The sequence below is a fragment of the Corapipo altera genome, unplaced genomic scaffold (assembly GCF_003945725.1).
Source record: "Corapipo altera isolate COAL_440 unplaced genomic scaffold, ASM394572v1 1, whole genome shotgun sequence".
NCBI lineage: Eukaryota > Metazoa > Chordata > Aves > Passeriformes > Pipridae > Corapipo > Corapipo altera.
In genome coordinates, this window is record NW_020884873.1 from 16,629,145 (window position 1) to 16,770,291 (window position 141,147).

Below are 141,147 nucleotides of genomic sequence, written 5' to 3' on the forward strand. Positions count from 1 at the left end.
GCTGGCTGCAAAGGGATGTGGGCACCCAAGTTCTCCACGCTGGTGCAGGGCTCTCGTGTTGTCTGCGGGCTGCAAATAGCTGTATGTCCTGCTGGAGTGACACAAGCTGGTGTAACTCAGTCCTTGCGAGAGTTTTGCACCTTGGGTGAGTGTGACAGGGTTGATGGGGAACACAGTATCTGCTGCAGCTCTAGACTTCCTCAGACAGCTCAGCAAGGGAGAGAGTGTGATGCAGGATGGAGTGCCTCAGCCCATGGTTTTCCTGTGGGGATTTCCACAGACTGTGTTTCTGTGAGCTGTACCTGGGTCGTGCGGGAACTGTGCCTGTTTCCCAGAACTGAAGCTGTGGTCTTGCACCTTTCCCTTCCACCCTAGGGCAGAGCTTGAGTCAGGAGCTAGCCTGCCCTGTCTCCCGCACACAGCGTGGGTGCTGAGCACCTCCCTTCCCATAGAATGGCCCTCCAGTTAACTCCAAATCCCTCCCCTTGAGTGGGAAGTTCAAGCCCGTGAAAACACTTGGTGGCACCACTGCTAACAAATATGACTTGAGTCACCAGGAACCCCCAGCCTCTCTGCAAACTGAATTTCAAATTCCTGCCTACTGCTTATGTATCTCTTCACGGTAGCAAGGTACAAATCAGCAGGAACTTTTCGCATCCCTTCCCCAAAGGGTGTCTCTTGTGCTCTGTGGATCCTACCTGCAGAAGTGGTGTTGAGTCCAGCTGGAGCCTGTGATTTTTGGAAGACCTTGCAAGTTCCTGTTGCTGCAGCCTGGTTGCTGTCAGCTCCTCAAGGGAAGAGCTGAAATCAAGCGAGACCCTCAGAGAGCAGAGAGCCATCTCAATGGGGAGGGAAAATTATGGGTGTTCCCACCTTGCAGCTAACTTTCAGTTTCCAAAGCCCCCCTAAACAGAGCTGTAGCACCTGTGCTTGTGATTCAGCTTCAGTGGTAGTGTTAGGAGTGTGTCTTCCAAGCTGGAGTGGGAGAAGAACAGTCCTTTGAGCTGTTCCTGGGGAGCCTCTAGCCTCCCTGTACCATTATAAAACAAGCATTGAATGAAAGCTGCTGCATACTGTGGAAAAGAAATGAAGCTGTGACTCTTCTACTGCATGTCATAAAAGTCCCTCGAAAATTTATAGCTCCTCTGTGCCCTCAGGTAATTTTGCAGAAGTGGTAAAAAAATCCACTGCAAGGTATAACATTCCCTCCCTATGAGGAGTCTGCTATACCTGTGTAGCTTGTTTATTAATGCCCTGGATATGGAAATTATATCCTTAGGAGAGGGGAGGGATTCTGGCTAGCTGCAGGTGTGTTTTCTTGCCCAGTTTCTAATTTGGTGGCCCAGCCGCTGTGTTTTGGTTAGCATACCTTTGGCTGTACATGCTGCTGAGGCTCATCTCCATCACATGGGTCCGGAAAGTGAGGGACTGTTTCCAAATTGGTTCAGGGACTGAGCTGCCACCTGCCTCCCTCCCTCCCCACAAGTGCTGGTAAGGTTGCGAAAAGAGAGAGTTGCCTGTGTGGCACACAGAGGTTGCCTTAGCAAAGAGGTCAAGAAGAAGGGTGGAAAATAGTGTGTGTATTTGCATGGATGTTGGCTTTGGTGGATGCTCACAACTGTAAACTTATCTGGAGTCCTTGTGCCCAACATGAGATGGGGATAGCTGGTCTGGAGGGTTGCTGCGACTGTGCTGTGATCACAGAGCCTGTTTAACCTCTGCTGGCTGCATGGCAGGCATAGATGCGCTCGGTGTACTTGCCTGAGGAGCATACCTATGGGGTTTGTGTGCTTGTGTATGTGCCTTATGTTTACCTTTCTCCTCCTCCTCCCACGTGAAACTGGTTAAGTGCAGTGTGACACTGTGGCCTGCCAGCTTGGTGTAACACGCTTATTGCATGTTTTTAAGGAATGGTTGTGTGACAAATGTGGGTGGCTGTTTGCTGGGTGTACTTACCATGGAACACCTTCACTCTTGCAGAGTTTATGCCTGCAGTAAGTTTGGAGCATATAAGCAATCATGGACATGGCAGTTGTTCAGGACCGTGCACGTAGATGTTGTGCACGCTCAGTGTGTGAAGGGCACCTTAGGACAGACAAGTTTCTTTCTCTGTCCCTCCCTTGCTTTGACCTGTCAGCAAGGAGAGATAAACTCAGTCTCATGGCAGGGTTTATAGCTGAGTTTTCAGCTTGGTGTGCCTGAGCTTGAGAGTAGCATCTTTAAGGTACATCTGCTATCGTAAATTCACACACACACGCGGCCCCTGCATCAGATCATAAAAGTGGAGGAAGGAAATGGGGGAATTTGATAACTGAATGATAGGGCAAGCTGGTCCAACATTCATTCCTAAAGGCTGATTAGGTTTTAGGTGGGGTTAGTTGCTCTAAAATGAGCCCTTTGTACATTGTTGGAATCTGTGACCCAATCAGTGGGATGTAGCTGGAGGAGGTGGTGCTAATGAACACTGGTACAGCTGACAGTAACTCTGGCAGAGAGGAAGGCGGAGGGTGTACTGACTGGCACAAGAGATGTCTTCATGTCTTTAGGTCAGTGAAAGGTGCCTCAAGGGGCTGGTTCATGTTATCAGCCCTGACTATAGAAGCAGAAGAGTGTGGGTAGTTGTCCCCACCTGTTTTTCCCTACTGTCACCCATCAGTTCTGCACAAAAGGTCAGGCTGCATTGTACTTGGCACAAAATGCCACCATGTCATCAGGACACTACAACGAAGCATTACAGTGGAATCTGAAATTTGGGGAAGGTGGGTGGATGGAACAGTGCAATGCAAGGGGACGTGGAGGGGTGTCTGAGGAATGCCTGCTGTTCCCCACCTTGGATGTTCTTGGAAAGGCAGTGATATATCTGCAGTGCACGTGTGGACTGTGCTGTTGGGTCAGTGATGCAGGCTGGCCTTGAGGAACTGTGACAGAGCTGCATGGAGAGACCAAGCCCAGAATTGCGGGCAGCTCTGGGTCAGGTTTGGGGTGCTTTGGTAGAGAGGAGTGGGTTGCAAGGTGTCAGGGCTGTGCAGGTCGGGGCTGTGCCACTGTAGCAGTGCTGTGTGAGATGCCAGGACCAGCTGCTTGTGCCAGGGGCCAGGGCAGAGTTGCCCTGTTAGTGAGTTCCCCCTTGTCCTGGGGGATGAAAAGAGAGATGCCATTTGCTGGAGCAGTGGTGTAGGATGCAGAAGAGCACTCCGTGCCTGCATTTGTGTGAAATGAACTCTGAAGGAAAGGCAGAAACATGATTTCTTTACCTTCTTTTTCTGACTTCTTTGCATTCCTTGCAGTGCAGACCCTTTACTTCCCCCAAGCTCTTCCTGAAGCACAACAGGTACCTCCTGCTCTTCAAACCTCTGAACACCTGTAGCAGGGTGGGTGTATTTTTGTGCTCAGAAACTTGCCTGGTAGAGGGGATAGGTTAAAGTGAGTGCAGCACTGCACTTTGAGCTTTCATCAGGCAGGCTGAGGGAAGAAGCAGCATGAAGGGAACTGGCTGCCTTACAAACAGCAAGGGCTTATTCTAGAGCTGTGACTTAGGAAGTGTTTATTCCCTGCTTTAGGAGACCAAAAGTTACATGAGCTGCTTGCTGTGGGGTCCTTGGTCTCTCATACTGAGATAACGCCCCCCCCCCTCCTCCTCCCCCCCATCCCCCCCGGCTGAATAGGCAGCTGGATGAGCTCAGTTAAGATTCCCTGTTTCCCCAGCCAGGGGAGTGCACAGGTCTATGTCTAAACAGGCTTTTTCAAAAGGTTGGCCATGGCTGTGGGATATGACCAAACAGAGCTTTGCCAGCAGTCTTTTGCAGCCCATAATGCACAAGCTGTAAGCAGCAGGAGAGGTGAGGAGAGGTGAATGTGGCTGACTAGAGGAAGAAAGGCAGCGGGGACATTTCCTCATCTGTGTCTCATGTTTTATGACAGGGTTTTTCTCCAAGAACCTCGAAGCAACCCATTAAGCTGCTTTTAATTAGGCAAGCCCTTGGAGTAGAAAAGTTTCTTGTATTTCCCATACGGGGAAACTGAGGCATGGAGCAAGGCTGTGCCTTTCCCAGTGGTAAACACAAGGGCTCCTCAGGAGAGCAGCAACTGGGGTGCAATGCTTCCCCAACTTGCTTTGCTGTTGCCTGTCTTGGGAACCCTGGAGAACAGCTAGGTGTGTGTGTGCTGAGCTAGGGGTTACCGATAACTTTCAAGTCACTGCTTGGATCCTGCAGCCCTTTTCACTATAGATATCACCTCCTCCTTGATCTGCTTCCTAATCTATAATCTCAGTTCCCTGCTGTCTTTCCCTTGGAGCGTCGTTTTCCCCTCTGTGTGTAAATCCATACAGTTTGGGCTAGGGCTAGTGAGCAGAATCAAAGTCCGTGATCTCTTTAAGCTTTGGGGTAATTTTTATCTTAGGTTGTTGCTGCATGTGTCTTGCATGATAGCAAAGCTGCAGCAAGCAGATTTCAAGCATACCTGAAAGACTAATGCAAATCAGACCTGCTGCATAGCGGCTTCGCAACTGTGAAACCTTGTGACCTAAGCACAGGTATCTGCTGTGCTGACTTTATCTGTGTTAGGATCCCCTGTTTTGGCATGCAGATACTGGAACTGAGCAGAAAGGAGAGAGACAGCATGGCAAAGACGTGAAAGGGAGTCTCTCTCCTAGATGCTGAGCCCTTTAAGAAAGAAGGGGAAGGTAAGCTAGAGCCCTGAGATTTTAAGCTGGTTGTGCTGAAGCTGAAGAGAGGGCTACAGTAGTGCTTTTAGTTCCTCTTTCCTCTGGCACAAATGCCTCTAGCTGGATAGCAGGGAAAAAGAGGAGGATGGAGGCCTGTGCAGACTGAGAATGTTGGGCACGGACAGATCTTGGAGGCTGCAGCAGCCAGGAAAGGTAAGGTTTGGGAAGAAAGCCTGTGTAAGGGCTGAGAGTGGATTGTGCTTGCTGTGTGAGGAAGTCGCATTTTTGTGGAGGTTGTAGTGTGAGGGCTGGCTCTGAGGCAGAGCAAAGGGCAGGGTAAACAAGGAGAGCGGTGCCCTGGGGTGATCAGTGTGAGCTGCCCGCTGTTGCTTAATGACTCCATTTCCAAGGCAAACCTCGGTAGCCCTGATGTTCAGGGAGGCAATATCTCCCGAAAGCAGAGGAGGGGGGCAGAAAAACAGACCGTGATTCTCTCTGTTTTCAGCTCAACCTTCCCCATACATTGTGCTAGCAAAACTGTTCCTTCTTTACTGCCTCCAGGGTGTTTTTGGTTCCCTTTTCTCCTTCTCACCTGCCCCAGCAGTCCTGTCCTCCCCACCTTGCTCTGTGAGTGCTGGCCAGCTAACCCAATTGGTGGAGGCAAGACCAACCAAGCAGCCTTGCTTGAAAGGGACATAATTTTCTGCATTTTCTCCTGAGGCCGTGTGAGGCCTCTGGAGAAGAAGTGGATTAAAGGAATTGCTGTTTCCCCGTCAGCCCTGTGTCCCCAAATACCTCTTGTCATGCTGTTGTTCCGTGCAGGCCTGGCTGTGAGCAAGTGGCCATTGTGCTCTCGGATATTGGCACAGAGCCTCTGTGGCCTCAGAATCCCCATCTAGCAGCAACTTTTGGAGGAAAGGGTTGACCACACCTGCATTCAGCTTGGCCAGGGGGACGATGGGATTGCTTTTGCATAATTTAGCAGTCTCTTGAATTATTTATAGTGCAGTTGTGCTCTGGAACAGAGTCTTCTGCTTCCCGTGAGCGCCTGGGGGGGAGGGAAAGAGAGTTCGTCAGGCATCCAGAGTCTATCACTTAGCGATGAGGAAGTGCTGTGGGTTTTCTTTCTGCCATGTTTCTTCGCATGTGCCTCTGTGCAGCTGAACTGCCCTGAAAATCCCGTTCTGGTTTCTGCATCGCTCAGGTGTGTGATACTGCTGAGCATCTACATGGCTTGGGACTGTGCGAGATGTTCCTGAGTTCAAGAGCCTTGTCTGTGCAGCAAGACTGTTGAGCTGGAGACAATGAATCTTGTACTTGGATTTAGTCCCTCACTCAATTACTGTGCTGTGCTGTGGATCTGGGGCAGGGATCTTCAGGATTGTTCTCTGAAATATTCAGATGCTTGAAAGCATTTTTTTTCCTTTTGAAGGCCCATCTTGTCTTGCCAAAGTGTTTTTTAGATTTGGTATGCCATGGTCTGTTGAACTTTACAAGAGATCATCAGGACCTGAGCATTTGATAGATCAGGTGGTTGAGCAGCAAACTGTGCAGCTGCAATTCCCATCACTTCTCAGTGATTAAACCCTGAAGAGAAACCGATTGAGGACAGAGGGAGACTGGGGCAGTTTGTTAAGGCTCTTGCAGCAGCAGAGCATCATGAAGATGAGCTGGGTGGGCTGAGCACCCACCCCAGCTATGTATGAGCTTAATGCTCTTTGTCCCTCTGCCTCACTCTGGCAGGTTGCTGTACCATTCAGATGGGCTGTCCCACTCTTGCCCTGCTTGTCCTGTTGATTTCAACATGACCACAGCTCCCCTACCTGCACTGCACATCTTTCTTGTTCATTACTGATTTTCATGGTGTGCTTACACATCAGTTTTGTCTTTCTCCTTTCCTTCCTTTTTGACCTGTCTGTGGCAGCTGACTTCTCAGAAACACAGTTCAATATAAATGTTTGTGTTACTGAAGACCTGAAAGGGGAGGAAAAGGGCTGAGGGTGGAGAAGGAAAGAAACTTGGCCTGTAATCAAGTGATTGTGGCAGTAAACTGCTCTGTCTGCTGTACAGTTGAGCAGAAATACTCAGCTTCCCTGTTTTTAACTGCACAGTGTGTTTGTGGCTTCTGCATTTGGGGAAGAGCTGGCCAGGCAAACACTAGTTGTTCCTTGGACAAGCTGCCCTGTCCTGGTTCTCAGATTCTGCAGCATGAAACAAAGCCCATTCTTTCATCGAATGTTTCACCTCTTGTCGGGGACATTGGCAATTGGCTAAATGCAAAATTTCTCCTCATCCTTCTCAAGAAATAAGGCAATCTAAGGGAAGAATGTGAAGACAAATGGTCCCCAAATCTATGTAATGTCCAGGATGCCATGTGATTTCACTGATGAAGGCTAGCTTTCTCCTTCTTTCCCCTTAGACCTGCTCCCAGTTCTTTCCACTTGATTTAATCTGGAGATTGAGGTACTACTTTGCTTAGTGAAAGGGAATGTTTGTGCAGAAGTAGTAAACATATTGTTGAGACCCAGGCCTGCTGCACTGTCTGTAAACAAGATCCAGTCGTCTGTGGGAGGCAGAAGAGAGATTTATGTGACCCTGAGTTAAGTGCATTAGGAGGCTTTTGATTTCATTCTGGGAAACTGCCCCTTTCCGTGGTACCATATGCCTGTTACCGGCACAGAGCCGTTACTGCAGAATTGATTTGTGTGGATTTAATCCGAGGGGCTGTGATGCTGCAGTCAGAAGGATAGCATAAGCAGGGGATTGCCTCTGCAAGCCAGAGCCTGAGGTGCTCTGCAGAGCCCCTGAGCTCATGTCCTTTGTCCACCTCAGAGGCGGGAGTCTGGGCTGACTTACTCCTGCCCCAGGGCAAGATACTGAAAAGCTCTCTGCCTATCAGCACTTTCTTTACCAAAATAATAACAAAACGAAGTGGCAGCGGGGGATCCAGGCAGCACTGTGTTGAGGTCTTGCCTAAGTCTTGAAAGAGGAAATGAAGAACAAAGGCAGAAGAGACAAATAAATAAGGGTCTGTTCATGGTCCAAGAAAAATTCCCATAGGCTTGTGTAACATTCTCGGGAAGATGTGACACTCCCTGGGCTGGAGTTAGTTTTTGAGAAATGAAAGGAAAGAGGGGAAAAAGGCAAGAGAATTGAGTGGGAGAGGTTGGGGAAGGGGAGGAGAGAAGGAGGGAGAGACACCCTGGAGAAGCCTCTCAGCATGGCGTCAGGTTTCTCTGACTGTTCCTGGTGAAGAGGGGTTAATGCTCTTTGCATGGGATTGGCTGGTCACCAGACATTCAGAGAAGAGGGGGATTCGGGGGCTGCCAAGTGGGACCCCTGTGGCCTGAAAGGAGGGGAGGAGGGGAAGGAAGAGGCTGAGAATGCTCTTCCAAACAGTAATAGATCAGCTACTGTGGGAAAGTGAGCACACTGCCAAACCCCAAGTAGTTGGTGATGGATGGGGGAGGAAAGAGGGTGGGGATGGAGGGCCAGCTCTTCTCCATGGCCACTAGAATCTTGCTGCTATTCCATGGCCTCTATTTATTGTCTTCTAAGGTTTTGATCTGTCTTGGAGAGCTTTTATCCTGGAGATGCACAAAGAACTGCCACCCGCTTCAAAAATAGCTGGAGGCAACGTGGTTTCTGCCTGCGTGGGTCTGTGCACTTTACCCATCACCATGGCATCATGTGCTTCTTGCCTTCTTCCTCCTTCAGCTGCCTTGCTCTGGGCCCACAGAGCACCTGCCTCACCTTCCTCTGGTCTGTTCAACTTGCAATCTCCCTGTTGCTTGGGCTGTTACACAGTCCCCAGGGACTGTCCTTTCTTTTGCACAGGGTTTATGTGACATTCCCTGGTGTGTCTGCCACATGGTCTTCATTCATGAACCCTCAGCTCTGAACATAATCTGGACTGTTCACCTTGGAGCTATTCTCAGGATTTGTGACTTGTACTCCACTTGCTTGGCATGCATGGAGTGCCTGCCAGGATCTGCATTGAAAGCAGTTACCTGCTGCTGGTTCTTCTCCAGTTCCCTCCTTGAGATGTGCTCCTTCCCTGATGCTGCTGGGAGGAATTAGTGAGCTCATGGTGTTTGAATGGGGGCCTTGTTGGAGATCTAGTTAGATGAACAGTGTGTAAAGTTCTGTAATTTTGACTGTTTGAGGATGTATCTACTTGATACCACGGTTTTTATGAGAAGCAAACTGGTGAAATAATTTAGAAAGTTTATGCTGGTCAGCTGCTTCTTCCCATGCCTAGGCGTTTTCTTGAAGTTTATTTTTAACCCAGTTAGATCTGCTGCTGATTTGGCTGTAAAAGCAGACTTCCATATGATTGACGACTTGAATTCATATAACTGACAACTGAGGGATGGGTGAGTTGTGAAGGTGGTGAGTGAGGGGAGAGAACCTCTGAAAAAACATCCTGTGTTGCCACATGCCTCGCTTGTGGTCTGTGAAAGCATGATTTTCTTTTATCCTGGGACAACCTGGTTTTGTCCTGTCCATCTCTGCAAGGCACAAAGACTAGCTGGGAGGTCTCGCATACTTCTTTGATTACCCCATGGCCTGTCTGAGGACATAAGTTGCTTTTGTGTGCAGTTCTGTCCCTTTTTTCTTTCCTTTTCTTCATGATGGAGTATTCCTCCCTTGTGAGATACCACAATTAATAAGCAAAAAAATCTAGCCAACTTGGTTTTGCGCTGCTGTGATCGCTGTGCTCTGGAAGCAGGGAGCAGCAGCAATACTGTGTTTGGCTGGGAGAGGGGCCTCACATCCTTGGTGCATGTGTGCACTGCTGAGTGCAATCAGCAAAGCCTCAGCTCCCCCTCTGATGTCCTGAGAGACCCAACCATGGAGCCAAGTGGTGATGCAATCTCCAGGGCCATCACAGCAGACTTTGTGGAACCAGATGTTTTGAGGAGGCAGTAAGCAGGGTTGAGGAAGAGTCCTTCCAGGATATCAAGCATAAGTGAAGGAGAGAGGTGCTGCTTCTCCTTTAGCAGAAAGAGCACTTAGACTAGTGGTGCTAAGAAATGAAAACTGGCTTCTGAGAGTATATGAAGGATTAGAGTGTGCAGAGGCATCTCTGAAGCCATGAAAATTCCTATGGTGAGACTGGATTTAGCTGGAGAGAGGGGATTAGCTACAAGGGAGCCCAGTACAACTGAAGGATACTGAGGAGAATATTTGACAGATTCCAGTGGAGTTGGAAATCCAGCTTAGTTTTCCTTGGTATGCAGTACTGCACTCTTGTGATGTCCAAGTACTTCTTGGATAAAATTAAATTGGTGTCTTGTAGACCATTACTGGATTTCACTAGTGTTTTCTAGTCTTCTCTAAGAAGATCTTCTTTTAAACTGGGGGTTGGAGAATTATATAATTATGCTGCTATTAGTTTTATGGTAGCTACGGTAAGAACAGTCTGTTCGAGTGGAGGGTTTTATAATGGACTCTGAAGGTGTTCGGATGCTGGTCTATTCTGCTGATTTCTGGAAGATCAGTCTTGAGCCAAAGTCTTGTCAGTAAAGACCACTTTATCTCCAGGTCCTGTGTGTTCTGTGAGGAAGGTTAAGAGCTGCTTTGTCCCACAGCGTGCAGCTGCCTTGCTGAGACTGGAGATGTGGCATCTAAAATAACCAAATAACTAAATATCAGGACAAGACACTTGAGAGAACAGTTGAAACAATGAAAGCCCATGGAAAGTGTGGAGTTCAAAGGTACTGTGCTTCTAGAGTTGAAGAGGTGAGCAGCCACAGACTGGAGGCTTTGTGTTGCATCCATCTTAGTTTCTGTACGCAGCAGATGGTAGCAGCTGGTGTGGAGCACTTGGGTTTCCTAGAAGAATGTGTAGAAGAGACATCTGATTTGTTTGTTTTTTGACCATAGATGTTGCTGGTCTGTTGAGACCTAGCAAGGTCTTGTGGTTGACTTTTACATAATGTGTCTGCCTTCCCTGGGAAGGGGAAGGCAATGCCTTTGTTTGCGCTGTGTTATCAGCTTTCCCTGGCCAACTTCACCTTAGTCTTGTGTAGATGCACCCTTTAGCTGTCTTTTTTTTTTTTTTTCTTCTTCAATCGAGTTTTCTTCCTGGCTTGATGAGACCTACTAATGGTGTGTGGATGGCAGCTCTGGGAATTATGGTGGCACCCTGTTGAGTGGTCACTTTATATCTCTGCTCTCCTCTCTGTGGAAATGGAGGGAAAGTGCTCATGACAGAGCCTCACTCTGCCTTAGTTGCTAAGTAAGGTCAGGGTGTGTTGGATGGCTTGCTCCAGCTGTTTGGGCTGTCAGCAAGTCAGTGGCACCTTGTGGTCAGTTGCCTCAAAGCTGCAAAGGAAATACAGAGCACGAGGTATTGGTGTTTTGCATTAGTGCTGTGGGCAGCAGCTCTTGGTGAAGGTCACGGGAGAATGTTGTATCCCGTCCTTGAAACGTGAAGGGAAGCCGATATGGACCTGCTTACATTCAAACCACCTTGTGCTGTGACTCTGCCAGAACTTCTTGCTAACATCCTCATAGCTTGCTGTCCCTGAAAACACCATGGCATCCTTCACATGAGAGAAATGCTGAGCCCTAGCTACCTTCTGGTACATCTTGCTCCTCTACACTTTTTCTGCTGTCCAGCTTTGTATGATATCTTCTCTTCCTACCATTAAGCAAAGCACAGTCCTGCTGTCCCTGAGCTTGCTTTGGTCATAGACAAATACAAGTTTTATAGTTTCTCCTTCAGTGAGTGTTTGCAGAACAAAAGTAACTTGATATTTTAAGAGCGTTTAGAGTACTGTGGCTCTGATGCCTGTTGAGATTTCTGTTCCCTGGGGATGGCAGATAGTGCTTCAGAAATGCAGAGCCTATCCCATTTGTCTCTAGCTGGAGAGAGCTGGGCCCTTGCTATGGAGGATGGAAGTCATACTGGATTTTAATCTGCCATGTGAAAGCAATTCACATTTGTGAATTGAGAGCTTTGTGTTGAAGTGTCTGAGTGATGGGCAAATATGTTACTGCATGGGTGTTATGGGATAACTTTAGGCTGAGGAGATGAGCATTTTGGTATTGGGGAAAAACAGAAGCTTCTGCTCTGACTTGTTCTCCACAGGAACTTTTCTCCTGTAACTGCGGGAGAAGTCTAAGGAGTCTTGCATTCCATGCCCTAATGGGATGGAGTGTGGCATAGCATGCATCCTCAGCTTGTTAGTGGCCTCTTGCCAGTGTTCTCCAGAAGAGAGCATTAGGACTGGTGAACTGCCAGTACTTACCGATGCATATCTTTCTCTCTGGCTTCCTGAAAAATAAGTATATGATTTCAGGATGGTATAAATCAACCAGTCACTTGATATAATGGCAAAGTAAAATGCTAACAGGTGCCTGGGGATAACTCATGTGCGTACAACCTCTAGCTTTCCTCCTTCTCTGAAAACCCTTCACCTGCGTGGTAGACACAGAACTTTAAGCACGGAAATATCAAAGGGATCCCTTACAAAAAGAAGCTTTCAGCTTGTCTTGCCAGGACTGAGTGTTGCTGAGGCAGTTTGTGTTTCTTAAAGAGCTTTGTCTTAATAGAGCTGACTGTCCATACTCCTGGCTTTTTCTTCTACTGGAACATTAAAGCTTTTCTTATACTGCTGTTTTTAACCTGACAGCAACTTGATCACTCTCCTGGAGATCAAGTTGACTTTTTTCCCTCTCCCCGCTCGAAATCGTCTTACTGTTTTCCGTGTTCCTGGTAACTGATGGCTGCTTTGTGTCAGAGCAGCTGGGCTCCTTTATGACAAACTGAGATGTCTCTCTGACTGGTACCTCCTTTCTCATTTCCACCACATGTAAATGTTTTGGGGGGGGGGTGGGTAATAACAGTTTCTCTGCTGGCCTTTGTCTCTGACTAGCTACCACTCAGACACATCTTTCATTGCAAGGCTGATCAGAGGATATGGGAAGGGATACGTGACTGTTATTTAGTTTCTTGACTCATGAAAGGGTGCATGAGTGTTCTCCACTCCCTGGCAGAGGAATCCCTGGCATGTGAGAATGAAGGTGGTTCCCAGGGATGAGATTTTGAAGAGGACACACCTTGCTTCTTTGCTTCCCCCCCTTTTAGGAGGGGATAGGAAATATGTTCATCCTCCCACTCAAGCAGTGGAAATGGCCTCCTGGGACATGTCAGCGGTGGAACAGCAGAGGGTACTGCAGGGTCAGCTTGCTTTGACAGAGCTGCAAGGGCTGTGCACACCAGCCTGGCTCTCCCAGGCACAGGCGGCAATAGCAGGGGAGGCAGCACAGCTGTGCCCAGGGCTCATTGTGCCACTGGGTGAAGAGCTGCAGAGCTGTGTGCTGAGCCTGACAGATACTGATGTATGCAAATGTCAAGTGAGGAAAATATGGTTTGCTTCCTAAAACTGTGTGTCCTGCTATGTTGACACGGTGCACTACATCTCAGAAAGTGGAGCAGTTTGTTGAATGTCAAGAGTTATGGCTTTTTGTCTGGGAGTTTACAGTGGCACGCAGAGCATTACAGCCATCTGAGAAAATGATGTGCCTTATGCAATTCCTTCAGCGCCTGCCCTCAGTCCTGGGCTGGCCCAGAGGAGGCTGGCTGCCCTGCGTTTGTGCGTCCTGTAGGAACTGGAGCGAAACCAGCGTTACCTGGCAGCCATTGGGATTACCATATTGGAGCAGGTCAACCATTTATCTTGCCTAGGTTTCAGCAACCTGATGTCTGGAAGTAGTGCCTTGGAGAAGGCACAGGACACCTGGCTGGAGAAAGCTGTACTCATTTACCAGTGGCGGACACTTTCTCCTGACAGCCAGTCACGGCTAATTTAGTATTTTTGGCTTCTAGTGCCCTTCTCTTCCGCACTTCAACACACAGAGCAAAAGCTGGTGACATGCAAGGGAAAGGCGCTGAATACTCCTCTATCTTCCAAGTGATCTTGCTGCTTCTGTGAGACATTAGTAGAGACTTCAGGAAAAAAAATCCTGGACATGATGAGATGCTCTTGGGGTTTTCTGCAGCCCCTTTTTTTTCTCCCATGAAGCTTGACAGCAAACCCCAAGATGATTCTTTACGGTTTTTGACTGGAGAAATCCAGCCCCTTCATGGCTGGATCACCACAAAGGTGTGACCTCCCACCAGGTGGGCCATGACCAGGTGTGTGAGGTCAGGCTGTGGAGCTGTGGTGGGTGGGTGCAGGTGAGGCTCTGCCCTGGTGCAGCCCCCTGAGGAGAGCCACCATTTCCTCCCTACCCACCTGTCTGACAAGATGGTCTCCCGGGGGTGCACAGAGCCGGCACCCTGCCCTGCCACTGACCTGTGCTGTGTCGAAGTATATCAAACCCAGTACTAAACAGTAAACAGTAGAATTAAACTGTCTCTTTTTTCCTTGTTTATTTTTCTTTTCATTTTTAACTCTCCCATGGCTGTGCTGTAACTTTACCACCAGCTTCAGGCTTGCAGTCCTGTCAGAGCTTGACGTGGGACTCCTTGCCCTGCCACCTGAGTGCTGGGGACAATGTCAGTGGATGGTTGCTCTCACTAAAAACACAACTGCAAAGTGTCCAGAAATGCTTGTCGCTGAGCTGTGAGGTACAACTGTGGACAACCCCTCTACCAAAGTCTCTGTCAGAGCCATCTGTGGAGAGCCAGATGCCTTCCTTTGGGTGGTTCCTGTTTGTCTAAATGCTTTATGGCTTTTCATGTTAGTATTAAATTCCCCTCAGGTTAATCAGTAAACATGCTCTGTGTCTTATTTAATACCCTCTGAAACGGTGGGAGCAGGCTGGGTGCTTATTCCCTCTGCTCCCACAACCTGCCCATGTACCAGCCTTGAGGAGCCCTTGGGCAGGGGAGCAGCCTGTGGGGCTGGGTGTGTGGGGCAGCTCCCCTGTGGCTCCCAGAAGCAGGGACTACCTCCTATGAAGGCATTGCTGGCACCATTATGTGCCATGTGGAAGCTTTATAGGTGTGGTGCCTCTTGGGAACTTTGGCCCTAGAAAGGGAGACTGCTGGGGGCCGAGAGCCACCATAGGGAGGAGCATGTTGTGTGCATGGGGATCTCTGCCTCTCCCTGTCACTGCATGGAGGGTTTCGTGCTCCAGTGAGCAAAGGACAGCCTGTGGATTGCAAAGGGCTCTTGGATGGTCTTGCCATGCCTAGCTTCGCCCCAGCTTTCCTTTCCCTAAACAGCATATGGTGAGCACCTTTTCTCCTTTTTCCTTGGTGGAGCATTGTGTGAGATTAGATTTTTTTAATCTTATTTTTTTTATTTTTGTCCTTTTTCTGGATTGTAGTCTTCAATTGCTTCTCTGCCTGACAGCAGCTCTGCGTTCCTTGCCTGGGCTGGAGGTGGGGAGGTAGTGTAAGGAAGGATGAAGGCAATATTTTGTGGCGTTTGGAGGGAAGGATTCTGCACTGCTGGCTTCTTTCTGGCCTGACACAGATCCATCATGATGGCACAGTATTACCAGCAGAGACAGTGAGGTGTTTATTTTAGTCACCTTGAATCCAGATGCAAAAAACCCTCAGCATTTGGTGCACAGAAAATGAAAGGCAAAGGGCAACATTTGGAGATAAAGAGGACTTGAGAAGGATGGTAGAAGAGTTAATGTGAGAGGATCTTAAACTTTTATTTTTGTTTTCCAGTTCCCCATGTGAACTTGGGTAGCATTTCCTAGGAACAAGGGTGGTTTTTTTAGGGTGTGTGTTGAGCAAACACTGAGAAAATCTGGGGAGCGTAGGCTGCCTCTGGCAGTCTGACTTAATGGTCTCGGTCCTTTAGAACTGCTTCTCTTATACTGGTCATGTTTCAACCATGCCCCCCCCCCCCCCCCCCCCAAACTCTCACCCTTCCTCCTCTCTCTCTATTTTCCCCCAACCCTCTGGTGATGCACCGTCTGAGGAGGTCTACATTCATTTTGTTTCTGTCGTTGAATAGGGGACAAATCTGCCAAGTGCAGTGAGTTCACTGGATCATGAATTCCTGTTACTCTGGATTTCCTGTCTTTCTACCCCATTGCCAGTGCCTTTCTTGTCTCAGTGGATTTATGAGACTGTGACTGATCTAGCAGAGGTTCAACTTGGTGTAATATAGCTGAGGCAAAAGACCCACTGAAGATGGCAGGGGGTGGGGGGAGTAGTTCCTGGATTCAAGTGTCTGAAGATGCATGCTGAATTTGGACCAGCTTTCTGCCATTCCCAACCTGTTTTTCTAACGATGGTAAACTTTTTGCACTTCAGTAACTATTGAATGTGACTTTCCTTTTCATGGCTCTTCCACAGGATGAAGATGAGACGCCATAAGCTCTTTCTGACTCTCTGCATGGCTGGTCTCTGCCTCATCTCCTTCTTGCACTTCCTCAAGGCCCTTTCCTATGTCACCTTCCCCAGGGAGCTGGCTTCGCTTAGTCCCAATCTCGTCTCCAGCTTCTTCTGGAACAATGCCCCTGTCACACCTCAGGTCAGCCCTGAGCCAGGGGGTGCAGAGTTCCTCCGCACACCCTTGTACTCTCACTCCCCCTTGCTCCAGCCCCTGCCTCCCAGCAGAGCCAGCGAAGAGCTGCACAAAGTTGAGTTCGTGCTGCCAGAAGACACAACAGAATACTTTGTCCGTACCAAAGCTGGTGGCATTTGCTTTAAACCAGGCACCAAGGTGTTGGAGAAACCACCCATGGGAGGTCGGCTGGAGGAGCGAGCGGATGGCGCGGCCTCGGGGCGGCCGGTTCGCAAGCCCCTGAGCGCCAGCGGAGCCAAGCGGCGCAAGTGGGTGGAGTGTGTGTGCTTGCCGGGCTGGCATGGCCCCAGCTGCGGCGTCCCCACTGTGGTCCAGTACTCCAACCTGCCCACCAAGGACCGCCTCGTGCCTCGGGAGATCCCCCGGCGGGTCATCAACGCTATCAACGTCAACCACGAGTTTGACCTGCTGGACGTCCGCTTCCACGAGCTGGGAGACGTGGTGGATGCTTTCGTGGTGTGTGAGTCAAACTTCACAGCCTATGGAGAGCCACGGCCCCTCAAGTTCCGCGAGATGCTCCTCAACGGCTCCTTTGACTACATCCGCCACAAGGTGCTCTATGTCTTTCTGGACCACTTTCCCCCCGGCGGCCGCCAGGATGGCTGGATTGCTGACGACTACCTACGTACCTTTCTCACCCGGGATGGCGTCTCTCGCCTCCACAACCTGCGCCCAGATGACGTCTTCATCATTGATGATGCTGATGAGATCCCGGCCCGTGATGGCGTGCTCTTCCTCAAGCTCTACGATGGCTGGACAGAGCCCTTCGCCTTTCACATGCGCAAGTCACTCTATGGCTTCTTCTGGAAGCAGCCAGGCACCTTGGAGGTGGTCTCAGGCTGCACCATGGGGATGCTCCAGGCTGTCTATGCTACTGACGGGATACGATTGCGACGCCGTGAGTACTACACCATGCCTGGTTTTCGGCAGTATGAGAACAGCACAGGACATATCCTGGTGCAGTGGTCGCTGGGCAGCCCCCTCCACTTTGCTGGCTGGCACTGCTCCTGGTGTTTCACCCCTGAGGGGATCTACTTCAAACTGGTGTCAGCCCAGAATGGGGACTTCCCCCGCTGGGGTGACTATGAGGATAAACGAGACCTCAATTATATCCGGGAGCTGATCCGGACTGGTGGCTGGTTTGATGGTACTACGCAGGAGTATCCCCCTGCTGACCCCAAGGAGCAGATGTACGCTCCCAAGTACCTGCTGAAGAACTACCAGCGGTTCCGCTACTTGTTGGAGAACCCCTACCAAAAAGCAGAGGGTGCTGGGTGAGGCCACGAGGCTCAGGCTCGTGTGGGAATTCAGAACTTCACAATAAAGGGAAAGAGTCAGGCGTTTTCGTCTGTTCCTTTTCTTTCTTTTGTTTCCTTTGTTTACGGGCAGAGTGTGCCATTTCTCTGGGGTCTCTGCCCTCCCTCCCTCCTTCTTCTTTTTCCCTTCATCCCAGGGTGATGCCTGGGAACCTGAATTCCTCAGTCACATGGGCAGGAGGAGGAGAGATGTTGGGGACCTACTCTGATAGTAGCATAAAGACTTTATTGCATCCTCCAAACCTCTCCTGCTGCCTGGAGAGAATCTCTGCAGCCAGCTGGTAGATTTTCCTCCGGGAGAGGCTGGGAGGGTACTTTGGGGAGAGTGGGCAACTGTTCCCATCCACCCTCATCCTTCATGGATTGGAGCAAGCACAGATGCAAGCCTGGGCTATTCAGTGAGTGTGTGAGTCAGCAGACACAAACCGATGCAAGTGGCCATGTCTGATGTGTGTCACTAGCATTTTTTGGATGAGTGAATGTGCAGAAACGTCTCAGAATGCTTTCTTGTTTTGTTTTGTTGTATACCTCTATATTCAGAGAGTATTTTGGGGAAGGGGAATCCTTTGCTTCTAAGGTGTCCTCCCCAAAATGCATCCCCCTCTACAGGTTTAATGCATCTGGGCTGTATGTTGCCCCAATGCTCTACCAATCCTGGAGCAGGCAGATGGGAAGCAGAGGAGAAAGCCAGCTTTTGTTGTTTGCTTTTTTCCACTCATTTTCTGCCCCTGCCCCCATAACACTGAACTGGCTTGTCCCACAGAAGCCAAAGTGTTTTCCCCTGCAGTATGTGCTTCTGTTGGGGCTGGGGTAAGCTGCAGGGCGCTCAACCAGATGGTGAGAGTGTGTGTTTGCAAGTGCATGGTTTCCTATGTGCATGAGTGCTAACATGCATGGGTTTGATGTGCACGTGGGCGTTCGTTACCAGTACTGGGGGGGAAGGGGGCACAGTTGGGCTTGGCTGTGTGTGCTTTCAGGAAATAGTGGGATCCAGAAGCTGCGAACTCAGTCTTGGCATGGATGACTTCTTGAGGAAGTCATACAAGAGGACCAGGGATAGCATTGGCTCTGCATAGCAGTGCTATACAAGTCGGACTGTTGCATGCCTCTCTGACTGCCTCTGCAATCCCACAGGCAGTGCCTGCTGCAGAGTTGCTGCTTACACATGCTGGCTATTCCTTCTTACCATGAGGTAGTAAAAGGGAGAAGATGAAGGGCAAACTTCTGAGTTTGTTGTGGGGGAAGCAGAGCTGGTCAAGGCACGGGATCCACCTGTCTGCTCTTAGGGTGTGAGTGAGCTCATGAAGAAACAGGACATGGGCAGATTCTCATGGGGCCAAGAGACTGTTTTGGGACTACTATGCAATCCAGAGAGTGTGTGCAGCCCACATCTCCAGCCTGGACCATGCAGAGGGGAGGGGATCTAGGAGGACGCTAGTTGCAGCTGTCTGGGCTGGTGTCTGCTCAGTTTGCCAGGGATGGGTAGTGAGGATCTGGCATGTTGTATTGGATTGATTCAGTTCATTGAAGAGGCAGATTCATGTCTCCACCCTTCCTTAGCAGATGGCTTGACAGGGTGCCCAGACCCTGGGCTGTAGCAGGTAGAGGGTGAAAAACATGATGAACTTGCTCTCTTAGCCTTGCAGTGGAAAGACTGACTCATGTTCCAAGCAGAGATCATAGGGAGGAGGAGAAAGAGGAAAACGTTGGCATAAAGAAGTGTGACCCTTCTGGCCAGCTGTTCTAAAGCAGGGGGGTTTCCTTTGCCCTTAGCTCCACCAGGGCTCTGTGTTCTTGTGTTGTCCAGCATGTGCCACCCTTGTGCTTCATTCCTATCCACAACTCTCTTTTTCCCTCCTAATCCCTCTCTAGAGAAGGGGAAAATGTCAGCAAAAGTAACTTGGTTGCCTAATAAGGCTGAGACTGGAACAGAGTGAAGATGAACGTCTTTTTCTGATCAAATTGAGATGCAGTTCATCTTAGCCCCTTTCATGTCTTGTGTGCCATAATGCCTGCTTATAAGAACTGAAGGAACCTCTTTTCTTGTTATTGGGGGTTTTTTGTCTTTTTAAATCACTGTTCTCACTTTTGTTGTGCCTTCCCCTCAGGCAGAAAGCCCCCTTGGGAACTGGGTGGAGTGAGAAGCTTTGCTAGGCAGAATGCTCTTCCCCCACAGTGAAGTTATGGCTCTTCTAAGTCCAGACTTGTTGATGCAGCAGGAGGGACTCTTGTCATGGTCACGAGGTCCTGGTGCCAAGCGACTGTGTGGAGGTCTTGGGTGCAGAAAGATTATAGAGAAATGGGGACCCAGCTGAGAAAGGGGGAGCCTGTGTTGAGCAAGATGAAAGCTGTACCACTGAGGCTGTAGCACAAGGGGAATGTGCTTTCCCTGGGGACAGCAGGAGGAGAGCAGGTGTGTTAGCTCATAGGATTCAGCAGCTGAAAAGTATAGCAGGAAGAAGCTATTTCTCATTTTTACTCATAGGAGGGAGCCGGAGATCTGCTCTTGGACCTTTGGCATTGCCTTGTCTTAATGATTGTAATACAAGGCCAATGCCAGGCTTTGCTGGAGACAGAAGAGAAAGACAAGTCAGTCTTTGCATGGGTGCTTTGGCATCACTGGAGCCCTGTGAAGCAGGGGCTGAAGTGCCTGTGTGCTGGGACTGCACCTCATTATCTTCCACAGTGGGAGCAGCTTCTCATCTAATACCAGCCCTTCTCATGCATGGCCGTCCTCAGGGATTTTTAGTGCACTGCAAGTCATGTTTTCAGTGTTGAGGTATGGCCCTTGTCTCTTGGGAGTTTCAGATAAGTCTACAGCTGCAGTATCTGCAACTCCTGTTCCTGAAGTACAGCCTGTTGTCTTCTCCATTATTTGCTCCATCATTCTCCTCTTCTTCCTCTGATTTGTTTTTCCCTTTTGCCCCCTTAGGCTGGAGGAGAAGGTCCTACTGGAATAGCAATGCTCAGGTTCTTCTGTAGGACTCTGGCCCTGTCTGCCTTCTGGACTTACTCACTTCCTTACTCTAAGGAAATTAAATTTAAACCAGACTTCTGTTGTGGTGGAAGGAAGGGGCTTTACAGATGAAATGCATTTTTTTTTGTTTCTCTTTCTCAAGAATTGTTTAAACATTTTTTTGATATAAGGCCAAACTAGTCAGTGTTTCTGTCTAATTTGTCTGGCTAGCCCTGTGTTTATTATCCTTAGGGAGCTAGAATGCTTGTCATTAAAAATCTTCCTTTTTGTCCCTGGAGGAACAGACACCAGCAAGCTGACTTTTGCACAGTAATTTTCCAAGGTAGTGGCTTGCCCTCTGTTCAGCCTTGCCTGTACTGCTGTGCTAGGACCTCTGCAACCAGTGCATGGAGGGGACAGCCACCCCCCAGACAACCACCACAAGAGGGAACCCAAAAGCTTGTGGGTGTATGAGGTGGGAGAAAGGCAAAGCAAGAGGCAGGTTTCTGTTAGATTGTTTCGCAGTGCTGAACTCTGAGGTGAGTATTGAGACTCCGTCATCTTATCTGAACCAGGTACTGAGGCTTGAGAAGGACCAATAACCCTGTCCTGCCGCTGGGCTGGAGCTGGGATAAAATTACCAGAGCCTGAGGTCTGTGGGTTGTTGCAGCCATAAACAGTGAAACCTGCTGTCTCTCTGGGAGCAAACTCTCTGGTGGAAGGAGGGAATGCATCACCTGCAGCCCTCTTCAGCCTTGTGCTTTTTCTTTCCCAAGATGTTTCTACCTTCAAATTGGTGCAAAGGAAGGCCAGGTAGTAGGTGAAGTAGTGAGTGGCACACCCAAGCCTTGCATTTCTTTCTGCCTGCCTAAATTCTGTTGTCTGTCTTAGTGCTTCCCACCTAAAAAAGGAATTGTGTGCCCATGCATGGCTTTAGTCGGAGAACCCATCTTCCTCCTCTGCCCTGAGTGAAGGGAAGGACATGGGCTTTGGTGGACCTGCAGCAGCTGAGTTTGCTAAAGCAGGGGGAGTAGGGCAGGTTAGACATCTTTGCCCCTTTGTGTGTAATGCCATGCCTAAGTGACAGACAGAAAAGAAAGGGTGATTTTGTGCCTGTGTGGTTGGTATGAAGGGTGACACGCTCAAGCCCACTCTTGCTGTTGCTTTCTCTGATCCCTGTGTCCTGCTAAGGTGTTTGCTGTTGTGCTGCTCAGGCCAGCCTGTTCTTTGTGTCTCTGTGACAGGTAAACAAGGAAACTTTGTGTCCTCCAGGTAATGTGAGTTGTGATGGAGGGAGGGTATTCATTCCCCTCCGCTCACCTTGGTGTGTCCTTGTGGGCTGTTAGTGTCTCTTCCCCTCTTCAGTATCCCCCAGGCTCTCTCCCTGTCTCCCAGCTTCTGCCAGCAATCTCCATGGCTGCTATGCCTCTGCACTGTGAAGACACATGTCCAGGGTCACTCCTGGTGCGATTAGTGAACACTGGTGGTGAAGAGGAAGGGATGACTCGTCCTGGCTTCATTGGCGAGAAAGGAGGGAAATGAGTGGGAAAATGGATCCTGTATACCTCCATTACTGTGTTCTCCCTACCCTCCCCAAACCCCTCCTTTCTGATATCTGAGACATTGGACAAACTCACGCTATGGAAAGAGAAGGAAGAGAAGGGGAGCTGGAGAGTCAGGGGGTAACAGGAAGGGCTCAGATCCAGTACCAAGAAAGAGCCATTTCTAATGCAATACACTGTAATTTTAAAGCTTTGGGGACTATATATATTGAAATAAGAAGGGATCTGAAATACTCTGAGACTCTAAGAATTTGAACCACTGGTTTTTCCTTCCTGTGAGGATGATGATGCAGTATCGTCCTGAAGGTGGTCCAGCAGCACTTCTGAGCCTGGGATCGACCTGGACCTACTGGTGGTGTTGCCCCTGGAGTGGCTCCAGAACACCCTGCTTTGGAAAAAGAATGTGTGGACTTGCCAAAAAAAAACAAAAAGAAAAGAAAAAATAAGAGCATCTGCAAATCTCCTTTCCACTCTGTAATTTATAAACAGCAAGTAATAATGAACTTTTTGTAAGGATAAATCAAATGTACATTCTGAAATCATTTTCTCTGTAAATGGTTGGATTTCATTTCACCCTTAAAGGGATGCTTAAAAGGAGGAGATAATAATAAAAATTAAAAAATTTACAAAGTATGAAAGGATGTGTGTGACACCTTTTATTTCTGATTGCCTTGTGGAGGGGCTGCTGGAAAATGGAGTGAGGGAGCCTCCCAATCTTGGTGGAACACTGTTCCCAAGAAGGGAGATTGAGGGGCAGCCCAGCTAGTTTGGGGACTGATTGCTGATTTTGTGGGCCCAGGTCAGACCTAATCTGTATGTTAAGTGAATATAAACATGTAAAAGCATAAGAGTGGGGAACAATGGCTGCTAAGTGGCTCTCAGAAGAGCTGGTGGATGGGAGAACCAACGTCACCTGCTCATGAAATGGTATTTTGACACCATCTTTGCTCCCTTGGATACGTCCCTTTTTCCAAGTAAAGCACTGGAAATCCTGAAGCCCCAAATTAAACCTCTCCATTGCAGAAATGCCTCTCTGGCACATGACCTCCTTGTTTTAGTTTATTTTTAAACCTGTCTAACATAGTTTTGGCTGTTCCCATTACTTGGTATCAAAGCCTGATCCTGCTCTAAATCCTTCTAAACATCCAGCCTCTAAAGTGTCTTTGGTAAGGGCCTTTTGTAAGCTCATGTGCCATCTACTGCCATTTCATTTCTTACCTTTTAAGTGTCTTAGACTTCAAGTTCTAAGATAGTGACTGTAAACATCATAGGTTAGTTTCCTCATAAACATTAGCTCCAGTGCATTCCCCTCTTCTTTCTGCCTTCCATGTCAGCCTAGTGTTTTCAATTCTCCTCTTGTGGAAGGCTCTCTTACCAAACTAGTGGCTTGTGTTGAGCATTGCTGAAAGGGCCTGAAATAAACATGCCACCCAAAATTAACAAAATTTTCTATTAAGAATTTTTAGCATTTGCAGCAATGACTATATTTTTGTGCCTGAACAGGGAATAATCTAAAAATAGATAATGGCCAGCATGCCTGAAATTCAATTTTTCAAGAGGGAAAGTATAAGTATATAAGCTTAGACCAATGGCAGTTTAGTGAGACAGTTTAAGAAATGAGACATGACTAGGTCAAAGGTTCTCCCACGTTATTTTAATTGCCTCCAACACAAAGTCTTCACTGACATTTATATTATTTTAAGAAGTAACCTACATGGCATTTCTTTAGTTTCTTGCAAGGTTTTAAAAGAAGGCATTGACTGAACCCAGGACTTTTTTTCCCCAGAAAGCGCAAGCTTTTGCTGCAGGAGTCTTTGAGAGAAGGGTTGACTCTTGGGCAAACAGTCTGCTGTGGAGACCCTCATTTGCAGGAGCAGTGCTGATGGTCAGCAGAGTGCAGGGAGCATGTGGCTCCACCACCAGCCCTATATACCATCTCTCAGAGGGTCCTTCAACATACCAAAAGGGATCTAGATGCATCCTAGGTGTGGATATGGAACCTTAGGCACCAAATTGAACCAGGAGCGTGCAAACCATCCAACGCTACGTAAATCTTGTGTTTTGCAGAATTGCAGTGCCCCAGCAGATGTCAGATGGGGCGATGGATCGTGGAGGAGCTCTGGCGTGACGTGCCTTGGAAATAAGTTGTTCCCCTGAAGCTCTCGCTGTTGTTCAGAGATTTGTGGTGCTCATCACGGGCACCATGCGACACACTGCTTGATGGGAACCAAGGCCGTGGCAGACTCTCCATCCCTGGCTCCTGGAGGGTCTGGCTCCAGCTGACTCTCAGTCGATGCCTGCAGCAGGTTAGCTGGTACGGGAATTGACGTGCTGTTTCCAAACACCAAGGTGCTTGGAAAAAAAGTGACTTCAATATAAACTTACCCTTTCAGAAAGCTGGAAAGGAGATACCAGACCCTGGCTTGCTGGTTGTTTGCTTTTGTTGCTCGGAGACATTTGTTCCCTGTGTAAGGATACATTTTAATATGCTGTTTAGCAGGGACAGTTAATTTTTAATTATTAGTCCAGTTTTATATTATGTTTTTAAATCTTGCTGCTTTAGTGGCTCAGCTGGGGGAGCAGTGAGGTCTCAGCTGGCTGGCAGGCAGCCCGTGGAGCAGCCAGGGAGAGTCATCCCAGCCCCAGAGAGCGTCACCAGCAAATGGCTTCATGCTCACATGCCCGCAGCTGCAGGCACTGGCTGCCCTGCTTTCCAGAGCACTGTGACAGAGGGGATTTGGCCACAGCCATGGCAGAAGGGAGGCACGTTCTTGCTCCCTGGCAGTGGCACATGTTCTTGTGGCTCACGGGCACCGTGTGTCAAACTTTCACCTGGGAGCGAGCTTTGCAGGGCTTTGCTCTGTCACTGCAAAACAACCTCAGAGGAGCTGTGCAAAATTGTCCCATCTGGAGAAGGATCTCCGGGTCACTGAAATGAGAGGCTGACATAAGGAATATAATCCATGGACGCTAGGGAGAGGAGCCTGGCTTGGGGCCAGGCTGCTGCAAGCTCTGCCTTGGTAGCTGCAGCAGGGACAAGCACATCAGCAAAAGGGTAGAGGATCAGCCCACTTCAGCTAATATTTGGGATGTTACTGTAAGCACAAACCTTTTCTTGGAACTAAGGAGAATCCGGCAATCCCACATTTCTAGCATTTCTGGGTGTGCTTATTTTTTTTAAGCGAAGTGAGAAGTGAAAATAGTCCTTACTGTCTTTTGAAATATACTATAGCTATGTAAGACTGCAAATCTTTCAAAACCATATCTCTCCTCACCCTGCCAAACGAAACACAATATAAAACTCCATTGTTCTACTCTTATGTTTCCTGTGCCTTATGGCTTGAACCATGGATCCTCTTGGCTGAGGTCCATCCCAGAAACGATTTAATTTGGGAACGTGCTTCACCTTTCTAAAAATAAGGAAAACTGAGAAGAAGAGCAAATAAGCTGTGTTGAATAAAGATCTAAAATGACTTCTCCAGGATCTCAAATTAAAGAAAATATGTTACCCAGGGAATGTATAAAATCAAATAATATAAGCCTGCCTCTATGCAGCAAACTCTTTCCTGGCATTTTAACCCTGTTCTATAGTCTGGACCTTTTCCAAAGAAAGAGCAACAAATCGTCAGTCATATCTTTCTTTTTTTTCCCCTCAGACACTTACTAAGAACCAGGCACACATACAAAAATAAAAGAAGGTAGAAAACATCTACCCATTTCTGTTTGCTTTGCAGTGTTTTTAAAGCATTTGACTCAAACTGTTACCCAGAAGTGAAATATCAGGCTACTGCAAAACCAAAACCAGGTAGATTTCCCAAAATGAGGCAGAAATAAATCTGTCTAAGGACCCGTGACTTAATGAGACAAGATGTGCAATAGGTGCCTTTACCTGGAAAAAGAAGAGGAGCAGCAGGATATAGTAGCTGTGCGCTTCTCAGGTTGTAGGTCTGTACAAAGGGAGGGTATAGCTCAGTGGTAGAGCATTTGACTGCAGATCAAGAGATTCCTGGCTCAAATCCGGGTGCCCCCTTCTTTGCTACCTGAGATTAGCTCAGTTGGTTAGAGTGAGGTGCCAATAACACCAAGGTCATGTGTTCAATCCCTGTACAGGCCATTCCCTTAAGAATTGGATGCCGTTCCCTTCCAGCTCAGAATAATCTGTGAAAAGGGACCAAACCCCATGTGATACTGGGAGTCCAGATAACGCCTTACACAAACCAAAGTCCCATGTTCATACTGGGAGAACCTCATTGCAGCATGTGAAGGAGCACAAGAAAGCCTGAGGTGGTACCACTAGCTGCAAGCTCTCTGATCTCTGCAGACACTTACACTGTAGAAGGCCCACGAGGCTGTTGGAGTGATGCAGGAGGATAACAACACTCTCAAAGCAGGATCTCTGAACGGCTCTGTAAATCTCCTGCCGCATGCAGCTGGTGCAAACTGAAAAATGGGGTTGGAATTTTATTAGTCGGGGGTAACGAGAAAAATCCCCAACGAACCCAACCATGGGGAAATTTGGTTGAAGAAACATGAGTTGTGCTAAGAATGAAAGTGGGCACAGACCAATAGTAAAAATACCACAGCAGCAATTTCAATTTGTTGGGTAATAAAACTGAGCCTCCTCAGTGACCTTGTGCAGCCCCTTGCAGGGGCAGCAGCTCTGCATCACACAGACCACTTGCTGCTGGCAGTGTTCGAGCACCTTGGGCTGCAGGGCTGGAATCTGGGGAGCTGAAAAGACCCACTTCAGCTGCAGGAAGGCTAGGACTTCTCCCTTCTTTGCCCTGTCTAAAACATACCATGAGCATGGCTCCCCAGGGTGGATAGTTACCGTCTGTACTAAAATCTGGGTCTCGGCTGTAAATCAGGAATGCTCCTTGAAAGGTGGCTGCATACCAGTGGTCTCTCCTCCCTCACCATCCATCTTCCTTTCCACATGCACTCAGCATCAAAGCTGCTGGGGGTTCAGGAAATGAAGCCATGTGGCCACCCTTGGCCCTCTGCCCCTCCTGGCTTGTTGCAGCTGGAGAGCAGGAGCCCAAATGTCATTAATCCTTGCGATTTCTCGAGAAAAGTGAAGAAATAGGGCTGCAATGAAAGAGAAAACTGTTGAACAGGGTGAGACTGCCAAAAGGCCTCCTGCAAGGTCCATTTACTAAAAGATATTAAGGATATTAAGCCCAAGTTTAGATGGCATTGGTGGGTCACTACCCATCTTCCCTCTCGCATTTTAGAACTGTTTTCAGTCTCCTCTAGGAGGCCAGCCTTCTGTTCCAAGGACAGTTTGTTTTCCATCCCCACAGAGCCCCTCCAAGATGCCATTTGCAGCTCTGGGGGTCACATTCACCTCTCTGCTGCCAAGGGAGGTGGCAGGCAGCACAGGGATGTCTCCCTGGCTGGTAATGGTCCTGCCCTTGCAAAATGGGTGATGGGAAGCCCTGGGCATGGCCCTTGACTCCCAGAAGCAGAGGCTGCAAACCAGGCTTGGGGCCAGCCATTTGCTGCTTTTGGTAGCCATTAAAGCCTGCTTGAGTGGCAGGACTGGCTGCAATCATGAGAAGACTGTCAGAGGAGTGGCAACTCTGGAGAATTCCAAGGAGGCAGGGTCTGGGGGAATGTCTTAGCTTTATCCCAAGTACCAGCATGGGTTACTGTGCCCTGTCACACATGCTGCCTTTGATATTTCACAAACTCAGTCATTTGGGGAAACAAAGGTCGTTACTGTTCTCCAGGAGCACAGTGGAGGTGTGCCCCCCCTCTCTGCACTTTGCCCCACTGGGGCAAGTAAATTCCCTTTTTTACAGGGACACAGGCTGGAATCTCAGGGGGAACCCCATTCCCAGTGGGTCCATGGGCAAAGAAACCACCAAGCAACAGGGTTCTGGAGGCAATGGGGCGCTAGGGCCAGTATCCCATCAGGGCAGCACAAGTTTTGGGGGTGCTGGGTGTGTCCCCACTGGCACAGCTGCATGTAGTGGGTCAGCAGAGGAGCTGACTGGGTTGGGAAACACTGGAGAGAGTGGGGATGTTGCTTCATTGTCTCAAGGCATAGTTCAAGTTTACAACGCCCACCGTGTCACCAGAGGTCTGGCGCTCTCACAGCAGCTGGGATGGCGTTGGTCATGTGCTGCTCTGCTGTTGCACTCACCCTCCTCCTTACAAGGCAGGAGGGGCAGGTTGAACACTCGTTCAGTGTAGGCGTGGGGAGTCCACATTGGGCAGTGGGCACAGAGAGTGACCTCCATGGAGGGGCTGGGGCAGTTTTGTGTGGGTGGAGTAGTTCACAACACGCGCATGCAGCTGCTGGCAAGGGGCCCGGGAGCTGGCAGACAGCCTGAGGGGGAAAAGAGCGGAGAAAAACACCAAAATAAGCACAAGCCAAGGGGGCCAGGCTGGGGAGGGGGCACTTACGGAGGCACACAGTCCTTGGCTGCAGGGCAGCAAGGAGGGCAGCAAGGGAAGTCCATCATTGAGCAGCGTGATCCAGCAGATCCCATTTGTAGTATATCAGGGGTTGCCACATGGAACTGCTCCAGTTTTGATACATACTTGAGAGTTTTGGAGACTCTCCAGTGTTTCCCAACCCAGTCAGCTCCTCTGCAGCACACCTGCCCTGAGGTGACAGAGGCCTGTTGTGGTGAGTGAAGTATTTCTGTGGATTAACATCCCAAGGAGGAGGCAAGAAGCTGGGAGGAAAGTTCAAAGATTGATTTTCATTCTGGCAGCAGGTTAAGGGTAGGGAATATGAACGCTGCCTCTGAGGTCCTGGAATGCCCAGTATATGAACTGATGATCTGGAAACAAAGATGAGCAATATACCAAACATTTTTGAAGAATGACTCAAAGCTATTGACTCTTGAGGAGATCAGAAAGGACTGAGTAAAATGCAAATGTGGCAAATGGGCAACACCACACGTTTGCCAAGGTTTAACTGGGCACTTGCAAAGTCAGAAATCAAATTGCGTGTAAGAATTACAAGGCTCCAGATGTTCTCTAGCAACTCAAGAAAGAATCTGGATGTCACACAACCCCTGATTCTGTGAGTAGCTGCAGGTTAAAAAAAAAGCACACACAAAATATTAGCATGCAGAAAGAAAAGGGGGAGAATAATATGGAAAATATGATAATGCTATTATGTAAATCACTAGTGTGGACTCTCTGGGAATACTGTCTGCAGTTCAAGTAAACCTTTCTCAGAAAGAGCTGATTAGGGGCATGGCAAATTCGCTCACAAAGAGAGATCAAAATGATTGGGGTTGTTTATCTCAGAAAGGAAATGAACAAGAGGAGATTGGCACAGAGTGAGCCAGTCTGGAGATTCTGGTTTTCTTCCTGTTCAGTTCTATCACTGTCATATCTGGTGTCGCTGAGAAGTGTGTGAAGTGATGTGGCTCTCCTCTGTCACACACGGTTTGCTCTTTCTCTCACCCTCTCCCCCAGGGGAGGCATGGCATATGTGGTAATGTTTTATAATTTGGTAGGACCTGGGGAGGAGGAGACAGCTAAGGAGGAATATATGCATGCCCCAGAGTAGGCATATAGTAGAAAATATGAGAACAGAAAAGGGAGATTTGCACTCAGACAGCGGGGGCAAAGGTTCTGGCTTCAGGAGGCTCCTTCTATTAGCTCAGGCAGACCCCAGAGAGGCTGCCAGCTACTGCTCTTCTCCTAGAGACCTTGAGACTTCCAGGCTAGGCCTTGGGGTTCCTTGGAGATAAAGATAAGGAGCTTGAATTAGATAAATTATTCTCTAGAAAGCATCAGGGTAGTCAGAGGTACCTTGAGACACACAGCATTAACCCTGCTCTCTGCCAGGGGAGGTTTAGGCTGGACATCAGGAGAAACTTCTTCACAGAAAGGGTGATCAGACATATGGAATGGGCTGCCCAGGGAGGTGGTGGAGTCACCATCCCTGGAGGTGTTTAAGGAAAGACCGGACGTGGCACTGAGTGCCATGGTCTAGTTGACATGGTGGTGTTTGGTCATGGGCTGGACTCGATGCTCTCAGAGGTCTTTTCCAGCCTAACTGATTCTTTGGTTCTGTGACCCTGGAGCACCAAAGGAATCTTCTCACCCTGCCCTCCCCCGGCAGCCGGCACGCTCAGCCCTGGCGCTCTGTGCTGTGGGTGTCACTCGCTGCGGCGCGACCAGCGCTCCCCTTTCTCACATAAACATTTGATGGCATTCAGGCGCGTCTCAGCCAGAACGACAAAAGGAAAACACTCTTGATGCTCCGGCTGTCCCGGACACGGGAACCGGCCGGGCCGACATTCCGGGGAGCCCGTGCTGCCAGCGGGCCCTTCCCGGCGGGAGCGGCGCGGGCACCGCTGCCCGCGGGTGCCCCGCGCCCGCAGTTCCCTCCCCGCCGCCAGGGGGCGAGAGCGCCGCGCGGCACGGGCGGCCCGGCCCCCTCGGGGCTCGCGCTGCGATTGGCGCGCGCGGGGCCGCGGCCCCGGAAGCGGAAGGGCCGCGCTGCCGGGTGACCCCGGGAGCGGCGCCGGGAGGCACCGGAGCGACCCCCGCCCGGGGCCCGGGCCCGCTCGCTGATTGCGGCGTCGCCGCCCGCCTCCCGCGGCCGGGATCAAGTGCTGCGAGCGGACCCGTCGGCGAGCCCGTTACCGCGGCGTCGTTAGAGAGGCGGCCCCGGCCCTTCCCGGGGCCTGGCACGAAGCGGAAGGCGGCGACCGGTGCCTCTCGGGGGAGGGGAAGAGCTGACTGGGATCTCTCCTCGGTCCTTCCTCCGCAGGTCGCCCGCCCGCGCCGCACGGTTGCCCCGATGGCCGCGTGGTCCCGCGGGGCGGTGCTGGCGCTGTACCGGGCCCTGCTGCGCCGCGGCCGCGCCCTGCGCTACACCGACCGCGACTTCTACCTGGCCACCGTCCGCCGCGAGTTCCGCCGCAACCAGGGGCTGCAGCGCCCGGAGGACAAGGAGAGGCAGCTGGAGAAGGGGCAGGCGTTCCTGCAGAGCGGGCTCGGCGGCCTGGTGTAGAGATTCCCTGTAGCGGCTCCCACTGACTCCACTTACTTCCCTCTTCTTTCCAAAACAACCTCACCAAGCAGAAGAGATGATTAACACTCACTGCACACCACTGTCTTGAAGAAGTCTGGAAGGTGCTTCCACGGGTACACCAGGAGGGCTCTCCTGTTCTTTTCACAAATGCATTAGGTCACAGGTAGGTCATTTACAGTGATATCACCGTGTTCTTCATGCTGCTGCTACAGCGGGCTTTGTGAAGGTGCATTATCTTTTCTGCCTGGCAATCACAAGTGACTGTATTCCTGGTTCATCCAGGCAGGAACATTTCTCCTGAGATTGTAGCTTGGATTTAGAAAAACCAATGGGCAGTTTTAAACCACCCAAGTCAGGCAAGCAGGCAGGCTGAGAACCTTTGGAACTGACTCAGAAAATAGACCTCAAGTCATGTTGGAAGAGTTTTCTGGTTGTTTTCATGTTGGTTCCCTGGGGATCCACCTATAGGTACAGTGGTGCCAAGGTGGGTTTTACAGAATCAGTTAGGCTGGAAAAGACCTCTGAGAGCATCGAGTCCAACCCATGACCAAACACCACCATGTCAACTAGACCATGGCACTCAGTGCCACATCCGGTCTTTACTTAAACACCTCCAGGGATGGTGATTCTGCCTCCTCCCTGGGCAGCCCATTCCAATGTCCGATCACCCTTTCTGTGAAGAAGTTTCTCCTGATGTCCAGCCTGAACCTTCCTTGCTGCAGCTTGAGGCTGTGTTGGCTGGAGAGACCCTTTAATTAAATCTCAAGGTTAGGTGAAATGGTAATCAAAGAATACAAAAGTACACATGTAAGAAAATGTTAGTGTTAATGTTATACATTGGTTGTCTGAGAGTCAAAACCCACTGGCCTTAAGGGCAGGAGAAAATGTCCAGTGAAAGCAAGGGAGTTGTTCCCTTTATGGTGCATTATGGTCTCTATTGTTGTTTCTTGGGTGTTTTTGAAGTATCTGAGATCAACCATTATCCAGAAATTAATCTGAAACCACCTGTCAGGTCTTGAGAAGATTCTGATTTGTTACAGACAAGCAGGTAACCATCCCTGTATCTCCCTGTCTGTGAGCAAAATTACACTCAGAGAATTAGTAAATAAATTGGCCATGCTTTGGTTGAGAAGCCCAAACTAGAAGGAAAATACCAGAATGGTCATAGAGTTCTCCATAATATGCAGGATTTTATTACAAAATATTGTGGAATTAAGCCCTACGTTCTTTTATTAAACCTGCTTCAATGATTAGAAACCCCATATCAAATTTGAATGTTTTCCTTCAGGTAATGAATGTTGCTGGAAGCAAAGAAATGCTGTCATTGCAGGGTTTGGTCACTACTGTCCTGGCATGACTGGGAACAAGCAACTCCTTGAGGGAACACGATTAAAGAGGCTGCAGGGTTAGGTGGTCTCTTCCTATGGCTCTGTGCTGAGACCCCAAGAGCCGTGGGTGTGAGGTGGGGGAGAAGGGAGTGAACTGTCAGGGTTGCGTGTTTTGACCCATCTGTTTAACGTTCCTGCTCCCTCCAGGTAAAATGGCAGGCGCTGGGCAGCGCAAAGGGAAAAAGGATGACAACGGGATCGGCACAGCCATTGACTTCGTGCTGTCCAACGCCCGGCTGGTGCTGGGCGTGGGCGGAGCGGCCATGCTGGGCATCGCCACGCTGGCCGTCAAGCGGGTGAGTGGGCAGGGCAGCGCGCTGGGGCTGGAGCACGGGGCACTGGGAGGAAGGAGTGGGAAATAAAAAGACACGGTACGGGGTAAAATGCCGGTGCTGGGCCCTTAGAGACTCAAACTGTTCCTGGTAACGTTGGTTTAGATGTACGACCGGGCAATCAGTGCTCCCAGCAGCCCCACTCGCTTGAGCCAGTCGGGAAAGAGAAGCTGGGAAGAGCCAAACTGGCTGGGCTCCTCCTCACGCTTGCTGACCCAGGACATGAAGACCAGCCTCAGCCGCTCCCTGCAGACTCTTCCCACTGATCCTTCAGCTGCTGATGCAGGTATGGAGCACGGTCGTACTCCTGCGGTACAGAACCATCCAGGCCCATAAATCCTGTATTTGTTTAAAGGAATGCAGGAAAGAAAATATTCTGTCTGTCCCAGGATTTTGACACTTTTCTTTTAAGCAGTTCCTCTGGTAACTTCAGGAATCAGGAGTCACATTATCAACTAGGGAATAATAATCATCTATTTGCATTCTTCATTTCTCTCATGACTTCATGTTGTTAAGCTTTACTCTCTCTCTCTGGCTTTAATTTTTGAATCTGAATACTAATTTGTGCAATCTTTGCTAATAAAAAGCCATTCCATTCCTTTCAAGCTCTTCGTTGCCTTTCTTTGGGCCATTCCAGTCTGTTTCTTTTTAAGGGGGAAATATTCCCACTGTGAATGTACTAGCAATTTATAAGAGTATTTCCTATATTATTTCTACCATTTTTCAAACAATTTCTGTAATGGCATTTCCCTGTTTACTGCTGCTCATCACTGAGTTGGTCTTCATCAGGCTATAAAAAGTGTCCTACAGTCTTCTTTCTGAGTGGAATAATAAGTCATTTAGAGTCCAACAGTGTTTGTTATATATTTGGTTGTTTTTTCTCACCAGTTTTACTTTCTATCCCTGGTCACTTCAAGAGATTTGCGCTTGGAGATTTAAACTAAAAATCAGAATCTAGCTTTTAGCTTGATTTTCAGATTCTCTGTGAGCAAGTCAGCTTCAAGATAGTAATAGATTTTCTGCTGAAGAAACATTAAATAACTGTGTTAAGTGACGTCTAGATAATTTGATTGGAGTCCCCAAAGCATTGAGGAATAAAAACATTGATGGTGGTGTCTTGCATTCTTAAGTTAAAAGTAAAGTAAAATTCCTTATTGAAAAATAATTTTTTTCAGGCAATGAAATCCATTTTCCTGTGGTTTTGTGGGCTATTTCCTTTTCACAGGAAAGCTCAAATCTTTCCAAAAGAATTCAGTGGGACAAGAGGCAGCAGCTGCTGAGGTTGGGCGAGATGGGTCTGTGTTCAGCTTAGTCAGCATTCCACTTGTGCTGTGTGGCAAACACCCATTGCCAAATGAACCTGCAACAGCTGGTTGCCTTAGTGGGGCCACTGACTTGGGGGTTTTCTTCTGCACCCTTTAAGTACCACAGTCCTTCCAAAGACCTCTTAGATCCGCAACTCTTCCTTAACTCTCATGGATAACTTCTGAAACTCTTGGTCCATACTAAGAGAAATCTGAAAGACAGATAGAAAGCATTGTCTTATTTCTTTGGGAAAGCAGTCAGAAAAAAAGGGTCTTAGAGCCTCTGTGCAGGTCAGACATTGCTTAATAACTCAGATGGCAGCGTAAAGCCTTGTGTAGCTGTACTGTGCCTCAGAGTGGGCTCTTGGTTCTTCGGCCATTGAAGGTTTGAGGGAGGTTTTCATTGGAGCTATGATTGCCTGAGCTGGGATGGCCCCAAGATCTGTCAGCTCATCCTGATAACTGTGCTGATCAGACTCCCAACAACTATTTCATTTCCAGGTGGCATGATCTTCTCTGATCTGATACCCTGTCAGGACTGGGGTTTGCTGGTAATTTGTGATAGTCTCTTACAGTGTTAAAAACTTAAAGAGATCGTGATGGTTGTTCAAGAGTGTTTTGTCCACTGGTTTTGGCATCATGTTAAAAGCTTCTGAACTGGTAATAGCACTGAATTTTTGAAATTGAGCTGAGATGCTGCCCACATGGCCATTAAAATTACTTCCTTGTGCACAATATTAATCTTATTCTGGTGAAATTCCAAATCTAGTAATTTGTTTTATCTGTTTTGATGCTCGTAGTACTATCTTTTGAAGTTTCTCAGCACCTCCCTTTTGACTGGTACCTGTGTAAAGCATGCAAAGTGTCTTCTGAGAGCTTTTTGAGACCTAGGAGGCTGCACTTCCACGCTGCAGATTTCCCTCTGCGAAACGCTTCACAGTGAAATACTGCAGATGATCAACAGTTTTCCTTCTGTCTTGCAGACTTCTTTCAACCTGCAAAGCCCAAGCCATCTGCCAGGAGGAGTCAAGTGGAGCTGAAAAAGTCCCGCCTTCGTCTGTCTCTGCAAGAAAAGCTCTTTGCCTATTACCGGAGGAAGGTGGCTATCCCAGCGGATGAGCAAGCTCGGGCCAAGCAGGCAGCCGTGGATATCTGTGCGGAGCTGCGCAGCTTCCTCCGTGCCAAGCTGCCGGACATGCCCCTGCGGGACATGTACCTCAGCGGCAGCCTCTACGATGACCTGCAGGTAATTCCTAGGCCCTGTGCTGGGTCCTTATTCAGAAGGCTGACTAAGCAGGAGTATTTCAGGCTTCCCAGTCGGCAGTGCTGGCTCAGCATAGCATTTCTCAGTAATAAGGCCCCTGAATAAGGTGGCCTTTCCCACTGTGGAGCCAAGCGTTGATTTCTGCAGTGTTGTTTGAACCAGCATGACCAGGCTGCTCTGGTGTTGTCTGCAAAGCCTTTGCTCTTTGCTGTTTTATTTCTCACCACTTCTTTCCTTCTCTTCTGTCTCTCCTTTTAGCTGTGTTTTTCTTGGTGTTTCTCTGGTAGACCTCTGTTTTCTCTCTGTATCTTATATCTATCCAAATACATGATATTCCCTTAGAACTCCTGTGTTATCATGTAGTTCTTCCCTACTCCTTTTTTTCTCTTTTTTTTTTTTTTTTTTTAAATGCATGACAGACTAGATTGGCCAGCAGTCACTGCTACAATATCTCCAAGATGCCCATAGCTATAGTGAGTGATTTATAGGCACACTTCTTTGTATGAGTCAGAGCTCTGGAATGGAGTGTCGAGGGGCCAGTGAAACTTAAATCTGGGATCTTAATCACATCGGTGAAAAGGGATCTTTAATGACCTATTTCCGAACAGTGTGGCAGACCAGGTGAGGGCAGTGTACCTAGTTGTAGCATGGCATCATTAAACCATGGCAACCTAAGCTTGTCTAGAAACTTAATACTTAATGCCTCCTGTTTTAAATTGTCATGTAGCGTTGCTGTGCCCTAGGCCAGCTGCATCTCACATCCAAGGAGCTGACTTAGGCAGCATATGAGGCAAAATGATTCATCTTTATGCAGTCCATGTCAGGTCTCTAAATAGTACATACCACGTAAGCACTAGCTTGGGTTATATTATTATATTATCCCACTGATAGTCCAAAATAGTCCTTCAGAATGCCTTTTAATAAAGGGAGGATGTGAATCCCACACAGAGAGGCGAATGAGACAGCTGAATCCTTATTCCAAGTTCTTTCGGACAGAAGGTTGTCTAAACATGGTGAATAAAATGACTGTGGAGGGAGAAAGCTTGTTCTTACCGACTTTTCTCTCTTGTGAAAGGTAGTGACAGCTGACCACATCCAGCTCATTGTGCCTCTGATGCTGGAGCAGAACCTGTGGTCGTGTATCCCTGGGGAGGACACTATCATGAACATTCCTGGCTTCTACTTGGTGCGTCGAGAAAACCCAGAGTACTTTCCCCGTGGGAGCAGCTACTGGGACCGCTGTGTGGTGGGAGGTTACCTTTCTCCCAAAACTGTAGCAGACACCTTTGAGAAAGTTGTAGCTGGCTCCATCAACTGGCCAGCAATTGGGAGTCTCTTGGACTACGTGATCCGTCCAGCAGCTCCCCCAGCAGATTTGACACTGGAAGTTCAATATGATCCAGATCGTCATCTTTTTATTGACTTTCTACCATCCCTGACACTGGGTGACATCGTCCTTGTTGCCAAACCTCATCGATTGGCCCAGAATGACAATTTGTGGCGACTGAGCCTGCGGCCAGCAGAAACGGCTCGCCTCCGGGCCCTGGACCAGGGGGATTCTGGCTGCCGTTGCTTGTGCCTGAAGATCTTCAAAGCAGTATGCAAGTTAAACCCAGCTCTGGGTCACCTCACTGCCAGCCAGCTCACCAATGTCATCCTGCACCTATCCCAGGAGGAGTCTGACTGGTCCCAGGACATGCTGGCTGATCGCTTCTTGCAGGCACTGAAGGGGTTGATCCGCTACTTGGAGGCAGGTGTCCTCCCTAGTGCTCTGAACCCCAAGGTGAACTTGTTTTCAGAGCTCACCCCTGAAGAAGTGGATGAGCTGGGCTACACCCTCTACAGCTCTCTGTCAGAGCCAGAGGTCTTGCTGCAGACGTAATGGGGCCTTACCTAGGGAAGTGTTGATAGGGTTTAGCCAATGCAGACTTCAATTACTGCAAATTATGTCTCCTCCACTTCTCCCTATCTTCTCTCTCTCCACCACTCCCTCCTTTTGGTTCATTAGTAATTCCTGCTGTGGAGTTGGTGCTCCCACTGAATTTATTGGTGCTACTGGTCCATTTCCACCATCTCTGCCCCAACAGGTACCCATTGGCTAGGAAAGAGAGGCTAAAACTGCAGCTCTAAGATCTTCATATAAATTCTGCTGAAGTGTTTACCAAAAATTAAACCAAACTATGCACTTCTTTCTTCTGTAGTACACTTACTGCAGCGAGTCCATTTTGGTCTGAAGAAGGTGGAACTGGGCTGGTAAATCCAATGACAATTTTAGCAGACTTGCATTGAGGTAATTTAATTTCCTCCAGCATGACTTTGCCCCATGTTTCTTTTTCTCTGCTGTCCCAAACTGTCTCACTTTCCTTTCTTTTTTGTCCCTTTGACCCAGTCATGCAGGGCAGACTGAGGGAGATGTTTTGGATAGGGGTGTGTTTTGTATTTCTAAGTGGATCATAATTACACTGGCAGTATTTAGGGCTGTAGAGCTTGGAATAGGAGAATTCCCACACCTCCTGCTCCTACGGAGCCTTCTCATCCTTTGCAAGTTGGGTTCAGGATTAAGGGCTAAGGCTTGTCTGGTATGCTGCAACACAACCTCCTGTATGGGCACTTCTCATCAAAGCTGTCATAGGGAAGGAAGGAACCTTTGTGGTCTGGCTGTGTGATGAGGCCAAAGGAGGAGGGCTTGCCATTCCTGCCTAGCCAGATCTGCTGGGAATGGCCTCGGGAGTGGAGAACAAGGCAACTCCTTCGCTGTCTCTGGCGTAAAGGAAGAGAGGAGGGGTTTTGGTGAATGGGTGGGAGAGACACATATGGGAATGGGGATTGGTTTTTTTCATCGTTTCCCCAGGAGCTTGTGGCTGTTCTGATTTACAGGAGGTGGAAACAAGACTGCATGCCTCAATGGGCTTTGTGATAAGCACACGCAAGCCAGATTCTCACCAGCTATAAGTCTGTGAAGGTGATAGAACTGAACTGATGTCATCAGCAAGGTTTTATCCCATACACTGGTATTAGGGTACATATACAGAGCTGGCATTTAGAGATGTATTAGGTTTGCCATCTGCTCTGTGTGTGTTTTAGTCTCCTCCCCAGAACTGTGGCTGTCCACTCCCTTCCTCATTCCCATGTGCTGACTTTCCAGTGCTCCCAATTTACAATACTCTTAGAAAGCTGGTGAGGGCACACCTTCTGCCCGCTCTTGTTTATGGCTACTGTCAGGCCATCGACTCTGCATACTCTGCATTAAGCCACCCGGCCTGCTGTCTGCAAAAAGGGGGAGAGAGGGCGTCCCCCCGAGTCTGGGCTCTGTGTGTGTCTCAAAAGACCAGCATAGCTATCATTACAGAAACATACTTGCCTTTTCCCAACTTTATCAGCTTTTTCCCCCCCTTACTGTCCAGCCTCCTTAGCCAATGGAGAGGGCTACTGCAACATTAGGGCTTGGAGGGAGCAGGAATCCCTTTATCCTTTCCTCCTCCCTTCTTCTCAGGACTTCCCCCTTCTTTGACAGAGAAGTTTCAAGGTGAATTTCAGGAGTTGAACCACAGAGGGAAGTCTTTTGCCCCTGGGTTTTTTTAGAGGCAGTGCTGGTGAGATGAGGGAGGGAGCATCTTTCTCGGACAATCCATCCATTTTAGCCAATGTGTCAGATACTATTCTGTAAACAGTGATAACATTGCATTTTAAATTATTTAATCCTTAGGGTACTGGTATTTTCTAGACTGCCAGATGTGTACTTTGAAGTTTGTGTGTGTATATAAAATCTATAGTCTATCAGAGGTTAACAGAAATCCCATTTGTATGACTGTGTGTTTTGTAAGTTTTGCAGCAGTCAGTGTTGGTCAACTGTTGATTGCTCTTCACTCTGGTTCCCAGATTTTTTTCCCCTCTTCCTTCCCTTGGCCTCCATTGCCTTTCTAATGTCAGCCTTCCTACCCTAAAAGCAGACAGATGAGACTTGGAGCTTACAGGCTATTGGGGGAAATTCCCCTTTTTTAATTACTTGAAGGTCAACAAAAATATTAAAATATCTGGGTTGTCAGGAGTTCCCCCAAAGTTCATTTCTTCAGCATGATGTCACCGCTCTCTTGGTGCTGATTCCAGTACCATGGTCTTCACACAGAAATGAGCAGCAATGTGGTTGGAAGTGATCAAAACTCTAGATACAAAAAAAAGGTGAGATATGAACAGGACCACTGTCTGAGCTGACTTGAGAACAGTTGTCACACATATATCTGTACATAGAATTTTTTACATGAAAGCTTTTACTTCTTCCTGGCAACCTAATGAATTAATATTTTATGGCCATTTTTTGCTGCTATTGAGCTCAATTTGTGTATCAAATCGAGACTGAAGCTGCCTTTTTGCCTTTTCTGTAGACTCTACTCAACTTCACTTGAATTCAATCACTTCCATCATATCTTCCCTTCATTTTGCCCTCCTCTGAGCTATTCACAAGCCCGTTCTCAGGAGGCAAATGCTCACTTCCCTACACGCAGCCACCACAGCAGGCAATAGCTGCCCTGGTAGTGACAGTCTCAACAAAGGCCAAAGATAGGGACACACTGCAACTAGGGATCTTTTAAAAGCAGGGTCAGGCATAAGGGGCAGGGAAGAAGGTGTAGGGTAAGGATGCGGGAAACTTACAGTAATGCTGTACCCAGCCTGTGGGTCAAACAGAATGTTGCAAAGTCTAACTGGCACCTTTCAGTATTAAATGCAGTGCACATGTTTATGTACAGCCTGGAGGGCTGTCTTACCTATAGGTAGGCTCCTTCCAAGTCAAATCTGTGGCACAGAGCAGGAGAACCTAAAGCTGAATGTAAAAAGGGCAGCTCCAGGCCACCTTCCTGGCAGAGTGGCTCAGAGACAGATTGATTGTAAGAGACCCAGGGCATGTGTTGAGCTGGTTGCTGCCTGGGCTCCAAGAATGTCTTGGTGTGTTCTGCTATAGCTTAGCTCACACAAGCTCCCTGTGAGATTGTCGTCTTATTCCCTGTAACCACAGGATGAGGACCAATGTGCTCAGCTGTGGAGTTTCACTGCTGCTGAACTCCACTGCTATTTGTTCAAGTCAGATGGATTTATTTTCCCCTGTGGGAAACAGGAGGCTGCTTTCTGCCCCCAGGTGAGGTGTCATCAGGGCCCTCGCTCTTAGTATGTGGGCAACTCCCAGTGAGAATGAAGAGATGATGCCCCATCTCTCCCAGGCCTGGAGGCTGTGGATTTGCAAAGGGGAAAGTCCAAGTGCATGGTCTCTGACAGAGTGCGTGGAATTCTGAAATAAAATGACTTTCCACAGTAACCCAATTGTCTCTAGTGTGTTTATAAACAAAGGAGCATCTCTCTCTGCTTTCACCTCTATGCATCATCTTCATGCTGATATGATTCTGCACCTAACCAGTGCCTGGGGACTGACATGCCCCTTGCTGATTCACTTGCTTTCCCTTTGCAGCTCTGGGCATGCTTTGCAGCTTGTCTTGAGGGAGCAATCAGCTCAGTACTGCAGCATCCCAGCTCCTGGCAGCATTTGCACCAGTCACAAGATGATGCGCAATTATGGCGCGGTGCCTCCTATCCTTTCCCTGATAGCCCGCGTGCCCAGGCAGGCACCTGCTTTTCATGTGGCTCCCCAGACCTCAGAGGCTTCCGTGCCTCTGTAATATTAAACTTTCCTGTGCAGACTCCCCCGCCCTTGTTCAAGTCACACCTTGGTTTTTATGTGCCAGTCCTCTGTCCTGCCAAATACACTCCTCTTTTATCCAGGCATCAGCCTTGAGGCAGTGAGGAAACCTCTTTGCCAGGGGCCTGTGTCTGGTGTATTGAAGCTCTTTGCAGTAAGACCCAATGCCCGCTTGGGAAGGTGTGGCAGAAATGCTGGACATCAAATAAAGCATGAAGTGATGCTGCTTTTAATGGGTCCCAGGCTCCTTAAATCTGGGCAGATAAGCTACAGTGACAACATTGCCCTGTGAGACTTGTTTTAATGAGGACTCTAATTAACATTTAATTATTTTGGAAGATATTTTATGATACAAAGGGAATCTACAGTTCTTTTTCTTCCTGATACCCCTTGCTTGTGTTGTTTTGGTTTTTTTCCTATAATCTGTCCCGTTGTAGAAACAGCTCAGATGAGATCAAGCACATTTCATGCCATACAGACTCTTACAGGAACATCTAAAATCAGCTGCCTGTGGAATCTGCAACAAGTATTACCCCCTCAAGTCAAAGCCCCTGGAATGCCTACAGCCTACAATACATGTTTAATATATACAGCGGTTTGCATCTTTGCATACAAGCTGTTCTGGCATGAATAGGGAGGAAAGATCAGAAGATAAGTGACTGATGGAGAGAAGAAATAATTGAGCAGAGTGATGATAATTATTTCAAGTGTCCACAAAGAAGAAAAGCATAAACAGAACTCCAGGCTGCAAAGACTCAGAATCTCTTTTGTTCTTAGCCTAAGGAGCAGTTTAGGAGGAAAGTGAATTTTGAAAAAAGTATAATTTTTTTCCTGCTCTGTTATAGAACCACAGTCCTGTCCTGGATATTAATGAAGTTGATCTTACATTTTACTTATTTATTTTTGCATCTCTTAATTTTAAAAATAAATAAATTCCAGCCTGCCTATTTTGTAGCTAATCTTAAGCTAGGGAAAAAAGGATGACTGAACCCCAAATTTGAGATTATCATACTAAACTGTGTGATGAATGTTGTTTGTTTTTTTTTCCTAAATACTTAATCGCATCCACGTCTTTTTAAGTTTTAAGATTTTAAACTCCAGGAAAGCTGCAGACAGCTGCTGTGCTGTTTTTTACATTTAGTCTCATGGAAAAAAAGAGGAGCCTCTTCTAAATGAGGAGTTTCTCTTTCAGATAAGATAAAATATGTTTACCCACTACCTGCACTAGGTATGATTCAATGGCTCCAGCATGGCTCACTGAATCCGGAATGGATTTTGAAATGCTGGGCTTTGCCCACAGATGAAGCAAGCAAGGAATGGGAAACTCTCCCTCCTTTCAGTGAAACCCAGTATTGGCTTCCAGCCCTAGGAGAACTGCTGAAGTCTAGACACTTGGGGAACTGTTTGAGATATCTGGATTTTGTCTTCTTTATTCTTGTCAGGCTCAGTTATGATCTGATTTTATGATCTAAGGGATTCACGAAATGTCCTCCCTCTCAGGTTTTGTTGGGGTTTTTGTTTTTTTTTTTTTTTTTTTTTTTTAGATTCAGCACCTTCTTGAAATAGCTCTCATTTAACAACTGAGTCCCCTACACAGTCAGAGATAGCACAGTCTAAAATTTTTACTAGTATACTCTGAGAAGGAGTGCATTATTCACAAGTCATGGAGCCAGAAATGTCATGGTGAGCAGGCTATTCATATCTTTATAGTATGTGATCTGGTGGAATAATCTTGCAAATAGATAAGGCAAAAGAGGGTGATGAGACCAAAGGCAGGGAATATCTGAAATAATTCTGTAGATAGAAAGGGTTCTTGTCATTTTATGAAGAGCAGGAGAGTAGGAGACAAACTTCTCGTGATCTCAAGCTTTCCTAAGTCCTCACACAGAAGTCAGTTCTAAACAAAATCACATTAAACACACTAAAAGCCAGATTGATTTTTATTTTGCTGCCCTGGTTCAGTTTCCCTGACTCCTGTGGCTAAGTAGCTCTTTGATCTGTCTATTAACACTCAGTGCTAAGCTTCTCAGGGGAAATATATATATACATATCTCAATGCTAACCACATTCTTCATGAAAAGCCTTCTCCGTACAAATAATGGGCAAAAGTTGCTTGCTTGTGTTTTTGGTTTTGTTTCAGATTTTATTTTTTTAGGCAACAGTTCCTTTGGTTCAGTGCAAATCCACCCCTTCCCCTGCCTTTCACTGTGGTAGAATTGTTGTTTTTCCACAGAAGCATGGGGTGATATAAAACCCAGTGCCCCATAAAACATCCCACTACAATGATCCCAGTTCTGTAAGACTCTCCTCTCATTCTGCTTAGCATTGCAAAGGACAGGCCTAACAGACAACAGACACGAGGGCATAGATGGCAAATGATGGACTGTGTTGGCTCTTTACCTGTCCCGTGACAGACGTTACTTCAAAACCTGTAATGCCCTGGCAGGCTCCTTACCCCCTTTGAAAGGCAAGAAGCAATCATTCCTGGAAGCAGTATGGCAGAAAGACATTTTTGCCTTCAAAGTCTTGAATTTATTTAGCACAGAGTATTGTTACGTATGGCCTTGGAGACAATAACTACTGCCACTTATCTGGATAATATAATGTGACTCTTTCAACTGCTGATTGTTTACAGCAGCAGTGATACACTGTCAGAGGGCTGAGATACACTGAAGCAAAGGTAGTACAAGACACAGTGGTCCCACAGGCTGCAGAGCCGCAGCTCCCACGTTGCTTGTTAGAGAGCAGGCTGGCAGGGGCCCAGCTCCCTGGCATTCACAGAGAGGGTGGTTTTTGCCGAGGCAAGAGGGAGACCAAGGCACAGACCTTCTCTTTTCCAAATCTCTGCCTGTGGTCATGAGAGAGACAGTAGAATGCATCTAGTCCAGTGCCTTTTCTTGAACAATGAGCTAATGTTTTGGGTTAGGAGTCCTTCTCCTCTCTCTCTCTTTTTTTTTTTTTTTTAATATATATTAAATTTTGTAGTTTCTTTCTTACGTTAAAAAAAAAAAAAATTAACAAAGTGTGATCCATCTTCAGTCCATCACTTTGCACTGCAAAGGAGGGTGCTTGGTGTCACCAGCAGACTGGTGGTTCCCAAGCTTTGTGTCCTGGTACAGACCTACCCTTTTGTGGTCAGACAGAGCCTGTCTGAGACCTGTGTTTCTGATAAGTGCATCCAAATCAGTCTCACTGAAACTGGGTGACTAAGGTGAATGGCTCAAATGTTACCTTCCTGAATAACACTTGTGTTGCCTCAGACCCAGAGGAGATGCGTCCCATCATCACAATGCCAGGACAAGGCCTCAACAAAGTCTCACCCTGTGAGTGCCAAAAAAGCAGGCCAACAGTACCTCCCCAACAGAGCTGGTTTACTGCGGATGGTTCCTCAGACAGATCAGACAGATCTGGGGTTAGTCTCAAACCAGTTCTCTTAGCAGTCAAGCACAGAAACCTCCTCCTGTCACAAGAGCTGCAAACCTCCCTCACCAAGCACCACAGTAATAGCAGTAAGAGAGTCAGTGGGTTAAGAAGCCACAGCACCTACTCAATATGATACTTTGGCTGCAAAGTCTCTTTGGGAACTATTATCCAGCTTGCCCATGGCCAGCTGCCCTGTAGTGCATGTGAGGAGGCTCTGCTGAGGCCACCCACAAGCCCATGTACAAGCGCAGGGAGAAGAACAGTTTCAGAGTCTTCTGAAAGAATATTCTTTCTGACAATGTTTGCCAAATCCTCTAACACAGAGAGCTTAGGAGGAAAAATGACATTCCTTCAGGAAAGAGCTATAAACTCAATGGTATCACAACTGTGTCAACATCCACCAGGAATTTCTCTCTCCCTTTGTAAACAAGTATATATGAAAACAGAACAAAGTGTTCTTGTAAATCACTGAGCAGTTGTTGCCTATGAAGAGTGGAAAATTATTGCTGAATAATGGCTGCAGTATTCATCCCCAGGGACTTGGGCAGCTACAGCCTCAACAGTGATTTATCCCCAAAAGAGTTTCAGAGCTTCATCTGAACTACCTGGTTTATCAGAGTTCTTGCTGAAGCTGCCTGCCAGCATCAGAATAAAAGAGACCTCATGCACACCCCAAAGATCCCCAGAACTCTGTTTTACTTCGTTCATAGAGTATACCCACTCACAGTCTCTCTTCCTGGCCTCATCAAAACACTCTGAAGTGACGTGAAGTTAAAAACAAATCTCCAGATGGGGCTCACAGAGCATAGTCTGGTATTATCAGCCTTTGATTGTGTGCCCCCTCCCCCTCACTGAACACAGAGGCTGAAATAACTCAGCTCAAATAACTTTTCCAGACAAAGCTGCCAGTTTAGAGGCCAGGTTCAGGAGTGCAACTGCCACTGGGCTGATGCAGCAAGAAGTCCTCATGCTGTCAAGTCTAAGAGGCACTGATACAGTGAAAGAGAAATCCACTGAAATGGAGATGAGCTGTTAACTCACCCACTGGTATCTGTGGCTGGCCGAGGTGCTGCAGTCTCATAGTCCGAACCTGATTGTCAGGCCTCAGCTCTTGCTAACTTCACACTGCTAGAAAAAAATCAACATGCACTGTCAGTCTCCTCTTTATCCTTTTGCACAAAATGGCACAAGGCACCTGGCACGTGTGACTCCAGCAGGTGTTTGTAACATACAGATACACACATTTTGATATGCACTGAGCACACTGTTTGCAGGGGGCTCACATCAACTACAGACCCATGAAGAACAATAGTTGCCATGAAATTTGTTTCTGTTCATTTATTGCTTGGACAACGGGAAGGCTTTTGTGTCTGTGCTAAACTGAGTCCACGTGTGCTAATACACATGAGGGATTATTCTTGACCCCCAAATCCATTCATCATAATAAAACAAGGCTGGACAACGAGAAAACTAAAAATATCCCCCATGGTCTGAACAAAAGCCAGCACCCCCCCCCTTCCCCTCCTTCACACATATTTTTTGCTAAACATCATTTTCAACCAGTTGTAGCTTTGCTCAGGAAATTCATGCTTGGGCAAGTTGCAAGTTAAAACTCACCTCACTCTTACTAGATCTACACAATGTTTTTACTTGTCCTGGTTGATTCTGAGTAACTAAGCCTTTGGAGAGACATATTTTGTGAGCTATCAGCATGTGCTTGGCATGCCCATGTTTGTTCAGTAAGAAAAATGTAGGTGGACAACCAGAATTGTTTCCATATCTGTCTAAAATAATTGAACTGTAAGTTACAAATGTAAATTGCAGATTTAATCCTCTTTTTTATTAGTCTCATTTCTAATGTCAGGGATATTTACATTACAGGATGGAAACAGAAGACAGTGAAGGGGCGGGTGGGTATGTAATGAATGATTTATTAGAGATTCCATTTGGTGTAGTAGTCCAAAACAAATGAGGCAGAGCATATGGATAACTTATTTTCTGTTTGTATGTAATAAAAGATGGACGCTAATACCTCCCAGCCTGATCTTTAATCACATATATTTGCTTTTCAATCTAGTTTCAAAATGGAATGTCCATAAAGGAATCTCTAAAGAGCTTACAATGAGAATCTGGCAGAAACGATCCTTCAGATATCTGTTTGTGCCACTGAGGACAGAAGCAACTGAGCACTGCAAATTAGCATGTGCCATAGAGGTTGCAGGTAATTCTCCCTCAAAATTGCTCAAAATGTCTATCTGCTTTGCTTCATTCCTCCCTTATGTTTCCCTCAGCACTTCTGTCTCTCAGAAAGATTCCTGCTGGTCTCTGGAAATGCTCTGTTCATTGAAGTGTGGGATAAGGCTTCCTGTCCCTTCTGATGAAAGGTTCAAAGGATTCAAGCTACCATACACAAGAATTCCCTTGGGGACTTGCTCTCACACTCATCCCTCCTCCCCAGCCACCCCAGCAGGACCCAGGGCCAGCAGGAAGCCCATCTGCCCCTTCTCTGGGGCACTGAGGCTCAGTGGGGGCCCAAAGCTGCCTGCCCAGTGCCACCATAGGGGTCACACTCCCTCCTGATGCAGTGTTAGCCAGCCCTTCTCCCTGGCTGCAGCTTTCCCAGCACTCCAGGGAACAGCAAACATCTCTGTCTCAGTTACTCTTGCTGGTTCCCCTCCTGACCCCAGCAACACCCACTGCTCCCCACCTTCCTTGCTCCCCTGCTACAGAGGCCTGTTTCCCTGCCACTGACAGCCCCCAAGAGCATCCTATGCAGACTGTGCAAGGGGATGTTACTATGGAAACATTTACGTCCTCCTGGTCTTTGGTGTACTTCCTAACAGCATTCAGAATGTTTGTTTCCTGTATACTTGGTGGTGGAAGAAGAAAGCCTCTTTTCCTCTGCAATGTTTACTTAAAAAAAAAAAAAAGAAAAGGAAAGAAATAATTAAAGAGCATACATTGACCTTCCATCTTAATGAAGGAGGAGGGTGAATGGAGGAGTAATAGTTTTCCACCTCCTGGTGATGCTGTTTGGCCGGAGATGGCTCTCTGCCGTGCTGTATTTATCAGGGCAGTTCATCACTTCCCAGCCAGGTCTTTGGCTTCTCTCCCGCAGTGAGCTCTGCACGAGCAGCTCCTTTCCCCTGCAGCTGGCCCCTCGCTTCTGGGTCGGGATGGATCTCGCTTATCACAGGAGCTCTCTTTGCCGTGGTACAGTATCCAGGGCAGCACAATAACATCCATGGTGCTGAAGCTGTTAACGTGACAGCAGGAGTTACTGACCCCCACACGATTTGATCTTCCTTCAGACGCCACCTTTTTGTGCTGTAAATAAAATTTTCTTCAGAGCTGCCAGACTTCTCTCCTCTGTCTCTGAGCCACAAATATATTGTCATACTGGACATTTTTTAGTTAGTAGTGGGTAGCTAGTAGTTCTCTGCTCAGAAAATACTTGTAATTTTTTTTGTGCAAAAATTCACAAGAAATTGTTACTTGTGCTTACCTTGGTCAAAAACTCTATCCGCAGTGGAGACATCTCTGACACAATATGTGCAAAAGAAGAAAGATCATTTATAAAGGAATTGGGATTAACTCATGAAATTATGGAACAACAGTAATCCTGCAGTCTTGCAGGAAAAATATGCTTGTCTCTAAGTGGCTGGCTTGTTGTTACTTGATTTCACTTTCTGGGTTGGGCATTGTTACAAAGTATCTGTCTAGGACTAGTAATGCAGTCAAATTTCCACGTTACTTCACACACAAAATGGAGCTAGGCAACAGGCAGATCTGGGTTAAGTCCCTCATTGCATATTTTATTTTTGCTTACGTGATTCTTGCGCACACATACCCAGAGTCCTTTCAGAGAAATCTATAATTATCTTTTCATGATGAAGGATTGGGTGTGTATAGCATTACTGTTTATTTAGCTACGATTATGGTCATAAAATCACCCTTTTCTTTTCACTTAAAGCAGGGGAAAGCAGGTACAGCAGGGGATGTGAGAGCTCTCCCTTAAGCCAGTGAGGACATAGAGGTGCTGTCCACCCAGCCAATCACTCACTTGGCTTCTTTAAAAGCTGATGTATCCTCTCAGTTTTTCTTTGAAGTTAAGATCTGCCTCCTCTGTAATGTATCAGAGCAGTCATCTGAGATCAATCGATTGCTACTGTGGTGCTTTTTGGCATCGGAGGACATTTTTCTTTGCCTCCTCTATTTTAATGAGTCATTACAAAATATATGTCCGCTTCTACACACAAAAAAAGGAAACAAACAAAAACCTAAAAACTCAACAACACCCTCCCACCAAACCAAATACAGATGTGGAGTGGCATACTCTGCTTGTAGCAGTGATGGTAACATCAGACTGCTAAAAGTAGAAATTGTGTCACATCACATCCTTGCCAATTATCAGTCAAGCTGTTTAAGAGGTTCCAGGCAGTTAGACCTGAGCAAATGTGGCTATGGCTTTACACAAATACTGTGGAGATCGTAACTGGAAAATAGTGGAGCCTTTTGTAGAAGTAGCTGAGAGCAAGTTGACCCACAGGACGATGATGTTTGAACAAGCGAGGACCCACCAGAGCTGATGGTGCTGTGAGGCTGGCAATGAGGAAAACCAACATTTTGAAGCCAGATAACTCTGACAGGAGGGACACAGTACTGAACCTCTCAGCTCACCAGAGCTGGCCAGTGCTCGTCTGACCAGAGTGAAATGATGATGGAAGAACTGAAACCAGTGGAAAACTGTTGACCCCTGTGAGTTTCCTGCTGGCTGTGAGCTGTCTCAGAGAGGGCCAGGCCAGCTGGTGGAATTGTTAAGCAGGAATAGGGTGGGGGAAGATGTCTCACTTCTTTCCTAGCAGCAAGTTGATTTGGATCAGATAAAACATAACATGAAACCACACTTTAAAAACTATCCAAGGTGACACTGCCCTTTACAGCAGCGAGGCTCTGTGGGTGATCCAGTAATGCTCACACCACTCAGAGTAACATCTGCACAGAGAACAGAGAATCTACTGCATCAGCATGAAACCGCATGGCAGGAGAGGACGTTCTCATTTCTCAGGTGGGGAATAACAATTTCATTTTCAGCCCTTGCATGGGTTGAAGGCTCTAATTAGACTGGTGGTCTCGGCTGCCCGGCTCTCCAGCTGAGAACCTCTGCGGGTCCGTGCGGCGCCATGGCCGCTGTAAGGACGGCAGGCCCCGGGCAGACGCACACACACACACAGTGCCAGAGCAGCTGTAATCTAAGCGCTGCATGTGTGGGGCAGGCAGGCAGGCAGGCAGGGAGGGAGGGAAGACAGCGCTGCCCTGGGCTGACGCGTTATCTGAGGGAGCAGAAGGCCATGGCGGGCCGCCTCAGCCCGTTCTGCGCGCCATTGCCGCCACCGCCGCCGCCCGCCCGACCTCAGCGGGCCTTTGTGTAGAGAACAAAAGGGGCCGTTGGAAATCAAAGTGGGGAACACACGCTGCTTCGAGAGGGGCATGTCAGAGAAGGCGCGGGGCTGCGAGGACAGGACCACTTCCCTGCCCAACTCCTCCTTCCCGCCCCATCTCCATCCCGCTCCCCCCTCCCCCTCCCGGCCCGGCGCCATTTCCCTGCCCAGCTGCTCCTTCTCCTCTCCCCCTCCTCAGCGTTGGTCTCCTCCGTGCCTTGGCCAATGACAGCTCACGGTGCAGGTTAACGACTCGCCAGTAGCCAATGAGCGCCGCCCTTCCCACGTGGAGAGGCTCGTGATGCCTTCCGCGCGAGCGTCCTTGTTGGCGGGTGAACCTTCCGCAACGCTCCCCGCGGGGGGGGCGGGGGGAGCGTCCTGAGCCGCTCCGGTCACGTGGGGCGGCTGCGCCCGCCGGGGGAGGCGGCCGCGGCGGATATACACCATATAGTCCCTCCGTAGCTGTGCTCCATAGAGTCCTTCCGTGTCTTCTCCGTCTTGGAGCCGTGGTTTTGTGTCGGCGGCTCCTGCGTTTAACCCGTAGCAGAACGACAGGAGAGAAGCCCAGAAAGACAGGACATAGGCCGATAGGCTCTGGCGAGAGGCAGATGACGCTTGGCGGAAGAACACCTCACTATCGCATCAGGTCTGCCTTAAAGCGGATCCTATATAAGGGCGGCGCGCGGGCGGTGCCACCTCATTGTGTGCTTGTCTCCGGTGGTAGAGGTTGTGTCGTTGCGAGTGTGCGGAGCACCTCCCCACGCGGCGCGGACCCGAGCAGTCCCCCTCCCCTGGCCGCCATGGCTCTTTAAGGCGGCAGGGCCAGCGGCGGCATCGGCCAGTGCAGCAGGCGCAGCAGCAGCGGCGGCGGCCCCAGCACATCCCCGGCATCTGCAACCATGGCGTGAGTATTGTGTGTGAGGGATGGCTGCTCCCTCTCCTTCGTGTTGATAGTCACCCTCTTCTTATTCCCTCTGAGTGGGCTTCTGGGGCGGGTTTTATCACCTCTGTGGTGATCGGTGGTGTCTCACGGAAGGCGGGGGGAGATACCTAGGTATACCGAATAATATATAAAACACTTGCGTATACCAAAATTGGTGCGGGGAAAAGAGATCTTTGTGGGGCTCAATATCCCGAGGGCGGCGGGTGTCAGAAATGGCAGGAAATGCCATTTCGGAATAAGTTACGAAGAACGTCTATGTCTCCTTTCGTTCAAGAAATCTCGATTCCAAAATGCTTAACTTTTTATTCATGTGGGCTTCGTGGGAAATAAAGTAAGAGCAGTACATTCCTAGGGAGGGTTTTTTCCCGCCCGCGAGGGGAAATGCTGTACCTGGTGGGAAATGGGGCACTGGAGGTATTGGGGCTCTGAGTATCAGTGCCACTCTGGTTTATAGTCAGGAGTAGATAAACGAGGGTTGTTATCAAGCTGGCAGCAGTGCTAATACCAAATAACTGCGTACTGTAGCGTAAAGCCTGCCCTGGTCACGGGGCACGAGTGAGCCCTGTGCAGGGTGGGCGGCTGCCTGCGGTCGGTGCTGGAGCCGCGGTGGAAACGTGGCACGGCACAAAATGGCGGCCGGATCGCGAAATGGCGGCGGGTGGGCGGGGCCCGTCCCTGCCCGGGCATGAGGGAGGCAGGGAACGCGCAGCTGGAGCCCGCGCCCGGCTGTGCTCAGCCTGCTGCCCGGGAAGTACCACCGCATTTCCGAAGCGTCGCAGCTTTAAAAGGCTACTATGTTGGTCAAACCCAGTACTCATGAGTTTAAGTTCTGTTGGCAGGTTTTTCACGGCATCGCACAGCAGCATTGCTGTAGTCGACGAAAAGACCCTCTACTTGACCACATCCTTTGACGTCAAAGCGTTAAAAACTGACGAAGATGAGCTTCTTGAACAACGAGATGCTGTTGGGGGATTCAATATCCCCCTTCAGCCAGCCGTGTTCGGTGGCTGAGGAAAGTCTGGGACTCCTAGATGACTACCTGGAGGTGGCCGAGCCCCTCGGTTCGCATGGGTTCTCCAGCGACAAGGCTAAGGCAGTCTCCTCCAATTGGCTTGCTGTGGACAGTTTAGGCAACACCATAGATAGCAGCCAGGGTAAGATATTATTTGTTTGCATGAAGTACATCAGTTATAGTGGTACATATAAGTTTATTAATGCTCAGGTTAAAAAGAAATTGCTGGGTTTTCATAAATATGAAGGCAAACTCACATGCTATACCTCTGCTTGGAAAGCGCATTTACTGCGCTGCTTACACAATACAGAATTGCTGGTTATGGTAAGGTGACACTTGTATTGCCCTTTTAGTAACATACCAGTTGCTAATGGTACTGTTTCCTGGCAGAGGTCACAAGAAAAAAGCATGGTTGTGTGTTTCAAATGTCCCTGAATTCTTCTGGTCTTTGAGTAAGAGGGTTGGAATGTCGCAACAGCTGACTTCTTACATTGTACCCTGTAGTCTTTGGCAGTTCAGTGGCAGGGTATTTTCTTCTAATGATTTTCTCAATATAAGAGAGAAGATGCTAAATAATGATGAGCTGCTAGGTGATTTTCAAAAGCTTGAGTTGTGTTGGTTGATAGTTTACTAAGGTGGTTATTTTTTTTTTATTGTGCAGAGGATGCCTTCTCTGGCATGGAGTGGATGGTGGAGAAGATGGATCTGAAGGAATTTGATTTCGATGCCCTGTTAGGTATGGAACATCTGGAAGCCACCGTCTCACCAGACGAGCTGATGGCCACGTTGGAAGACACGTGTGATCTCCTATTTAATGCTACCATCCAGGAATTTCACAACAAAGAACTTCCACTGATAAATGACCTAATCACCCATGTCCCCGAATCTCCAATTGCAGCAGATCCAATGATCCCATTGGCTTCTGCTTCCCTTTGGTCTTTTCCCCTCTCCCCAGGGTCTCTGACTTCCACTCCAGACCACTCATTTAGTTTAGAACTAGGTAGTGAAGTGGATGTTCTGGAAGGAGAAAGAAAACAGGAGTGCCCTGCTGTTGTGGTAGTGATCACCAAGTCTGAGAAAGAGGAGGAGAACCATTCCGATGATAGCGGAATATGCATGAGCCCAGACTCCTACCTGGGAACCCCCCAACATAGCCCCACCAATTCAGTCGGATCCCCCAATGGCAACCCGTTGCCTGCAGATGCCAGCTGTGGCTCTGTGCGGTCCAAACCATACGATCATCCTGCAGAGAGGGTAGTGTCAGCAAAGGTGAAAGGAGAAAAGAAAATAGATAAGAAACTGAAAAAGATGGAGCAGAATAAGACTGCTGCCACACGTTACCGGCAGAAGAAGAGGGCAGAACAGGAGGCACTGTCTGGGGAGTGCAGAGAGTTGGAGCAGAAGAACCAGGCCCTGAAGGAGAAAGCAGATTCCCTTAGTAAGGAAATTCAGTACTTAAAAGATCTGATAGAAGAGGTCCGCAAGGCCAAGGGCAGAAGAGCTAGGGTCCCTGAATAGAGTAGTCAGCAGTGTTGATGTGCATGTATATAAGCTTAATGCTGAAGCTGTGTATTGCTGTCTAATAAATAATTTTATAGTAAATGTACAATGATGTGAGATTAATGGCTACCTGTAAAACAAGATTTGCACCACACCTGGATGCAGGTACAAGCACAATCATCCATTAGGTGTCTAGCAGAGAATGCAGTGTGACACCTCTGCTGCTCGTTCTGCTGAGCAGTGGATGTTGTACAAGTGCACAAAAGTGCTTTGAATGCTTAATAAAGTGTCTCAGTGTAACTGCCACCCTCTAATATCCATATATACTAAAATAGAGAATCATACTGGGGTACCTTGGGTTTTTCAGCAGCAAATGTATAAACCTGATTAAAGAATTGACCTGGGGGAGTCACTGGAAGATAAACTTAGGTAATACAAGACACAAGGTCAGTGATGTTGCATGGTTGGGAGGAGGGATGTTTTCAGACTTGAATAGTGTGTCAGAAGAATAGTCCAGGGTCCAAAACCAAAACTAGAAACATGAAATACGCAGCTTGCTGGGAGACAAGTCCAGAGCAAGCAGTGGTGGTGTTCAAATGCACTTTAGTTTGTCATGTCTCTGTTGGTCTCAGAATGCCCTAAGTGGCAGGAGGTATTTCCTTGCCCCAGCTGATAGGGTTGGGGTAGGAGCTCCTGTCATACTGAGGTGGGCCAGGTAGGCTGGGTTACTGTAGCACTCTTATCGATGGAAGACACTGGTGTACCAAAGTAAAGATTTGGAGTTTTCTTCAGCTGCCCACTGACAAGTCAAATTTTAAGGTCTAAGCATAAATTTGACTTTTCTACCAAGGCTGCAACTTGAGTTCAGCTTTAGTCCTGACTAAGCTGGTGCAGTGAAGGTGCTGGTGTGCTGTGGCAGCACCTGTATGTGGGGGGGGTCAGGGTTGCTTCAGATTTGCGATGTGTCATTTTCAACTATTTTTTTGTTCAGGGTTTTTTTTTTTTTGCCACTGATACCCCCATTTAACAGCACCTAGTCCATCTGGCACATGGACGTGCACATCCTTTCCCAAGGAGTTGATTCCTTCTTACTTGCACTGACATGGCTCAGTGAGCTACCCAGCTGGGGCACCTGGACATCCCAGCCTGGCTGGCACATACACACAGGGTTCCAGCCAGTGTTGGGAGTGGGGAGGGAAAAGGTCTTTAAAGGCATTAGAAAATGGCTTGTCCAGTTGCAGCTTGGTGGGGGTCCTGGTTTCTGACACTTAAGCTTATGTCCTTGAGTTGGGCTGCAGTCCTCCAGCCCTACTTGTCCAAGCCATTAGTTGTCCATGGGATAACAGCCATGTGCTCAGGGACCTTCTGTGTGAAGGCTCCTCCAGCAGGTAGGTGAGGCAGGTAACTGCTGGCAGCAGGCCTGCTGGCATGGAGGGAGGAATGAGCCAGGCCCTCTGTGGTGTCTTGACCTGTCCATGCTCACAGCTGGTGCCCAGGTGATGTGGATGCCATTTAAATTAAAGTGAGAAGGCTCCCTGTCAGGAGTTAGGGCTCATGCCACGCTGAAAGTGATATGAGTAACTAAGACCCTCCCCTTGGGTTTTATGAGACAATGAGTTCCCTGTGTTTGAGTAGTCTCTCACCTCCTGGGTGAGGGCACTGACTACCATGTGCTGTATGGGATGCACTGCAAACTGGCAGGCACACCAAGGTCCTGCTTTAAGTACTGCTTTGTTCTCCAGAGCTTACTGGAGACTGCGTGCAGGGACAAGGGACTGTTGCATTTTGGGAGTTAGACAGATGTAATAGGTTTTCTTCAGATCAGCTGGACCTGCCAGGCTGGGGATGGGGATAATTAGAGGCAGAAAAACCCAGTAAGCAGGATAGGCTTTGCCTTGATGGGTCAAATCTGCACCTGAGGTGACAATGTGCTTGGTCTCAACTGAGCCACAGAAAATATGATAACTGGTATGAGTGCAGGGAAAACCTCTCCTCTCCATACTGATAACCCTTTCCCACCACAGGGCAACCACTTCCATTAGAGCCGTAGCAACACCTGCTTAAACTTGGCCAGGGCTGCAGGGACGGTGAGGGTATTTTGTAGCCCTTACTCAGTTCTTCAAAAGCCTGGAATGATTGTCAGCACATTTATCCCTACACCACAGTGCAGGGATAGACAGTGCTGTCTGTGAGCCCCCCTGGCTAAAATCAGTTTTTCTTTGAGTCCATACTCTGCAGGCAGATGAGACAGTGTCTGTGCTGGCCAGTAAATACACAATTCTGTTTTCTACAGCCCTCCAGAGAGCATGTAGCTCCAATTTACCAAATTACATTCATTCTAGGGAAGGAACATCAGTGCTGGAACAGGCAAGTAGGAATGTGTGACACATCCACGCTGCTTTGCTCTCTGTAGCCGTGTGTGCGTTTTATAGAACTCCTTGCAGGAGAATCAGGAACCTGCCCTTGAAGAGCAGTCAGCATCATCCCTGCTTGCTGAGCCTATGAGCTCGTGGCTTTGCAGATGCAGCCAATATGGCAACCTTATGCAATGCCTGCTGAAATGACGCCGTGTTTCCATACTTAGAAACTTATTTAAGATTTTACACGGGCTAGAGATTAGAGCTGACTCTTCCTCTGTGTTTTTTATCTAGACTTTTCCTCCAGGCTTGCATTAGGCACAGCCAGCATCACGCCACTGGGCTCTGCAGCCCAGCAGCTTGTCCAGCCTGCAGCAGGAGCTGAGGAACACCAAGGACACCGTCACATAAACTCCAGCCCACAGGATAAAAATTCTGATAGCCTCCTGGCTGGTGACTGATTTTACATTTTGCAGACTGCGGGGGTTGTCTCCTTTCTCTCACAGCCTCGCGGAACAAATGTGCCTCAATTGAATCCTGGTGGCTTGCATACAACATGATACCATGTCCAAAAATATATTGTAGTGCATGAAATGCAGGCTTTACCCATCCCTGGAGGAGCTCAGTTCTTCTACATCCTTGGAAACAGCAGAATTCCCCCAATCTACATTATAAAAAAGCTATTTGAATCTGAAGTTGGCACAGCTGATGGGATTTCTGTCTCAGTTATTTTTCCTCTAAATTAAGAGCAGTGAAATAGAGTTCACACACACAGCATGTGTGACCCTCAGGCTCCTGATCCCTTAGGAAATTTTGTGCTTCATGGTAAACAGGAGTCCAACATTCCCCCATGTAACCAAACAAGCCCTGGCGATTCACTGCTCACTGAGCTGCTCTGACAACCTACAGCCCCTTCTCAGGAGCTGGTTTCTGCTGTTGTCGTGATATTTATAACCATCTTCCTCTTCACCCTGCCTTTAGTGAGAGCCAGGCACTTGCACTTCTCTTTCAAAATGAAAAGAGGAAACCATGACCGCTGACAACTTCTTCACATGCCCGTGTGGAGGATCAGATACACCTTTGCAGCACACTTACAGAAATAAGTCCACAGCTGCAGTATTGGAGAATGAAGAAAGAATGATGATAAAATCTTCCAAATAGCTTTTGCTCTGGCAGAAGGCCCAGAAATAGCTGCAAGGACAGCCTGTCCTTTGGGAAATGAATGCTCCTCCAGTGCTCCCAAGCTGGACTATAGAAAGAAAATGTGGGTTATACTGATTGAAACAATTTCACACAGTGGTAGTCCATTCATAGCCTTTTTTTTGGGGTGGGATATCTATAAATTTTTGGCCAGAAGAATACCCGCTTTCTTTACCTTTCTATAGACTTAGGCCTTTTCAGGAAAAAAAATGAGGATCTATATTATTCTTCCTACAAGCATAATTTCCATCTTGTGCATACTGATTTTTTTTTAGTATGGTCCAAGTAGTGTCTGGAGATACCCTACCTTCCTCCGTCCTCTTCCTATGTTCACAGCCTTGCTGTGCAGTCCAGCACATAAACTCCTGTTACACTTCATTTCTAGCACAAAGGCAGTCTTGGGGTCTTACCATGAACGTCCCTTGCTGGGCCAGAAATGCTCACTTTTGCTGACTCTCCCATTGAAATGCTTCAGGTCCTGTGAATTAACAGAGGAGTTCAGTCCCCTGACCTAGGCAACACTATTTTGGCTCCTCAGGTATCCCAGGTATGCTGCCTTTGCATTATTTTTGGTGCACTCATGCAGCGTCACAAGCCACCAAATGAAGCTAGCTCTACTCACAAGCTCCAATTTCCCTATTACAGAGGTGCATGTTCTACAAGCAATGCCTAGCTACCTCTCATTTCTCCTTCAGTTGCTCTTTTTCTCTCTTTTACACGTACACACCCTGTTAAGAAATGGCAGGGAGCGAGTTCCAGGCACAGCAGATGCGTCAGCTTAATTTATATAGGGCAGAGAGCCTCCTAGTTCTGTAACTTCTCTGCATCTCCATTGCAGTGTACAGGCAGGCAGAGAAAGAGCCCTAGTCTTTGCCTCCCATTAAAGGAGATAAATGATCTTGCTGGCACGCAAGCAGTGCAGCTCAGGACAGACCAGCTTGGCTGGATCACTGGTTAACCCTGCCAAAAGCTTATTCCTTCAGAAAAAGGTGTGTGTAGCTCTGTAGACAGCTGCAGAGCAACCTTCATGCTTTTTATGTCCCCTGCCCCCATTGGTTAGTGGTTGCCACTGTTAATCCTATTTAATGTAACTATGGATAGACATGCAAACCTTTAAGCTGTCTCAAACCTACTAACCCTTCAGTCTGCCTTGGCTGCAGTTCCACATTTTGAGCTGTAAGCAGACATTAGGCAGCCTGCCTTCTTTCATTTTTAGTTGAACTGATGAGTCTTTGTGTCTCAAAATGAGAAACTTCCTTTACTGTAACTTTTATTTTCTGGGTTATTTAGGACCCTGCTGCTGTGAACCGTTTCTACAATAACTAGTCCCCTACCTGAGGCGTTCAGGAGCCTGTCTGTGCTGCAGCTGCTGGTGCTGTGTTGATCATCAGCAAGACTGAAATGGAAGGCAGTCATGGAAAACAAACCAGAGGGTGAGATTGACAAAGGTTTTTAGGACCCTTCCCCCCTCCTTGGTTTTCCACAACGGCTTTTTCAGTGTTTTAAATCTCATTTGCCTGAGCAAGTTTTACAGTCTGTCTTTGTTCATTGGTGGCCAGGTTTGTTACCAGTTTGTCATTTCAGAGGCAAGAAATTGGTTAGTGCCCTGAGCAAACATGTTTTCTTGGTTTACAATCGCAGTCATCCCCCCTCCTGATGCACATATAGCACTGGTAGTAGCTGTTGTTGCTTCCTATGGTAAGGAAGCGAAGACTTGCTGGTACAGCAGAGGCTGTATGGGCTTACATTAGCTTGTACCCGTTGGAACAAATTTCCTTTTTTGCTTTCCATTCACATAATGAGGGAGCAATAGGCCATTAACAGGCTTGATGAATCTTATTCACACTAAGCTAGCTCAAGATTGAGCATCTGGGAACTATTCTGCTTCCTCTAAACAGTTTCCCTGGAAAGGTTCTACCACATTAATAACACTCCAGAGCTTTTATTTGCATTTATATTAAAGCTGCTGCCGCCACCTCCCATTCTGACTCCCTGCTGCATGTGGGTGGAGATACACTGTAAGATGGCAACCTCCTCCTTCTTCCCCAGCTCAGCTACCTCTATTTTCTGCTGCAGGATGCTCAGCTGGTGTCGCAGAGCTGGGAAGAGAGCCAGCAGCCTGATGAGCTCAGCCAGCACACAGCCCTCGTCCCGCAGCAGTGGGACACGTCCCCGTGCTGCTGTTCGCAGATGCGTGGGAATGAAATGCTGTCCAGCAGGTCCAAAGGTTATGGGCTGCAGCCTGTCAGCTTCCAGCGTGGGAAACTGAGGCTGGAGGACAACCAGAAAAAGAAGCTATGGCAGCTGCTCCTTCCCTAACCCCCTCTTCTCTCTTCCACTGGGCAGAAAAATCTGGCTGCAAAGAACTGATAGATCGCAGAATCATAGAATGGGTTGGGTTGGAAGGGACCTTAAAGGTCATCTCTTTCCAATCCCCCTGCCATGGACAGGGACATCTTCCACTAGACCAGGTTCCTCAGAGCCCCATCCAGCCTGGCCTTGAACACTGCCAGGGATGAGTAGGTTGCTCCAAGGTAGCCACCTACTGGGGTTCCAGCATAACAAAGGAGCTGGCATGCTCTGGGCATGGCTAGACCATAACATAAGACAGCTGGGAGTACAAGAAGGTGCTCAGCTTTAGCTCACCACCAAGCATGTGCCTCAGGCTGATTCCTGTTCTCCCTTCTCACTTAAAGACATTTCTGTCAGGGGCCAACACCCGTCCTTATCTACCCAGTATGCAGATGGCACTGCTCTTCTTCCTCATGCCCTGCCAGACAGGGGGAAAGTCAAGGCTGGAATGTTTGCTCTTTGCCCTTGCAGATCTAGAGCCACCCATTCACTTCTGCTCACTTTTCCTTCCTCCTACTAAATAAAGTTTAATTTATTGGAGGATACTGTTGGCTGTACAACCAAGTTTGGTTTCAAATGGCAAAATTCAGTCTGTCAGGTAGCTTCACCCTCCTCAACAACATAATGCCTCACGGGAAAAGCCTCAAGAAGTATGTTGATCACCTGTGTTGGCCCTAATGGTCTTTCCAGAGGGTAATGAGAGCTACCATCCAACTTTTAAACTTCACTGATCTGGGTGTTATTATCCTCAGGGAGAACTGCTCTGGGCCTCACTTTAAAGTTCCTCATTGACTCTGAAAGGAGAGCTTTCCTGTTTGTTTATGTTTGCAAGCAAACAAGCTGAGTTTTGTACAAAGAATGAACTTCATTACCCTCCCGCTCTTTTCTGGAGCAAGGATGGTTTTGCTTTCCTCAGCCTGCAGAAGGGGCCAGGAGCCAAACAACCACAGAAACAAAGGTGTGTAGGAGGAACTGGTAGAGGAGGTGCAGGAGATGACATGAAGGACGTCTGTAAGGCCACAGGAAATTCCAAATACTGAAGACAAAGGCTCAAAAGAAAATAATACCCCAGAAATCTACCTCTTTCAATCAAGTTGTAGCACAGTCAGCTTTTAAGAAGCTGTAGTTCTTTTTTTTTTCTTACACTTTTTAAATTTTGGGAGCAAGAACAGACTGAAAAAAAGGGAATTGCTCTTTGAACTGTTCTATATTTACCACTTCTGGCTGCAGATAGTTGAACTTGATCCTATTACAAGAAATCCCCTCCCATGTGCTATTACACAATTTCCAGTACATACACTTCAGTATGTTCACTCTTTCCCCTGTCTGGACCTCATACATCTGAGTGACCTTCCCTCTCATGCAGACAAGTGGGAAAGAACTCAACGGAGGAGGCACAGATTTAAGAGGACAGCACCAGGAATCAAGAGGGCAGGGAAGGGATAATGAATTCTTGCCAGTGCTGACATCAAGCAGCTGCTGCTCAGGTCAGCCAAGCTCCTTGTAAAGCTTGGCATTAGCCCTTCCCCTTACCTGTTTTTTTCTGAAGGAAACACACTTCCAATCTTCTTAGGTAAGGGGCAGGAAAGGGCAGTGGCAGGAGCTCCCCAGAAGCACACTTAGTGGTTTAGTGAGGAAGTTTCTGGAACAACACTCCCACCTGCTGGGCCTTGTTTGTTACAACTGGGAATTTGGCAGTAGTTTGAGAGAATACAACTTCCCTTCAACCCAGCACCACAGCCTCAGGTTCAGATTTTAACTTGATGCCGAGACTAACATTTTGGTCACAAGCCCTCCCGGCTACAAGCTCTGGCAACATTCTGCAGGGGAGCCCTCCTGGCATGGCTACATCTCGGTGGGATGCTCCGGTATAAGCATCCAAAGGACAACTTTGTCTGACAGCTCTTCCTTGGAGAGAGGGGAGACCGTAAGTAGGCAAAACAGAGAAGTCATCTCCATTCCACTGCACTCTTTGAAGGCCTCAGCATGTCAGAGAGAAGATTAAATATATGTGTCAACATGAATCAGAGAGGCCATTCACACAACTGAGTCATCGTAAAGACAGGAATGCTTGGATCAGAACAGTGACACAGTTTGTCTTCATCAACTGCAGCTTGTCATAATAATCACTATTACAAAGGCAAAGAGAGACAGCGTCTGCAACAATTATTTAATCAAATGACATATAAAAGGTTTTTGCAATGACTGAAAGACCTGACAGGGGTTGTAATAAGAACAGAAACTGCAGGGTTTCTCACGTTTAACAGTCTTTCAGAGCATCCTACCCTTCCAGGGATTTATTAGTGCTGGTCCAAACACTTCTCCATTCAGATACACTACTTTAAATACCCCCTGCCAAATAACACAGATAGCAGAAGCCTTACATCCTGAGGAAGGGGAACAAGATTTGTATTTGGCTTGGTCCACCCTTCAACATTAAGAATGCAAGACTTGCTGGCTGCAGGAAGATAATTATAAGGTCAACACATCTCAGAGCCAAGAGAACCTCCGTGGCTTTAGCTGGCCAGTAACAAGTTCTGCACAGATGCAGAGCTGCCCTGCAAGTCTGACATGGAAGTCCTCGCTTGCAGAAGGGCATCTCTGACGTCCCATCTCAAACACGATGAGGAAATGTCCAGTCCTGTGTGCTGAGCGCTTAGCTGCAGAAAGACCGGAGCTGCAAGAATTCCCATCACGTTGTTTACGGTATCCCAAAGTATTCTCTCTCAAATTTACGGAAATCTTCCTCAGTAAAGACAGTGCTTTCGGGCTTCTTCTTTTCTGCCTTCTCTGGAGGCTGATCTTTGGACTTCCTGCCTCTGTTCTGAGCAAGAACCTTCAGGCAATACAAAAATAGAAAAAAGAGCAGTCATTGTTAACCAGACCAAACCACAAAATAGCAATTTTCAAGCTCACCTGCAGCATCCCTGCTATTCTACAAGTACCCTGCTATATCCTGGAGTGCCTCCAAAGAAAAGTGAGAGGCAATCACCGATGTTAACCAAAGCAGGTCACTGGGACAACCAATTTGGTATTTGGAGTCAAATATGACAACTTCTCTCTGTAGTAACAGTCACAGAGATAGAAACACTGATTTCAGTTCACATCTTTCTGAAACTATGACCTTCTTTTATCATCTCTCTCCATGAGACAACTGGAAAATTGAACAAGGTGGTGGAATTCCCTCAGCATTTTCTAATACACCATCACCTCCTTTCACAATCTCTTTAGGCTTCAGAAACACTGGCCTAAACCACTTGATTTGTTTATGTAAGTTAATAGCCTGTATCTCACAAAAATAGCCCAACACTAGCAATGTCAGCTATCCTACTCTTCAAATCCTGGCATGGGACTACCTTTTGGGAAAGACCACTGGCTTTCCCAAAAATTCTCAAGTTATGAGAAACACCATTCAAGATGCTACAAAATTCCTATTACATGAGCCAGCAGCACACCTGGTTCCTCATCAAACAGCCTCCAGCTACAGAGAGGGCCAGTTTGACTGACAGTAAGGAAAAGGTCTGAACCACAGCTTCTTTGCCACGTGAAGCTGTGAAATCTTTGGTAATTAAGCCAACAGTTGTCAGTACATTTGAGGAACCTAATCTAGCGGGTGGCATCTCTGTTCGTGGTGGTGCAGTTGGAACTGGATGATCTTTAAGGTCCCTTACAACCCAAATCACTCTGATCTTAACTAGTATCAGAGAACAAAACAGGGGACAACATATCAACAAGAGTTTAAAGCTTACTAAGTTATTTTTCCAGTCCACACAGAAATTCCTCAAGGCAACTTGTAAACAGAAACTTAACTTGACTCCCATTCACGTGTGTTCCTTAGTGGAAACAGATCCCCAAATAGAAGTTGGGTCTTACTTTTTCTGTGATGGCTTTGTCTGCAACAAGTCGTCCCTTCAACATGTACTGCAGGTTTTCTCTCAAGTGATTCACAGGCTTCTTCTTATGATACTCCTCTGGGACAAAGCAGAGTGGGACAAAACACATGAGCTGCTCATCCAGGCAGCTCACAAGGAGACACATAGGCGGATCAGCGAGGCACCGGGATAAAGACACACCTACTGCTCGGGGATAGGGGTGCGCCCTCAAATCAGCCTGTGTTCAAATGACACCAAAAGGGCATCCGGGAGGATGGGAAGGGATGGGATACAGCGACCGGCAGGGTGGCTGCGGGACATCACAACGGGACCCGGTGCGAGGGCTGTGGAGAGGCCGGGACTCACCTATTGCCGACCTTACGACTCTCCCCTTGACCGTGGCCTTGTTCCTGCCGGGCTCCGGCGCCCTCTTCCTCCGCCTCGCAGCGCCCGCGACCCTGGGGCCATCCCGGCCCCGCTGGGCTCCCGGAGGCACCTTTCCCTGCCCTGAAGCGGGAATAGGGACGGAGTTACTCCAGCCGGTAACCACCCGCTCCCCGCCCGCACAGCCCCCGGCCCCCGCGGGCTCACCCGGCGGCTCCAGCAGCTCCAGCCCCCGCCGCAGCAGCGCCGCCGACATGGCCGCGCCTCGGCCGCGCTTCCGCCCGGCCCTCGCAGCGCTCCGCCGCCTCCCGGCCCCACAGCGCCCCGCTCCGGCCCGGAGGGACAGAACAAGCCCTAGGGATGCAGTAAATCCCGGTGTTGATGGATGTCTAGGTACCACACTGCTAACTTGGCACAAATAGGTGCCAAGAGGGTGGTGCCAGACTCCTTTCGGTGGTGCCCAGCGACAAGACGATGAGCAATGGCCATAAACTAAAGTACAAGAACTTTCACCTCAACATGAGGGAGAATTTCTTTACTTTGAGGGTGGCAGAGCAGTGGAAGAGGCTGCCTGGGGAGGCCGTGGAGACATTCCAAACCCACCTGGCCACGTTCCTGTGTCACCTGTTCGAGGTGACCCTGCCTTGGCAGGGGGGTTGGACTAAATGATCTCCAGAGGTCCCTTCCAACCCTAACGATTCTGCGATTCTGTGAGTATGTCAAGATTATCTCAAGTCAGGATGTTCTTCAATGTAAGATCTTTGTAATCAACAAGAAAAGAGAATTAATCAGTGGAAGAGGTGGCAGTGAGCATCCCTTAATCAAGAATGTCCTGGAATTAACAACCTTTAAGGAGTAGTAAATCACAATGTTGTTGTATGTCATTAGAACGGATAGCAATTGGCATCCCTTACTCGAGGACATCCTGGAACTAACAAGCTTCAAGGATGAGATATGTCTATGTATACATTGCTAACTCGGCAAAATGCTGAAATACAACTCAAGTATGTTCACTGTAATACTAAAAGTCTTGCCTAGAGGTCAAAAAGACCCCTGCCCAAGTGAAAGCCCTTCCCTCAAGCATGCGTAAAAGTTAGCAGGGCTTATGTAACTTATATGGAAATTACTGACAGCAGAGGGTTTGTATGTGTAAAGTTACTAACTCTGAACATCTCTGTATAAATAATGGTGTGGATAGTCCAGTGGGTGTGCTTGATCTGTGGAATACCGCCAAGCACCCAGGCTTGTGTAACTCTGAAATGTGCTTGTAGCACACCGGGTAACAAATCCTGTTTTGTGGACAATACAAGAGGCAACCGCCACCACAGGGATAATAAAAGGCCAGGAAGAAAGGGAATGGTGCCATGTTTTTTCTCAGTGAGGTCCCAAAATCCAGGTTTAACTTTGTGCTAGACTCATCAGACAGAAAGGCTTGCTCTGCCATAAATGGCATCTACTATTCAGGGTTACTTTAGCCTATTTGTTTAATGCTTCCTTCTCCAGTTTTCACCCCTCTAGAGACTTGATGCTAATGTCTGCTAAATTTAGCTATCATTTGAATAAAGCTTATTCAATTATAGCCAGTGCTGGCAGTAACAAGCTGACACTGGAGGAGAGAGGTTTGTTCTTCCTCAGACAGGTCCTGCGGGGAGAAAGTGATACAAATGGCTCTCATTGTTTCTCATAGTAATGATTTCTAACGGGCACTGATAACAGTTAAACCGCAGTTTATTAAAAGGCAGTCATTCTCTGGAAATTGGTATCCAGCCCCTGCAGATGTCACCTCCATGCCTGTCTTTTATTGTTCATCCTCTTCCGAATCCCTCCTTGGATGGGTCCCGGCATCCTGTGTCAGTTTCTGCTGATGGTGCTGACACACTTTTCTAGACAGGACTTACTTGGTGTTTATTCCTGGCTTCAAAACTGGAGAACATTAACTGCTTGTCACTTTTCACTCTTAATTTTCCTTTTACAGTAATCTGAGTCTTTTTTTTTTTTTTTAATTGATTTGGAGGGCCAGTCACTGGGTATGTAAGGCAGAGCGCTCCTCCATTTTCTTGTTTTCTTTTTGTAGCTGGTGGAACATAGAGCTTGCTCAGCTCTTATTCCCTGACAGGTTTGTCCTTCTAGTTTTGTGAAAGTTCACAAAGTTATAAAGAGGTTATTGTAGTTTTGCAACCAAGAAGCTGAACAAACCATGAGTTAATAGCCTATTGGTGAAATTGAAGAAAGCAATAGAGAGTATTCTAGTCAGCAGAAAAGTTGTTATTGCTTGTATACTCAGTTTATCTTTATCTTGGTCAGAGCGAGATAAATGACAGCTGCCAGTGATACCACCATGGAGAAATCACTTTCAAAAATATCTCCTCAGTCAAATACTCTCTCTTAGCCCCTAAAATACAATTTACAGGTTTTTTGTAAGCTGATCATGGTTACATATTGCACAGTATATTCAAGATAGCTTATTCTACCAATTAAACACTACGTTTGTATCATTTATTAGGATTAGCTAATACCTTTTTATACATACTTTGTGTCAGAACGGTGCAACCTCATAAATGCCTTATGTGAGTACCTGATGCAAAAACATCTTTGCTACCAACACTACAAAACATGTTTAACAAATTAGTGTGGTAGAAGGTGCACTGATTTATTATTCTGTTGATGGAAAATATATGCCCTTTTCTACCTCAAAGTAAATCATTACCAGTACCACCTCATTTCCATTTCTGTTGTGCCAATTAATAAAGCTCTCAGTTATATAAGTCTCTCAGAAAATCTGACTCCCTTCTTATTAAATACCTTCAGTAGGAAGGAATCGTAATACAGGCAATGCCTCCTTTGACCAGCAGACTTGCAGTGATTTTAGTCAGCAATTACCTGCAGAATAAAGTTTAATAAGCACACAGGGGTCATTCTGCTGAGGAGGGAGGGAAAGGCACTTCCTTTAACTGCATTCGCAGACTCCTGCCTCAGAGTCTGGTCAGGCTCTTGGAGCTGGTTGGTTCACCAACCAAGAAGTTAAATGTATGCATGCTTTGTGGTGTGACTCATTCCCCAGGTTTGGATCTGTTACCAAAGATCGTGGTCTAACATAGGCTATGGGTTTTTTAACACTTTGTGAAATCATGTACATATTATTAATACATTACATTTCTTCAGCTCCTTTTAACAGGATCTGGCAGCTTTTCCCTGGGCGTGATCAATGAATGTCTCTCCTAACTGCGTTCTGGCTGCAGTTCTGCTTGGCCTTGCCAGACATGGTGATTGTAGCATCTGTCATGTCTCTGTCCAGGTGACTTTGGTACGACCAAGACCTGTCACGTTCCTTCAGGCAGAGGCGCAAAGTCTTCCCTTGCTCTTTGGCTTCAATAGAGAATTATGCTCACATCTTTTCCCTGCACTGCTAAACAAGATAATTTTATTGACTTACTTATATTAGGAATGTATAATCATCTCTTGATATGAACTGACTTTGCCTGTGTATTATATGTTACTTTAAGTCTGTATATATGTAGAATTTAGGCATTCGGATCACGTAGTCTCTTCTATGTGTCATAAACTGTAAAATATCCTCTGCTGACCTTAGAATAAGTCAACTACCTGCTTTATGCTGAGCACAGCATATTAAATGATGTATTTCTCTTTGCAGGAGCTTCTATGGCTTTATCACTCTCTCAGTGATGATATGCTCCTTATGCTGTCATGATATGTGTATTTAACTATCCCTTTCTTTTACTGAGTCACTGTTGAAAACAGTTGAGCAGACACTACAAATACCTTTTTCCGGACCAGTACATACTATTAAAAATTTAATGTTAGGAGACCTTGTGTCTATACAAAACCAAAAAAATTAAAAAATCAGGATTTAATTATACTGTTTTAAAGCCTCTACTCAAATTAAAATTTCATTCAAGATGAATAAAATTAAAATTTCATCACTTTGTAATTCCTCAAAAATCAGTTCAGTTAGCTCTTTGAAGTGCTTTGGGGACAGAATGAATGTCAAATGGTCTTCATTTAAATGTAAAACATCCAAATAAATCACCATCTTAGAACCTGAATAATCTAAGTTTGGAGGGCAAAATCCACAGGTGCTGCGTTTCAGATTGAGAATGTCTTTCTTTCCGAGAGTTAAGCTGTCTTTGGAAGCTTTCTGACACTAATGTCCATGTTCTATAGCTTTCTTTAAATCTCACTCCCCAGCGGGTAGCCGGCTTTTCAATTACAAATAACCCAGCACACAGATCAGTTGGAGTTTTAAGTAACTTCCATACGTGAATATTATCAGTTCACTTTCTGCTTGCTTTCTTATGGCATCAGAAAACGGGAATTTTTCCTGTTTGAATATGTTGATAGAGTTTCTGGTTAATCTTGGAGTGACTTCTACTCCCTGTTATTCTTGGCTTTGGAAGATGTCTGATTGGTTTGTTCCACTTTATTACTCTGTACTGTACGCTAATAAAGATGTAACTGATGTTCATGTCTAATCATATTGCTGCCAATGGCAGTTCATAATAGCTGTTTGTTTGCTCTCACTTTATGCTCCAGCTTCTCGATTCAGGAGGTTACACAGGAGTCTCAGTCTGAAGGAATACTGTGAAGAATGTGAGAAAACGGAAGCTGAGGGCAGCATTAGAAGTAAAATATAACAATCACAAGCATTTATTTAGTTTAGGGCTTTTTTAAAAAGCAATCTTATGATTTGGGGAAATGGGATCCTGATGTTTAAACACTTCTCATTGTCCACATTGACACATACATCTATATATTCTCTTCCAAAATGAATCAGACCAATTTTTGAGCTGATTTATAACAGATTTTCACCTCAGCATGTTTCTTCATATGTGGATTATGGAATGTACTTTGCTTTAAGAAGCTGTTCAATTTTATCACTTTCCACATTCTGTATTTTCTCTTGAACAGCAATATCTAAAGTTGCTGTCATTAATATTTATCTGTGTTTGCTGACTTGAAGCAGTTTGTGTTGTGGTCACCGTTCCTACAAAGAGCCATGGGTCACTGCCTACCCTGTACCTCGAGTGCACAGGAACCTTTGTCCTTTAGCTATGTGACATGCCTTTGAAAAGCAATTTGACTTTCTGGCCTACTGAATTCGAACAAGGGCTGCGGAATGCTTTGGTTCACACACTTGCATGGATAAGTGTCTAGTTACTTTAGACTGACAGAAAGTCTTTTACTCTGATTTTTTTTTTTTTTTTTTAAATCCAGTGCAGATATCAACCTCTTTCATTCACTTTTCAGTGACCTCTTCCAGATCACCAAGAGTCTGGCTCTGCCGTGCACAGCTGTAGCAGGTTGAGATTAAATCAGCTTCCCACCACACTAAATGCTGCAGTAAGAAATGAACTCTGACCCTGAATGAGACAAGAGTTAGTGTCCTCCTACACAGATGAGATAAGAAGGCACAAAGATTAAGCAACTCTCAACATATACTGGTTCTCCATCTGGTTTTTTTGCTCCAAATGGGAAGAGAACAAGCATCAGTAGCTCTGCTGATGCTCTAGGAGCCCACTTCATAGACAGAGGTAATATTTTTAAGAACATAAATGTTTATTTGGAAAAAAAACAAAGGCCAGGGCTTAGAATACCAGAAGAAAGCATTTTGCTAATAATATTTTTGCATATAATACAGAGTTGGTGTCACAAGGTTTTTGTGGTCAGAAAATTGGGCATCCAGACTCACAAAAATGCCTCAACCTTCAGTGTCCTCATACTTTCTATTGTTCCCTGAAGGGAAAATTATTTTAAGAAGGGCATCTGCTGGTCTTGTATACCTCCTAGAGTGGAGCACGCAAAATGGGTCAGCAGATGAAGGGGAACGATTTCCCTCTCTGTTTCCCACCACTATCCTTAAATGTTCAAAGGAATAAGTACTAGAAGGATCTCAGAGCTCAGAGTAATTGACTTTTCCCTGTTCCTTCTGTGGGCCACAGACATGGGTCTTCCTCCTGACCTCCTCATCTACTTCATTCCTACAGAACAGGCTCAGGGAGACAGACCTTACTACCACTGTTTCCCTCAGTCTAGAAGGTCAAAAGCTATCCCGCTGTAGTTGCTTTTCCTTTTCCCTAAAAAACCTGGAAAAGAGGATAAAGATCCTTTGGTGGAGCAGCGTGGGCCTGAGTGAACAAAAGGTAGGGGAGCTGCAGACCAGGAACTGATAAATGCTGGAGAATGGGTGTAACAGACCGTGGACAAGGGAAAGAGGCACAAACAGGGCTTGAAGTGAATACAAGTTTGCTTTAGGGATTGCCAGGCTGAATGAAATGCATTGTAAAAAGGTGGGTAAAGCATGGACAACACCTGCTGCCATATGTACACACTGGGGGTTATGAAATAACTTGAGAGTTTTGGGTCCCTCTCTTGCTTTTTAGGGGATCCAGCTTGGGGTTTTTTTGTCATTGTTGTTGGGGGTTTTGTTTGTTTGTTTGGAGTTTTGTATGTTTCATTTTGGTTTTTTGGAGGTGTTTTGTTTTTGTTTTTGGTTTTTTTTTTAATGGTTTGGTCACCGTCAGTGCTGGATCAGCACAACTTCCAAAAGTTATGAATTGTTTGGTGGAAGCCTTTTAAGACTTTTCCAGGACATTTTCTCTTGTTATTTTGGAATTTTACAGTTAGTGATGAGCTTGATGAGACTTACAGCTCAATTACCAGCATCTGAGCCTCCAAGCTTACCAGGACCCTTGCTTTCCTTTCAAATCAGCTTCAAGCAGGTGGACTGTTACCTGTTGACTTTAGGTTTTTTCCTTTTTTTGCCTATGTGTTTCAGCCTGTCTTTTTTTTTTTTTCCCTTTTGTGCTTCTAGAATTCGTCTTTCCCTTTTCAATTGCACACTGACCTCCCTGGCTTGACATTTGACCTTCTTTTGTTTCATTTTTGCCTTTCAAGTTACTCTTTATTCCTCTCTTATGTTGTTTGGTTTGCTCTTTGTGGTTTTCTTTTGTGTTTAAGTCAGAAATATAGGTATTCCATGTCAGAATCTGAGAAATTTGCCCTGAAAAATATTCCTCTGCTGAATACACAGAAAATGGACAAAAATGGAAACCAGGATTTTGAGACAAGGTTTGGTGGTATTGTTCTGGAGGTATTGTGGCCTTTGATGAAATAATGCCTTGTTTCTTTCAGGAAAGATGTATTTTATCCTGGTTATGATGCAATTAATGATTTCTCAAGTAAAGAGCTTGGAAATCCACAGAGAAGAGGGTGCATTAGAGCTGAGAGCTTAAGTGTCCCCATGCTGTGTAGATGTGAAATTGGGGAATGTCAGTGGCTGTTGAACATGGCTGTTTTCAAAGCAGGGACAATGAGGTGGAAGGCTTTATGTTTTGTTCCCAGCCTCTCTGCGCCTTAAAATGTTTGTAAACCCCATAGCTGACTCAGAGTGCAGCAAAGTTTAGCTAGTTATGCTTGTCACCAGGTTTGGAGACAGACAGGAGCTGGGCTGGGGCCATCACGGGTTTGCTGCCTTAGGCAGGCCGTGTTAGTGGACGTCTGTGCTGCTCGGTGCAGAGCAGAGTCGGTGGAGCTGGGGGGCATCATTCCTGCTGCTGCCGCAGCTCCTGCCTGCTCTGATCTGTGTTGGCACCAGTGCAATCTTCCCATGGCTAAAGGTGTGTCATGCCCATGCTTCAGCTGCTAAAGGTGTAACGTGTCCCCTCCAGTTCCCTAGTCCCTTCAGACTTGGAGGGGAGCCATTCGGAGACAGTGGGAAAACAGGGGGAGCAGAAGAGGAACAGGGTCATGAAGGAGTTGCAGGGGATGGGATGGCCAGGTCACCAGCATGCATTACAAAAGAGTGAGTCACATTAGCTGATCCCCTCCCCACTTGTTTCTGATGTGGGAATTGAGAGCAAGGTGGCATCATGGATGCTGCAAGCAGCAGGCAGGCTGGATGCTTATTGCCACAGTGCACACATCATGGTTTTTAATTTGTGAGATTATTTTTTTCAGAATTGCTCAGAACTACAAAGAACAACATATGAGGCTTCCCAGATCACAGAGATATTCTGTCCTGCGGCTGGCATGCCGCATTTGTTAATGTAGTGCCAGACCTCCCTCCATGCACTCTGCTTTTGTAATTTTTTCTCCCTCCCTTCTTTTTCCTTTCCTTCCTTTGCTCTCTCTCTCCCTACTAGCTGTATTTTGTCTTTCCTTGTCTTATTCCCTGTTTGCTTGACTGCTGTCTCTTTTTGCAGCCCTTGCTTCTCCAACAAGGATCTGCAATTTCTGAGGCTGTGGGAGGGTGACAGTTCAACCTGACCTTTTACCATTTTGTCTTGAATCTCAGCAGTTGAGTCTGAATTGTGTGTTTGGCTCTCCCTTTTTCTCCCTTCCCTTTCTCTCCCTTTCTCTGCCTTTCCCTTCTCTCTGTTTCTCTCCCTTTCCATCTATCTCTCCTCAGCACAGTGTAGAAAACACACTGAGACAACACTGAAAATCCACTGGCATGTATTTGGGAGACCCCCACTGTCCTGGGGTGCAGGGACAACCCTGGAGGTGCTGGGTACCAGGCACCCATACGCTCACTACGTGACACCCACCATGGGCCAGGCTGCCCTCTCCTTCAGGGCCACTACATCTCCTGCTCTGCCCTGCCTCCTGAAGTCCAGAAAACAAACGCCAGCAGGAGAGGAGGCCAGGCTGCCATTACTAGCGCGGGTGCCTAGTGCCACTAGGGCTCTCCTCACTAGATGTCACTGTGAGGCTGGGTTTCACCTGCCACAAGCTCAGCAGCCAGGAGAGATGGGTGTTGAGATGGGTGCTGAGTTTCAGGAAGGCGCTGCCAGAAGCAGGGGAAGACATGGAAGATGTTTGCAGGATAAACATAAAGTTGCTGTAGGTTTTACCTGGCAAATTTTGGGAACAGAACCAGCAAGATGCAGGAGGAGTTTGGGGTGCAACTCCATACCACTGCCTCTGAACACCCCAGCCTATATTTGACAGTCATCAGGGCCTTAGGGTGAACCAGCCACCATGGCTTTGGTCTGAGTCGTGCTCATCTGCTGATTGTGATATCAGTTTGGCAGCAAGTCTCTTGCTAATTAATGTTCAGCCCTGGATCACTGTTCACTGTCCCCATCTGCCATCACCCATCCATGGCCCTGGCTGCAGCACATCTAAGTGGCCATAGCACTGCCTCTCTGACAGGGCTACTGTGGAGAGAGCCCTTGGGGACAGACCATGGTAGCCCCCAAAGCCGATGGGGTGAGTGGTGAGGGGAGGCTTGCCAGGGATTGGCCTTTTCTCTTACGAAGGAAGCCAAATGACAAATCAGCCACGTGGTCCCTGTTACTGTGGGGCATGGCTGAGGGTGGGAGCTGGCAGACCCCATCACTGTTGACTGACTTGTATGACACCTCCCTGTACGGTGAATGAGATGATCTTCTGTCCCACAGTTGGCATGCACATTTTGCATGGTGTCAGATGCTTTTATAATTTCCTTTTACTTGACCAGTTTTATTGCTCTTTCCTTCTTACATTTTGCTTTCCATTCTTCACCCCCTTTCTCTTTTAATAGCTGTCTTTTCACTTGCACTGCCTCTTTTCCTCTCTTTGTCCTCTCTTTCTTCTTCTTGCCCTTGCTTCTCCAACCAGGCTCTGCAATTTCTGGGAGGATGACAGTTTGACCTGACCTTTTATCTCTTGATCTTGACTCCCAGCATTTGAGTTCCTCTAAATTACAAGACCAACTCTTTTCTTCCTTATTTTCCTCCCTTACTCTGCTCTTTGTTCCTAAAACTTTGTATTGGGAATTGGATCATGCCTCCAACCTCTGAGGGGTCCCTACTGTGCAAAACCTATAAACTGTATCCTAAGGGACAGGAACTGGCTAATAAATTCCCCATGAACCAACAGATCTGTGGCACAAATGGTTCTTAGGAGGGTTAGTTTGTTTTATCTTTAAGTTAATCAACTGCAACTTAGAGATAAGGGAACAAGTATTATGTGGAAATCCATCAACTCCAGGAAAGTGTTTTGCTCTGGTTGTGTGTAGGTATACGGCCTCCTGTCTTACTGGGTACACCATGATTTACACTGGTATAAGAGCCCACCCCATTTACACGTTAACATCCATTACGAGTTTCTACCTGGGTTTACTTACATGAATGAAAACAGTGCCATGGCCTGCACAGCATGTGAACTCCTCAGCTTGCATCCATGCTGATTTTATACAACCAGTTCCCTGTGTGGGGTTTGGGTGGCTGTAGGTAAATGTGTGTTTTTGTGTGCAATCTGGCTATGTGCATTTACATGTACACGTGCATCAGTGCTAAAGAGGATTTGAAAGTGACTGGATGCAAACCACCAGGACCTGCATTCTTTAGGGCTGGCCAAAGTGGTGGGGAGCCCCAGAGACTCCTCCACTGGGCTCACCTTGCCACGCTCTTCCAGCTGCATGCTGCACTGGAGGCTGAATCCAGCTCCACTTGTTCATGTGGCAAGGCACATTAACATTCACTCTATCACAGTGCAGCCCAATTAACATTTGATTCTGGCACATGAAGGAGGGCAGAGAGATTAAATGGGGTTGCTAGCTGTGGTGGTGGGAGTGGTGAGAGAGAGGCATGCTCTTTTTAGTGCAGCCCAGAGCAGTAGGACTAAAAGACTTTCTTGGAGGCGGAATCAGGATTCCACCAGGCTGACCACTGTGGAGGAGGAGCAGGAAGTTGCTTGAACCCTCTGGGCCCTAATCACACAGATCCAGTGGAGTGGACATGTCTGTTCAGCCAGTGCTGATAGAAGGTGCAGCACTTGAAATAGACCCCTTGGAAAGCTCTCCACTGAAATAAATGGGCAGATCCAGGCCACAGAGTTCTGAGGAGCAACTTCTGTGTCATTTAGTTGATGCATTGGCAGATAGCAACCCAGTATTGGTGGTGTCCTGTCAGTGCTGCTCTGCAGGACATGCACCTTTGCTTCCACATCCCAGGCAGGCGGGATGAAGCAGATGGACTCTGTCTCATGGCAGAGGTGAATTCTGTGCCCTCCCCTTCTTCTCAGAGCTGCCTGAAGTCCCCTGAGGACTGGGTGGCCCAGGAGGGTTTCAGCGGGGTCAGGAGAAGCTGGTCTGGGCTGCAGCTACTTTAAGCCTCTCCCAGATGTGATTGTCCCTTCCCGAGTATGCATCATGTCACTTCCCAACTGAAAAGCCAAATGAAATTTCCAGGCAGTTTGCAGCTTTTATGATTCACTTGTTTGCTTTTCTCCTGTTCTCTCCTTTTTTATTTTAAAATTTTTTTCCTTTCTCTCTTCTGTCTCTATTCACTGCTGCCAGCTGCCTGCTATGAGTTTAGTTTGTTTCAAGGGCAGAAGAAATTAATTTTCTGCTTTCCTATTCAGTGCAGAATAGCTTCTTCCCCCACCCCCTATTCCTCTTCCCTGACTTTTGCTGAAGCATAGAGAGATGTCTTGGAAACATTTCCTTTTTAAAATCTCCTTCTGTCCTTTTGTAACTACTTGGCCTCTCTGCTGACAGCGTGGGACAGGTGCTAACACAGTACTCCTTTCCTGATCCAAGAGCTGGAGAATAAACTCTTGGGCATATTGCAGATAACCAAGTGAGAACACATCTCGCTACAAATTTAGCTAAAAACAAAAGGAAAATAAATATTAGGACAGTTGGAGAGGGACAGGTTTTTCATCATCTCGGCAATATCATCTCTCCTAGTGAACTCTTTAGAGCTGTCAGCACTGTTGCAGAGAGAAAGTCAGGGTTCAGTGTTGGGACAACAGGCCTGATCCTGCTTGGACCTAGGAGGGGAAGCATGGCATGGGAGGATAGCAGCCAGGAGGTGATACGATCAGTTTGCAGCAGACATCTGGTAAATTTAATGTTTTATTCTGGAAATTGTGTCTTTGTGTGGCAGATATAAAACTTCCTAGCTAGGCATAAAGGAACTGAAAGCAACTTCCCAGCTCCCACAGCCCAGCGATGTATAGACTCTGTGTGTGTGTGTGTATGTGCAATACTTGCTGGCAGAGCATATTTGTGAGATGTGGCATTTATGTTACCTTTTAGCAGGGAAGAATCGTTTATCTCAGCATTCTAATTATGATCCATTAAAATGCAAATTTGGGTTTATGCATTGAAATTGTCAGTACCATTGCCATGGCAACAGGAGCTTGAGGGAGGGGAATTGGAATAGGTGGGACTGTGCATCTCTCTTGAAATCCCTTTCAAATACCTTCAGGTAATTGCAATCACAGTGCCCTTCCCCAGGAACTGTGGCACTTTCCCACTAGTTAATTTGGGGCCTCACTGAAGTTCTCCTTGGAGTTGTTACAATAAGGCAACCCACCGTGTGTGTAGGTCACCAGGTAACTCCCACCAAAGTGGAAGAGCCACTGCACAGGTCTTTCGGAAGGAAGTGAATCCTTCCTGTTTGATTCCTCCTGTAATGCTTCCTTTGAGGTGTCTGGTGGGGAAGAAGGAAGAAGAAATCCCTGATGACTTCACAAATATTAACCTGGAAGCCGTTAGGTACTGCCACAGTTATTGGAAGATGTAAGTGCCATCTATGCTTTTAAACCCACTCACCCTCATTTAAACACCCAGTCTGTGCTAGTAATGTCCTTCAGCAGTGAGTTCCCCTGGTCAATCAGAGTGAGTAGACCTTGTCCGTGTCACTGTCTTGGGGCCCAGCTCCTTTCTCTGCTTGTTTTGTATGGCAAGACGGTGCGACTGTATCTTCTTCCTCCCTCTACCGAGTACAGCTGGGACACCTGAAGCTTGTCACTCTCCTGTTTAAGAATCAAGTGGAGGGGTTTTAGGATGCTGGTTTGAAGCTAATGCTGAGGGAGATTGTGATATGGCTGAGTAGATTTTACAGGGGAAAAATGTGCCTCTCTGTTTTGACTGTTGACTGAAAATTTTGATGATAAATAAAGCATGATGAGTTAATTCCCAAACCACACTGATAGCTGGGCAGGAAAGACAAGACTAAGTCTGTTTTCTGGCTCCCCATCCCCGTTAAGAGGTTTACAAAATCATCTGATACCTCATCCTAGTTTTGTCAGGGGACTGTTTTTTCCTGTGTGCTGGGAATCTGATTTGCTAATAGTAAAATCTAGATACAGTCTTATGAACCCGGTAATGCAAACTGCAGTTTCTGTTGAGAATAATTGACTTGAGTTGCCTGGAGCCTGGTTACCATCCATTTAACAGTGAAATAGGGAGGAAACATTCAGAGCAGGCTGTAGTTCAGCCTAGGGAGATCCCGAGCTAGGAGAGATAGAGTCAGGCGCTGCCCTGCCTTGCCTCCCCTACCCAAGACAGAGAGTGGGAAACTAAGGTAAGTTTAGTGGAAGGCCGTGAAGGTGCTGAGAGTACTGACTTTGTTTAGCCTGGAGAGCAATTTAAGGGGGATCTGACTGATAAGGTAATGGGGGATGTGTGCAGAGAAAATGGAACTGGATTCTTCCCAGAGATGTGCACCAAGGGCAATAGGCAGTAGAGACAAGTTGCAGCTAGGGAAATTCCAATTCCATATAAAGTAAAAACATAACCATGAGAGTGGATCAGATGTGAGATGGTAATTCACAGATGTTTTGGAGTTAGCCCCCTTTGAGATACTCAAAACTCAAGCAGACAAGGCACTGAGCAACCTACTATGGCTTTAAAGTTAGCCCTACTTTGAACAGAGATTTGGACTGGAGGCCTCCAGAGATACCTTTCAACACCAGTCAATCTGTGGGCTCCCACTGGGGGCAGGTTCTGTGATGCACAGTGAAATGGGGAGCCCACACTGTTCTCTGCTGTAGGATGAATCATGGCAGAAGTGATCTGTTGACTTCTTTTGCTGGAAAATGCATGACCCTACCGCAGACTCTCAGCTTTTGTTTTGGGGGGGTTGTGTCTATGCAGTGAGCACAGAAGTGATGGGGCTGGGGGCTGGGCAGAGATCTAGATGCCATGAGGACAAGGAACATATCACTTGCTACTTCCACACTAGACAAGCCACTAACTTGAGGAGATTGGCTTCCCCAAGAGTGACATCTGTCTGGGAATGTGGGATAGGACTAAAATAGTCCATTTTACATCTCAGGCTTTCTCAAAGAGCAGATTAAAAATATATGATGGAGAATGTCCTTCTCTTCCAAATGGAAAAGATGGTAGGGAAAAAAAAGGATGATATTTGAGTTTCTGCATCTGTTGTGACAAGGAAAGGCATGAAAGTGGCTGATACCTGAAAGCACAGCAAGGAATAACTGGTTTTAGTGTGAAAGAAGCCATTTCACCATGTTCAATATTATCATCATTAAGCTGATCAGCTTCACCAACAAAGAAGATACTGAGAATGAGAGAGCAAATATTGTAAAGGATGTAGAGGAATACACATTCAAAATAACTGTTCTGGAGAAGACTTGCCAATAAGTGCTTACAGAGGGAAAGACAGAAGGTTAAACAAAGACCAGAAGAGAAAGTGGAGAAGAGAAAATGACAGGGTGGAGGAGAGTGGGAGAAAAGAAAATTTCTAAAATTTCTGTAAATCTCTCTGTCCTGCTCCCTCACTGTTCCTTCACACACACGAGTACCCTCCCTTTCCTCAGCTGTGCTGAGAAACTTGAATTCCCCCTGTACCATCCTGGTGGCACTGCTGTTTCCTCTGAGGATGAGCTGAGGGGCTTCAGCCCCGAACCTCTGCAGTTCCTCATCTCTGCCCCACATCCCTGCCTGCAATTTCAGAACCACTCTCCCCTCCCACCCTCCCCTCCACCTCCCCAGCCAAGCACTCTAGAACAGAGAGCTTGAGCCACATCTAAAAGGCATACCAAGGTGCAACAGAGGCTTCCTCCCTTACTAGGCTGAGGTTTCACTGACTGGGAAGATTTGACCCTGTGTCAGCTGATATGAAGGGCTTTCCTTCATAAGGAGTAAATACCTACTTTGCTAACATTAGCAAAAGGTGATTTTTGTCTCACTGACTTGGGGAAGAGTGGACAGATGCACTGACCCCATGTAGTCCCTTGTCATCCCACACTTCTGTAGTGATTCACATGATAGTGTGCGAAAACAGCCAGTGAGCCTTGTCCTTGCTGGACAGGTTGGCATTGAAAAATGTCATATTTAAGCTTGCCTTTCCCAAATGATGTCTTCCAGTGGAAACCATGGCAGAGATGCTGAGACCTCTAGCAGAGGTGTCAGAGCCAGGTGATGCTTTCCCTCCACATGGCATATGCTATGTCCCTTCACCTCCAAACCCAGGCTGCCTGTGCACCCGCATCCATCCAGCCTGTTGGGGATGGCAGCACATGTACCCTCCCGCAGCCATTCCCTCATCCTCCCTTCCCTCAGCCTACCAGAAACACATCCCCATGGGCTGCTTTCCTCTCACACCCTTGACTGTTCTAACATATCCTCGGGGAAGGTGTAAGACCAGCTATGGCGATGAGATTGTGATCTTTCTCTTTCCTTTTTTTTTTTTTCAATCGACAGTGGAGTTTCCCTTGCCATTTTCAGCACATCTAAAAAAAACCCTTTCATCGAATATTCAGCATCTTCCTGGAGCTCAGCAGTAGCCAGCGGGGGCTGTGGGTATGTGCTTGCAGAGGGGATGACTCATGAGTCCTATCTTGTTCTAGGGCCCCCAAGATTCTTCTGTTTCTCTCCCTTTTCCTCTGACAGCAGTTTGTGCTGATGGGCTGGTGGCTGCCAGCTCTGACAGGGCTGTGGTTGCAGCAGTGCTGGCAGCAGAGGGGATAAGGGCAGGAAAGAGACACCTTTCTCCTTGCACGCTTCGGGAATGGGATGGGAAGAGGGCTTTTCACTGGAGTATGTGGATTATTGAAGGAGATTGCTTGGGGACTTTACATGTAGTGCTATGGATGGGCTACACGAGAAATCTGGCTGGGAGGTGCAGTGATCTGAGAGACCCTGACGCAAAACCTCTTGTACAGATCCCCCTCAGCTAACCCAGGCAACACCCCCGTCCCCTCCCACAGCTCTTAGTTCAGGTTCTTTCCTGATGGAACCTAAGCCAATGCTGGCTCATTTTCACACACTGTCACTTGGTCATTGACTAAATTAAATTTCAATTACTATTTTCTTATTAAAAAACAGTGAGAACAGCAGCTTTTAATTGGAAGCAGCTACCTGGCCTCTTGCAGCAGCGAAGGGTGTGCGGGTGGTTTGATGATGATGTGGAGGAGGCAGAGGAAGGTGCTGAGTCACAGGTTGCACCTTTGTGTGGACAGAGTGGGAGGGTGCAGGAGCGGGTTCCTGGCTGGGTGTCTCACCAGGAGATGCGGGGTGACCTGCTCTGCTCCTTCCCAAAAAGGGAGGCCAAAAAAACCAACTAGTGGCCCCTCATTTTGGGGTTCTCCATGAGCTGCCAGTCCTGGGGAAGGGGGCCATGCTGTAGGGTGAAATTCTTCAAGTGATCCACTATGAGCCCCTTGTGGTCAAACATGAACAGCTGGATTTGATCCCCTTGTTCTGATGGGCTGCTGAGAGTGTAGCTTGCCTATTAGGAGACCTGGCTCAGTCTGACCTTCCCTCTCTGGGAGTATGTCCTGCATGGCTCTATAACAAGCAGTGAATGTCTTCCCTTGTGCATCTGCCGGGACTTGGGGAAGAAGAAGTGTGTCTGTCTGAAGGCACACACTCTTTGGCTGCTCCCTGGCCCCTCAGATGAGCAGAACAGGAGGTGTGCAGGAGGCAAAACTGTCTTGAATCCTCTGGGAACAGCAGGAATCCTGGCAAGAGCATCTCTTTGGATCTCTCGTTACCACTGTTGCTCAGTTTTTCTTCTTTTCCCTCTGTGCTCCTTACCAGTCTTCTCTGGGAAATGTAACCTCTGACTTCAGCCATCATAACTGTGTCAGTCATGTGGGTCAGGACCACCTGGGACCCCTTTTCTGCTGGTGACATCTCCTGGGTGCAAGCTGAGAGGTAGTCAGGACTCATTGTCCCTTGAAGAAACCAGAAAAATAAGCTTATGTTTGAATCCCAGGTGCAGAGAGGGTCTGTCTGTCACAGCCAATTCAGCTGCTGCTCTGCCTGGCAGTGTTATTTTCTATTCTACAGGCTCCTGCTCATCTTACTCTCTTCTTCTTTTTCTTGCTTTCCCCTTCGATTCCCTCTTTCTCTTTCCCTCTCCTCCCTAAGCTGCCTCCCAGAAGAGACTGGCTATTAAACCAACTGTGCCAAGGTTGCGAGATCCACACAAACACTAGGAACAAATGACACTGAACACTTGCCTCTGTTGCAGCAGTAGGACGTCAGGAATCTCCAGGAGCAGCATCTGCCAGAGACCATGTGTTTGCTGGGAGAGTGTGGGAACAACACATAAACAAGAGATGTGATCACCCTTGATTTTTGATGAGCTGCCCCTTGCATGGTGCAGGCTGAGATATGAGTCTGTACTGCCTGAGCTGCCAACACATGGGTATGCAAATTTCTGATATGGTCTGTGGGGCCAACAGCTGCTTTGTGTCAGTGCATGTCATGTACAGACTGATGGGAATGGAGGAGATGCCTGGCTTGCTCATGCAGCTATACAAGAGCCAGGGTTAAATCCATACCCAGCATAAACAATGTGTGAGCAGCTCTAGGTTCCCCTCACCTGTGGCCAAAATGTAAATGCAGAAGCACTTGTGGTATCTTCTGGCGTTATGAAAGCAGTGGTTTTGGAAGGGCAGTGGGGTAGAAGAAGCGCTGTAGATATGGCTGTGTCTGTCACATGGAGGAGGGGAGTTTTAGAAATGCTGGAATTTGTACAGCTTAAAGCAACACCCTTTGAAGGGGAAGAGGGATGAGAGTGAGGTTTTGGTGTAGCCTCTTTTTCCCCTTGAGAAGTTTATTTTACTTTCATGATGGCAATTTCTCAGGTGTCTGGATTCTGAAGGGCATATGGTGGCATCCTTCTGTGTAGTGGTGATGGTGGGGGCAATACGGGTGAGAGGGGTGAAAGTCAGGGTGCCAGGCAAATATGGACATTATCCTGGAGGTAGAGGATAGAATAGAGAAGCAAGTCATCAGAAGAACAGACTCAAATGGATTTTATGAATTAATTTTTATCTGAAGGAAATTAAATGCCTTTCACAGATAGGCACCAATGACTTGGTCGTGTCTGTGTTTGGAAACTGTGTTGAGGTGGCCATGGCTGGCATGCCTTCTCAGGGTGCTTGATGCAGGGAGAGCTGGGGAGAGTGATATGGTTAGTGCTCAGCAACCCATGCTGGTGGCAGGCAGGCCTTTGCAGGGGACAGAATCAGCTGAAGGGGGATCGTTCTTCATATTCCGAAGGGTCGGTGCCTGCTTGGAGTCTGTCTCACTTTATGACAGTTTCCCTCACAGACTGGTTCTCCCTCACCGTAACTTGTTTGACTTTCAGGGATTTGCCCAGGATTGGGTTAAACTTCCTCATTAATAACCAGACAGATAAAAATCACCGGAAAAGGTAAATGAAATGCTGCTCTGACACATCTGATGCAGCCGGGGGAGGCAAATTCTCCAGACTGGAAAGCCATTGCGTCCCAGGGGTTTTCAGATATCACATCCTCGATGGAAGTGAATAGGACATACTCAGCTCCTTGAGAGCATCTGGTAATGTAGCATGGAGTGAAAACACAGGGACAGATTGGGGCCAACACCGCTTTTTGATTTTATTTTGGGAGAGATCTTTATGAGAGGCAGGCACTGTTTTAATCCCTGAGCTGAAGAATAAAGCACAAGGGGCAGAGACAAGACCAGCTGCAGTGTTTCTAGGGGGGAGACTGTGAGCAGTGAGCAATGCAAGGGAAGAATGAATCAGCCCCTGCAGGAAGGGGTGACAGACTCAGACCTGGAGAGATCAGCAGTGACCAGTGCCAGGACACTCAGAATTTTCCTTAGCATGAGCAGTGTCTCCAGAGGCTTATTTCCCTGTGACACAGCCTACAGTATTGAAATAAATTAAAAAATGGTTAGGGAGGTATTTCAGCTACCTCTTGCTGTTGTCAAGGAAGCTTTGTAGCAGGCGGTGGTGAGGATGGGAGGCAGAGACTGGCTGGCTGCTGCTGGGCAGAACATCCCAGTGGGAGATCATGCAGAAAGGAGTAGGGGGCCAGGGTTTGGAGCAGGTGCTCCTGCTATGAGCTCCTGAATCTTCATCCTAATGCTTACCCTTGCCAGTGGCAGGCAGGCAGTCTGCAGCACATCCCTCCCTTTCTCCAGTACCTCTATGCTAAATCTGTTCAGAAATAAAAAAGAAAAAGGTGTTGAAGGAGGGAAGATGTGGGAAAACTGCCTTGGAAAAATAACTCTGGTGTAATATAGGAAAAATTGTAACTTATTTTGTTGAAACAGACTCAGTTTAGAGGAGGAACATTTAGGAATACTTCAGAGAAATCTTTAATCCGGTAGCAGCATCCAAGAGAAACAATGTAGGAGAAAAAGATCTGAGGTAGATGAAGATATGGAGATACATTAGCTGATAAATAGCATGTAGCAGGCTCTGGGCACTTCCCCATAACTGTGCCTTGGAAGGGTAATCTGAGTGTTCCTTTCAGCAATTCCAAGTCTCTGGTAGAGGAAGAGAGGGATGCGTGGCTTAGCTCTCCCTGTCCTCAGCTATCAGAAGCTTTCCATTGGCCTGGTGTTTAATTCTAATATCCAGAGCTTGTTCCTTTAAGTGTTTACACCTCCAATCAGGCCTCCAGTCCCAATGCCATGTGGAGCCATAAACAAGGATAAACATTAATTAGTATGGTAAATAGCTTGGCCTTGTGTTTTCTGGTTACAGTATCATGGTAATTATTTCCGGCTCCCTGCCTGTGTACTCCTGCTGCCTGATTTTGTGCTCTGTACATCCTTGCCAGCCTGATTATCACTGGACACATTAAAATTGGCAATTGCTCTCTCCTGTCTCCCATCTACTTCTCCCATCCACTTCTTGGTGGGGGGACCGGCCTAAGCCCATTTCACCAAGGTGATCAGGGATGATTGAGGGGTGATGGGTAATATCAGACAGCTTTCTGTCTTTGAGGGGCTATAACATAATGGGCAGAATGCAAGGCCATGCTGAGATGACATAGCACAGCATTTTCAGGGAACTCACCAGTGGTCACCAGGGTTTTGTAAAATATGGAAAGAGAAATGACCAGATGAAACAGATGGGCAGCTCCCACCTGTGCATCCCATTGTTGAGGTTTTTTTCTCTCTCCCTTTTGGCTGCCTTGCTGCAGCAAACAGCTTTGTCTCTGACAGAGGGTCTGATTTCATTCTGGAGTTTGGCCCTGTAGGGACGGATGTGCACATGCACTTGAGCATACACGAGGTTGCTCAAGGTCCTGCTCACTGGTGAGGGACAGATCCTCATCTTGGTCTCTGGGCCAAGATCCCAAGCTTAGCTTCTCCACATGCAATATGGTTGCTTTGGCATCTATATACACAAGCTGCAGCCAGTTGAGAGCCTATGGGTTCAGGGGCCTGAGACCTTTCGTGGAGCCTGTTCCAACTTGTGAGACAGGACTCATTTCTCTCTACACTCCCCCCAGTTAAAAGACCACATGTTTTGCTATGTGCTGTGCTTTTGTCTTGTCTCTGCTCTTCCCCAACCTTCCTGACTCACTTTTTCCTTCTGAATGTCCTTCCTCAGCCATCCTCCTCCATACTACTGTTAAATATGTGTCTCCGGCTTCATTTGCATCCTGCTCTTTCTGATGAGTACGCACGAAGATCAGGAGCACTGGAGACAGCTTCTGGAGCTGGGGTAATTGCGCATTCACTCCCTCTCTTCCAGTGGCCAGGAGTAGCGTGAGCAGTTTGTTAGAACTCTCTCTCAGGTCCTGTTTTATTCATGGTTTCACCTGTTAAATGTCACCAAAATGGTTGCATTTTCCCAGTTATAGCTGAACTCTCCCCTCTTTCCCCCACACAGGTACACTGCCCTATAACCCCCGTGGGCCTGGTTGGTTATATTTTGCAGCACTGTAGGGTTCATTGCCAGATGCATTGGCTGCTCCTGATGTACACAGGCATGTGCCTCAGCTGACCCAGTTTTTTAGTTTGCTGGAGATATATGAGTGTTATTATTCACAAAGTGTTGCAAACACATGCTGGGCTCTGTGAGACTCTCAGGAAGACAAAATAAATGGGTATTGCTCAGGAAGAAATGGCCAGGGGAGAGACAGCTGCTGTTTCTCCCCGAAAAGAACCACAATAGCAACGCCTGATTGTGGTGGTGGCCACAGGCATTTGGGATTAGACACCCACAGAAGACAGGCCTGGCAGTATCCTCAGGATGTCACTGATTTCATATTCATGTCAGGATGATCAATGCATGCATTGTTCCCAAGAGGTTTTGGCTGGCCTGGTTTCGAAGCCCCTAAGTGTAGGCCATCCCTCTGCATCCTCAGGCAGTCTGTGTGTTGTACACCTTGTCTTCCTTACCACTATGTGCCCTGTACTGCAATGTAAGCCTCTTATTGCTTCTGTCCACTGTGGATGCTAAGAACTGAGAACTCTTCTCCTTTTTTAGCAAACTTGCAAGTATTTGAAGACTGTTATTGTGCCCCTTCTCAATCTTCTGTAGTCTAAACAGCTTCATTTTGCTCAGTACTGGTGGGTCATGCTTTCTGCATCTCTTATCATGCTGGCATGATTCTCCTAGCTATTTGGAGGAGTGTTGTGCTCTCCTCCCCCATCACTCTGAAGCTGATGGAAGAAAAACTGTCCATCACCCAAGGAACTGTAAGTCCTTACAGAAAGGTACACTATCCTTCACTCCTCAAGTATGACTTTGACTGCATGTCATTTTCCAAGACAACTGAAGTAATTCATCAGATTTTCCTCACAAGGCTTGGATTGGAGTGCATTGCTGTTCACTAAGGCAATTAATTCTAGCTAAATCTGTCCTTAGATGTGAGCCAAAAGGGTGTCTAGAGGTAAACTGATTTTATATGTGTGTGTGTGGCCTGTCAAAATTCTCTGTAGTGCTGATCTAAGGGGTGGAGAACCTTTCAATTCATTCCTTATATCTTCCATGCTTCTTGGAAAACCATCTCAGCAGTGGAAAACCACTTTACTGCTTAGAGAGTTTTGCAGTCTGTAAGCAGATGAGTTTTCCCTGGGTGGCTGCCCTTGAAATCAACCTTCAAGTCCCCTCAGCCAACACACCCGTGGGGTTGTGATTTTGTTTCCTCCATCCAGGGTGCAAAATAGCTCACGAAAATGATTATGACAAAATTCTGCCAAGCTCACCTTTCCTCAGTTTTTTTATCTCCTACAGCTAGAAGATCAGGAGGTCTGTCTTGCCCATAGATTATCAGAAGCTCCTTCTCCTCTGATTTCTCATTTTCTTCCAGCACCTGTCACCTGGTCCTCATCTTTTTTCCACCCAGCTATAGAATCATAGAATTATAGGATGGTTTGTGTTGCAAGGACCCTTAAAGATTGTCTAGTTCCATGGGCAGGGAGTCCTTCTAGTGGACTACGTTGCTGTGAACCCCACCCAGTCTGGCCTTGAACACTCACAGGGATGGGGCATCCCCAACTTCTCTTAGCAACCCTGTTCCAGTGCCTCACAGCCTCACAGTGAAGAATTTCTTCTTAATATCTCATCTAAATCTATCCTATTTCTATTTAAAGCCATCCCCTTTGTCCTATCACTACATGCCCTGATAAAGAGTCCCTTCTCATCTTTTCTGTACTTTTCTGGACCAATTTAAGTACTGGAAGACTGATGCAAGTTCTCCCCAAAACCTCTTCCCTTGTCTAGGCTGAACAACCCTAACTCTCTCAGCCTTTCCTCAAAAGGGAGTGCTCCAGCCCTTGGATCATCTTTGTGGCCTTCCTCTGAACCTGCTTGAGTGAATTTTTGCCTTTTTTTGGGCTGGGGGCGTCAGAGCTGATCACAGTATTCTGATACTTATGGCTACAGGCTCTGCCTATCTGCCTTGGCTGAAGTCTTCTCCTCAGCCTTGGTCTCATATCCTTCTGGCTGCTGTAGTCCCCATTCACCCTCTCAGCTTTAAAAATGTTTTCTTCCCTGCTTGCTTTTGCTGCTTTGCTCCCTTGCAATTTCACCTGAGTGTCTACAAGAGCCCTAATTGGCACCCATGTTTTGGGAGCTGCCTGCCTTTACCTCTTCACCACTCCCCCTCCTGCTGAATGCAGCTGAAATGTCACCTGTCCTCTCTTCCTCCCTCCCTCCCATGCCCTCCCTCCCTCCCTCCCTTGTTTCCCGCTCTACCAGAAGTTCAACTCACATGCAATGATGCATCCAGATGCAGTAAGCGTGTGCTCAGGACGTATAATAAGCACTTGGCTCCTACAGGCTGCATTTCAGCCTTGGGCTTCAATGCACTTCAGCAAAATGATGGAGATGCTACCTTCCCTGTGCAGAGGGGCAAGGTGACTCACACAGGGATGCCCAGCCTGCCTCTGCCCAAGCTGGGGGAAAGTGCAAGCAATCTAATCCCTGCCTGATCCTTCTCCTTACTTAGATAGGCAGATGTCCTGCCTGTCTCTGGGTGTGTTTGCCTGAGAGACATCGCCCCAGAGGTGATGTACGTGCATGTGAACATGCAGATGTGTGAGCACAGGTTGACCTTGTTTTGGCTATGAGTGTTTGTGCACACATGTAGGCAGATGTGTGAGTGCTGGCAGGCATTTCTAGGCATTTCTTGGCCCTACTGCCTTTCCCAGCAGCTGGGCTGCCTGCCTGGCTACTTTTCACACTCCTGTGTGGCCAGGGAAGGGGGATATGGATGGTCAGCAGGGGCTGATCCAGCACAGAGTCTGGGAGTTACTGGGAGACAGAACATGTGACTGCTATGTCACAGCAGCTTGCTGGCTAATGATGGCTCTATCCCAGCTCAGCCCTGGCTCCTGAGAGTTGTTGGGCTTGGAGTGCCCAGGTTAGCTTGGCAGCCAGCCCACTTAACAGCCACATGTCTTAGACAAGCAGCCTTCTCCCAGGAATTTTGTGGGGCAGCCTTTTTGGTAAGGTTGGTGTTGCACTGGCCTGAATTGCAGAGGAGTGGGAATCATTCTGAAATGCTCGTGACCAATTTGGGACCTTCACCTGAGCCCTGCCCCTCAGTTGACATCAAGGCAGCTCCATTTGGTGGCTCTGGAGTACTGATGGTGACAAGAAGCCACATATCGTTCTTACCCTCATGTACACAGAATATTTTATGGGTCTCTTCTTGTTGTGTTGTTGTGAGGAGTTGTTCCACATAGGACTCTTCCTCCTCCTCATCTCCCATTTGCTAATGCTGGAGTCCTTTCCTTCCTGTCCAACTCATTAGCACCTGCTTGCTCTGCACCTTGCTGAGTCCTGTCCTATGTGTCCCAGTGGGCTGCATACAGAGCAGGAGAAGGAGAACGCTTTTTCCCTCAAAGCCTGTACAGCAGAGAGGGTAGGATGAGGAGACATGGAGCCTGCTTGTGCTGCAAGTTTGTGATAACTCCTGCTCTTCTTGCCCAGGCCTCCTGAGCAGCCCTTGGGGATGCATAAGGCACACTGCGGTGCCATGCAGATATTAGCTGGTTACCAGCACTGAAGTGGCTGTGTCAGCAGGACAGATTGGTTTGGCCAAGTGTGGTGGCTCCATGGATCTCCTTCAGCTCCAGCTGTACTGTGGGGCCCTCAGTGCTCAGACAGATCATTCTTCTTGCTCCATCCTCAGCAAATGGAGAACTCTTCCCCTGCAATTTTGGTATGCTCCAAGCACTCTCTTCCCACCCTCTGGCAGAGGGCTGGCAGGGGAGCCTGGGGAGCAGGTGCGGCCATGCTGACGGCCGGGTCAGTGGTGTGAAGCCATGGGAAGAGGCAGGCACCCTGCATCAAATTCCCAGCCTGACTCGAAGTGATGGAGCAGAAAGAGTGAGTGACAGGGAGGGCAGAAGGCAGGATGGGAGTGATGAAGGAGCTGGGGGAGGGGAGTGAGAGACTGGGCTGTAGCCTGGGAGCAGAACAACAAATTGGCTTATTATTAACCATAACCCCCATCCCTTCTAACCTTGCATATGATAAACTGTTCTCTGATTCTTCTTTTTTTATTTTTGTGTTCCTTTTTTTTTTTTATTCTCCCTCAGGCGCTGCTTTAGCTCAAATTTAGCCTCCAATATTTATATCTTTCTGTCTCTTCTATTTTCTTTCTTATTTGGAAAATATACTCAAGAGGACCGTGGGACTTAGGAAGAGTCAGAAGCACAGTGTATGCCACATTAGATCAGTTGATCTGTTCCAAGATCTTAATTTCTGCCTATACTTCATCTTCATGGAAAAATTAAACTGCCCATCCCAGTGAAAAATACAGCTCTGTGATGTGAGGTTTGATGAGAAACACCTTCCTTACTCTCCCCATGGCAGTGCACACCTTGAAGTGTCAGGTTTGTTTTCCATTTGATGATATTTGGTATCCAGCAGATTTTCCAGCTGGGTGCTGGTACAGGATGACCCACTGTGTGGATGTTGAGCTGGGACTGGGCAGACCTCGATTTGCATCCACTCTGCGGGGTGATCTTGGATGGATCACCTCCTTTCTCTGGACCTCAGTTTCCTTGTCTCTAGAATGAGAACTAATAAGATGTTCCCTTTCATCAAGTGCTTATATAACATCTCTCCAGCTGAAAAATGCTGGAGGAGATGCCTTGTTTTGTACAATAGAACAGAAAGTACCTCAGCTTTCTCTAGACCTGGAAAATTCCTCACTGATAGCATCAAGTACGTGGAAGGGCATATTCCCCCTGATGAGGGGGAAATCAGTATACACCATGCTTCAGATAGAGCTGGGAAGAGATATTGGGGAGATAATCACCCCAATGGGAAAGGTTCCTCTCAGCTTATATCATGGGGATTTGATCTTGTTTCATCTTGCTCCAGAGCCTAGACTAAGGACTGTTGGATGAAATAAATTTTTGGTTATGTCAGAGGGCAGGTGAATCTCAAACCTTTCATGTTGTGCCAGTTTATGCTTTTGATTCAGGAAAAGGCATCACTGCAGCCACCCCTCTACTGCAGTGGTGAGTCCTGTAATAAAAAGCAAATTTTCCTTTTCAGTCCCATATTGTTTTGTGCCTTTAGTCCACAAGCTTCCCTGCCAGAGGGTACAGTATAATGGAAAAAGGTTGAATCTATCCACATTTTTGGCATCCTCTACCATTTGAGCTGGAAATTATCTACTACCTTTTCTGTGCTTGTGATGCTCTCAGGAAAAGCAGTGTCTCAGTCAAAGTGATGTTTTTCCTGAACCATAGCAAACACGAATGTGTCTCACCTTTTTGTCGATCTTACTGCATATAGACTTCAATCTCGTACTTTTCCACTTCTGCCCCTGGTCCCAGGACTTCTTGGCCCAGGCTATGCTGTGCAAACCCATCACGAGGTGGCACCACAAGACTGCCTTTCCTGTTATTTTGTCTTTGTTAAATCTCCCTCATTTTCTCTTACTAGCCCCTGTTGTCCTCTTGTTTTTCAACCCATTGCTGCTCCATGCCATGCAGCTGACTGCAGACATTTGTCTGGTTTTCCTGGAGGCTCCCCTGGATCCAAAGCCAGCTGAGATAAAGCAGCTGTTCAGAACATGGCACAGAGCCTCAAAGAGTTAAGGCCAAAGTGATGGATAGGTGATGAGAAGGACTGTCTGTTATTTGAGGTCCAGGTTTGCTCTCTCTTTTTTTAAGGAGCGGTGAACATACCTGACAGGAGACACCGGTCTACTCTGGGGTGCTCAATAACCCTTTGCTGCCTTTGTCTCAGCTCCCTGGAGTAGCTGCTGATTGGAGGATGTCTCTTGCCTGCTCTGGCCTCCCTCCATGTGAGGGCAGGCAGGGGCTGCCTGAAAGAGCCAGGGAGCACAACTGTGCCAAGAGGGTAACAGATCTCTTGGAGGCTGTTGACCTCAACCTAGTTAGAGCCTGTCCTTCTGCAACAGGCATTTTGCAAGCACTTACACACTTGAGGTTAGCTTGCTTATGCTCTCCAAGTGAAGTGCTGGTCCTTCTTGCTTAGAGGATGATCATGCTGCTCTATGCAGGCTCTGCGTGTTGTCCTTTGGATGATCCAGGAGGTGAAGCAGGTCAAGATGGCTCAACTTTGCTGCTTGCCCAGCAGCTGGAAAACCAGCTCACTAATATTTTGAGTGAAGGTGAGAAGGTTTTGAGCAAGATGACATACAGGTACTGTATGAGACAGTCTCCTAGAGATGGGTGTACCTCAGTCTAGGTCCAAACCCAAGGGATGCCTTGGGGAACCTCAGATCCAGGTTTCATCATTGGGTCTCACAGACCTACATCTAGAGAAGATTCATACAGGACCTTTGAAGACAGTGTTCCCCTTCCCAGCAGCAGCTAAGCGAACTGCAAAGGTGATTTTCCTTTCCTAGACTGAGTTGTTGGGTTAAATTAAATTCCATCGCTTGGAGACCTCTCCCTCAAATGCACACCCTCTCATTATGCTTTTCTTTTCGATTGTTGTTTTTCATAGCAAATCACCTTTTTGTAAATGGTTTTTGTCTCCCATCTAGAAACCTGTCTGCCACCATAGCTCAGAGATGCCCTTTAGGGGCAGACATTCCTTTTTCCCTTGCACTCTCTTTGTTTCTCTCCTCTGCTGTAGGGATTAATTTATATTTTCCCCTCTTGCCTCTTGCTGAGCTCTTCTTTTTTTACCATCTCCTTCTCCACTGTTTCGGATGAGGAGGGAGGAGCTCAGGAAATCTCACAGCTTGCAGATATTATGGATCCAAAGTGGCTTTCAGTGTAACCAGAATTGGTCCTTGTGTGCTCAACCATCTATTTCAGCTCTGCTACGCCACTCTGGACTTGTAATTTTGGGAAACCCAGACAGGTTTGTGCATGTCCTGCAGCCTCATGTACGTGTGCATTCCCTGTCTCCAATGTTAAACTTTTAGAGGGGCTTCTTTTCCAATGTGTAAGATGATGCTGTGTTTATCAGGTGGTGTGAAAGGAAGGCAGGACCAGGCAGAGAGGAGGAATGGATGTGTGGGACTCCTCTCTGTGGGCACTTGGATCTCCTGTGCAGCTGATGGACAGGTTGCAGCCCATGTCTGAAACATGATGATTGACAAATGGGAAAGCAACCATGGCACCATGATGCCATCATTGTGCAAGACACAGGCACAGGTGTGAGGGAGGGTGCTGTGGGGTGCCAGTCATGTGGGTCCCCTCTGTGAATCCCTAGCTCTGGCAGATCACAGGTGAAAAGAATTGTGCAGGTCTCATCTGGATGCCTTCTGCTGATAACAAAATCCTTTTTCTGGTAGCAAAAGAGGAGAATAGCTGGCAGTGGCTGTCAGCTCTTCCTTGTTGAGCACCTGATGCCCAAGTGTGACAGGTAGGTCCTAAGGCATGTCATCAAAATGGTGTCGTGCCCTGGCGCGGTGGGCTGGAGAAGGTAGGGATGCTCTCTGCCAGCCCTGGGACACATGGCTGGGCTCCAGAGAGGACCTTCATGCTGAAACAATGGGACAAGGGACCTCTGGGAGGGAAAAAATGTCCATCTTGAGAGCAGTGTAACTATCAGGATCAGTGGATTAGGAGGTGGCATGGGATCTGGTTGCCAGCCTGGAATGGTTACTGGGAGCACCAGGCCAGGTCTGAAACGCATCGGCAGCTCTGTGAGAGGAGCTGTGCTTAAGAGGCACAACACTGAATCATTTTCCAGAAATCCCCTGTCAGTCTACCCGTAAACACTGGGGAGAGTGGAAGGTGGGGACATGCGTTTCTTCAATTTCCTACAACAAAGCAAACATAAAGGGGATTATGAAGGCAATGCTGGGGAAAAAGAGAGGAAGATTTAGAAGGGAAGGGAACATTAAGATTTAGAGGGATAAAATACAGATTGAAGTTGTTGGGCCAGAACAGAAGAACTTCTCAGTCTATATATTTAGCTCAGTGAGGTATATAAACAGAAACCTACAGCCAGCTCAGCCACTTCTCCCCCAGTGGAGTGAGTCATCAGCCCTTGGATCTAAAGTTAGGTTCACGTCAGAGCTTGCACTCTCTCATTTTATTTTTCTCTTTCTATTTTGAAGGGTGTGGGAAAAGCTGAGCACCATCTCCTGGAAGCAGCAAATATAACCCCACAACAGCAACAGATGCTGGACCTGATGCCCTACCTGGGAGCACTGTGACAAAGCCTGATTTCTGTCTGGCTGCTCTTCTTCGTTTCTGCATGCCTGGGGATGAGCTCAGCCAACATGCAGCCATGGCTAACCTGGGCATGCAGTGGACCGAGCTCTGAGGGATCTGTGCACTGTGCAGATGAGCTGGAGAGTGGGATGGGCTGCGCAGTCATTCCTGGGGGCAACAGCAACATGATTCTCAGCGATGGACAGTGTTTGGCCCCCTTATGCTGTGCAGGAGAGCAGGATTTGCCATCAGGGCTGGTAAGAAGGACTGGGCTGGGTCAGCCTGGCAGGAGGCAGGATGATGCCTGTGAGACTCGGTTAGAGGCTGCCTATAAATCCAGTGTAGGTTGTTGCCTGGTAAGCTCAGCCCACAGCCACCTGCAAACCTGCAGAAGAGAGGGCTGCATCTCCCCAGGCTATTCCTGCAGTCTCTATGCTTTGATATGGCTCCCCCTTTTGTGTTTGTTCCCTCTCCCCTGGTCTAACCTCTGAAACAGTTGCAGTGAATCACATACTTTCCCTATTAACTCACCAGCCAGTGCTGCTGGCTCAGGTAGTGACAGGGACAATGTGAACTTTCCTGTTCCTCTCAAAATCACAGAGAGGACAGTGAGGGACCCCTGGAAATGCTCTGGATGCATCTGTAGGACCAGCTCGTGCCATGCTCACCTCTGGTGTGATCTACCCCCAGATCTCTCCCAAGACAGCCCACCTGTATCACTCAGGGCAGATGACAAAGCTCTTTGAAAGTGCCTTGGGGGTTGAAGATGGAGCCCTGTGACTACTGTGAGCTGCAGGACGAGACATTCATCTTCAGTCTCTTCCCTTACGGATGGTGGAGAGGAGGGTCTTGTTCAGGGAGGGCAATGTCTTCCCAGCCCAAGGCTTGAAATTGCTGCCGTGGGGAATGCCTGTGGTGTAGGTACCAGCAAGCCCATGGAAATCCTCCTCAGTACGTACAGATGCGGAGGGGTGTGGAGATGAGGGGGCTCTGCTCTGGGACATGAGCTGCCCTGGGCTTGCTTTTTTCACCAGCTCCAAATTTGTGAAGTGATGAGTGGCATGGCTCCATTTCCCCACACGGCCCCTTTCCCTCTCCCCTCCTTCCAGGCTTGTTGTGTGTCTTTACTGATTTGGATGGTTTGTCTGAGTGAGTTCAAATGTCTCGCTATCCCCATATGTGGGCAAGCAAACAGACAAACAGACATGATCCTGGAATGTAGACATGAGTGATGACCCACAGATTATCCTGAGTGTGTGTTTGTGTGTCTCTGTTCTCCTGTGCCCCTCTGCATGTACTCTTTCTCTTCCTTTACCATTTTAGTTTTTTTGACTCTCCTTGCTGCTCTGTTTCTCCATCCTACTTCACCCTCTCCCTCTCTCTCCTGCCCTCCTCCTCATTCTCTTTTTCTCATTTGATATTCATGCATGAATAAATTCAATTGCATTTTTCCCTGTTCCCCCTGAAGGGGCTTGTTGGTGAATTGCCAGCATCTGAAATCATACAATGCTCAGATTCATCATTTTGGGGACAGAATTGAAGCCCTTCTATTTCTCAGGAAGGAATAACAGATGCTTTTCATGAAGAGAGGGAGTAGCAAGTGTCTTGTGGTTGGTGAGGAAGAAGACAAGGGAATTAACTTTGGCAGCACAGGGTGGACTTGCTAGCAGAGGGGACTAGAAGGTCAACCAGCCCCTCTGGTGTAAGGCACACATAGGTGTGTGCATATGGAGTGAGTGCCTATGGTTGCTGGCATGTTTGCTACGTGTGGTGCTAGTGGTGCACTTAGGGATGAGTAATATCTCTTAGGGGGCTGCCCAGAATTGGTTGCAGCAGGAGCTGTCTCGGTGGGGTGTCAGCAGCCTGGCACCAGGGTATTTAGAGCCATTGTCTAGAGATCTGTCTGGGCATCTGCCTCAGGCGACTCTTGGGACACTTACATGGCTCTGGTATCACCCCAAACTACTGTGGGTCTGGAGTTGTGCCCAGCACCACATCTCCATCACACTGAGAAGCTGAGGTTGTTATGTCACAAAATCATGCCCATCCTGCACATTGAGGGGCTTCCTGATGTGGATGGGCACTTGCTGTCTCCCTGCTTCGACATGGGAGCCTTCCAGCTCATGCGGGACAGTGAACCCAGGGGCCAAAAGTGATCAGATCCTGCACAGTTTCAATACAAACAGGCTCTGACCCATTGTGGGAAGAAGTCTGACCACCACAAAAATTTTTTTTCTTGGAAAAAAATCTCTTTCCATCTTGTGGAAGATGCATATGTTCACCGTGGAACTGCAGCCCTGGTCAGAAGACATGGAAAAAGAAAGGCTGTACTTATCTGAGGAAGGGCTGTTTTTCATGAGAGCTGTTAATAAGGTAAATTTGATGCTCACAACATTCTCATTGTTTACAACATTGCTATTTTTTATTTTTTTTTTAGCAGTCCTGGTGTTGCCTGAGGATCCTCTGAGGGCTGTGTTTGCCTTTCAGGAGAGGTAACAAGATTAGACACTTTATTAAGCACAAAAGTGTTATGCTAAAAGCGGACAGCAGCCATCGTCTTTGTTCAAAAGACTTTTAAGGGCCTCATGAGAGAGAGTGACATGCCAACCACCTTGCTCCAAGGCTCCAAGGAGCTTGGCTGATGTCATGTAAATGGCTAGAGGCTCCTTGACATCTGCCTCACATCCCTGGCATGGCAAAGCCAAGCCACACAGACATGAATGGCAGAAGAGAGGATATCAATTGGGTGTTTTTCACCCTAAATGGTGAAGGCACGTGAGCTGCCTTGAGCTAAAACCAGAGTGGTTCTGACTTTACCAGAAGGTGGGCTTGCTTCATTGACTTCCCACAGAGACTTAACGTCTGAGGGCCTGTTTCACAGTATGACTAAAGTGCTTGGTTTCCCAGCCATTTTTAGTTTAGATGTGTTAATTACTCTGACCCAGCTATTCCAGCCATGCACGCAAAGCTGTGACAGTCGGTGCAGATATTATCGTGGCAAGGAAGGTTTGGTTTGGAGAGGCTTTGTGTATCCCTGCAAGGAAGCTGAGGTGCTTTTGGGCTGTTGTGCATATTGTACCATACCTCAACTGGTAACTTGGCAATTTTTAGCTCCTTATTTACAATATATGCCTACAGCAGAAGCAGGAATGTCTGTCTCTTGTAACACCAGCGGTTTTATTGTCTGAACAGGCAAAATCTGTGAAAAGCCTTGAGGACTGTGATGGCTTCATCTCTTTCCCAGACCTGACTCAGGGGTCCCCAGCAGAAAAATGCTCCAAGAATTAGGGACCTGTGCTGACACAGGGTAGGGCTGCTCAGCCTTGGAATGGGACCTGTGAAGGAGATGCTGGGCTAGCCATCCATTGGATGAGGCTGAGGGCAGCTGTACTCTGTTTAGGCATTGGAAGGTGGGATCCCTGCATGTTATCCATCCCCCTCATTTCCCCCTGGAAATATTGTTCCCACCACCTGAGTTCCCGTAACAGATCTAGTAGTAGGATAGGGGGAAAGAAGGAACTGGTTTTGAGGGAAGGACTTTGGGGGGGGATTGTTAGTTTATTTTTTTAACTCTTCCCAAGGGATAATTCTCTAACCTACTTGATCTGTGACTTGTGGAGGGACACGTGTTTACAAGTTTAGGGAAAGGCAGGCATGCTGAAAGCCTGTGTCCATCAGAAAAGGAATGATGAGTGGGTTGAAGGCAAGGACAAATCAGCTGTCCTGAGACCCCATGGATGTGAGTGTGTGATGGTGTAAAAGGAGATTTCTTCCTTTCCCCGAGTGTTGTTAGAATTCCTGCATTCTCTACCTCTAATTGTAGGTTTCCCCAGAAGACATTTGGTGTCACTGTAAGGACGGCGTTTCACTCTCCCTCTCTGCCTGTACAGTTATTCTCTCTCTCTCACTGTGCAGTTTGCTCCATAAGCTGTTGGTGAACATATCATGAGACAGAGAGAGAGACACAGACAGGCAGAAACCACATACCAGCCCTTCCTCCTCATTTTCCCGTCATGGAATAGCTAACCTTGCCCTCACCCACACCTCCATCACCTCTCAGCATCCCACAAATATTTTGACCCTCTCTGGTCTTTTTGGCAGGAAGCTTCAGTCACTTCTTAACACCACCCGCCTGGAAAAACATACAGACAAAGCCCCCCCCAAACACTCCTGAGAAGGAATAGGTCCTTTTTAAACCTCTTTTCATTTGCTCTGACCCTGGAGATTCAGACTCCAGCCTGAGCAGCTACAATTTCTTATCATGTATTCCCCTTTTAAACCATCTCCTTCCTGCACACGCTCAGTCCTTGCAGGCACGGATCTAATACAACTCCTCGCTTCTCGCCGGCAGGTTCTTTGCTCCCCATCACTCAGCTGATCCCGATCTTTTTTTTTCCTATCCCCCCCTCCCCGGGCACTGAGGTGTGTGTATCTGTGTGTGAGTGTGCCTGTGTGCAAGGGGGGAGGTGGGGGGCCTTTTTTTTTCTCGGTAGAGGGATTTTTTCAGTGCATCCTCATTATTATTTTATTTTGATTCTCTGACTTGGACACTTCTCTCTTGGAGACTGCTTTTCCATGCAAAGGTAGGTGAGACGCATGCACACCTGGCTAACCTTGTGTCTGTCTCATTTTGCTTGGTTTTGCTGTCCTTTTAATAGAAAACTTGCGCCCACCCATGTACCTGCATCATTCCTGTTTTGTTTCATACCTGTTTTCTCTCTGTCAGAAGTAAAAGCTGAGGGTAGACATGTATGTAATGTTAATAATTCTGCTGTCTTTCCAGAGAGGAAAGTTATTTCTCTGTGCATGTTCAGTGCCCATATATGTGAGACTGCTTCTGTTTACCCAACAAGTAGTAATAATTGATTTTGGTGTGTGTTTTGGGCAGCAGTGGTGGTGGAGAGGGAACAACTGTATGTCCAGCAGTTCATGTCCATGAGCGATTGCAGCAGGGAATGTGTATCTCACAGATAATCAGCAGCTCTTTATATACAACTATAAATGATACAGGGAGTGTGAATAATCGCAAGAATTTCAATTTAGCCCTGGCTAGTTTGTTCTGTTATGATAGGGAAGAGTAGTGGGAAAGAGGAAGGGTTACAAAATCTCCTCCTTGGAGAGATAACTGCCTGAGACTTGTAAATATGTAACTTTTCTTTAAACCCTCTCACTGTTTAGGGTTTTCTTGGGTTTGGGGTATTTTTCTACTTTGTAAAGCAAGACTAGGGTCTTGGATTCAGGTTTCATAAACTGTCTTTTCTTGTTTTGTTTATGGTTATTATTGCATATGCAACATCCAAAGTGTCTGAAAAGGGACAGGGAATAGGAGGTACTTTAATATAGCAAATGCATCATCTTCTGTACATCACTGGAAGCTGCTGGCTGAAGGCAGGGGGTGGATGGGGGGAGAAATAGAAGAATTAAAAAAAAAAAGAGAAACAGAAATAGTATTAGATGTTGTTAACCAGCAGTTATCCGGCATATTTTCTGCCAATATTGGTTTTCGTAACACTCTTGATGGACACATTTTGCTTCTGTAACAGCAGCTGTGTGAAAAGTAGCAGAACCTTTAAAAATATAAAAAGCCAGAAAGAAAAAATACCAATATGTATCAAAAAATGGTTAACATCAAAAAGCAGAACTTGTTCTTTATTTTCTCTCTGCTAATAGGAAGAATTTTTCTTATTCATCTGGGGGTTGTTAGTGGTTCTCTGTCGCTTAGAAGACTGCTATGTTAATTGTCAGTTGTTTCCATGTGCTATTGCAGAGCTCTTGGTCTTAAATTTGGGCTTAAATTTGGAGGATTTATTGTCTCAAAGAAGGAAGGGGGTTTCTGTCCCTCCACCCCCTCTTCCCTCAATGTTTTAACTCTGACACATAAACTTATCTATCAGTGGAATAAAATCCGCAAGCACATTATCTTCTCAATGCCCTATATGCAAAGAAACTTCTAATTCAGAGCACTGGGAAGGGAATCCAAGAGCCCTGTTTCTGCCCACCTTTCCCTTTATATTTTAAGAATATCTTCTGAGCATCTCTCCCCTAGCCAGCACTGCCCCAACCCTGAGGTCTGGGCAGGTCCACAGCCTCAGGCAAGAGGCAGCTCCCTGCTGCCTGCAAGGGACTGAGAGCATTTACTCCTCTCTCCATTAAATAACATAATAGTTTCATGGTGTTGGCACTGGATGTGAGCTTCCTCATAAGGGCAGCAGTGCATGCCTGTCAGTGAAGGTCTAGTGCCACAATCTTCTCCCAGGCGAGCTGGGATGCAGGCAGGGATGGAATCTGGGCATCACACTGGATTCCCTGCTGACTGGCAGGGTGTATGCATCAGGCTGGCTGGGTGAGGGTGCAGTACCTCTTTGGCAAAACCTTGGCCCTGGCTGCAGCAGGAAGGTGGGGAAAAGCAGGTTTTCTGCAGATCTTACTGAAAAGCATGTGTCTAAGCACTGGTCACCTCGATGCACCAGCAGATGCTCACGTGCCTTGCCAGGAGATCTGGTAGTGAATATCTGAGATGAGAGTCAGGGGGACAAGGAAGGAGCTTTGATCTGCCACATCTAAGGGGTTTGCCTTGTGAAGCCTGGATCAGTCTGACAGTACCTATTATAAAGGGGGGTTATGCCAACCTCTCTCATGTTTTATCTTTCAAAATCTCCCTTTGTTGCTGCTTCAGGAGAATTTTCAGGCAGTGGACCTGGCTGAAGCAGGGCCAGTGCATCCACAGCCGTCAAGAGAGCAAGGGGAAGCATTATGGGAGGGGGATGATGATTCACAAAAGCTCACTGCTTGCCTGTGGTGTTTCTGGGTAAGTGCGGTGGCCTTAGTTGTGATATGAGAAGACCAGAAGGGCTCCCTGGGGTCTACCAGAGTGCACTTGCCATGCTGGGTGGGCTTTCCCGTGTCTCCACTAAGAGTGGCACCTTCCTTGCTGATCCAGTCCTGAGCATTTTCAAAGTGCCAATAATGTACCTGTATCCCAGGCTGCAGCTCTGGCATCTCCTGTACTCCTGAGCTCCCTTGAGTCCTTCCTTCCTTCCTTCATTCCTTCCACCAACACACTTCACACCTGGCTGCATTACTGCTGCCTGATGTGATTTTGGAGAACACGTGTCCATGCCCAGTGTGACATGGTCCCAAACTACAGGTCCCAACCTCTAACCTTAATGTTAGAGCCTTGCCCTGTCCTATCCAAAGCAGGGCACACCAAGAAGGATGTCTCAGACCAGAGTGGCTTATGCTGAGTCCTTTGCCACTTCTGATTTTTGGAAAAACCTGCAGTTCTGGGCTGTGCTGCAAAGAAGCCGTATGCTTGGTCAGCTCTTTTCCTAGGGGAAAAACCCATTGAAACCAAGTTTTTTTTCATTTTTCTCAAAGAGAACAAGTATTTGCAGCTGTAAACTCATGAAATGCACACACAGTGTTAGGAACCTTTAAAAGAGCAGACTACTGATTTAAAATCAATTTGATTTTTTATTAAATCAAAGTCCTAAACTTGCACATTCAAACAAGCAGATGAAGGTCTGCAGTTGCCCAGACCCTTAGTAAAACTGCTGTGTCCATGGATAAGCTTAGAAACCAAGTGGTACAGGTGGATCTGCAAGATCATGTAGTACCATTTCCTAGCTTTTTCAAGAAATCAATTAGATGGGATAATGTAGGGCTGATTTTGAGAGTGTTCAAGATCTACAAAACCCTAAACTGCTACTGGAAAGTAGAGGTTTCTTCCCAGTTATGCAGAGGTACATCACTATTTATTATGACCTAATATAGGATGCTTATTTAGTTTATTCATCTGTCTCTGAAGTGCATACCTTGAAGCTTTTAGAAATCACATAGTGGTTTGAAAAATGTCATACTGATACAAAATTTATTTAAGCCCTCTAATCATAACTGAGACAGCATAAATCAACCCAGTAACTTGGTAATAAACTCCTCACTCTCCCAGTACTTGTCAGGTGCCTGTGTTTGAAGCACCGCAGTGTGCCCTGAAGAGCAATCAGCCTGGTGTATCAGAGAGTAATTGCAATGAGAAGATCTCAGAAAATGCCTTATCACTTGCCTTGAACTGGAGGTGTGTGCTGCTGTGGTGGTGAGGGAGGGAGGTGGTTTCTTGGCTAAGCTAGGCTCAGTCTCTGGGCCTTTTCAGGTCAATACCAGTCCTTGCAGTCTGTAGACAAGTGGACATGCTGAGGGGTCTTGGTGTGAAATGCTGCTTGTTGGTGTTTTCTGCAGTAGCTTGTGCTTCCCAGCCCTATTTATAGAAGCCCTATTTCTGTGTGACCAAGGCAAGATCAGAAGGGTGCCTGCAAAAGGAAAGGTTGTTCCCCTCTTTGCTAATATGTGTGTGTACCCCAAAGCAAGGGCAGTTGGTCTCTGCTTCTGACATAATCATTGTCTGCAGCACAGGCACCACATTCTGTTCCATCATGCCTCCATGTAAACCTTCACAGGGTCATTCTGGGAGGGGTAGCAAGGGGTATGTCCATGTGAAACCACTGAAGTTGGACTTATGGCAGTGGAGTTGAACAGGATGGAGAGGAGCTGCTGACCTGCATCATTGGTAGCTGGTGAAGTGGCAAGTGCCAGGGATTTTGCTGCTGTGATGTGACTGCTGAAAGTATTTGTCTAGTATGATCGCTGGGGGGGGGGGGGGGGGGGACGGACAGAGGGGAGAAGGTTTTTATTGCCTTTCTCTGAAGTGTCAGAGTTTGGCCATGGCTAGAGGAACAGCACTGCACGGAGAGTGCAGGCGGGGTTAGTGGTGTTAAACATTTCTCAGATGTTGGGTTAGTGTCTGGCTGACAGGCTCAATTAAGTTGCTTTCCAGGACAGAGGTTAGGAATGGATTTTTCTACGGATCAAACTGCCGGAAATTGATGGGATCCTGTTTCTGCTGCTGTATGTGTGTGTGCAAGTATGTGCATGTGTGCCTAGCATCATCTTACGTCTCCTCCCAGACCGGTGACTTTCAGCAGCAATGATGACTTCAATTTTTTATCTTCCTTGGTTTTTTCCCCTGTATTTTGCCTTCAGAACTTACTATGAGTTTACCTGTGGGGGTGGTGTGAGATGGGGGGGTATGGTAACTGTTTATGGACTCCTTCAAACTGAGGTTTTGTGCCAGGTTGCAAGGATTTGGCTTGAACTATAGGAGTCCATTTCAGGTCTGTGGTCAGATACACGTGCGTTGGTGTCTTTTCTGCTTTTCAGTGATCTCTATTCAAAGAACTGTCCAGGCTTTGATTTCTTTTCCTGGTGGCATCAGGGACAGAAGAATACTTATGTAAATGAGTAGCAGTGTCAGTAGTCAAATCATGTGTGATGCAGTGAGCCATCACAAGGTCCTGGTCTGTCCATTGACCTGAGATTGAAGAGCACGTAGGCCTTTGCAGCAGAGCTAGAAACATTGTCTCCTCTCTGCTTCTAGATGATTCCCATCTTCATAGCTACATTTCTTTCCCATATCCCCTCTCCTTTCTAAAGGCAGAGCCTGGACATCACCACACTCCACATCACTTCTCCTGTTTTTGTTTTTGCTAAGAGTTAGCTTGCTCCAAATGTGTAGTTGGGTTTATGCAGATTATCTCCTTTGGAGGGATGATGGGGAGAGCAGTAAATTACAGGGAGAGGAGAGGTGTTAGCTACAACTCTTGATGCTCTCCAAAGCTCTGTTCCCCCAATGTGGGCTTCTCTAGGAGGCACAATTGAGTCATTTGCATGTTTCACCTTTCCTGCAAGCCCTTCGTATTCCAGCTTGAGGGCTAAGGGTGTGAGGAAAGCCCCAAAGCCATCATTGCTAGTAGCCTACAACACAACTATCTTTCTCTTCATCATTCTCATCTGACCCATCTTAATTGTCATCTCCATTGCTGATCTGGAGGAGGGAGTAAACAGCACATTAATGACTTTCCTGGATGAAGACAAACCAGGTTTTTGCCTGCCAGTGGGGATGCAGCAAATAACACAAAGGGAACTAGCGAGGTCAGAAAGACGGGCAGAAAATAGCTTCATGAGATTAATCTTAGGAAAAATGCAAGCTGGGGGCTATGCAGTCTGAAACATGGGATCTGAGGACCTGCTGAGGGACAAAGAAGGGGCAGCATGGGCCACAAGACCGAGGTGTGACAGTAAATAGCATATCAGACTTGGACTCTCAGTGTGACAGGGCCAGCAACAGAGACATCACGATGGCAGCTCTCCTCTGTGGCTGGCCCAGGCGCCAGCCCTGAGGGAAGGCGGCACTTGGCACATCATTATCAGCAGAGCACTGGTAGGCGAGAGGCGGCTTTCAGTGCGGATCTGCACGAAGGGACCACGGGGTTGGGGAGATTAATTTATGAGCAAGGATTAAGTGCTAAAGATGTGTAGCTTGGCTAAGCGGTGGTTTAAGTGAGAGGACATGACAGGAATCCACTTAAGTGAAAGGTGTCCGTGTGCCTGAGAAGGAAGCATCACTGTAAGCAGTGCAGACCAAAGAGGGCCACAGGGAGTGAGTGGGGCAGGTTTGAAAGAGAAAACACTGACTCTGGGGCAGAATATCCACATAGATGGGTCTATTAAAGTATGGAGTCATCCCCAAAAGGAGACTTTTTGTGTCTATTTGGGACACCAAAAACGTTTTGTTGAAAACAAGTACGCACATTCTCTGGGGAGCAGTGGGATAAGGCAAAGTCTTCAGTAGCACTCACCTCTGGGTCTCAAATGCCCCACATAGTTAAGGCCAGGTAATGATTTTCCAGTGGGAAACTTCCTTCTCCTCTGTACCTCCTACACCCAAAGTGACCATATTTCTCCTATTCTTTTTCTTCTCTCATTACCTTTTCTCCATCTCTCCAGCAACATCTTTACTGGTCTCCAAAACATCTCCTTCATGCTTGGCGTGAGGACCAGAGGCATGGACAGGATGGGGGTATCCCAGACACACGAGAGGGAAGTGATAGAGTGGACACTGTGATGATGAGGATGGGAGTGTTCAGATCTGGGCTTACTCTTCCTAGAGTTGTGGAGTACTGCCTGCTGTACAGGTTGAAGGCAGTGTATTATTAAGGCTTCAGGACAGATAGTTTGCTCATTTTATCCTGTGCTGGCTGGACTACTCCTTTCCCTGCTCAGTGGGATGCAAGAATTTCTTCTGCTCCCTGTCCCAAGCAGGAGGACAGATACAAAATCACCAGGCTGAAAAAGGTGAGGCTGTGAAGCTCTAGAGCAAATCTGGCAGAGCTTAATAGCATGTGTGGAGATAAGGCACAGCAACCAACCAGCATGCAGCTGAAAGGCAACAGAGCATTTGACCAGGGCAGGGCAACTGGGAGACCCTGGTTCTGGTGCAGGCCATGGATGGTGGATTTGGACACTATTTGAAACACCATCTGCTTTGTTTCTGCCATGTCCCTTTGCATTTGGAGGTGCTGAGATGATGGAGTTGTAAAAGATGATCTTTCAAATTACCTGCTAATAAAAGTGACCCCGTTCCTTACTGGCACTTGTACAACTCCACACACACACAAGCAGATGAGAACAGGTGCTGCCTCACATGAACAGGCAGAGAAACATGCCGATGCCAGATGAACACAAACACAGAGGGAGCCATGTACCACTAATTATATTGTACCACGACAAACGTTCAGAATGTGAAACCTGTATGACTAACACATCCCCACAGCCAGACACACACATGAAAGCTAACACTTGCCATTTATAGCAACAAACAAGTGGGGGCTCACAGCCGTGTACAGCAGACCACCCTGGGAGGCACACGCACACACGCAGCCACCGAATGGGGTCACCCATATGCATTTATCAATATACCACGCAGTCAGAGACCTCCTTAAATGAGTCTGGGTCTGTACAAAGATGTCCGCAAGAGCCATACCCCAAGATGCTTGTCGACTTTCAGATGGATGTTTGGAGATGATAAATAAATACGTGTGCCTCAGGTGCTGCTCTGACTGACGGGGCTATCTTGCCCTCCCCTGCGATGCCAGCCAGAGTTTGTCATTTTTGTCTCTCTTCTGCAAGGGTGTTAGCAGGATAGAGTGGCTGCTGTGCTTCCTGCTGTTTCTGAGTAACGAGTGACTGATGGTGACGGATGGTCTGTAAAGAGCTTGTGTGCCCTCAGGATGGGAGGTGCTGTATGTACATAGGTCTGCTTGTACAGGAACTATACTCTGCACTTTCATTTTCGATGTGGACTCCAGCATTGCCTCTGTGAACAGCATGCAGGGAGGAAGAGACTGCTCCAGGGCAGTGTAGGCTGGCAAGGGATACAGGGTTAGGGATGGTGGTGAGGAAGATGATCTCTGAGGATGTTCCCCCATGGGAGGGGAGTCATCATCCCCCTGGACCCTGAGTGGATTGCCTCCAGCACAGGAATGGTACTCTGGGGACCTCTCTCTGGTATTTCCCTCTCCCGGCTGCCTGCAAAAGGCTCTTTCACTGTCAAGAAGCGATAGTCTGGAAAGGTCTGCATGAGCACTGTAAAGGTCCCATCAGCCCTCCCTCACTCATGGCCCTTGTTGGCCCTTCTCTGACCAAAGCCCCGCCAAGAAGTGGTAGCTTCTTGGAGGAGCCAGAATGCTGCTTCAGCGGGGGTGTGATGCCTGCAGGACACCTTGGGTTGGCTTTCTTATGGCAGGTCATGGCATAAATAGCCCTGGGATACCAGTTGCAGCTCTGGAGGAGAGCATGTCTGAGCAGGGACCTCTCTGAACAGTGCACACCAGGAGGTGACATTGACCTTTGGGGACAGACACCCCTCATCTGTAGCACTTCTCTTGAATTGTGACATCCTCTCTTTTTTCTCCTAACCAATTTCCACTGCTTGTTTAGTCCACAACTTCCCTTGCTGTTTCAGAGCATCCTTCTCCCTTCCTCCTCAGTAGAGTCTGGCAGGACCAGGTGCTTTTGGGGAAAAGCTGAGCCAGAGGCTGTCAGCTTCTCCTGTACTTGCCAAGTCACTGAGCTCCCTGCCAGCACACATGTCCAGGGTAGGTGTGTGTGCCAGATGCAGGACCAGTGGGTGCTCAGCTTGGGATGGTGGTGGTTTTAAATGGCCCTTGGAGATGGATGGAGGTGGGAGGAGGGGTGCAGTCTTAAGACCTGGCTCCACACAAGGTTTTGGCACAGGCTGTGCAGAGAGAGAAGCAGGAGCTGCCAGCCCACAAATAACTTCCTCTCCCCTGAGAAGGAGGTGCAGCTGGTGTAGCATCACTCCTCCAGTGGTATGTGACTTTCGCAAGGGAATGTTTTTGTGTATTTGGGGGGCATTTGGCCAGAAACGTCTGAGGTGGGGAGGATTTGATTTTCACTGATGGGTCTGGCCTGCCACCAACCAGCTGGAGTTAGGCTCATCTGAGTAAAAGACCGAGTGAGAAGAATGTGCTTCTGGCCACCCGAAAAACATTTAATTGTCCTGTTGTATTGCCCTCATTGCGGTAAGGTGCACTTGCACAAAGGGGAGGTTAGAGACATTCCAAAGGTAAGTTCTGGAGATTTTTAATTCTCCCTGGTCTTACTATTACTGTCTTTTATCTGAGTAGGAACCCTCTCCATTCATGCACGTTTTTCTGTGTATGCAGATGTGTATGTGTGCCAGACTCATTCCTCTTGGTCATTTTGATTTAAATAGGGCTTCCCTGGGTTGAAATATTGTAACAGGGTGACTTCAACCAAGTTACACAGCAATGCTACAGCATGGGAAGGCCAGTGATTGCAATCTCAGAGAAAATAGCAGCATTGTATGACTGGCAGCCTGACCAAAACAGCTCATTCCAACCTCCATATCTGAGATGGTAGCAGTGAGGACCCTGGGCCTGTCTCTGGCAGTTAAACCACTCTATTCTTTTTTGAAGCTGAGATGGGAGGGCCAACTGCATAAAGAGCTTGGAAGTACCCCACTGCTTGATTTTCCCCTCTCTCTCTTTTGACACAGAATATTAATTCTGCTTAATGTAGGAAATACGTCGTTATCACAGCCTTGGGGCTGTTTTGGGAGGCAGAATGGCATTTAATCTCAGGAAAAGGGGTATTACTCACATCTCCAGTGGGGCAGCTGTCATTCAAGGACTGTATTTAGCTTCAGGACTTCTGAAGGGATTCACCTGGCTCTGTGTCCGTACAACCCCTAATGAGTCAATTTGAGCTGCCCAGACTGGAGCGATAAACTGTTCATGAAGCAGCCACTACCCAATTTGTGCATATGTGTTTGACATGAGCAGAGTAGCATCCCGAAGTCCCAGCTGCATCTGGCAGCAGTGAGATGGAGAAGAGGCCCTGGATGCTTGCTTGAAGGGAAAGCAGGGAAATGCTGATGAGGTTGTTTCTCCCATTCCTTTGCTCAATTGTACTGTTAATTATGAAGCTTTGTATGTCGTCGCAGTTTGGAATTGCCATGCCCTCATCAGTGTGCATGCTCTGAGCACTGTAATAAGTAATTCCTCCTGGCTGTCCCTGCTAATCTTTCTCCTCTGTGCTGTTATGGGAGGGAAGCTGGGCTCAGCCACTGCATGTTAATAGCCTGGGAACCAGCAAGGGAGCAGCTCAGAGCAGGCAATGGGGAGCTGGTGGGAACAGGGGATGGAAAAGGTGGTACAAGTAGCTCTCTGGGTGCCTAGAGTCAACAGCCTGGTGAAAGAGAAAACAGAGGTGCTGGGTGGTGAGAAGGATACACTGGCAATTTTTTTACAGAGCTTAAAAAATTAAGAACAGCATCCCAAAGCCGGTCAGGAGACATAGTACTTGTTTCTTTCCAATAGCTTCTGGCCTTTGAGATAATGAATTCAAAGAGTCTCTCCACTATCCCCCAAGGGACACTATGTCTGCTTTTTAAACCCCCGTGCTTGCTGCTCTTTCTTCCGACAAATACCAAGCCTCGAAGAACAAGCAAAGCTTTGGATCAAAGTGTATGTTGTAAGCAGGAGGCTGAGAGAACAGGATGGACAGGCAGAGTTTTCCAGGTCTTAGCTGGGAATGATGGGACACTGCAACCCAAGGTGGGAAGGCTGGCGAGTGCCTGACAGATGTGTGCTATGGAGAGCATTGGAGATCATGGACACAGCAGTGTGGGCATCAAAAGGATCTCGAGCTGAAATGTCAAGGGTGCAGCCATTCCAAGGCAAAGCGGTGTCAACAGAGGTGCGTGTAGGCTTTGTGATCCTAAAGTGAAGAGAACTGAGACAAGTGTCTGGGTTCTGGTACAGCCAATATGGAAGAAGATGAGGTGCCACGGATAGACACATTCTTTCCCACTGCTGATCATCCCCTTCTGTATTGCAGTGTGTCTGAGAGCGCTTGTGTTGCTTTTAAACCTGTATTTGTAGGAAGGACACTCCAGATGATTGAGCCAACAGGGTGAAGAGAAGAAAGTGGGCAGTCTTTGGCCAAGCACTCTTTCCTTAGACTGTCACTGTAACACCCCTCCAAAATCAGGCCTTCGAGTTTATTTCACTTGCCTCACTTTGACAAGCAACTTCCACTCTGTAATTTAATTGGCAACACTGGCTTTGCATTTTCCCAGAACAAGGCTGCTGTTAAGTGCACCCAGGCAGCAAAGGGACATTCTTTAGCAAAAGTATGGTGCTCTGCAGTGCTCAGGTGTGTTGCGGTTTAACCCTAGCTGGCAGCTAAGCCACACACAACCTCTTCCTCACTACCCCCCAGGTGGGATGGGGGAAAATCAAAAGAGAAAAACAGAGAAAGGCAGAAAAATGAGCTAAAGCAAAAGTCATGCACTCAACTAAAGCAAAACAAGGAATTCATTCATCATTTCCCATGGACAGGCTGGTGTTCAGTCATCTTCAGGAAAACAGGGCTCCATTATGCTTAACACTGATTTGGGAATACAAACTCTTATCACTCTGAATGCTCCCCCCCTTTCTTTCTTCTTCCCCCAACTTTATATGCTGATCATGACGTCATATGGTATGGAATATCTCTTGGGCCATTTAGGGTCAAGGCCATTTAGGTCTCCTGGATGTGTCCCTTCCCAGCTTCTTGTGCACCACCAGCCTACCAGGTGGTGCGGTGATATGAGAAAAAGAAGAGGCCTTGATGCCGTGTGACCACTGCTCAGGAGTACCTAAACTATCTCTATTATCAACATTGTTTCCAGCATAGATCTAAAACACGGGGCCATACTAGTTACTAAGAAGAAAATTAACTCTACCCCAGCCAAAGCCAGCATGGGGTGCCACTGAGTCTGAGACCTGCTCTTCCTGTGGCCGCCCAGAGCATCTCTGACCATTCCGTTTAGTAGAATAACTTCTGCCACCTGTGTTCATGGTGTTTCCACAGCCCCAGCATAGGAGAGCTCAACAAACTCTGGGGAAGGGTGCTTAATATTTAATCCCACTTCTGGCTTGCTTCCCCCTGTTTGAGTGGGTGACTGTTGTGCATGGGTTTGGCGTGCATTTGCCAGTGTCAGCCTGAAGGAGCCTGTGCGATGGTGTGACACAGGGCCAGCCCATGCATGCCCTTGGATGGGAGAGCTGGGGCAGCAGAGCTGAACCCAGAGTTGGTAGGACCATGTAAGGGACTGTGAGGGCAGGGTTGCTCTGTTGTGTCAGGATGGGGCAATGCCACTCAAAACACAGTGCTCCATTAAGGAGCTCAGGCTGTCTCCAGAAAAGCTGGCACCATCCCCTGAGATGGTGCAGCACCGTGACAGGGTGTCTTAGGGGCTACAGGGATGGCTTAAATAGTTAGTGATGGAGAGGACTAGCCAGAGGAATCTTGATGGAGAGCGCAACTGGCAGAAAAGAGTTTCACTTAAAAATTGCTTCAGCATAACTTGTAAATGTGGTTTATCATTTGTCAGAGCTGTCAGTCCTACAGCTCTTCCCTGCTCCAGACTCTTTAAGAGGGCACAGATGTGCTGTGCTTTTGCTGCTGATTCCTCATGGGATTTAATTTCTCTTTCTCTCCTTCTTTCCAGGGGTTCTCACTTGCGGCGGGCATGGCAGAGTACATCCCTCAGCCTCCTTCCACCTGGCCCGCAGGCCCACAGCCCCCTCACACTTCTGCCCTCTGCCCTCTGGAGCCTGTGGATCTGGGGATCTCAGAACAACAAACACCACCGGAGCAGCCGCAGTCCTCCCCAGAGCTGGGTGAGGATGAAGAAGTCACCTCCCCACCAGATCCTGATGTCCCCTACCCTGACTTGGCCCCAGTTGTCTTCTTCTGCTTGAAGCAGACCACAAGCCCACGGAGCTGGTGCATCAAAATGGTGTGCAACCCATATCCTTTTTGAGCTGCCTCTTCTCCCTCCCTACCTCTGGCTCCCTCCTGCCCCATCCTGTCTTCACACTGCCCTTCTAGGGCACCTGGCAGGCAAGGAATGACATTTCCTACATATTTAATGACCTTTTCTGTTCATTCATCAGTTGCACTTTAACAGAATGTCCGCTGTTTTAGTGTGTGTTCAAAAGAAACTCATTAGGAAAGAAGGACTTCAGAGAGAGCTGCTGACAGTCCCAGGCACAGGGGACAGGGTGAGACGAGAGTGGAGATGTGAAGAGAGGAATATTAGAAAGATGTGTTCTTCCCCTTCCCAGCTCCCTTTTTACCAGGGACAGAGCAGGAGTTGCTAGCCCAGGAGCTTGTCAGAGACTGCCATGAATGGCAGGGGTGTCTGAGCATACAGGCTTTAGTGAGAGATCATCTTGCCCTTGGTGAGGGAACCACCACTCCTCCTGTACCTCGATTGGAGGGATACCTAGACAAGTGCCTTTCTATCTAGCGCATGTCACTGTTCTGCCAGTGCCTCGTCGTGATATCTGACTGGGAACAAATGGGAGAATCTATTCAGAGTTTGATGCTGAGCTTCATACACCCTGTGAGAGATCCCTAGGACGTAAGCACATCCTTCCTTTCCATGGGTCAGCAACCACATACATGTGTCACCATTCATACTGAGTGCCTTGATTGCAGGGAGGCCCCTTGCAACCCATCACTGCAAATGATGACCACCTGCATGGCTCATTAGCTCTGAGCCTGCCAGGAGGGCAACGGCCTCTGTGGCTCCTCAGCGTGATGCCATATAAAGACCAGGTGGAGAGTATTTGCTATTCTTTGGACTGTGGAACCGTTTGTGGTGGGGAGAAAGTGGAGAAGATGAGTCATCAGAGAGGTTGGTCTGAAGTTTTATGTGACCCTTTTTCTGGTCTGACATCTCAAGTGATGGTGCTTTCTACCTGGAAGTTTCTTAGTTCCTGGTTAGGTGAGTATTATCGATAAAGGTGATTGTTCTGGTTTTGATGCATTGGCTTCTAGATTAAATTTGAGTGTCTGGGCACAAAGCAGAGACTAGCAAAGTGTTTCTAAGAGTATTTTCAGCTTCAAGAGCTGAACCCTGGCTGAAGTCTTGAGGTGGTGTCAGCAGTATCAGATGACCTTAGATGGCTGATGAATCTGGAGATTTTTTTTTTGATTTCAAGTGTAGGTCAAGGTTTGCATTTGAGCTCAAAGCTCTTGTCTTAAATTTCAAAAATCCTTAAAGAGGTGTTTCAATCTCAAAACCAGGTTATGGCTGAGAACACATTGGAGATTTAAATTTTCTGCTTTCCTTTCTACTGGCTGCTCCATAAAATTTTAAAATTTTGTATTGAATTATGCATTGCTTTTCTATCACTGTGTGTCTCACTGTGTGTCTGTGCTAGTTATTATGTCTTGGGAATCTTGTCTCGGTATGCGGTAGGCTCGGAGTAAAGCACCAGACATTTGTGTCTCAATAAAAAGACTAGATTTGGGAAACTAAAGACAAGTAATAACTTGGGTTTGGGATGAAGATTTGCCCTTGAATGGGGGAAGGAGGTTATGGGGGAAGACAAGAGGAGCCTGTCCCTATTTCTAGCTAAAAGTCAGTCAAAATATTCCCTCCAATTTGGTATTTTGCTGGGAGTTTGATTTTAAGTTGTTGGAGCTGTTATTCAAGGAGTTGAGCACTATATAGCCATTTTAGTGTTAAAATGTTGCTTCTGTTCTAATCCTCAGACATGTGTGCTGTTTAACTCAGAAAAGAAGTTTTTCCTATTAAGAACTATAGCAAGAAGGGAAAAGCCACATTTGATCACCTGGTGATGATACACCTGGCTACATGTGACACCAGGGAGTGAAGGTCAATGGTGGGGATGCTGGAAACCATTTGAAAGGGTGGTTTCAGACCTGAGATTTCAGCTCAGCTGCATGAAGTTGGGAGATTGTATGACAAATGGAGACTGAGTGGAGGGGATTCAGCTCCTCCTTTGATTTCCCCTTAACCCCTTGTGGTCCTCATTTTGAATGAATCATACAATAAGTAGTTCCCATAATTTATTTCTTTTTTTTTTTTTAAATGTCGGTTTGTTTTTGCACCTCAAAGGCTTCTTGCAGGTTATCATATGTTCTTGGCATCACACTTTTTTTTTTTTTTTTTAACAGCACCATAGAAAGGATACATTTCCATGGCCTGGTGGCAGATCGCTTGCTGTGGCCTCGTCCCTGGCTAGGAATGAGACCCTTTATAAAAGATGCTTCCGTGAAAGTCAAATTGTGTCTTCTAAGAATTGATATGCTTGCCTGCTTTTCCCTTGTCTGAAGTCTTTAATTCTTGTCATACTGAGCTATTGGGTCTCCAATGTGCTTAAGCTAAGCAGGTACAGGCTGAGTCACTGTCATAGGTCAACCCCTGGCATTTCCTGAAGATTCAGCAAAAAGATAGGGCATTAATTAAATGCCTATTAATCTTCTCATTGACTTTTTACTAGGTTAGAGCTTCGTGATCACTGTTACGGAAGTACTGCCAATGAGACTTAAAATGGATGCTCTGATAGTTAAGGACTATGTAGAAATTTTTCTAAGCATGAGGTCATTAACCAGCAAATTTCAATTTAGGTAATTGCATTCTACCTATTTAAATCTCCCTCCTCCGAAGCTTATTTTTTCTTTCATGAGCAGTCCTGCAATTTTGTTATGTGCTATTAAACAGCTGCCATATTGCTTTGCTGCAGTGCAGTAAGAGGAGAAAGAACCACTTGTTTCTGTGCTTTGAAATAGCTTCTAGAAACATATTAGCGTATAAATGTGTAATGCTGTCATTGCAAAAATTGTATATCTTAACTCCCTTTTAAGATAGGGACTATGTTCCATGTGAAACTTAGAGGAGTTGTCCCCACGAGGAGTATTTACTGTGCCTTTTGCTATTGTGGCGTGTGGTGAAAAGGAGCCTGATACTTTGAAGTTGGGGATTGTGAGTTTCTGAGATGCTTCAGTGTGAATGAATGCTTGAATCGCCTTAGTTTACTGGGGAGCAGATTTTGTTAGATGCAGGTAAGTGCTGTGTAATCAGCTGGTTATGCAATGCAATGCACACCTGGAGCCTGGCTTGTCTGCTGAGTAGTGTGCCTGTCGGAAAGGAGCTGGTGTGATGCAGCATGTGAACAACCTGCTCTCTGGTTTGCTTAGGTTGATTTCTGTTTTGATGAACCGAAGGCTGGACAACTTTGAGTTACAGACCATGGGGTTGTTGCAGCTACAATGTTAACACAGTCAATATCTAAGATATGGTTGTGAGAATGGCTGTAAGATTTTTTTTTTTTCCTTTTATAAACCCTAAACTCTGTCAAACAGGATTTAAAATCAAGCTTGGGTGGGGAATAGGGTGGAAAGTGTGAATGTTTCCAAAACAACTGCATAGCATTTATTTATGAATTTATAAAGCATTTGGGATTAAATAATGGGTATGCCACGTGGCACCTTACAAACTGATCCTCATGCACTTTGCAAATTATGAGAAGATTATGACAGAGATGTCTGGATGTCTTCAATGCTGTTTGACTCCTTGGGGTTCCATAAAGACTTTACACTTCGTCCATCCCTAGGGTCAAATGCAATGGATTTGGGTTGTCCTTTGAACCTTTCTTTAAAAGAAACTCTTCCCAGGAGGCCCAGACCTCCCTTTGCTGTTGTATCTATAATATTGACATGACAGTGAGAGCTGGAGTGAAGTGTGCCATTAAGAAAAAAAAAATCAATGCTAAAACTGTAGCAGAAATGAGATAGGCTCTGCAGTTCACCACTCTGTCATTTTCTTGCTTTTTGTTATATACCAACCCCTTGGTGAAGTGTGTTGGCCATTTGGGCTTCTGTTTTGGTCTCAGGCAGTGAAGTGTTGCATTTCCAGTTGATTTCAGAGGTCTAGGAGCAGCAGGTCAGGTCCCAGTTGTGCAAAAGCTTATATATGCACTTAAGTTTTAGTGCTGGGAGTTGTATTTTATAGTGTATTAAGCAAGGTGACTTCTTAATGCTGGTATGATGGCATGTACTGAGGAGCTACCTTGCAGCTCATTGGCTTTAAAGATCCTCTTTGACATCATACATACCTCTAAAAGTACCTTCTGGAGGTACCTTTTACTGGCAGCATTATTAGTTTGGACTATGTGCTTGGTGCACGAGGAAACAGGACTGGCCTAGGGCATTTTTAATGGGAAACCGAGAAAGCCTACAGATTTATTCCCCACCTCCCCACATCTAGTGCCACAGACATCATTTATGTATGAGTCAACGCAGGATAGGATGGCTGCTGATGACGGCGGTGTTTCATGCTGGCACTGCCCTATGAGAGCTGAGTAGAGAATCAAATGCTGGAGGAACAAAGTAAACAACATGTGTGTGGATTGGTAATTGATACTTCTCTTGGTGACATTGGGTAGGTGATGCCATGGTATATAGGGACTGTGGGCTGCCAAACCCACTGCTTTTCAAGTGACATGTGGTTAAGGGGCCAACAAATCTTTTGCTCATTAATAAGCTTTGGGTGAATAAGTGTGTTATTTATTATGACCTGGTCAAATACCAGTTTGGGTAATTTGTTTTTGTCCAAGTGGAATTTTATGTGCAGATTCTGTAGTATGTTGTACTTGTTTCTGCCTTAAGCTGTTGCCTTGTGTACTATTATACCCTGGACATGGTTTTCAAAACAACTGGATGTAGTTATTTAATAAGCAAACACAATCTGGAAATTTATCGCAAGTCTTGTAGTAATTGATGACTTTCTTAAGTTTTGAGCTCCTGTAATCCTTTGAGTCTTTCATTTGTTTTTCGCATGTGTATATTTATTTATGTGTGTGTATAAATAAAAATAATAGTTCTTGCATCTCTAGGAGGTAGAAAAAAGTTTGCAAATTGGATCAGAAGGTGTAATAATACATCAAAAATTGAGTGGCTTATGGATTTTAAGCAACATTCATTAATCTTGAGAACCTAGAGATCACAGCTTTCTGCTCTTGGGGTCATCAGTATCAGCTTTTATGTGCATACCTGAAAAACAGTAAAATATATGCTATTCTTGTGTCTCCATTTTAAAGGGAGATCTCTCCTGTCTCTCTTAGAAAATCTATCTCAGAAGACACATGAAGAGTCTGGCACTTATCTGAGGACTTGTGACAGCTTTGTATCATTCTAGGTAATCAGGCAGATGTTGTTGCTGCGGCCTTAGTAATTTATTGATTTCTGTTATTATGCAACTCTGTAGACCTCCTTCCAACCAAGGAAGATATACCTAAGATCCACCAAGTGCAAGATGACTTTTTTTTTTTTCCCCTGTAAGAGGTTATCTAACCCCTCTGGACTCCACAACATGTTAAATCAACTTTGAAGTTGCTCCTGTTGCAAAGGGAAACTGCACTGGTCCAGAGCTCTGCAATGGACATGCAGTGTCAGTGGTATTGGTGTTCCCCTGCGCATGTGCCAGATGCTTTTCAAGCTTTAAAAGGGAGCAAGACTGCTTTAGCTCCTGCTGGGTTTTCTGCCACTCTGCCAAGCTCCCTACTGGTGGAATGAAGTTTGCTATAAGCAAATAAGGGTGACTTCTAATAAGTCAATTGTCCATTATTTTGATTACTATTTGAAGGCACTGAATGCAGTGGACTAATGTGGTCATTTTCCCAGGAGCAATCTATCATCAACTCCTGTTTTATGTTAGTAGTGTACCTGAAAGCAGACATTTCCTATGGTTGTGAACTGACTCTTAATTTCCCTGTTAATTCAACTCTTGGAAAGCTGGTTGGGCTTCACCCCATCTAACTCTACCTGTCTGAAAACCAGCCATCCAGACTTTCTCTGGATACACTTGACCGACTGCCACTGTAGCAGGAAATTCAGCATGCTTAATTTAACTTCTCTGTTCAGAGGTCAAAGGAGCTCTCAGAAAGTGGCTATTCTTCCTTCTTTAGCAAAGAAGGAGCTTCTGGATAGCAGGCTGGAGGGGTTGCTGGCTAACATTCTGGGCTGCATTTAGGGTTGTAATGCCTTCTGTTTTCCCAGATGCTCTGGATGAAGGCAAATGGAAAAGTAGGGAGCAGGTTTAGTTTTGGAAATCATGCAGACTGAACCTTTTAGTGTTTCCATAATGAAATACTGGGAAATTGCATTTTTGTGGGAGGAAAGATGCACTATCCACCTGGACTCTGGATTGGGAAAAAGTAATTCTGTAAATTCCAGCTTTTTTTAGGATAGCAACCCTGTTTCCTGGTTATAATTGGTTGGCAGGGGGATCAATATAGTTCTCAGAACACACATAAGTAGTTAGTAAGGAAGCTGTCTCTGCAAAGCTAGTGACAAGGAAGTGCCATTTGTGTGGGTCATTTGATGTGCAAATTTACAATGGGAAATTTAGACCACAATCAAATGTGGTCTAAATGGAATTTAAACTCATGAATTGTCGTTAGTAGCACACAAGGGATGGACATGTTTGAAGGGGATTTACATGCTTGAGACCTGTAAGAAACTGGCTGGGTTGTGTGTATGTGAGATGTATGCGTTCCAGGGAAGTGGGCAGATATAAAGGGATGAGGTCTAAATTTGGCTATCTTGCAAGCTGGCCCTGTGCATCTAAGCACAAATGCTGAAATACGATAAATCCCTGCCTTCCATCCATGCTTATTCCCTGGAGGCTTTTTTTATAGTGAAAGGTCAAAGACTATGGTTTGGAAATGAAGCAGGACAATAGCAGGACAATTGGCTTTAAAGATCCTCTTTGACATCATACATACCTCTAAAAGTACCTTCTGGAGGTACCTTTTACTGGCAGCATTATCAGTTTGGACTATGTGCTTGGTGCAGGGCTTTGACTCTCTGAAGATTTAACGTCCATAGGGTCTACCAAATTTGGAAATAAGGCTGAAAATTTGTGATGTCTCCTTACTGTCTTCATTCAAAGCTCTGAGCATTTTTCCTGTTACTGAAGGATAGATTCCTGCTGTTGGAGGAAGAGCTAACCACGAAATACTGAGAGGGGCCTGTGGTTTAGGAGAGGGGTATTTCTGCTGTGTGCTTGTTTTACTGCCCTGTTTACCCAATATGTTTCAAAACCAATAAAAGACCTTCTAGACCTCAATGCCCTGATGCTTCAGGAAAGTGGAAGTAGGACTCACTTTTGATGGGGTGTCTTAATACAGTCCCTGGATTTATTGTCATTGAATGTGAAAGGTGCAGGGAAGCAGGTGAGAGAGAGTAGAGGATGAAAGTCATATCTTTCTCTGGTGTAAATCAGCGCTGTTCTGCCATACCTAGTGAAAACAGACCTATATGCACCAGCCATTGGTCTTCAGGCAAGGTTGGGGAGATTGGTCTTGTCATACAGCAACATGTTATCCAGCACAGACTGTGTGGTTTGTGGCAGCCTGGGGGTATCTGGTAGTGCTAGACCAGAAGAGGAGGATGACGTGCTCAGCCAAATGCAGGGATGGTAGCGGTGCCTGCTCTGGGGGACCTTCCCATCCCTCTGCAAAGTGTATTGCTGAACTGAAACAAATGCTGAAAAACCTTTCTGGAGCATATTGTGTTTATTCACTGGAATATATTTTGCCTTGGAGATGAGAACCATTTATTCTTTGAAAAATGGTCAGTTTGCCTTTTTCAGCCTTTGTGAACACTGGAGCAGGGTGTGTGAGAGAGCCAGAGGGGCTCTTGTAAGAATAGAAAGGGCAATAAAAGTACTCGTTTTGAGTTCAAGACCTATAGAATAGTCTGACCAGACCTCTAATTGCATGTCCTGCTATAATAATGTGAATTAATGCAATTAACCCCTAACAAATCAACCAGGTGCCTATTTGAGGACTTGACGCTCTTCCCATCCCAGATCATGGGAAAGGGGCCTGGAGCTTTGCTCTGGGAGCATAATACTTGACAGGAGCTGCTTCAGGTGAGGAATAGTTAACAGAGCTGCAGCTCTTCTGCAGCAAATGGCCTGCAGCTTGTCCCAGGATGGTTGAGAGAGGAATGTATGAAAAACTTGGCCCATTACAACCTCTAAGCTGGAAAGATCTTTATCATCCTAGACAGACAGTGTCTTTGGATGATGGTGGGAGAAGGCTCTTGCCTGGTGTAGGATGGATCAGGCTCAAGCTTGCATCCACTTCTGTCCTGTGCTTGCTTTGCCTGCTGGTTCTGCTTGGCCCAGGACACCTTGGTCAGCCCCTTCCTGGAGTGCATCATACATCTCTGCCACTGCCTCTCCTGTGCCTCACTGTCTGCTGAGGGGCAGGGCTGAAGGAGATCCTGTTTGACATGCGTTTCTCTGAAATGGGATTTGTAGCCTCTTGCTGGCAGAGGCAAATGGATGAGGGCTGAGCAGTGGTGGGAAGGGCTACCAGTCTAGGCTGGCTGTTCTAAAGGACAGATGCAATGGTTGATTGGGCTTGCCTTGCTCTTGGTTGTTGTCGCTCCTTCGGCTATGAGTTTGTGTTGTGCTACCTCCTGTCAGCTGTGCTTCTCCATCAGGAAGGGACTGCTGCTGGCTTTGCTGCCCTATCTGCCTTCCCTCCCTGGAGGGGTATGCTGGGTTCTGCTGTGGAAATGAGCAGGAATCATCTCTGTAAAAGCTTTGGAGGGGACAAGCTAGCTGATGAGGATGGGTTTGTTTATTCCATCTGGAGAAGACATTGAAATTGACACCAGCAGCCAGGGCAGGAGGCTGAGACGCACAAGGAAGGCAGATGAGAGTGCAGCTGGACTTGTAAAAGAAGACATGAAGTGTGATGATGAAGATATAAGACAAACTGATGGGGGATTATTAGTGGGGGATATTTAGGTTGGGAAGAGATGATGCAAAGCCCTGCTGAACTTGGCAGGCACCTCAACAAACCCTTGCAATCAATGGTAAAAAAGGCAGCTGAGACAATCAACATGAGTGCTTGATCTTTGACTGCTATCAAGAGTTGGTGAAATAAGAAGGTGGTGTGAGGGCAGTGTAAGTCTTCTACTAGAAGACCTGCATAAGTGTTTGGATCGGTTGGCTGGTCCGGGGGCTGGAGTTTGAGTGCAGTGCTGTGGCTGGAAAAGCTTTCACATGCCCAAATCTGACTGCAAAGTCAGCTGGTGGGGATGGAGATGGAAAGCTTAGCTTGGACTTCCTGCCTGAAAGATGTCCATCCCTGCCTTTCCCTTCTCCAGATTTCTCCATGTCTGTTGCATCAGAGCAGACTGGGGAGGGGAGCAACAACCTCAGGCGGGACAGGGGATGCACAGAGCTGTGATATAGGGGACCATCTGTCCCCTGAGACAATGGTACCATTTACACTCACATACTGCAATTCATCCAAGAGGAAATATAAATCTGTCCTCTCTAATGATACAACAGCACACTCTTTGTTTATCCTTTCTTCCTTTAGCTTTCTCTCCTTGTCATCACCTACTGTGCTTGAGTCTATAAAAGAAGCCATTGCTCCTCCTCCTCAAGTGTGATTTGGAGTTTCTGAGTCCCTGTAAATCCTTTAGCAGACTCCACTGTGACTAGCCACCCTGTCTCTCCCCTCTCCTCTCTGTCTGTGGCCATCTGTCATTTTTCCCCTCTTTTTTTTTATTTTTTATTTCCCTTGCTGTCATTCCCAGGTTTTGCTGCCAGAAGCCTCTCTGCTTTGATTGCTCCTGCCCTTGAATTGGCTCTTTCTGCAAGGTGCATCTCTTGGCCAGTATTGTGGACAACAAGCTTCCTGGGGTCAGACTTCCTGGAAGGTCAGGAGTTATAGGGAAGATCTGGAGGTATGATTTCAACAGAAGACATCACTCACTGGCTTAATTAGAATAAAGGAAAAGACCAGGGCTCTGCAGAGATGTCAGAGCTTATGTGCAAAAAGCACAGATATTCCCATCTGTAGATGGGACTGCTATGTGGTGAGGTGGGATCGCTGCTTCCTTGTACTCACAACTGCTTTTATCCCCATATAAAGCATTTTATTCCAAGACCAGGTCAGCCACTATTGTCCTGTGCCCTCTAACATGCAAGTGGCACCCCTGACACCCCCATCCTGAGCTGTCTGTGTAGGAACACTGTGCTTATCTCCGAGTGGCAGAGTCTGAGGGATGCATCTACCCTGGGAGCAGGGTCAGGGTGCTAGTAGGTGTGCATCCCCTGAGCCAGCTTGGGTGAAACTTGCTGTTGGATCAGCTGGCCCTGGCCTTCTCTTGTGGTGTAACTGGCTCTCTGCTAATCCCCACTCACCAAGGTGGGCTCTTGTCGGCAGATGCAGACAGATGTGAGCCCAGCACACTGGCTGGGAACTGTGTGGCTGTGATGATCTGGCCCTGCTCCCCAACTTGAAAGCTGTGCAAGGTGTTCAAGGGTTTGCTTACAAAAGTTAAACCAACACTGCTGTCTCAGCCTTGTTCCTGACCCCTGAACCTTTTGTGAGAGCTGTTTCATCTTTACTTTAATAACTTGGTATATTGTTTATCACTACCTCCCCAGAGTAGCAAAAAAATGCTGAAATACCACAAGGGCTTTCAGGTTGCTTGTAGCTTGAAGTAACTGGATGTCGTGAGAGGCAGAGTGAACCAAATGTACCTCTTGGGGGATTTCTCCTCTTAAAGAGTCATGGATGAAAAGGGCTAACATAAGTACAAATTCATCCAGGAGAAAGATGCTGAATCCAGTGCTTATAATGCTAGCTGTGAGATTTGCCTCAACAGGCAAGAAAGGAAGGAGGGAAAGAAAACATGTGTTAAAATATTAGCCTCCCTACTGAAACAGGCAGTCCATAACAAACAGCAGCTGTTCTGTTTCTCGTGGAAGATGCAGGAGCTCAGTATTCGAGGGTGGAGAAATATTTTCTTCCATGCAGAGGTTGATAGTCTCTCAAGACAAAGATCAAAAATATCTGCTTGTCTTCAAAGCCCTGCTTATTATTTGGAAGCATACTGAAACATCATGAAAGGTGTACTTGGCAAAACTGTCTTGCTCCATTATTCACACAACCCAAGATGCTTCCTATCTTTACCTGTATCCTGCATCATACTTCTCAGCCAAGAACTCTGCACTCTAGTGTGATAGTAAGTCACCCTATGAATACATTGTCCTTATTTGCTACAAAATGTACTGCAGATCATTTACCAACCAGCTAGAAGATGCTGTTAACAAGAATTGTTAACAATAATCAAGCTAAAACATATTTGAGAAAAGTATGCTTTGTGATACATTACAGTTTGTATGTAATTGTTCTTGTTCACATGTTTACCAGCTTGTGATGTAATTTTTGCTTTGAGTAAGTCTCCAGGTTTTGTGGGAGATTCTGGTAGGCTCTGCTTTGTCCATGTGTGAGATTCAGGCCAGGCCTTGAAAGTGTTTGTCGTAAGTGAATTGTATTAAAAAAGACAGGCTCATAGGAATGCAACAGTAATAATATATTGCCTTTGGTACCACCTGATGTTCAGTGCCACTGGCCAACTGTGATATTTCTTAGTGAAGGATGGTTTTTTCCCTCAAGGCAATTTTTTACTTGCTTTTTTCTTTCCCTGTGGCTCCTTTCTGATTAATTTCCTGGATGGAGTGGGATCCTTCCTGGCTTTGGAGTTTGCTCCTCTCTTCTTTGTGCTTATTTACCTATTGTTTAGCAGTCTCTGTGCTGGCAACTTCTTGTCTTCCCATCTAGAGCCCTCTCTGGAAGTGGGATTTTAGTGAGTGGACGAGGCCCTAGACAGTAGCCCTCTTGTTTTATACAGAAAATGCCTTTGGAGACAGCAGTCTTCTCACTGTTTCCTCATAGCATTTTGTTTATTCCATGCTAAAACCTCCCAATTTTTTCCACTTTTTTTCATAGGTTGGGCCCTGTTGTCTTTCCCTACATGGACAAACTCCTTATATTAACATATGTTTTCTTCTTTGCTGGGTGCTGGGTAGTGTTTTTCCTTCCTTTCCTGCCCATTGGGATTTCTGAAGTTGCACAGTTCATATGAGGGCCACACACACAGGGAATAAGCCCACTGGGTCAGGCAGCCAGCAGGGATCTGAGGTGGAAAGCTCAATCACCAGGTATTTTGCCTTCAGAGTGAAGGGACTGGGGAGTGATGGCATGAGCGAGCAACCTGGAGAGTGGGCTGGGTGAGGCTAATGGAGGGGCAGGTAACCAGAGTGTGGGAGGTGAGGGTTTGGATGGGAAGAAACTGGCTGAGAAGGCAAAGGCTGGGGCAATGAACCCGAGTGGAGGCAGGCTGGCAGGGCTCAGCTTGCAGTGATGAGGAGTGAGATGGGAGCATTTCATGTAGTGGGGTGAAGTCATGTCCCTACCCTAGAGCCTGCATGTTTTGCATTCTTGCTTATTTCTGTTTCCCTACTGTCAGCAAACTCCTGTAAGGCCCACTGGCTAAACGGGTTTCACATCACTGTCTTCACTTAATGCCATCCTTCCCTGTGGGTCCAGGGATCCTGTGGAAAAAAACCCAAAACCTCATCACATGAGCATGCAATGAAAGGTTGTGTTGTGAAGGTGGTGTGGGGAGGGAGAAACTGAGATTCCGTGTTCATCCTTAATTCTGTCTTAATTTCTTGGATTGAGTCATATCAAAGGCTCTACTGAGTATACTCAAAGCACAGTTTTTTTTCTCCCATAGCAGCTGCTAATTTATCTCCATTTGGATGGGTTGTTAGAGAATGAGTGAAAGAGACCTTGGGTTACCCTGCTGCCCAGTGTGAAAGCAGTGTTTAGAGCATCCAGCAACAAGAGCTACCCAAAAAAACAACTCTTGAATACTTATGCACAAACAATTTTTTTTTTTTTTGCAACTGTTGAACTTCAACTTAGTTTTTCACCACAGCAATTGTACCTGCTATGTAAGTTTCAGCTCAAGCTGCCAGTCAGATGAAGCTCTAAACAAATGAGACTGGTTGTTGGAAGGAAGTAGAGTTTGTGGTAGGATTAATTAAAATTAGTGTTATCAGCGTAGCTGCACTCAGCCTTTCACCATATAGGTCAGCTCTCGCCGAAGCCTCAAGTTTCCCCTACAATGCAATAATTAACTCTTAATGTAGGTACTCTAAAAAACATTCCTTCCCCAGAGAACCATAACCCAGGTTTTTTTTCAAAGCACAGAATTAATTGTATCTCTTCACAGTATCTTTGAGGTGCTGTTATTTCTTTAAAATGCATTTACAGCATATTGTGATATGTCACACATCCTTTAAATATCCAATAGCTTTTTAACTTTTAAAAATCTATTTCACACTTAGTGGCATGTCTGTAATGCATTTTTCTGGAATGTGTGGCAGATGTCTGGGGAAACTGTGTTTTCTCCCATATGGGGGTTATTTTACTGGAAAATGAAAGAGGGTTGACACTTCATTTGATTTTCCTGAGCTGTCACATTAGGGATTCTCTGTCTGGGTGTGAGACATGAATCCAGATCATATGTAGACTGCACAAGGCAAGATGTGCTCCCTTCCCTGGGTGAAGAGGAACTTCCCATGGAAGAAGGTCTATAAAGGAGGAAATCAGGCTAGGGAGGTCTGCTCTAGGATATCCTGACTCATGGGACTTTTCAGCACACTCTGGAGATACAAAAATAGCATTAAGCGTGTACTTGGATCTTCCTCTGCGAGGAGGAAGAAGGTGGCAGCTTCGAGGTTACTCAAATCTTCAAGGAACTCCTGACACTTGTGACCCAGGTTCCTGAGCTAGTACTTGAGGGTTGTGTGTTGCTGGATTTGACTCCTAGGGAGGAGTCATAAATGCCAGGACTGCAGTCATTTTAGATATGTCAGGCCACCACTGAATGGCTGTGGTTTAGGGAATATGTAATCACTGTATTGGCCAAAAATATGTGTTTGCAGGGGCCTGATCTCTGTTTTGATTCCTCTTCCTCTCTACCCTTTTTGAATGCAGCTTTTTGTCCCCTTGTCCTTGTGCTATGGTGGATCACATCCTTGTATTTTCTGTTTTTCCTGTTCCCAGATGGAGCACCATGCTTGGGGCAGGCCCCTCTCTCATTTGTCCTGTAACATCAGAAGAGAGGCAGGGGATGGAAGTCAAGCAGAGGAACTGCTGCAAACTCCTTAAACTAATGCCTCTGCCAACATCTCCCCTTTGCTGAAACAGATGTAGAGGGGATAAATACCAGGTGTCTCTTGAAGAGTAGCTTGATGCGTCAGCAATCCCTATTTTGTCCTGTTGGGACAGAAAAATCTTTCTTCCAGCTTTACATTTCAAAAGATTGCCTGTGGCACTTGGCCCACCCTTCTTGCGCTCAACCTGGGAGTTTTGCTCCTCATTTTCTGCAGAATAAAAATGCCCAAGGCTTATTTGGCTGTAGTAGCAGCCAGAGTGTCCTCACTGCTGGTATGTGTGGGTACAGGCACGCTGCTCTCAAGGTGTTTCCAGGCAGAGTCTCCTAGGGACTGAGGAGCATAGCCCTGGGGTAAGCTGTCACTGAGGGCCTTGAGTGGGAAAACAGGAAGGTACTGGACATCACTTGAAATAAAGATGCCGGCTTCAGCATGGAGGTGAGGGGATTGGTGGCTGAATGACCTGGGATGTCCTCCACAGGACTGAGGATGTCTGTGATCCAATCAGTGGAAGCAAAGGTGACAGGTTAGACAGTTCTAGCAGCAGAGCACAAAAGTGATTGTTTCCTTCCCCAACCACTTGACTTCTCTGGGTACTTCTTGAGTGCGATTAAGCTGATTAATGTCATGCACTTGAGACTTTGGGAAATGCCATAGGTACAAGACATTCTTGTTTGTGTGTGTGAATGATTTCCTCCTCCATTGCTGTGACACCTCTCCACACTGGATGGAGGATTATTCCTTTCTGACGATTAATATTTTCATGGATTTTGGGTAGCTTTTTAGAAACAGAGAGACATTCCCAATAGACAATTTGATGCAAAGTCTTTACTTAATGGATTTAGTAGCTACACCTGGATTATTTCATCCCACTGAATGACCTCTTCTGAGACCCCGCCACTTTCCCCTAACAGCACTGAAGCTTTGTACTTATAGGCTTATCTCTGCACCTCTTCCCTACCAACTATGCTGCTTATGCTTGGTGCCCTCAGGCACTTAGCTACATACCTGTGCTTGGAAATTGTTTGGAGGCCTCACGCACTGTCAGAAGACTGTTATGTCTTAGTCTTTCCCCCTCACTCCCAACCAGTGCATGCTGAGATCCATCCTGGGAGATAAATTTCATGGAGCCAGTATGGCTCTCAGCAGAAATGTATGCAAGCAGCAGTCAGACCATCAAAATGCACTGAGAACTGGGCAGAAGAAAGTATAGGAACTGTTACTGTAGTGTATGTATTGCTTTTATACTATTAACTCTTATATTTATATACATACGCTATAAAGATATTTGACTAATAGTGATGCAATTACTACATAATAAATCATCTAAATAAATTCTTTATTACTCAAATTAATTTATATGCATATGTATAAATCAGAGATGTACTCACCATTCCTTTGCCATCCCTGAAAGATACAGGAGGATTAGAAGACATTTGCATTGATGAGACTTAAATAAATATTTGACCTACTGGTGAGTTCCACTGCAATTATTCCTGGAAGAGACTTCTACCTTCCCCTCTCCATGTGCCTAGGTGATGCCAGAGGGATATAGGGAAAAGAGGGACCCATTTCACTGGTGTTTAAAATCCTGAGGGGACATAAAAACTTTCTACAGGAAGCTGAAGATTTAAACTTGTGGTTACTGTTCAAATTGTAGAGGGAAGAGTGGAGGAGAGAATAGGTCATGGTGGAGGAAATCTAGAGGGCTTCTGTATTTTGGGGCATCTGGAGGTCACTGAGGGGGAGGGTAATGACTGAAATGAATCAGACAGTTAAAATCAATGAACTCCCAAATGTCATTCAAGTGTGTTGGAATCCCAACACACCAGTAAATCACCAGTGCAAGAAATCATGTTGATGGTGGAAGTGGAGCCCTCCTGGCTCTTTATTAGGCACCTACCTGTGGACTGACATATCCAGGCAGAAGGTGAGAGATGGGAGGTATGATTTGGTTGAAAAATTAGATGTGTTACAGGGACTGAAGTTCACACCCAGGCAATGGGCTGATAATGAGAGCCTGGGTTTGGTAGAGGTAGGCATGAGGCTGCCCCTACCTGCTGGCTGCATGCAAGGTGGGCTGAGCCTCCAAAGATGCTGGTGTCAGTGTAGGTAAGTGCTCAAGTGTTTGAGTCATGTGCTGTGGCATGACTGACACCACTCCACTGAGTTCTGTTTGTCAACACCAGTTCAGGGCCTCTTGGGTTTCTCAAAGCAGTGTGTAAATTTTAGAAGAGAGAACAAGCTCTCTCTTGCAAGACTCTGGTCACCTTCCTTGTCTAGGTCAGGCTGAATATACTATAAAAAGAACCTTTTTGCTGTTTTCATGCTTCTGTTTGAACCAGGTTCTTACTGAAAGAAGATGAAATCTAAGCTGGAAAGTTCAGTTTGAATTTCAGCTTCACTTAGCTTGTGCTTTGTTCAGATAAATTCTCCTTTCCCCCAAACACTTGTACCTCCCACTCCATCCCCCAGACAAGGAGGCAGCTGTTGAGTTGTCGTTTCTCTCTCTTTCACAAAGGCCCAGTGGGAAGAGGAGACAAAGCAGAACATCATCTGCCTTCTCCTCTGACGGCAGGCAGGGAGATGAGCTCCCAGAGGAACCTGTGCCTCGCTGCTGCCTGTACATTGGTGGGATGTTACTCTGTGGGGATGCTCATGCAGCAGGTCTTGCTGGAGGGAAAGAGGAGGAGGGTCCATGAGAGGAGGTGATAGCAAGTCAAAGTGTTGTGAAGATTTCCAGTTTGGGTACTTTACTAGTCCTCTGTGTATCTGTCTGTCTGAGAGAGAACTGCTAGGGAAGACCTCCTGGGATGGCCAGGCAGGCTGGAGCATGGAGACGGTGTGGGAAAGAGGACCTGAGGGATGAGAGGAAGAAGTGTGTTAGTGCTCCTAGGAGCTGGTATGTCTGTAAAGCTGATGTGTTGCCATGGTGTGCATGGCAGTGAAGCTCCCTTGTTGCTTTTTTAATTCCATTCAGGCAAAGAAGAATGGTGAGGAGATTAAAAACAACGCAGAGCAAAGGCATTCTGTGTTCTGCTGCAGTGTGCTCTCCTTGGCTTCTGCACTCTTCACCACCTGGGCTTCTCTACAACTCACTATCCCAAATGGATTGGGTCAAACAGATTCCCCGGTACCTGCTGCCCTAGGCAAATATAGTGCTTTCCCACATTGTGGGAACCTGGGAGAACATCTGCCACAGCTTCTGTGTGAACAATAAAGCAAAGGGTGAGAAGGGACCTTTCTGGGAAGCCAAGAGTGTGAGTGTGACACTGGAGGCAGCAGAACTGACGGCAATACTCCCACTACGGTAAATAGGAGCAGAACTGTGTTGGTGGAGGTCTGGTATTACTTAGCTTCCTCTTCAGTTGTTACTGAGTAGTTAATGGTCCTGTAGTGGAAATGTCAAAAGATCTTTGACTACAGGATATTATAGGTAACATGGAGTAGAGATTAATTAGCAAGCAAAAGACACAGGATGCCACTCTAACCCTGTCCGTCTTGCTTAGCTCTGTGTCTCCTCTCTAAGCTTTTCTTGCCATCATCCACCTCACACTGCTTTGTGACCTACCCACCTTGCGACCTCCTACCTGCTGGTGTCTTTGCTGTCCCTGCCTCGGCCCCTCAGCTGAGTAAGCCATGTTGTCTTTCATTGCAGGGTACTGGCGACCAGCCTCATCAAATCTCACTGCCTTCACCCCTTGCCCTTCAATATTTTGCTCACTCCAGTCCCTCTGATTGTAGCCCAATGTCTTGCCCTACTACCTGCCATGATCTTTTTGTTTCTGAGTTGCTGTGGTGCAGGAGTCCCCGGGCCAGGATGGCCCTTATTTGTCTGTACCTATTGTCGTCCTCCACGTGCAAAATGGCTTCCTTCTTTCATTCCCCTTATTTTGATGGGGAGACAGCTGGGTCACTACTCCTTCAGTATCTGTTGGGGGGAGGCAGTAATTTCTGAAGAAGAAACAGTGGTGATAGAGGAAGAAGCTGCTGCTGTTCTTCTACGTGGGGGTGACCATCCTGTGGTTCATGAGCAGCTCAGGTGAGGTGGGTTCCCTTCAGTGGCATGGAGCTGCCTCAGGGGCTCCTGAATGAGCCAAACCCCTGCTCCAGGAGGAAGCAACTCCAAATTGGTGAAGAAACAACCATGTTTCTCAGAGTACAGCATGTTGAGTCTCCTTGGTTTAATAAGCTGTTGCTTTTTCATGGAGATGTTCTCTGTCCATGCCAGGTCCCCTTTCATGATAGCCAGAAATACTCCTGTTTTAGCCAAAGGCACTTTCAGTGAAAAGAGACCTTTCACCTTTGTGCTGTCAGGGCTCAGTGACACTTTTGCTTGGTAAAATCTGGACTCAAGTCTTGTTAAAGTGACATCCCCCAGTGGAACTCTCCTAGTGTTTTGCCCCAGGCTGACTTCCACTTTGATCTCTGTCCCCCTTTCAGCTCTGTGGGATCCTCAGGCCTCCATGTAGCTTTGCCAATGGGTCACCCTACTTCACAGAGGGCTACCAGACTTCTTGTGCCTGCACTTGATTACTGATGGATTAATGGGTGTCTGAAGTGCCAGTTACTAATCCTAACCTCAGGTAATGTCTAATTAAGAAGGAAAATAAAGCTGAAAATTAATAGATGAGGAAATGAAGAGGCTTAAAGCTGAAGAAAAGGGAATTGTGAGGAAGAAACGTGAAAATTGTGAGGAAGAAATTCAGTTTGGGACTTGATTTCTCTGGAGACAGAGTAGAGAGAAGGAAAAATGAAAGGCTTAATAGGTAAGAGAGGAAGGGGTGGATTGAGTGGAAGGAACGTCAAAGGAGCCCTCATCTAGGCAGTCTGCCATGGGCCTGCTGAGATTTCAGCAGGGCCAGGCTGAAGCAGACATGAAGCAAAGTATTGAGAGTCTGAAGGCTGCATGAAATACTTAAGATGCTCCATCAAACGAACTTCTCAGTTGTGGTAAGATGCTGGGTGGGAGAGAACAAGAAAAATTTGGCTGATTAATAAGAAATAGAAAAACTATATTCTGACAACATGTAGCTGTTTCCTTTGTATCTCTCCTCTTATTTCTGGGGCCCTGGGCAGTGTGATCTAGTGAGTAGCATTCATGCAGGCTGAGAAGGGAGGGGGTTGGAACTACATGATCTTTAAGGTCCTTTCCATCTCAAGTCATTCTATGATCTTAATTTCTCCAAAGGTGAGATGCTGGACATAAGGACAGGTTTCTTCAACCTCTGAAGCTTTAGTTTGCTTTTGCTTTATATTTCCTCACTTTCTTCCTCTTTTCCCCATTCCCCAAACTGACAGCATCTGTCAGGCAGTAACCAACTTCAAACTAGCTGGGTCTTGCTCCCCTCTTCCTACTGCTGGGGTAGGATGTAGCCCCATCCCCTTTAGGCACAAATGTGTCTTTTTCCATGTTGCTTTGCTGAAGCTGGGACCAGCAGGTGGGGTGTCACCTCTCAGGCCTTTTTCTTCCCCCAGTCAGTGCCTGGTCCCTTTGGCATCTGCTCTTGGGAGTGGGATGACTTGACCTGTGTCCAGTTCAGCAAAACTTTGAGCTCAATTGAGGTGATGCAGGAGCAGAATCCACAAGGATTTCTCTGACCTTATCCCATGTTGGCTGGCAGAGGCAAAGCTCTTGAAGCGTAATGAGGGTCTCTGAGTGCCTAAGGATCCAGGCACTGGCATAGCCCAGGAGAAGTCAGAAAGCTCAACTGTCTCAACTCAATGAGTGTTGGACCAATGTGTACTAGCCTAGATATGAATACCATATCTGTCTAGATATGAATACCACTCTCACGTGCAATACCATCACCCTTTGCTTCTCCTGCTTCCCTTCCCTCCCCTCTGCGCAAGCAACAGAGAGGTACTGTCTTCAGACTGGATATGTGTAATCACCATGACCTAGTTTGGGAACTAAATCTAGAAGGGAGAGAAAACCATGCTTACTAAGTTAAAAAATGCAATAGATAACTACACTCGCTCGCCACTTCTTCCTCACTCCCCAATCCAGTGTTAACCAAAGCCTGATCTAAATTACTAAGTAAATTTATTTTAAAATTCTCAACACCTGTAGCAACTACTGTTTTCAAATGTAGAAAAGAAACCAGACTTAAATCTGAATCTTTTAGCTCTGGAGGCCTCATTCAGAGGTGACAGGTACTGCATCTTTCTTTTGTGGTCTTCCTGTGTGTGTCCTGCCTTCTGTTTGCTGCCTCTCCCTCCCAGTGAACCATGCTTGATTTTTCTAAGATAGTGGAATTGTCTGTTCTTCCTGCTGTCCCAGCTGAGGTCTGCAATTGACAGGTTAGCAAGCGCATGCTGGGGTTTTTTTGGAGGGGACCAAGAATGGAATGGAGGATAGGAAGTACATTTGTCATGGTTCATAAAGCAAATGAGCCTGGGACTGGTGTCCAAGTTTTCTTGATTCCTCTCTGTCTGACATCAGAAAATATCACAAGACACAGACAAACATTACTGTATTTAAAGGCAGAATGTGCTACAGGGTTATACCAGCATGAGTTAATGAAAGTGAAGGAATGAATAAAAAGTAAATGTTATCTCAGATGACAAAATAACAGGCTTTCATAATGAACTAGCGTCCCTCCCTAGGATGGATGGTTTCCAGTAAGCCTGAGCTGTTCTTTTCCATCCTTTGGTATTCACAGATGGAAAATGCTCAGAAAACCTTTTGGGTTTCTTTCCCCATCATTTTTATAATGGATGCCAGGTACTGAAAAGTGTGATTAAGGCTATTGATATAACATCCACAGTACAAGACAGCAGCATGTCATCCAATTTCTTCCAAAGATGTGAAACATGGATCTGCATTTGCAAGAGTAGTATGGCAGTTCACATCTGAGTAGATTACTCATGGGAAACTTGCATGTTGATGCTGTCTTTCTATAACCCTATATCAAGATTGATATCAAGCACTACCTTAGCTCTCCTCAAGTGTTATTATTCTTTGACTGTTCTCATTCCTCCCTCATTAGGAGGAATCCATGAAGGAGGAGTGAAAAATAAAGAAACCTGATTTGGCTCAGGAAGCCCTCGAGTTGAGAGCGGTTGGCAGCTGGAAAAGGACCTAAGAGAAGTGTTGTGCCTGCTCATCCCATTTTTACATACTTCCCTGGGCAACTGTGTTGTAGCCCAGTCTGGACAGATGTTTGGTCCAACTCGAGATGCTCATATCTATTTGTTTTTGTTATGCTCCTCTGACTGTTCCCCGACTCCTGTAGGCTTTCTGATAGTCTGTAAACTCTTACGTAACTTTTTTTTTTTTAGTATCCTTTGTGCTTAATCCTTATTGCCTTCCTCTTTCTTTCAAGGTATTTGTTCTTTTGATGGGTGTTCCCATTTGGAGAGGCATGGGACCTCCAGCTCTGGAGGGAACAGGAGTTACTCTACTCAACACCTTTTGGTGGGGATCTCTTTTTGATGATCCATATCTGTTGGGGTGTGGTTGGAGACTACTGTCTCAGCACCTGCTGGTGGCCACCCCCCCCATGTTTACCTGCTGACCAGAGCACTGAAGGAGCAGGCTGGTAAAATGTCCCTGCCCAGGCCCTGGGGTGTGCCATCTTCCACCCTTCCTGCTAAAAGCATATCGGGAGTAACAGCTCCCCCAGAGGAGAGAGGTGAATACGGGTTCTGACTCTGCTATGAAAACAGATGCATCACAGAGATGAGCTGTTTGCTTTGAGAGGATGGGGTGCTTCCCAAAGGGGATATTATCTCTCCCTTGGTTGGACAGGTTAGCCTGACTCTGATTAACCTGGACCCACTCAATTCTACTTCATGGTTTGCTTTACGTTCATCTTCCTCCTCTCCTCCTTGAGTGTATATGAGCCTTTGGTGTAAAAATTTAATTACAGTGACCTTTTCCTTCTAGGCTGTGATAATGACAGCCTCTAGTTACAAAGAAAGATCTAGACCAACTTTCTGACTAGTTGGAGGTTCAGCCATGTCTTGAAGATCATTTGAGGACGAACCTGTAGCACAGCAGTCACAGGCAATTCAACAGCCTGAGGCTGCAGAAGGAAAGCACTGGCTGGGCAGAAGTTTTCATTTCACTGCACAAAGGCCCAGACCTGTTGCATTACTCTTGTATTTCCCATTTGTGGCTTCAAACCAAATCTGCACTGTTTTCTGTACTCTCACAACAGCTCAAGCTCCCACAGGTTGAAGTTCGTATTTAGTCATAACACCAGTATTTGTCAGCAGGAGCTGCAGGTGATTTAAAGGGAACTGGTTTTGTTTCTGCTGTTGACTGGGTATTGGTGTGAGAGAAACAATTCTTATTTCTCACTTCTCTTTTAAAATCATATTCAGAATTAGTTAAGTTTTATTTTATATGAAATACTCCTCCTACCCTCACAGCCCCATGTTTCTTTTATAAAGGCTTTAGCTGCGGGGGCTGTTCCCATGCCTATTTCTTTAGACTCAGCATAGTATGTGGTTTTAAGACTGAGTAAGCAATTTTCTAAAGCCATGCTTAATTTCCAAGACTACAACAATTAAGTTACTGGAAGAATGAAGTAGTCTGAAAGGAAGGCACAAGAATTAATGAACTCAAGCTTTGATGGGCATCCAAGAAACAACCTTGTAAAGGACTGAGGGTCATGCAGGAGTGGTTATTCAACTTAATGAAAAGGGTGAGAAAATACTATTTGCCTGGGTGAAGTCCGCTTTCAAACCCTGGGAGCTGGTCCATGTTCACAGGTGTTATAATGACAGTAACACAGCCTAATGCTAATGGAGACAAAGATGATCAAGGCTTTGGAGGAGTGGATCATCAGTGGACCTGCTCCAACTTCTTAATAGAAGCACCCTGTGCATCTAAATAGGTTGAAAGGGAAAATGAAAAAATGTTTGGATACAGTAGTTTTGGAGGAATTCAGGGTGGATGGGTGCAGGACAGATGTTGAAGGGAGTGATTGATTAGAATTGGTTAAAAATGCCTAATTTGCCTAAAAGGTTGCTTAAAGAAAATGACAACTTGTAAAAATTCTCTCTAGCATTGAGCTAAATATTAGAGGGTGAAAATGATGGTTCAGCAGATGTTGAGAACACAGAGGGAGTTCAAGAGGTGGTTCACTTGCCAGTGGGTGGCTCAGCCTGATGGGCAATGGGGTAGGGACATTGTTGATTTATTTATTTAGCAGCTGTTTGAGCTCTCTCTTGTGGGTATTCCTGTCTGGGCAGAAGGTAAGTTGACTGTATGAGAGAACCCTGATTAGAAGACGAGGAAGGATGAATACTGTGTTCCTCAGAGAGGGATGTTTGTAGATAAAGCACTCAGGTGTATGTGCAACATTACCTTGAAGTATCTCATAGTAGAATATAAATGTATTTGCCTTCTTCCCAAATCACACTCTCCATCTGTTTTATGTTTTAGGTACCTTGGTTCTTATCTACTGTTTTATCATCTTGATAGCTCTTACCTTATTAAGTATGTCTGCTTCTATCCATCTGATCTCTTCATATCACCTCCCCAGGGTGCTCTCCTTTGTCTCTTACTGTTCTCAGTGAATCCTTTACCTGATGGTATTTTTTTCCCACCCCTCACTGATGCATTGCAACCTCAGTTGACATTTCTGCTTTCCTTTGGAGCAGTGGTGAGGAAGCACTGTTTGGATACTGGAAAGGGATTGAAAGTATACAGCGTGTAGCTGTAGTACCCTGAGGAGCTGGACATCTGGTGTTCCCTGCGTTGGGAACTGACCCCTCCAGGCTCCCTATGTAACTTAAGTCAGCTCTGACCTTTGGTGGCAAAGACAAAACAGACATGAAAACCTCCACTCTGTGTTCATGCAAGGAAGGAATTTATGGGGGTCAGAAGCTTCCCACAACGTGGCAGGTTATGCCCAGAAATATTGCAGTAGTGTGCCTTTTGCTCCTGCACTGGCTCTCCCTGGGCATCTCCTCTTCCAGGAGCTGGTGCACAAGAGCAGTTTGAATGGCAGCTAAGGGACAAGAAAACACTGAGTCCAATGGAGAGAGGGCTTGATGATGAGAGCAGAAGTTAAGGCAAACTCGAACAAGCAGAGATTAAAGCTGTCTGGAGCCTGAGGACAGATTGATATTTCCTAAGTGGAGTGGAACTCGCCAGAGGAATGTGAAGCTGGCAGGAGGGCAACTGATGATGGTGTTGCTCTGTAGAATGGTTTGCTATCCACCTGCAGCAGGGTTGGCTTGTCTGAGCAGCCAACCTCACCTCAGAGGCAGAGAGCAATCAGAGAGTCCTAGATGTCTCCAGCCTGAGCAGACCTCTTCTGCAGGGGCACCCCTCAGGAGAACTGCTAACAAGAACTGCTTGTATAGGAAAGGGCTTGTGGTTGGCTGCAACCTCATTGTGGAACATCTACAGGCTCGATAGTGTGTGTGCCCTAAGCACCCTGGTATTACAGTGGCTCTTGAGCTCGGGTGAGCACTGTGCTGGTAGACTTGAGTCACTTCAGAGAGCCTGATCCCCTGGGAGCAGGTTCATTTGGCTGAAAGTTGATTTCTCAGATTCAGACAGACCTGTCATGGGGGGGAAAATGTAGAGGAGAGCTAAGAAAATAAATATCTTCTGTGAGCTGTCTAGTTGCTGATATCCAAGGCAGGTGAGTTGGATGGCCTGTGGAGGTGCCTGTACCCCATCAATGACTAGAAAGGGAGCCTGATTTACCAACTCAAACTGCATCCCTACCTTCTTGTGGGCTCCCTGTCCACTGGCTGTAGAGACATGAGGGGAATCTGAATCAAGGTGTGTGTGTGCGAGAGCTATCTTTGGGAGACTGCTAATTGCTGCTTATAAGAAACAAGGGTTCTCTTTTGTCATTATCTGTGCTGAACGTGTATCATTTGGCTGTTATCCTGCTTTGCAGCAGGCAGCTCTGCTCTCATGGACTGCTAACAGCCATATTACATCCCTCTGTGCACATCAGTAATGGCACCCTGTCCTCATGGGGTGCTCTCATCAGGGGTGAGACTGGCATTTTGAGCACAGGCATCTGGGTGCTTTGCTCCCTGGTGTTGGTTTCTAGTAGATGATGGGGCTGTCAGTGGAGCAGTGGGTGTGAACATGTGGCTGCTCCTCAGGCGTACGGACGTGAGGAACTCTGACTCCTGAGCTCTTTCTGTCGCTGCCTTTTCTCTGCCTGCACTCCCCAGATTCTCTCTATTCTTTGCCTTGGCAGGAAGAGGTGTCCCAGTATGCTCAAGGCTTGAAAAAATGCAAGAAAAATTGGAAGTGTTTCAGCTTTTTTGTACATGTTTCAATTTTTCCTTGCAGTTTACAGTGCTAGACGCACTGGATCTTATTACATAAAGATGTTGTTTCTTGTCATTAATCCAAGGCACGGTGGCTGTTGGCACTTTCCTTCTAATTTGCAGATCTCCTTGGTGAATAGCTATCTCATGACACATACAGACACACTCTACGTTATCCCTATTGAGAGTATTTGCTCCTCAGCTCTAGGATCAAGGGAAATGTCCTTTCCTTTTTTGCTTTGTTTTATCCTCCTAATTTTATTCATGATATAAAAAACAACTCTGTCTGAAGCAATAGCAGCCCAGCAAAACCTGGACTACTCTTTTTGTGGAGCAAGACTTTCCAGATTTGCACATTCAGCTCAGGCAAGAGTTGCAGTGCTAAATTCTGGGTCCACTGGATTTGTGTATTGGACATACGGACTCAGTTTTATTTAGACATGCCACTTTAAAATACTGTGAGGATGGTTTTCCACGGAAAGAAAACAACCATCAGTGCTCAGCTGTTCATTCTCTTTTGACTTACTAGAATATGTCAGTATTAATGTTTTAACATTTCTTCCTTTTTGTCCAAATCAGGATGCAGAAAGCATCATTACAGCTTTTCTATGCACAAGCATGGTCTTTCAGTCAAGGATCTGACTAGTGCGTGAGCTGTTGTTGTGGCTTAACCCCAGCTGGCAACTAAGTACCAGGCAGCTGCTTGCTCACTCTCCCCCCAACTCAGGGGACTGGGGAGGAGAATCACAGAGGAGAGAGGTAGAACCTGTGGGTTGAGAAAGTAAAATATGATGATAATAATACTAATGTTATTAATTATCATAATAACAATAATTGTTATGAGAAGGAGAGAGAGGATTAATACCTGAAAGAAGCAAGCAATGCACAATACTACAGCTCACCTGCTGACCAATGCTCAGCCTGTCCCTGACCAGCAACTGGTGGCTCCTGACCAACTCCCTGCAGTTTATATACTGGGCATGATGTTCTATGGTATGGAATGTCCCTTTGGCCAGTTGGTCAGCTGTCCTGGCCATGTTCCCTCCTGGCTTCTTGTGAAGCTTCTCACTGGCAGAGCATGAGAAATGGAAAAGTCCTCGACTTAGGGTAAGACACTACCTAGCAACAACTATAACATCTGTGTTATTAACACGATTCTCATGCCAAATCCAAAACAGCACTGTACCATCTACTAGAAAGAAAATTGACTCTATTCCAGCCAAAACCAGGACAGCTGTCCTGCAGTGAAAGTTTAAGGCTGAAATCATCCAAATTCTTCCCTTACCTCCCCATGAGGTAAACCTCCTGCTTCTGGACTCCTCTATACTTCTTGCTCATTTGAAAATATGAATGATTGTGCTTCACCACCTGGGGAAGAAACTGAGACAAAGGGGAGGATGGAAATATGAGGAACAGTTGCAGAACCAAGTCTTCCACTGTTCACAAGTGCAGAATTAAGTTGGCCAGTGTCTTTTCTTACCTGTTCACAGATTGTATTTTTTCCCATCAGTCTCTTCTGTCAGGTGCTTAAAGGACGGTGTTCATTGAATGAGCAGCCAGATTATACTTTGTTTTCCTGTGTTTGTTCGATGCGTGGCTCTGGGCCTTATTGACAACACACTGTTTAAGTCCTGCTCTGAAGATGGGATTATTGATTTTCTCATAGTCTGTGGTTTGTTTTTTTTTTTTGGTCACAGTAGTATCTGAGTATTCATCACTATAGAGCCCAGATAGTTCACAAACGTTAATTTATCTTTACAACACTCTTGGGAGGAAAGAGTTTTTCTTGGCTCCCTGCTGATGCAGAGGGGATGGCAGTGGGCACAGCTGAAATCAGTAATTTTGAAATCCTAATTAGAGATACATGGGACTAAGCATTTTTCAGAGTCTGTGGAGTGTAGCACTTGCTGTGTTCAAGGCGTGGAGCCTTCAGATGCAGAAATGGGCTGTCAGGCATCCCTCAAGCTGGACTTGGGATTTCTGGTCTGCAGTGCATAATAAAAATAACAAAATTAGTGGCCACCTGCTTAAAGTGACTTATTTTAGAATCATAGAATCATTAAGGGTGGAAGAGACCTCCAAGGTCATCAAGTCCAACTTCTGACCAAACACTACCATGTCAACTACACTATAGCATTAAGTGCTATGTCCAGTTACTTCTTGAACGCTTGCAGAGATGGTGGCTCCACCACTTCCCTGGGCAGCCCACTCCAATGCTTAACCACCCTTTCAGTAAAAAAAGTCTTCCTGATGTCCAACCTGAACCTTCTCTGGTACAGCTTGAGGCCATGTTCTCTTGTCCTGTCACTAGTTGTCTGGGAGAAGAGGCTGACCCCTGCCTGGCTACACCCTCCTTTCAGGGATTTGTAGAGAGTGATAAGGTCTCCCCCGAGCCCCCTTTTCCCCAGACTAAATACCGCCAGCTTTATCAGCCACTCTTTATATGACTTAATTTCTAAACCCCTCACCAGCTTCATTCTACAGTCAAAGTTGGCATAAAGTCTTTCCAAGGTGCCCTTCTCATAGTATCAAAAGCCATTCCCAGAGGAGCAAGGACTTGGGCCTTGGGTCTTGATGCTTCTCACCACATTGGGATCATGTCAATGTTTTTCTCCAGGTGATGCCACGGCAGCTGCTCCCTCAGCTTGAAGTGGCATGAGACTCCTGGCTGTGTTGCTGTTGCTGAATTGCAGCAGGGCTGGAAGCTGCAGCTTCCTCCGGGACAGCTGATCAGTGGAATCTTGCCTTGGCACTTGGTGGGAGCATCCACCGATTAGTTGTTTTGGAGCCAAACACCTGTGTTAAACTCTTGCCAGTTTTGTAAGCAGGGAAATATGGGCTCTGCTTTTCCCATATGGGAAATACTTGGGAAATATGAGAATGTTCTGATAAGGTAAGTTTCCCATGTGAGAAATATGGTTCCTCTAAGGGAATCTCATGTTGGTCTAGCTACATGTTTGAACTTCTGACTGCTTTGTCTTGGGTATTTCAGGTAAATATTAATTATTTACTCTTTTGTACCTTTGTATTTTGATCTCTTTCGGAGAGCTTCTCATCAAAACTGTCTTTCAACAGAAAATTGTTTTCTCAATTTCGTCAAAGCTTTGCCATGGAAAGTGTCTTATTTTCACATAAAATGATTACTTGGGGCAACAAGCCTAACACCACAGGACCTGCGATGCTTGCTACAAGCCTTGAGTATCCAGGTTCTGGAGTATGTTCTGCCTTATTATAACAGAGCAGGTCAACTGCAAAGTATGACAGCAACCAGACACCTGTTCTTATGATGCCTGGCTGTCAAAATTTGCTGCTTCTGGTTGCCAAAATAGCTTCCCTTCTTTACAAAAGGGGTATGAACAGGGAGTCCAATGCAGAGAGAAAAATTTGAGCACTGACCAAGTGGCTAAGAGCTCCCCAGGGCAACATTTCAAACTTCAAACAGTTAATCTTTTTTCTGTAATTGGTATTTTCATTTAGTGCCAAAAGTACAGATTTTTCTGTGAGGAGGTGAGGAAATGTTTTTCTGACCTGCAGTATATAATTGCATAACTCTTGCAGGGCTAGCAGTTTTACTTTTTGACTTCCAGTTGTAATTGTTTGATCTCAGTTATACTGGATGATTGTCTAAATGATGGTTTTATATGTCATAGTAAAATTTTTGTTTATTTTGCCTCTCTTCCAGCATGAAGGTACATTTGATTTTTGCTTAGATTTGGATAACTGATGTCTTGTGGGGGATAAATGTACTTCTTTTTCTCCTTGTTGGCATCTGTAATAGGAAATCTAATCTTTCCATCGGTGTCTTTCTAGGATCCAGTGGAGATGGACAGAGGTGTTTATTGTCAATTTTAACTTATTTTAGTCATGTATATTTGCTGTCCAGTGGGATGTCTGGTTCTCTGTGTGCATCTTGATGAAGAGGTAAAAGGGTGAAATGAGTGTTTTAGTGTTATTCTGAAATTTCACAACTGAGAATTGCAACTCCTGTGTTTGTATTTGCAGAAAACTATCTATTGTGCTATTTGAGCTTTTCTTCCCATTGCAAAATTAAGCCATTGTTATCTGAATTTTTTTTTTCCCAAGGCAGTAGTGACCACCCTGAATTTGAGCAAGTGTCATCTTTCTTAGTGTTGCTGGAGTAATTGGTCTTGTTAAAAGAACATTCCCCTCACTGATTTCTTCCCTCAGTGGCCAACACCATCCCAATTTGCTTCTGCTGCAAACCATCTTTGGGAAACTGCTAATTGCTGCTTATATGAAACAAGGGTTCTCTTTTGTCATTCAACTTGAAATGCTGCACATCTGGATGTGGAGAGACAGATGCTTTGCTAAGGCTGTGCCATCGTTTGGAGGTAGCCACAAATTCTGATTGCCTGCACTTTGAACTGGCGTTACGTGTGGCACTGCAATAAAGCCATAAAGCATGTTGAGGACCAGAGCTGTTATGCTGGGCTCAGTGCCATGCTGGTGTGGTCACAGCTTCCTGCTGGTTTTGGGCACAAGTGTGGGGTGTGCACTGCTTGGTATGCGCATCACTTCTGTATGAAACTTCTCAGAGTTGAGCAAGAACAAGACCAGTGCAGGTTTTGGTCCTCACAAAGCTGTGAAAACATGCTTACGTAAGTGCTGTTGGTTCTGAGAAATGTAATGCGCGTACAAGTAATAAACCCTAAAATCCACCTTATGCTTTGGAGAATGCAGATGCAATTCTTGTTCCTTGGTTATAATGGTGCTGGTTTTCAAGACTTTACACTGAAATTGCTTGGAGGAGAAACTTCCTTTCAGATAGTAAGTTTTCTCATGAAAGCAGAGATGGCCAGTCGTAACACTTGGATGAGAACTGCGAGTCCAAGCATTGTTGTGAAAGTGCTTTCATTTCCTCTGTGGGAGAAGTTGGTCTACTGTGATCTGCATATTGAAGTATGTCGCTTTGGAGCAATGCTGGTGTGGTGTGCTCAGTTTTTTCATAAAATCACGGAATGGTTTGGCTTGGAAGGGACCTTGAAGCTCATCTAGTTCCAACCCCCTTGTCATGTGCAGAAACACTTTCTAGTAGACCAGGTTACTCAGAGTCCTGTCCAACCTGGCCTTCAACACTTCTGGGATGGGGCATCCACCACTTCTCTGGGCAACCTGTGCCAGTGTCTCAACACCCTGACAGCACAGATTTTCTTCCTAATATCTAATCTAAAGCTACCCTTTTCCAGTTTAAGGCCATTCCCACTTGTTCAATCACTACATGCCCTTGTAAAAAGTCCCTCTCCAGCTTTCTTCTAAAACCCCCTTTTGGATACTGAAGGGCTACAATAAGATCTCCTCAGAGCCTTCTCTTCTCTAGGCTGAACCACCTCAAATCTCTCAGCCTGTCTTCACAGGAGAGGTGCTCCAGCCCCCTGATCATCTTTGTACCCCTCCTCTGGACTCACTCCAACAGGTCCATGTTCTTATGTTGGGGGCCCCAGAGCTGTACACAGAACTCCTGGTGGGGTCTTACGAGAGGAGAGCAGAGGAGGACAATCCGTTTCCTCAACCTGGAATTTCCCCAGTTTGTATTCTACCTGGAAATAAAGGGAAACTTTTTGCTACCTCCAATGCATCACTACATAGTCACTTTTAGAAAAGCAAAGTGGATTTGATGGTGAAACAAGCTCCATCATCTTTTCAGCTTTGGCATCATATATTGTAGTCTAGGTGTTGCTCCAAAGCATGCTCTTAAGAGGAGCTCATAGCCATCTGTTTGATATTTATGAGATTTGTAATTTTAGATCAGGGAATTTATTATTCTGTATTAAAAGGTAGGCATAAAATAAACCAAGCTAAAGGGCATACAGCCTTTTGAAAGGTTTTCATCTAGTTAAAACTTTCTCTCTCTTTTCTATATAATACTATGTTTGAAAGCGAGATTACGAAACAACTGGATGTGATTTCTGTTGGCTCTATGCAGAGATTGCAATCCAAATGTAACTGGCTGTTGCTCTTGAAGGGGCAAAATGCCTTCTGCAT

The 141,147-nt window shown here is 46.7% G+C and overlaps 4 protein-coding genes, 2 long non-coding RNA genes and 1 other non-coding gene across 8 annotated transcripts; 5 read left to right on the top strand and 2 right to left on the bottom strand.

Moving 5' to 3' along the window:
- Nucleotides 1–4,859: 4,859 nt before the first annotated feature.
- MGAT3 (mannosyl (beta-1,4-)-glycoprotein beta-1,4-N-acetylglucosaminyltransferase) lies at nt 4,860–22,648 on the top strand. 2 transcript variants are annotated; one of them, XM_027661737.1, is made up of 2 exons: nt 4,860–4,879; nt 15,942–22,648. In XM_027661737.1, exon 2 carries the CDS (start codon nt 15,943–15,945, stop codon nt 17,449–17,451), a length of 1,509 nt encoding a protein of 502 aa, XP_027517538.1. In that variant the 5' UTR covers nt 4,860–4,879; nt 15,942; the 3' UTR covers nt 17,452–22,648. The 2 variants fall into 2 exon arrangements, with proteins under 2 accessions (XP_027517538.1, XP_027517531.1); XM_027661730.1 differs by lacking the exon at nt 4,860–4,879 and adding an exon at nt 14,696–14,855.
- A 994-nt stretch (nt 22,649–23,642) lies between these two features.
- On the bottom strand, nt 23,643–28,543 carry LOC113959583. Its single transcript, XR_003531861.1, has 2 exons — nt 28,419–28,543; nt 23,643–28,341 (listed from the first exon to the last, which is right to left on the bottom strand). It is a non-coding gene; the product is annotated as an uncharacterized LOC113959583 (long non-coding RNA).
- Nucleotides 25,966–26,037, top strand: TRNAC-GCA. The gene has a single exon. It is a non-coding gene; the product is annotated as a tRNA-Cys (tRNA).
- Nucleotides 28,544–30,998: 2,455 nt separating the features above from the next.
- MIEF1 (mitochondrial elongation factor 1) lies at nt 30,999–40,613 on the top strand. Its single transcript, XM_027661411.1, has 5 exons — nt 30,999–31,180; nt 32,553–32,701; nt 32,843–33,023; nt 35,025–35,287; nt 36,381–40,613. Exons 2-5 carry the CDS (start codon nt 32,558–32,560, stop codon nt 37,185–37,187), a joined length of 1,395 nt encoding a protein of 464 aa, XP_027517212.1. The 5' UTR covers nt 30,999–31,180; nt 32,553–32,557; the 3' UTR covers nt 37,188–40,613.
- Nucleotides 40,614–50,353: 9,740 nt separating this feature from the next.
- ATF4 (activating transcription factor 4) lies at nt 50,354–53,419 on the top strand. Its single transcript, XM_027658759.1, has 3 exons — nt 50,354–50,759; nt 51,638–51,952; nt 52,472–53,419. Exons 2-3 carry the CDS (start codon nt 51,736–51,738, stop codon nt 53,326–53,328), a joined length of 1,074 nt encoding a protein of 357 aa, XP_027514560.1. The 5' UTR covers nt 50,354–50,759; nt 51,638–51,735; the 3' UTR covers nt 53,329–53,419.
- A 7,956-nt stretch (nt 53,420–61,375) lies between these two features.
- RPS19BP1 (ribosomal protein S19 binding protein 1) lies at nt 61,376–63,761 on the bottom strand. Its single transcript, XM_027658772.1, has 4 exons — nt 63,683–63,761; nt 63,458–63,598; nt 63,093–63,190; nt 61,376–62,055 (listed from the first exon to the last, which is right to left on the bottom strand). Exons 1-4 carry the CDS (start codon nt 63,729–63,731, stop codon nt 61,921–61,923), a joined length of 423 nt encoding a protein of 140 aa, XP_027514573.1. The 5' UTR covers nt 63,732–63,761; the 3' UTR covers nt 61,376–61,920.
- Nucleotides 63,762–87,297: 23,536 nt separating this feature from the next.
- On the top strand, nt 87,298–93,289 carry LOC113957854. The gene is made up of 3 exons (XR_003531313.1): nt 87,298–87,430; nt 91,715–91,785; nt 92,486–93,289. It is a non-coding gene; the product is annotated as an uncharacterized LOC113957854 (long non-coding RNA).
- The last annotated feature ends 47,858 nt before the right edge of the window (nt 93,290–141,147 follow it).

Coding starts and splice junctions, on each gene's coding strand:
- ATF4 (XM_027658759.1), top strand. CDS start 51,736: ATGAGCTTCTTGAACAACGAGATGCTGTTGGGGGATTCAATATCCCCC. Junction 51,953..52,471: donor CACCATAGATAGCAGCCAGG/GTAAGATATTAT, acceptor TTTATTGTGCAG/AGGATGCCTTCTCTGGCATG.
- MIEF1 (XM_027661411.1), top strand. CDS start 32,558: ATGGCAGGCGCTGGGCAGCGCAAAGGGAAAAAGGATGACAACGGGATC. Junction 32,702..32,842: donor CCACGCTGGCCGTCAAGCGG/GTGAGTGGGCAG, acceptor ACGTTGGTTTAG/ATGTACGACCGGGCAATCAG. Junction 33,024..35,024: donor TCCTTCAGCTGCTGATGCAG/GTATGGAGCACG, acceptor TCTGTCTTGCAG/ACTTCTTTCAACCTGCAAAG.
- MGAT3 (XM_027661730.1), top strand. CDS start 14,812: ATGCCTAGCTTCGCCCCAGCTTTCCTTTCCCTAAACAGCATATG. Junction 14,856..15,941: donor CTTTCCCTAAACAGCATATG/GTGAGCACCTTT, acceptor GCTCTTCCACAG/GATGAAGATGAGACGCCATA.
- RPS19BP1 (XM_027658772.1), bottom strand. CDS start 63,731: ATGTCGGCGGCGCTGCTGCGGCGGGGGCTGGAGCTGCTGGAGCCGCCG. Junction 63,191..63,457: donor AGTCGTAAGGTCGGCAATAG/GTGAGTCCCGGC, acceptor GCTTTGTCCCAG/AGGAGTATCATAAGAAGAAG. Junction 62,056..63,092: donor ACAAAGCCATCACAGAAAAA/GTAAGACCCAAC, acceptor TATTGCCTGAAG/GTTCTTGCTCAGAACAGAGG.